Source organism: Hevea brasiliensis, chromosome 12 (assembly GCF_030052815.1).
Source record: "Hevea brasiliensis isolate MT/VB/25A 57/8 chromosome 12, ASM3005281v1, whole genome shotgun sequence".
Classification (NCBI taxonomy): Eukaryota; Viridiplantae; Streptophyta; class Magnoliopsida; order Malpighiales; family Euphorbiaceae; genus Hevea; species Hevea brasiliensis.
Genome location: NC_079504.1, coordinates 57,902,812 through 58,046,990, shown reverse-complemented (window position 1 = coordinate 58,046,990; position 144,179 = coordinate 57,902,812).

Here is a 144,179-nt window from a genome sequence, read left to right as displayed (position 1 = left end):
TTTTGATAGAAAACTCCAAAACAAAACATTAATTCATCAATTTATAGGACTATCTCAAAAAGAGTAAAAAACAACATTATGGCTCAATACAAATTTAACAATTCATGTGAACAGGAACTGTAAAACCAACATTATGTCTATTTAAAGCAACACAAATGATGAGTTCATAGAATCAAAATGTACAGGCCTAAAGCAGTATACAAGAATCTTAAGACATGTACATTACACCTAATTTGCATGCCTTGGAGGACTTATCAGCTCAAATTTAAATGCACATCATAGTTAATCATTATTAAGCAACCAAAAACGAAACAATATATTGCCTTGAAAACCATTTATAACACACTTCATATATAGCATAAAAAGGATACATCATAATGCAAAATGTTCATACAATTTGTTTAAGTAGGGGTTTCTAAGCTATAAGATAGTCTTTAGCAACAATAATATTGGATGATTAAAACTTACCCAAAATGCAGAACAGAGAGAAGGTAAAAAAAAGTAAAAAATGAACACAATAAAGCCCAAATCTCCTCAATACTATTTGATATAAATTGATTAGAAGAAGAGAAATAATTATTTTGGGTTGAGAACTCAAAATTAAGAAACAGGGGTATTTTGGTCATTTCACAGGGTGACATGTGGCATCATGAGATGGTGACACATGGCACTACATATAAGCTTGCCATATGTCTTTTAATCATGTAAGATGATCAAAGTCAAGATTAAATATAGGTTTGACACTTGGCACAATGTGATTGGGTCAATTAAACCTAGAGCCAATCAGATGGTGACATGTGGCAAGAGTTTTAAGTGGTGACCTAGCTATATAATGTGTTGTTATGAAAAACTAAAAACACAAGCTGCTACTTTTCTTTGGTGCCGCCACCCAAAGAACATCTCCCCTCTCTTCTTCTTCATCTCTCATCAATTCAAAGAGATTTCCCAACAATCTCATGAATTAAAAATATTAGAAATCATTTCTAGTGTCCTGTTTACATTTGTAATCTCTCAAAAGGCAAAACTTGATTTTCTAATTAATTGGGAAAGCTTTAGAAGCTGTTCAAGGGTTGTCATTGGTGATCTTGGTGTGGACAAGCTAGAGGGACAACACTTAGTGTCCTAAGCGCATCCCAAAGGTGCCAAACACACTGTAGTGCATCAAAAAGGTTATTGCACTTGTTCTTGATCTAATCTAGGGTTCTAAAGAATTAATTTGTTAATTCAAAAATCTTAAATGGAAAATGTAGATCCAAAAATATATTAAAAGAGTTTTAATATACTGTTTATCATTGAAATCAAATAGATAAAAATAAATCTTGCATGATGCATGAGACCCTAGGTGAAAAATTTTTGAATTCAATGATCTAAACTTGTGTTTTTCATGCTTCTGCTCCTTCACTTCCTTCAAATATCCACTAAACCCTTTAAGAAATTTTGTTTGTTTAAGCTTGAATCACCAAGTCTTCTTGCTCCCTTTGCTTAGGCTTCTAAAGTGATACGGTTCTAGGGTTTTTGCTTGCTGTCTTTTCTTCAAATTTGAGAGAGATTAGCTGTTGAAAGGAAAAAGAAAGGAGAAAGAAATGAAAATGAATGGCCTACTCCATGAAGGAGGAAGATAAAATGATTTTGTTAGTTATTACCCATTGGTCCTTCACCTTTACCCATTGGTCAATGAGCTTTTTATTTCCTATTGGTTATTCATTTTTTTATATTATTATTATTACTTTTAATTTTTCCTTTCAACTTAGTAGTTAATTCAAGTTAGCCCTCCAATCTCTTGCTTGCCCCTTAATTTATTAATTAATTTAATTTGGTCCTTTAACCCTTGTGGCCAAATTTCTAGGTATGAATAGAGGCAATTTCACAAACAATTAATTTTGCAATTTATATGAATACCTTTTAGAGTAAATTTGAGGATATTACATAACCTAAACCATGCAACAAAAAGGCCTAGCACCAATCACTATAAACCCTAAAAATACAACTCTAAACACCATAGTAAACTTACAGCTTCATTATCCCAAATAAAAAGGTGAAAGAATTAGAAGAAGAAAGAAAGAGACAATAGAAGGAAAACCACTAGTGAAGGCTCAAAGCAGAGCCGTCCTAGCTCAGTTAGTTGCTGACTCGAGCCAACATGATGACCATTTTGAATAAGAAAGTGAGTGGAAAGAAAAAAAGGATTCCAGCTCATGAATACCCACTTAGAAAAGAGTAAGAAAGATAGAAAAATAGTTGCTAATGCTATGACAAAATGAGTAAATGAGAAGTTGCATAAGATGTTAGAAGAGTTTATGGTCATGTTTAAAGCCAAAGAAGCCTTAGAAGGCACTAGTTTGAAAATCATTTCTCCATTCTCCCCAGAAATTTAAGCAAAAAATCATCCTTCAGAAGTTTATGATGTCAATAATGGCACTTTATGATGGAACTGGGAATCTTAGGGACTATGTGATTAACTTATAAAATGTTTCAGACATATTATGATGCACTATTATGTAAGGTTTTTCCAATCACACTCATAAGAGCAGCTTAAACTTAATTTAACAATCTAGAAACTGCCAGTGTAAAATCCATTATGGACTTAGCCAAATCTTTTATAAGCAAATTCATCACTAGCATTCCCATAAGAAAGAGACACTGAAGGAATATGTTACTAGATTTAATGCTAAAGCATTATAGATCCCTAACCTCAATGAATCTCAAATCATGGAAGCCATGCAAAAGGGATGATGTGCCTCATCATGGGGCTGAAAACACCATTGGACAAGACCATTTATTTAGAGAGCCAGTCATCTGGAAAGGGTTTAATAAATTTTAATATGGCATGTTTAGAAGTTGCAGTTTAGAAGAGAAGAAGGATGCTTTATTGTTTCTCAAATTAAAGACCAAGTCCATAAGCATGTGGGCCTTTTAGTGTATGAAATCAGGGCTTTTTATTCTTCAAAATTAATGGGTTTTGGTATCCATAAGTAGAAGTGTTGACTTTTCAAACCTGATTTGTTTAGGATTCAGTTTAAGCATCTTTGACTAGTATTTAGCTTGGTGCGCCGAAGTTTATTTCTTAATTAGTTTTCCTTATTATGTCTTTTTTAGGTTTTCCTAGTTTATTTTGTATCAGTGTCATTTAAATCTTCCTAAACTCTATAAATAAGGGAGACTTTCATTTTAATAGTTAAATAGATTTTTTATCAATAGAATAAAGTAATGTTGATATTTTTCCTTCAATTCTTATCTAAATATTCATGTAAGTGGCAAATTAACTTGTCCCAAGAACTTATTGTGACACCCCTTACCCGTGTACAGTATACCCGAGTAAGTAATGCCACACGGTGTACCGGCACACTCTAATATTCCTCAATTAATTTATATCATGCTTTTGCATATAATTTATGAAATACAATTTATTTAAACCATTTATCAAAAGTATCATTCATTTAAGGTTCCGAAAATTTTAAAGAAAATCTAAAAATGGAGAAACTGTTCTTGAACTGTTAAAAACACTTCCTATATTCTTATTCATTCATCTCAACTCCATTTATCAAAATCTCAATATTTTTCAGTTCACATTCATTTCTCAATCATTCATTTCATGTGATAATCATATATATATCACAGATAAACATTCACTTTTTCATTTACAAACACAATTCTCATTATTTACATGAGCATCAAATTACATTTCATAAGTTCATTTACACATGAGAAAATAAGATCAATTACAAAATACCAAAATGACACCTAGTGTCCTACCAATGGTGAGGTGACATGGATACTATAGGATGGACTTACCCAATCGTGGTCTACGGCTCTCGATCTACGCATTGCAAAGCGACGCTAAGCATAAAGCTTAGTGGTGCAAATAATAAAATAGAAAGAAATAATATGCAAATAAAAATCATAATTTCTTAGCCATTGTGTTCATAAAAACTGAATAATTACCAACTTAATGTTTAGTCGAGGGCTAATTACGTTTTATGCTATTAACTTCTTCATGCATTTTGTTTATTTATTTTCTTCATGATCTTGAGTTTCTTTGTATTCTATCGTAATCATTTCTGATATTTAATTTTCGTATTTTCTTTAACAATAAGTTAAATTACAGTTATACTTTTCCATGCCCAAGTAACCTATATACCATGGGACGCAGAACGCCAACCACGATGGCTAAAGAGCCATGATATCACATAATCGGCATAAAAGCCATGAATACGGGCATAAAAGCCATGGATACGGGCATAAAGCCATGAATACAGGCATAAAGCCTTTCCTTTCGCAGTACTGCTAAAACAATACCCTATTGGCATGCCAAACTATCCAAACCAATCACATTAGGCCTACTAGGGCATTTTGCATTTTTTAAGTTTCACAATTTTTGAATTTCAAGTTTTCATGTCACTATTCATTTCATTAGTCAACTAAAATGTTGACTTTTGCATAAACAATAGGTACATTGGTTTTTAATACTCCCAACATATCACATTTTGTATTCAAAACTTGTTAGTTTTGGTCACTTTCTCAAAGCTTAGGTCATTTTGGCAAAATTGCCAATTTTTGGTTTTGGTGTCACTATTCATCTCATTGGTCAACAAAAATGTTGACTTTTGGATAGAAAATAGGTGTATTAGTTTTAACACCCCAAACATACCACATTTTGTATTTAAAACTTGTTGGTATTGGTTGCCAATACCATTTCTAAGCTTAATGCTAATTGAACAAAATTTTCAGATTTGGTGCTTCATCTTTATTGTTCCATTTGATATTTCTACAGTGGGAATTTGAGGAAATGGTAAACATGAAAGTTGTTCCTTATTTTGTCTAGTTGAATTTCTTTTTTTGAATCACTCCATTTGGAGTTTTCTAGCTCAAGTTATGGCGGCCAAAATAAGTTTACTGTTCACGTGCACTGTTCATGCTTAGATTTTGGGTCTAGCAGATTTTTGGTTCAATTTTGGTCAGTAATTTGATCAAGTTAAGTTCATAATTTAGTCTAACTTTCTTCTTATGAAATGTTTTACCATACCTTAGGTTTCCATCGGTTCAAGAATCGCCTAAATCCGAGTTTTCTAGAGAGAGTTATAGCCATCCAAACATTACTACTCAAATCAAAATCTGCAGAGTTGCAGGTTTGAACAGTAACTGTGACTGCCATTTGGGTTAGGTTCTGGTCATAATTTGGGGTAGGTTTCTTCATGAAAGTTGTTTGTCTATGTCTTAACTTATTTTTGTAAAAATTTCAGGTCAATTGACCAAATCTACAGTGAGTTATGGCCAAATGAAAAGTTACTGTTCATTTGGTCAATTCTGCAGAGGCAGTTGCAGGGTGTCCGGATTGGGGCCAAGTTTTGGTCCTCTTGCTTTGGTCTTTTGGGCATGGTTTCTTCAGCAAAAATGTGCCATTATAAGCCTAGTTTCATGTCCAATTGGCCAAACACCAATTGGACCAACACAGCCAAAGTTATGGCTGTGTAATTGGACTGAAATCTCAGTCCATTGCTGCTGTCCCTAGGGCAGATTTCACCTTCACTTTACCATACTATTTTTCAGTTCTAATTATGGTCAACTTACCTAAAATGGTCACTAATTGACCATTAAAATGTGCTCTAACAATTTCCCAAGCCAAGCCAATTTTTCACTCTTCAAAACCCTAGTTCAATTATAGGTTTTCACAACACCTTAATTACTAGCTCCTTCAATAATCACATACACACATGGTTTAAACTTGATCTATAGCCCACTTTAAGTACATCAAAACAATCAAAATAATTCCTTCACAAGGGCTGCCAAAAATTCATAGTATGTGTACACATAATTCTTGTTTATTTTAGTTGCAATTCTCACTCAATACAAGTTACAATTCATGAAACTAAGAAGTTTTAAGTGTCTAATGCACTAACCTTGATTAGGGCAGATTTTTCCCCACTTAAAACTTCACTTTCCTTCACTTTCTAGGCTGCCAAACACTCTCCCAAGATGAGTGGACAACTTTTAATGAAAGGGGTTTAGGGTTTATGGTGAAAAGAAGAGAGAAAGTAAGCTTTGGTTGAAAATCAATGGAGGTTTGGCTAAGGAATTTGAGAGCTACGGGTGAGCTTTGTGAAGGTGAGGGCTGCTGGAAATTTTAGTTATTTTGGTCTTCATTTAGCCTCTTTTATTGTTTATTTAAATGGTTGTTAAATTAAAATTGGTGGGGACTTTCACATGACATCATAATGATGTCATATTTGGCATTTTAGTGTATTTTCTTTTTCTTTTCATCACTACTCAATTTCAATTTAATTTCTAGTAATATTTATTCATATTTTATATCATATTAATTATTTACTCAACTGGACAAGTCGGCCAAAAATCACCTCTGAAGGCGAAATGACCAAAATGCCCTCCGTTTGGCTTAACGGGTCAAAATTGTCTGTACCGATTGAAAAATTTTTCTAGGTATTTTCTTGGCATTATAATGCCATGGGAACCTCAATAACCCTTTTCTGGAGTCCCAAAAATTATTTTATAATTTTTCCCCGGCTCCTCGTTGCGAGAACCGCAACTTCCCTCTGATTACCCTTCGCTTGGGCACCGGCTCATTTAACTTGGTTGTATTTTATTTCAAAAATTTTTACTAAATTTTTCTTATTAATATTTGAGTTAATTATGATTCCCAACTTTAGTTTAAATATTTTTCCGGACGTTCTAGCTATCTGGACCGACACCGGTCACCGGAACAGTAGAATGTACGGAGTTGCTACGGGGAGGGTGTTACACTTATCACTCTTCAATCTCCTTTTTCTAAGAGTGCGGCATTCAATCTTGTGTTTATTTTTGTTGTTTGTCTTTGTGGCGATTCTTCTTATCAATAACAAGTGCAAGTTCAACCTTTGTTATTTGTTTTGTGGAGATCCCATCTTATCAAAAGAACTGCAAAGTTCTTTTTATTTTCATTATCAATTTTGAAATCTTTAGTGTGTGAATTCTTCCATGTTAGTAGTATGCCCTAGAGCATATCATTTAGTATGTATCTTGTACATTTTTTATTAATAAAAAGGCATTTTTATTTTTTCGTTTACTTAACATATTTATGTGTAATAGAAAAGGTCCATTGATATTTTGTTAGAAATTCTATTATTAAGTTGTTAAGAATATGAGTGACAGTATTTCTAGCACAAAGTATCATAAATTAGTTCACAATCGAGGATACTTCACAATAAGGATATGACTTATCCAAAAAGATTGTAATCATGTTTTTTTCCCAAGTTATTTATATGAGATGTAAATAAGATAGAATGGTGAGTCTCATGCCATATAATAAACATGATAGGCACTTATGCATGATAAGTAAGCTGAACTAGTGACACTTATGACAAGCACGTGGAGTTTACTCTTATCAATGCATTGTCATAAATCATATCAGTGCATATAATCTTTAGACCTGAGGTAACACAGTTATCTTTTATATAAGTGGTTTGAGTTTGATACTGCTTTCATAATTGTACTGTGTATGGGTATATGGGCATGTGTTGGCTCCTACCAGTTATATATGGAGGTCGGTGTTGATCAAGATGAAATATGTTACCCTAAGTAAATAGGGATAAAATTCTATGTTCATTTAATTATTCTTGATGTTTCAAGTTCCTAGCCAGGACAGACAGATTTAATCAGAAAGGAGTTTCTGATGAGAAAATCTTTTTAATCAAGAATTGAAATTAAAAGAGAACATAATATTCATAGCAAATGGGGTTTGACATAAACCATGACTCCAGCTCGAATTGGGATTTTGTAACAGAGAGATTCTAGTGCATGGTAACATATGATTTTAGGTTCATTTAAAGGTATTCCTTGTTACTGATTGGGTGGCCATGGCATGCTATGCTAGGAGTCAACCATGGTCTATGAGATGCCTAAAATGATTTAGAGAAATCATTTATGGTAAGAAAGAGTTCTAGTGATATTAAGAGTTAATATCATATGTCATTGCCAATTAGTGATGAGCCTAGTAAGTCACACACATACACAAGATAATCACCAAGTAAAATATGATTTAATTGATTAATTAAAGAGTTTAATTGATTAATTAAATAGGTTTGGTTTGCAATAAGATTGCAAAGTCCCTAGCATAGCTTGAAAACAAATCTAGGTTATTGGATGTATAGTATAAGTTAAATTTATATTAAAGTATTTAAATATGAATTTAATTATGAGAAATTAATTAGTAGAGATTAATTAATTAATTTATATTTGATATAAATTAATTAGAAGAGGAGAAATAATTATTTTGGGTTGAGAACTCAAAATTAAAACACGAGAGTAATTTAGTCATGGCACCATGAGATGGTGACATGTGGCACTATGAAATGGTGACACATGGAACCATATAAGCTTGCCATTTGTCTTCCTATCATGCAAGGTGATCAAATTTAAGATTAAATGTAGCTTTGACACTTGGCTTAATATGATTAGGTCAATTAAAATTAAGATGCAATCAGGTGATGACATGTGGCAAGGGTTTTGATTACCTAATTATAAAAGGAAAAGAATGAAAGAATAAAACATAGATTCTGATTTTTCTCAAAAGTGTGCCACCACCCAAAAGGCACTCCTCTCCTTTTCTTCATCCTTTCTCATCAATTCAAAGAGAAATCAATTGTTTTCTTTGAATTAAAATTGCTAGAAATTGTTTCTAGTGTCTTATATACATCTACAACCTCTTTAAAGGTAAATCCCTAATTTCTAATTGCTTGGCAAGGCTTGAGAAGATGATTTAGGGGCTGCCCATTGGTGATCTTGGTGTGGACAAGCTAGAGAGACAACTCTTGGGGTCCTAGGTGCTTCCCAAAGATACCAATTACATCTACAATGCATCAAAAAGTTAGTGCACATATTATTCTTTTAATCTAGGGTTCTAATGAATTAATTTATTAATTCAAAAATCTTAAATGGCAAATGTAGATCCTAACATATATTAAAAGAGTTTTAATACGCAATCGAACATTGAAATCAATTAGGTACATAATGGATATGGTATGATGCATGAAACCCTGGAAGAAATTTTTGAATTCAATGTTCTAATCTAATAATTTTCATGCTTCCTCTCCTTCAATTGGTATCAGAGCCACTATATTTGCCATTTGGATTGTTCAATATGAGATTTAATTATGTGATTTAATCAAAAGTTGAATGATTCATTGCTGGTTGCATAGAGAGGTGTGGCGGCATGCTTGATATCCTCACAAATGGTGCACATGATTTAGCAGCATCATGGTGCGCATGGTGTTGAGCATCAAATGTACAATTGTTGTATATTTTTAACGCCTATACCTAATTAAATTGTTTAATTAGGTATCTTTATTCACACAATTAAATTTTGAAAATTATTTTCAAAGGTATTAAATTTGGAAAGATTTTCTAAATTTAATTTTGTTGAATGAGATTCAAATCTGAATTTTTAAATTGTTTTAAATAAGATTCAAATCTGAATTTTTTAAATTTGTTTGAATGAGATTCAAATTTGAATTTTAAAATTTGGATGAATGAGATTCAAATCTGAATTTTTTAGTTGAATATGAAATATTCAATTTAATTTTAGTATGTATGTTTTATTTAATTGTTAAATGGTAATATGCATGATGGATGATCATGGACAATAAAAGACCAATGTGATTGGATTTATTTCTTTTATTTTTCTTTGGGTTGTAAAATAATTAATTTTATTTTGATGGCATTGTATTATAATTGTTGTAATATTTTGGGTTATAATTTCATTTATTTGAGGACTTTAAAATCCATGTTCTTGTAAATTCGCCTTGGTATGCCAAGGATTACTATATAATTGGATTGCAAGAAGATCAAGGAGGTCAAGAGCATTGGTGGGACCAGTGAGAGAAATTCAAGATCAAGTGTTGATTATGTACTCCTTTAGCAACTCTTATAATATGAATGAATAAAATGCACCTAGGAATGCCCTGATTCAATTCTTGGTGGCTCAGAATTGAATCCCTTAGAAAGTCCATGATCATACCATATTTATATATTTATCCATGAATGCATGAGATGTATGGGAATGTATACAAGTATATGATATATGCATGCTAATTGGATAATGTGCAAAGTGAGACCATAATAGTAATTAAGCCAACCACTAAATCTGCCAAACAAATGATTAAGTTGGAAATGGTATAATTAAGGTAATTATATCATGGGCCCTCCATTTAGGCAATTATTTTAAGAAATTTTAAATACTTGCATATGATGCAATTAATTTAAGAGATTTTCTTAAGAATAATTATTAAGCATGAGATATTGTAAATATGTAAATGGTTTGGTGGCCAATAATGGATGTGCCTGAGGACATTAAAATTATTTTCATGTTTATTGGCTCAATGGGATCAACTTAACTAATGAAAGATAAGTCAATAATGGATGTGCCTGAGATTTTGAGCATTAGGGGCTAGGTAAAAAGATTGAACCTCACATGAGATGTGATTGGCAAGGAGTTGCTCACTTACAGTTTATTGTAATTCCAATAATAGATGTGCCTGAGGATGATCAATAAGACTATAAGAATTCAATCACCCACTAGAAATCCATCCAACTAGGATTTCTATTTCCTACTTTGGAAGTGTAGGATTCGCTAAGTTAGTGGGAGGACCAATTTAATTAAAAGACTATAATCATTTTGTTTAATTACATGATATATTTCCTAATTAATCTGGTTATTTTCTGTAGTTATTCTTCTAATAATAATGAGCACACAACAACCGCCACCATCCAATATCATTGCGAGCATACTTGATCACAATAGGTTGACAGGAACTAATCTTTCAGATTGGCTAAGAAATTTAAAACTTGTCCTGAACTTAGAACGTTTTGGATATGTTCTAAACTCAAAGGTTCCTGGTCCGTTACCTCCAGAGGCCACTCAAGAGGAATATGAAACTTTGGACAAGTGGAAGGAGCATGATATGAGAGCCAAGTGTACATGCTTGCTTCTATGAGTAATGAGTTATAGAAGCAACATGAAAATATGCAATATGCAAGTGAGATCCTCCTTCACCTGCAAGAGTTGTATGGTGAGCACAGCAGGAATGCTTGGTATGAGATATCTAGACAACTATTCCGCATGAGGATGTCTGAGGGACAGAATGTTGGGGATCATGCCCATAAGATGATTCAGCTTATTGAGCAACTGGAACATCTTGACTTTTACATGGATTTTCAACTGTAGACGGATTTGATCCTTCAGTCCCTACCTGAGTCATTTGGGAATTTTGTAACAAATATCCATATGACTAAGTAGGAATACACCTTGGCTGGTTTACTTAACATGCTAGTTATTGCCCAAAAGAATATGCTGGGCAATAAAGGAAAAGGGGTAGCTTTGATTGCTTCTTCTTATACTGGAAAGTCCAATAAGAAGAAGGGCAATAAGAAAAAGAAATCTCAAATTCTTGGTCCTTCCAAGAATATAATTAAACCGAAAGGGAAGACCAAAGCTGATGAAGGCAAAGGAAAGTGTTTTCACTGCCAGAAGGATGGGCAATGGAAAAGGAACAACCTAGAGTATCTTGTTTCTCTGAAGAACAAGAAGGATACACCTTCAGAAGGTATGTCTATATCTTGTTATTTAGATGCTGATGATGCTCATAGTTCATCTACAACTTGGGTTTTAGATACTAGTGCCAGTTCTCACATTTCTTATGATATGCAGGAACTAGCAAACAGTAGCAGTTTGCGTTATCGAGATGTTAGACTCTAGATTGGCGATGGCTCAACTGTTGAAGTTTTAGCCATAAGATCTAAATCTTTTTACATGTCTGGACATGTTTTGTGTTTGAATAATATTTTATATGTAATTGATGCTTTTAAGAATATCATTTCTATATCTAGTTTGACTAGAAATGGCTATGAATTTCATTTCACAGATGATGTTTGCAATATTTATTTTGGAAATAAATATGTTGGCTCAGGTTATATGCATGATGGTCTTTATTATTTGGATAATAATGATAAACACAAAATGAATGCAAGCAATCGACAAGAATGCAATGCCATGGTGAAAATCAACTCAAGTTCAAAATATATTTGACACTTAAGATTAGGTCATGTTGCAGAAGATAGGATTGCAAAATTGGATAAATTAGGGATTTTATCCTCATTGGGTTATGAGCCTACTCTAACTTGTGAATCTTGCCTTCAGGGTAAAATGACTAGATCAGCCTTTGTTGGACAAGGACTAAGAGCTGAAAATATTTTGGAGCTAATACATAGTGATGTATGTGGTCCATTTAAAGAAATGGCTAAAGGTGGTTTTCATTACTTTATTACCTTTACTGATGATAAATCAAGGTTTAGGTATTTGTATTTGATGAAATACAAACATGAATCCTTTGAAAAGTTCAAAGAATTTAAATCTGAAGTAAAAAATCAAATAGAAAAAAGTATTAAAGTTCTTCGATCAGATCGTGAAGGTGAATACTTGAGTACTGAATTTGATGAATACTTAAAAGAGCATGGCATTTTTTCCTAGCTGACTCCTTTAGGAACGCCACAACTGAATGGTGTATCTGAAAGGAGAAATCGTACCCTATTAGATATGGTACGTAGTATGATGAGCTATACTGATATGCCAATCTCCTTTTGGGGATTTGCATTAGAATCAGCTTTGCATATTCTGAATAGGATTCCATCAAAATCAGTTTCTTCCACACCTTATGAGATATGGCATGAAAGAAACTAAGTCTTAAGTATGTTAAGATTTGGGGTTGTCCAGCTTATATCAAAAAGCTGAACACTGATAAATTGGAAACCAGGTCAGAAAAGGGTCGATTTGTTGGATATCCAAAAGTGAGTTTTGGATATTATTTTTATTTGCCTACATCACAAAAGGTTGTGGTAAGAAGAGATGCCACTTTTCTTGAACAACAGTTTATTCAAGAAGAAGGCAAAGGAAGGCAAATAGAATTAGAATTGGAGAATTCTGACCAACCAATAGATCAGGTGGATATAGATCCATCTAGTCCATCTACACCTATTGATGAAACATCTACAGTTATTCCTTGCAGATCAACCAGGATATCTCACCCACCAGTGAGATATGATTTTCTTCATGAAGATGAACAAGAGTTGTTTACTCATGAAAAAGTAGATCATGGAGATGATCCACTTACCTATGAAGAAGCTATATCAGATATAGACTCTTCAAAATGGATTGATGCTATGAAATCCGAAATTAATCCCATGTATAAGAATCAAGTTTGGGATCTTATTGACCCATTTGAAGGTATTGTACCTCTAGGGAATAAATGGATTTTCAAGAAGAAAATTGGTTCTAATCGAAAGGTAGAGACCTATAAAGCAAGGCTAGTAGCGAAAGGGTTTCGCCAAAGGCAAGGAATTGACTATGAGGAGACTTTCTCGCCTGTTGTCATGCTTAAATCAATTAGGATTCTATAAGCAATAGCTACATACTATGATTATGAGATTTGGCAGATGGATGTCAAAACATCTTTTCTTAATGGATACATTGAAGAAAACATTTTCATGGAACAACCTAGGGGTTTTGAATCCCAATATGGTGAAGGAGCAGAAGCATGAAAAACGTAAGTTTAGATCATTGAATTCAAAATTTTTTTACCTAGGGTCTCATGCATCATGCAAGATTTATTTTTATCTATTTGATTTCAATGATAAACAGCATATTAAAACTCTTTTAATATATTTTTGAATCTACATTTGCCATTTAAGATTTTAGAATTAACAGATTAATTCATTAGAACCCTAGATTAGATCAAGAACAAGTGCACTAACCTTTTGATGCATTGTAATATGTTTGGCACCTTTGGGATGCACCTAGGACACCAGATGTTGGCCCTCTAGCTTGTCCACACTAAGATCACCAATGGTAGCCCCTTGAATAGCTTTTAAAGCTTTTCCAATCAATTAGAATATTAGGTTTTGCCTTTTGAGAGATTACAGATGTAAATAGGACACTAGAAACGATTTCTAGTATTTTTAATTCAAGAGAATGTTGCAAATCTCCTTGAATTGATGAGAAATGAAGAAGATAAGAGGGGAGAGGCTCAAAGGTGGCGGCAACAAAGAGAGAATGAGCAGGTTATTTTTTTTTTCTTTTCATAACAACACATTATATAGTTAGGTCACCACTTAAAAGCCTTACCACATGTCACCTTCTGATTAGCTTTAGGTTTAATTGACCCAATCACATTGTGCCAAGTGTCAAACCTATATTTAATCTTGACTTTGATCATCTTACATGATTAAGAGACATATGGCAAGCTTATGTGTAGTGCCATGTATCACCATCTCATGGTGCCACATGTCACCCTGTGAAATGACTAAAATACTACTGTGTCTTAATTTTGAGTTCTTAACCCAAAATAATTATTTCTCTTCTTCTAATCAATTTATATCAAATATAACTTAATTAATCTCTATTAATTAATTTCTCATTAATTAAATTCATATTTAAAAACTTTAAATATAAATTTAACTTATACTATACATCCAATAACCTAGATTTGGTTTCAAGCCATGCTAGGGACTTTGTAATCTAATTACAAACTAAACTTATTTAATTAATCAATTAAACACTTTGATTAATTAATTAAATCATATTTAATTTGGTGATTACTTGTGTATGTGTGTGACTTACTGGGCTCATCACTAATTGGCAATGAGACATGATATCAACTCTTAATATCATCAGAACTCTTTCTTAACATAAATGATTTCTCTAAATCATGTTATGCAGCTCATAGACTATGGTTTAACACCTAGCATAGCATGCCATAGCCACCCAATTAGTAATAAGGTTTACCTTAAATGAACCTATAATCATATGTTACCATGCACTAGAATCTCTCTATTACAAAATCCCAATTTGAGCTGGAGTCATGGTTTATGTCAAACGCCATTTGCTATGAATATTATGTTCTCTTTTAATTCCAGTTCTTGATTAAAAATATTTTCTCATCAGAAACTCTTTTCTGAATAAATCTATCTGTCCTAGCCAGGAACTTAAAACATCAAGAACAATTAAATGAACATAGGATTTCATCCCTATTTACTTAGGGCAACAGATTCTATCTTGATCAACACTTACCTCCATATATAACTAGTAGAAGCCAACACATGCCCATATACCCATACACAATACAAGTATGAAAGCAATATCAAACTCAAACCACCTATATATAAGATAACTGTGCTATCTTAGGTCTAAAGATTATATGCACTGATATGATTTATGACAATGCATTGATAAGAGTAAACTCCATGTGCTTATCATAAGTGTCACTGGTTCGGCCTACTTATTATGTATAAGTGCCTATCATGTTTGTTATATGGTATGTGACTCACCATTCCATCTTATTTACATCTCATATAAATAACTTGGGAACAAACATGATTACAATCTTTCTGGATAAGTCATGTCCTTATTGTGAAGTATCCTCGATTGTGAACCAATTAACAATACTTTGTGCTAGAAATACTGTCACTCATATTCATAACAACTTAAGAATAGAATTTCTAACAAAATATCAATGGACCTTTTCTATTACACATAAATATATTATATAAACAGAAAAGTGAAAATGCCTTTTATTAATAAAGCATGTACAAGATACATACTAAATGATATCCTCTAGGGCATACCACTAACATATGGTTCCAAGGTATGCAAGCTAAAGCGATCCATTTATGGGTTGAAACAAGCTTCGAGGAGTTGGAACATCCATTTTGATGATGTCATTAAGTCATTTGGTTTTATCAAAAATGAGGATGAGCCATGTGTATATAAGAAGGTTAGTGATAGTGTTATCACATTTCTTGTCTTATTATATGTGGATGACATTTTATTGATGGATGTTGCCAGCTGTAAAGGTATGGTTATCAAATACATTATCCATGAAAGACTTAGAGGAGGCAACCTATATTCTTGGGATTCGCATCTATAGAGATAGAGCGAAAAGAATAATTGGTTTATCCCAAAGTCTATACTTGGAAAAGGTGTTAAAGAGTTTTAACATGCTTGATTCCAAGAGAGGATTGTTTCTAGTGAGACATGGTATCCACCTTTCTAAAGAGATGTCTCCAAAGACACCTGAAGAAAGAGATAAAATGGCCAGGATTCCATATGTTTCGGCTATTGGAAGTTTGATGTATGCAATATTGTGTACTAGGCCGGATATCGCATTTGCTGTTAGTTTGACTAGCAGGTTTCAATCTAATCTAGGTTTGGAACACTGGATAGCTGTCAAGAATATCCTTAAGTACTTGAGAAGAACTAAGGATTTATTCTTGATTTATGGAGGTGGTGACTTGCAATTAGATGGTTATATTGATTCTGATTTCCAATTAGATATCAATGATAGAACGTCTACCTCTGGGTATGTATTCATTTGTAATGGAGCTGCAGTCAATTGGAAGAGTTCCAAATAGAGTACGACTGCAGATTTCACTACAGAGGCTGAGTATATTGCTGCATCAAATGCTGCAAAGGAAGTTGTTTGGATAAAGAAGTTCATGACAAAACTTGCAGTAGTTCCTTCCATTGAGTCAGTAGTTCCACTCCACTGTGACAACAATGGAGCAGTCATACAGGCTAAGGAACCCCAGTCTCACCAGAAATCCAAACACATAGAAAGGCGCTACCACATTATCAGAGAGATAGTTAGGTGAGGCGATGTAACCATGCAAAAAATAGCATCAGCTAAAAATCCAACTGATCCATTCACTAAGTCTATGTCACACGCTCAGCTAGACCGACATCTTGAGAAGATGGGTCTAAGATATTGTAATCAATGACTCTAGTGCTAGTGAGAGATTATTAGTAGTATGCCCTGAAGGAACGGAAGCGTGAAAAACACAAGATTATACCATTGAATTCAAAAATTTTCACCTAGGGTCACATGCACCATGCAAGATTTATTTTTATCTATTTGATTTCAATGATAAACAACATATTAAAACTCTTTTAATATGTTTTTGGATCTGTATTTGCCATTTAAGATTTTAAAATTAATCAGATTAATTTTAGAACCCTAGATTAAATCAAGAACGATTACACTAACCTCTTGATGTGTCTGCATGCGCCTTTGAGATTCGTCTTCAGGACACCAGATGTTGTCCCTCTAGCTTGTCCACACCAAGAACACCTATGGCAGCCCTTGAACAGCTTCTAAAGCCTTTTCTATTAATTAGAAATTCAAGTTCTGCCTTTTAAAAGATTAGAGATGTAAATAGGACACTAGAAACAATTTCTAGTGTTCTTAATTCAAGAGATTGATGGCTAATCTCTTTGAATTGATGAGAGATGAAGAGAAATAGCTGGAGAGGCTCAAAGTGGCGTGACATATGAGAGGAGAGGCTGCTGGTTGTGTTTTCTTTTCATAACCCCACTTAAATAGCTAGGTTAACACATTAAACCCTAGCCACATGTCACCTTTTGATTAGCTCTAGGTTTAAGTGACCCAATCACATTGTGCCAAGTGTCAAACCTATATTTAATCTTGATTTTAATCATCTTACATGATTAAAAAACATTTGGCAAGCTTATGTGTTATGCCATGTGTCACCATCTCATGGTGCCACGTGTCACACTGTGAAATGACCAAAATGCCCCTGTGTCTTAATTTTGAGTTCTTAACCCAAAATAATTATTTTCTTCTTCTAATTAATTTATATCAAATATAAATTAATTAATTAATCTCTATTAATTAATTTCTCATTAATTAAATTCATATTTAAACACTTTAAATATAAATTTAACTTATATTATACATCCAATAATCTAGATTTGGTTTCAAGTCATGCTAGGACTTTGCAATCTAATTGCAAACCAAACCTATTTAATTAATCAATTAAACTCTTTAATTAATTAATTAAATCATATTTAATTAGGTGATAACTTGTGTATGTGTGTGACTTACTAGGCTCATCACTAATTGGCAATGAGAAATGATATCAACTCTTAATATCATCAGAACTCTTTCTTACCATAAATGATTTCTCTAAATCATTTTATGAACCTCATAGACCATGGTTAACACCTAGCATAGCATGCCATGGCCACCCAATTAGTAATAAGGTTTACCTTAAATGAACCTATAATCATATGTTACCATGCACTAGAATCTCTCGGTTACAAACTCGCAACTCAAGCCGAGTCATGGTTTATGTCAAACTCCATTTACTATGAATATTATGTTCTCTTTTAATTCCAGTTCTTGATTAAAAAGATTTTCTCATCAGAAACTCTTTTCTGAATAAATCTATCTGTCCTGGCCAGGAACTTGAAACATCAAGAACAATTAAATGAACATAGGATTTTATCTCTATTTACTTAAAGGAACATATTCCATCTTGATCAACACCTACCTCCATATATAACTAGTAGGAGCCAACACATGCCCATATACCCATACATAGTACAAGTATGAAAGCAGTATCAAACTCAAACTACCTATATACAAGATAACTGTATATCTCAGTCTAAAGATTATATGCATCGATATGATTTATGACAAAACATTGACAAGAGTAAACTCCATGTGCTTGTCATAAGTGCCACTGGTTCGGCCTACTTATCATTTATAAGTGCCTATCATGTTTGTTATATGGCATGAGACTCACCATTCCATCTTATTTATATCTCATATAAATAACTTGGGAACAAACATGAATACAATCTTTCTGGATAAGTCATGTCCTTATTATGAAGTATCCTCGATTGTGAACCTATTTATGATACCTTGTGCTAGAAATATTGTCACTCATATTCTTAACAACTTAAGAATAATATTTCTAACAAAATATCAATGGACCTTTTCTATTACACATAAATATATTATGTAAACGGAAAAGTGGAAATGCCTTTATTAATAAAATATGTACAAGATACATACTAAATGATATGCTCTAGGGCATACTACTAACAATCTCCCACTAGCACTAGAGCCATTCATTACAATACCTTAGACCCATCTTCTCAAGATGTCAGTCTAACTGAGCTTGTGACAAAGGCTTAGTGCATGGATCAGCTGAATTTTTTCAGCTGATGTTATTTTTCTGCATGGCTATATCGCCTTTGCCCAACTATTTCTCTGATAATGTGGCAGCGCTTTTCTATGTGTTTGGATTTCTGGTGAGACCTTGGTTCCTTAGCCTGTATGACTGCTCCATTATTGTCACAGTGTAGTGGAACTGCTGACTCAATGGAAGGAACTACTGTAAGTTCTGTCACGAACTTTTTTTTATCCAAACAGCTTCCTTTGCGATTCGATGCGAATATACTCAACCTCCGTAGTGGAATCTGCAATCGTGCTCTGTTGGAACTCTTCCAACCGATCGCACCTCCATTACAAATGAACACATATCCAGAGGTAGACTTTCTATCATCGATATCGATTGGAAATCGAATCGATAACCATCCAATTGCAAGTCTCCACCTCCATAAATCAAGAATAAATCCTTAGTTCTTCTCAAGTACTTAAGGATATTCTTGACGACTATCCATGTTCCAAACCTGGATTGGATTGATACCGCTAGTCAAACTAATAAAGATATGCGATATCCGGCCTAGTACACAACATTGCATACATTAAACTTCCAATAGCCAAGCATATGGAATCGGCCATCTTATCTCTTTCTTCGTGTGTCTTTGGAGACATCTCTTTAGAAAGATGGATACCATGTCTCATGGTAACAATCCTCTCTTGGAATCAAGCATGTTAAACCTCTTTAACACCTTTTCCAAGTATAGACTTTGGGATAAACCAATTATTCTTTCGCTCTATCTCTATAGATGCGAATCCCAAGAATATAGGTTGCCTCCCTAAGTCTTTCATGGAGAGTGTATTTGACAACCATACCTTTATAGTCACAACATACCGTATCATTACCCATCAACAAGATGTCATCCACATATAAGACAAGGAAAGTGATAGCATCACACTAACCTTCTTATATACACATGGCTCATCCTCATTTTTGATAAAACCAAAAGATTTAATGGCTTCATCAAAACGGATGTTCCAACTCCTCGAAGCTTGTTTCAACCCATAAATGGATCGCTTTAGCTTGCATACCTTGGAACCATCTTGGGATTCAAATCCCTTAGGTTGTTCCATGAAAATGTTTTCTTCAATGTATCCATTGAGAAAAGCTGTTTTGACATCCATCTGCCAAATCTCATAATCATAGTATGTAGCTATTGCTAATAAAATCCTAATTGATTTAAGCATGGCAACAGGCGAGAAAGTCTCCTCATAGTCTATTTCTTGCCTTTGGCGAAACCCTTTCGCTACTAGCCTTGCCTTATAGGTCTCTACCTTTCCATCAGAACCAATTTTCTTCTCGAAAACCCATTTGTTCCCTATAGGTATTATACCTTCAGGTGGGTCAACAAGATCCCAAACTTGATTCTTATACATGGAATCAATCTCGGATTTCATAGCATCAATCCACTTTGAAGAGTCTATATCTGATATAGCTTCTTCATAGGTAAGTGGATCATCCCCATGATCTACTTCTTCATGAGTAGACAACTCTTGTTCTTCTTCATGAAGAAAACCATATCTCACTGGTGGGTGAGATACCCTGGTTGTTCTACGAGGAACAGCTGTAGATGTTTCATCAACGGGTATTGGTTGACTAGATAGATCTATATCCATCTGATCTGTTGGTTGGTCAGAATTCTCCAATTCTAACTCTATTTGCCTTCCTTTGCCTCCTTCTTGAACAAACTGTTGTTCAAGAAATGTGGCATCTCTACTTATCATAACCTTTTGTGAAGTAGGCAAATAAAAATAATATCCAAAACTATCTTTTGGATATCCAACAAATCGACCTTTTTCTGATCTGGTCTCCAATTTATCAGTGTTCAGCTTTTTAATATAAGTTGGACAACCCCAAATCATAACATGCTTAAGACTTGGTTTTCTTCCATGCCATATCTCATAAGGTGTGGAAGAAACTGATTTTGATGGAATCCTATTCAGAATATATAAAGCTGATTCTAATGCAAATCCCCAAAAGGAGATTGGCATATCAGTATAGCTCATCATACTACGTACCATATCCAATAGGGTACGATTTCTCCTTTCAGATACACCATTCAGCTGTGGCATTCCTAGAGGAGTCAGCTGAGAAACAATGCCATGCTCTCTCAAGTATTCATCAAATTCAGTACTCAAATATTCACCTCCACGATCTGATTGAAGAACTTTAATATTCTTTCCTGTTTGATTTTCTACTTCAGATTTAAATTCTTTGAACTTTTCAAAGGATTCATGTTTGTATTTCATCAAATACAAATACCCAAACCTTGATTTATCATCAGTAAAGGTAATAAAATAATGAAAACCCCTTCTAGCCATTTCTTTAAACGGACCACATACATCACTATGTATTAGTTCCAAAATATTTTCAGCTCTTAGCCCTTGTCCAACAAAGGGTGATCTAGTCATTTTACCCTGAAGGCAAGATTCACAAGTTGGAGTAGGCTCAGAGCCCAATGAGGATAGAATCCCTATTTTCTCCAATTTTGCAATCCTATCTTCTGCAACATGACATAACCTTAAGTGCCAAATATATTTTGAACTTGAGTTGGTTTTCACCATGGCATTGTATTCATTTAGATTGCTATACTCGGCGCTGGAAACACTTTCCTATTGGCAATGGAAACACTTTCTGTGGCGGTGGAAACACTTTCCTTTGCCTTCATCGCCTTTAGTCTTCCTTTTCTGTTAGCTATTTTCTTAGAAGGACCAGGAATCTGAGGTTTCTTTTTCTTATTGCCCTTCTTCTTGTTGGACTTTCCAGTAGAAGAAGATGCAACCAAAGCTACCTCTTTTCCTTTATTTCCTGGCATATTCTTTTGGGCAATAACCAGCATGTTGAGTAATTCAGCTAAGGTGCATTCCTGTTTAGTCATATGGAAATTTGTCACAAAATTCCCAAAAGACTTAGGAAGGGACTGAAGGATCAAATCCGTTTGTAGTTGGAAATCCATGTTGAAGTCAAGATGTTCCAACTGCTCAATCAGCCGAATCATCTTGTGGACATGATCCCCAAAATTCTGTCCCTCAGACATCCTCATATGGAATAACTGTTTAGATATCTCATACCTAGCATTCCTGCTGTGCTCACCATACAACTCTTGTAGGTGAAGGAGGATCTCACTTGCACTCTGCAAGTTTTCATGCTGCTTCTGTAACTCATTACTCGTGGAAGCAAACATGTAACACTTAGCTCTCATATCATGCTCCTTCCACTTCTCCAAAGTTTCATGTTCCTCTTGTGTGGCCTCTGGAGGTAAGGGACCAGGAACATTTGAATCTAGAACATATCCTATATGTTCAAGGTTCAGGACAAGTTTCAAATTTCTTAGCCAATCAGACAGATTAGGTCTTGTCAACCTATTGCGATCAAGTATGCTTGCAAGGATATTGGATGGTGGTGGTTTTTCTATGCTCATTATTATCAGAAAATTAATTGCAGAAAATAACCAGATTAATTAGTAAATGTATCATGTAATTAACCAAAATGATTATGGTCTTTTAATCAAATTGGTCCTCCCACTAACTTAGCGAATCCTACACTTCCAAAGTAGAAAATGGAAATCCTAGTTGGATGGATTTCTAGTGGGTGATTGAATTCTTATAATTCTATTGATCATCCTCAGGTACATCCATTATTGGAATTACAATAAACTATAAGTGAGCAACTCCTTGCCCATCACATCTCATGTGAGGTTCAATCCTTTTGCTAGCCCCTAATGCTTAAAATCTCAGGTACATCCAATATTGACTTATCTTGCATTAGTTAAGTTGATCCCATTGAGCCAGTAATTATGCAAATAATTTTAATGTCCTCAGGTACATCCAATATTGGCCACCAAACCATTTACATATTTACAACATCTCATGCTTAACAATTATTCTTAAGAAGATCTCTTAAATTAATTGCATCTCATGCAACTATTTAAAATTTCTTAAAATAATTGCCCCAATGGAGAGCTTATGTTATAATTACTTTAATTATAGCATTTCCAACTTAATCATTTGTTTGAAGATTTTATAGCCATCCTAATTACTATTAAGGTCTCACTTTGCACATTATCCATTTAGCATGCATATATCATATAATTGCATACATTCCCATACATCTCATGCATTCATGGATAAGCAGTAAATATGGTATGATCATGGACTTTCTAAGGGATTCAATGAGCCACCAAGAATTGAATCGGCATTCCTAGGTGCATTTCATTCATTCATTTTACAAGAGTTGCTGAAGGAGTACATAATCAACACTTGATATTGAATTCCTCCCACTGGTCCCACCAATGCTCTTGACCTCCTTGAACTTCTTGCAATCCAATATTACAAAGTAATCCTTGGCATACCAAGGCGAATTTATAAGAACTTAAATAAATGAAATTACAACCCAAAAATATTACAAACTTAATAATACATGCCCAAAATAAATTAAAATAAATTAATTAATTTACAATCCCAAAGAAACATAAAAGAAATAAATCCAATCACATTGGTCTTTTATAGTCCATGATCATCCATCATGCATATCACTATTTAACAATTAAATAAAACATACATACTTAAATTAAATTGAATATCTCATATTCAACTTAAAATTCCAGATTTGAATATGATTCAAATAAATTTAAAAATTCAGATTTGAATCTCATTCAAACAAATTTAAAAATTCAGATTTGAATCACATTCAAACAACTTCAAAAATTCAGATTTGAATCTCATTCAAACATTTTTTAAAAAATCAGATTTGAATCACATTCAAATATTTTTTAAAAAATCAGATATGAATTTTATTGAATCAATTTTTAAAAATCAGATTTAAATATGATTCAAACAACTTTAAAATTCAGATTTGAATCACATTCAAACAACTTTTAAAATTCAGATTTGAATCACATTCAAACAATTTTTAAAATTCTGATTTGAATCATAATTTAATTGTGTGATTAAAACAACTAATTAAACACTTTAATTAGTCAAAGAATAGGCCTTAGATCATACAACAATTGCAGAATTAAAAGCCAAACCTTGAACCACCCATGGAACCAATGTTGCCGCCACCAATGGTGGCTTCTCCATGTGTGACGCCACATCTCTTGATCCAACCAGCAATGAATCTCTTGATCTCATGATCAAACACACAATTAAATTATATAATCATCAATCTAAATGGCAAATATAGTGGCTCTGATACCAATTGAAGGAACGGAAGCGTGAAAAACACAAGATTATACCATTGAATTCAAAAATTTTCACCTAGGGTCACATGCACCATGCAAGATTTATTTTTATCTATTTGATTTCAATGATAAACAACATATTAAAACTCTTTTAATATGTTTTTGGATCTGTATTTACCATTTAAGATTTTAAAATTAATCAGATTAATTTTAGAACCCTAGATTAAATCAAGAACGATTACACTAACCTCTTGATGTGCTGCAGCATGTCTGCGCCTTTGAGATTCGTCTTCAGGATACCAGATGTTGTCCCTCTAGCTTGTCCACACCAAGAACACCTATGGCAGCCCTTGAACAGCTTCTAAAGCCTTTTCTATTAATTAGAAATTCAAGTTCTGCCTTTTAAGAGATTAGAGATGTAAACAGGACACTAGAAACAATTTCTAGTGTTCTTAATTCAAGAGATTGATGGCTAATCTCTTTGAATTGATGAGAGATGAAGAGAAATAGCTGGAGAGGCTCAAAGTGGCGTGACATATGAGAGGAGAGGCTGCTGGTTGTGTTTTCTTTTCATAACCCCACTTAAATAGCTAGGTTAACACATTAAACCCTAGCCACATGTCACCTTTTGATTAGCTCTAGGTTTAAGTGACCCAATCACATTGTGCCAAGTGTCAAACCTATATTTAATCTTGATTTTAATCATCTTACATGATTAAAAACATTTGGCAAGCTTATGTGTTATGCCATGTGTCACCATCTCATGGTGCCACGTGTCACATTGTGAAATGACCAAAATGCCCCTGTGTCTTAATTTTGAGTTCTTAACCCAAAATAATTATTTTCTTCTTCTAATTAATTTATATCAAATATAAATTAATTAATTAATCTCTATTAATTAATTTCTCATTAATTAAATTCATATTTAAACACTTTAAATATAAATTTAACTTATATTATACATCCAATAATCTAGATTTGGTTTCAAGTCATGCTAGGGACTTTGCAATCTAATTGCAAACCAAACCTATTTAATTAATCAATTAAACTCTTTAATTAATTAATTAAATCATATTTAATTAGGTGATAACTTGTGTATGTGTGTGACTTACTAGGCTCATCACTAATTGGCAATGAGAAATGATATCAACTCTTAATATCATCGAACTCTTTCTTACCATAAATGATTTCTCTAAATCATTTTATGAACCTCATAGACCATGGTTAACACCTAGCATAGCATGCCATGGCCACCCAATTAGTAATAAGGTTTACCTTAAATGAACCTATAATCATATGTTACCATGCACTAGAATCTCTGTTACAAAATCCCAACTCAGAGTCATGGTTTATGTCAAACTCCATTTACTATGAATATTATGTTCTCTTTTAATTCCAGTTCTTGATTAAAAGATTTTCTCATGAAACTCTTTTACGAATAAATCTATCTGTCTGGCCAGGAACTTGAAACATCAAGAACAATTAAATGAACATAGGATTTTATCTCTATTTACTTAAAGAACATTCCATCTTGATCAACACCTACCTCCATATATAACTAGTAGGAGCCAACACATGCCCATATACCCATACATAGTACAAGTATGAAAGCGATATCAAACTCAAACTACCTATATACAAGATAACTGTGCTATCTCAGGTCTAAAGATTATATGCGATATGATTTATGACAAAACATTGACAAGAGTAAACTCCATGTGCTTGTCATAAGCGTCAGTTGACCTACTTATCATTTATAAGTGCCTATCATGTTTGTTATATGGCATGAGAATCACCATTCCATCTTATTTATATCTCATATAAATAACTTGGGAACAAACATGAATACAATCTTTCTGGATAAGTCATGTCCTTATTATGAAGTATCCTCGATTGTGAACCTATTTATGATACCTTGTGCTAGAAATATTGTCACTCATATTCTTAACAACTTAAGAATAATATTTCTAACAAAATATCAATGGACCTTTTCTATTACACATAAATATATTATGTAAACGGAAAAGTGGAAATGCCTTTATTAATAAAATATGTACAAGATACATACTAAATGATATGCTCTAGGGCATACTACTAACATGCCCTAGAGCATATCATTTAGTATGTATCTTGTACATGTTTTATTAATAAAAAAGCATTTTCATTTTTCCGTTTACATAACATATTTATGTGTAATAGAAAAGGTCCATTGATATTTTGTTAGAAATTCTATTCTTAAGTTGTTAACAATATGAGTGACAATATTTCCAGCACAAAGTATCATAAATTGGATCACAATCGAGGATACTTCACAATAAGGACATGATTTATCTAGAAAGATTGTAATCATGTTTGTTCCCAAGTTATTTATATGAGATGTAAATAAGATGGAATGGTGAGTCTCATGCCATATAACAAACATGATAGGCATTTATTCATGATAAGTAAGTCGAACTAGTGAAACTTATGACAAGCAAGTGGAGTTTACTCATGTTAATGTATTGTCATAAATCATATCAATGCATATAATCTTTAGACCTGAGATAGCACAGTTATCTTTTATATAGGTGGTATGAGTATGATACTGCTTTCATACTTGTACTGTGCATGGGTATATGGGCATGTGTTGGCTCTTACTAGTTATATATGGAGGTAGGTGTTGATCAAGATGGAATCTGTTACCCTAAGTAAATAGGGATAAAATCCTATGTTTATTTAATTGTTCTTGATGTTTCAAGTTCCTAGCCAGGACAGACATATTTAATCAAAAAAGAGTTTTTGATGAGAAAATCTTTTTAATCAAGAATTGGAATTAAAAGAGAACATAATATTCATAGCAAATAGGGTTTGACATAAACTATGACTTCAGCTCAAATTGGGATTTTGTAATGGAGAGATTCTAGTGCATGGTAACATATGATTTTAGGTTCATTTAAAGGTATTCCTTGTTACTGATTGGGTGGCCATGGCATGCTATGCTATGTGTCAACCATGGTCTATGAGATACCTAAATGATTTAGAGAAATTATTTATGGTAAGAAAGAGTTCTAATGATATTAAGAGCTAATATCATATCTCATTACCAATTAGTGATGAGCCTAGAAAGTCACACATATACACAAGATAATCACCAAGTAAAATATGATTTAATTGATTAATTAAAGAGTTTAATTGATTAATTAAATAGGTTTGATTTGCAATAAGATTGCAAAGTCCCTAGCATGGCTTTAAACCAAATCTAGGTTATTAGATGTATAGTGTAAGTTAAATTTATATTTAAAGTGTTTAAATATGAATTTAATTATGAGAAATTAATTAATAGAGATTAATTAATTAATTTATATTTGATATAAATTGATTAGAAGAGAAGAAATAATTATTTTGGGTTGAGAACTCAAAATTAAAACACAAGGGTAATTTAGTTATTTCACAGGGTGACATGTGGCACCATGAGATGAAGACACATGGCACCATATAAGCTTGCTGTTTGTCTTCCTATCTTGCAAGGTGATCAAATTCAAGATTAAATATAGCTTTGACACTTGGCTTAATATGATTAGGTCAATTAAAATTAAGATGCAATTAGGTGATGATATGTGGCAAGGGTTTTAAGTGATGACCTAATTATAAAAGGGAAAGAATGAAAGAATAAAACATACATTCTGATTTTTCTCAAAGTGTGCCACCACCCAAAAGGCTCTCCTCTCCTCTTCTTCATATTTTCTCATCAATTCAAAGAGAAATCAATTGGTTTCTTTGAATTAAAATTGCTAGAAATTATTTCTAGTGTCCTATATACAACAACAACCTCTTTAAAGGCAAATCCCTAATTTCTAATTGCTTGGCAAGGCTTGAGAAGCTGATTTAGGGGCTGCCCATTGGTGATCTTGGTGTGGATAAGCTAGAGGGACAACTCTTGGGGTCCTAGGTGCTTCCCAAAGGTACCAATTATATCTACAATGCATCAAAAGGTTAGTGCACATATTTTTCTTTTAATCTAGGGTTCTAATAAATTAATTTGTTAATTCAAAAATCTTAAATGGCAAATATAGATCCTAATACATATTAAAAGAGTTTTAATATGCAATCGAACATTGAAATCAATTAGGTACATAATGGATATGGTATTATGCATGAAAACCTAGAAGAAATTTTTGAATTCAATGTTCTAATCTAATAATTTTCATGCTTCCTCTCCTTCAATTGGTATTAGAGCCACTATATTTGCCATTTGGATTGTTCAAGATGAGATTTAATTATGTGATTTAATCAAAAGTTGATTGATTCATTGCTGTTTGCATAGAGAGGTGTGGCAGCATGCTTGATATCCTCACAAATGGCACGTATGATTTAGCACCATCATGGTGCGCATGTTGTTGAGCATCAAATGTATAATTGTTGTATATTTTTAAGGCCTATATCTAATTAAATTGTTTAATTAGGTATCTTAATCACACAATTAAATTTTGAAAATTGTTTTCAAAGGTATTCAATTTGGAAAGATTTTCTAAATTTAATTTGTTTGAATGAGATTCAAATCTGAATTTTTAAATTTGGTTGAATGAGATTCAAATTTAAATTTTTAAATTTGTTTTGAATAAGATTCAAATCTGAATTTTTTAAATTTGTTTGAATGAGATTCAAATTTGAATTTTTAAATTTGGATGAATGAGATTCAAATCTGAATTTTTTAGTTGAATATGAGATATTCAATTTAATTTTAGTATGTATGTTTTATTTAATTATTAAATGGTAATATGCATGATGGATGATCATGAACAATAAAAGACCAATGTGATTGGATTTATTTCTTTTATTTTTTTTTGGGTTGTAAAATAATTAATTTTATTTTGGTGGCATTGTATTATAATTGTTGTAATATTTTGGGTTATAATTTCATTTATTTGAGGACTTTAAAATCCATGTTCTTGTAAATTCGCCTTGGTATGCCAAGGATTACTTTGTAATTGAATTGCAAGAAGATCAAGGAGGTCAAGAGCATTGGTGGGACCAGTGGAAGGAATTCAAGATCAAGTGTTGATTATGTACTCCTTTAGCAACTCTTGTAATATGAATGAATGAAATGCACCTAGGAATGCCCTAATTCAATTCTTGGTGGCTCAGAATTGAATCCCTTAGAAAGTCCATGATTATACCATATTTATATGTTTATCCATGAATGCATGAGATGTATGGGAATCTATGCAAATATATGATATATGTATGCTAATTGGATAATGTGCAAAGTGAGACCATAATAGTAATTAAGCCAACCATTAAATCTTCCAAACAAATGATTAAGTTGGAAATGGTATAATTAAGGTAATTATATCATGGGCCCTCCATTGAGGCAATTATTTTAAAAAATTTTAAATACTTGCATATGATGCAATTAATTTAAGAGATTTTCTTAAGAATAATTATTAAGCATGAGATATTATAAATATGTAAATGGTTTGGTGGCCAATAATGGATGTGCCTAAGGACATTAAAATTATTTGCATGTTTATTGGCTCAATGGGATCAACTTAACTAATGTAAGATAAGTCAATAATGGATATGCCTGAGATTTTGAGTATTAGGGGCTAGGTAAAAGAATTGAACCTCACATGAGATGTGATTGGCAAGGAGTTGCTCACTTACAGTTTATTGTAATTTCGATAATGGATGTGCCTGAGGATGCTTAATAAGACTATAAGAATTCAATCACCCACTAGAAATCTATCCAACTAGGATTTCTGTTTCCTACTTTGGAAGTGTAGGATTCGCTAAGTTAGTGGGAGGACCAATTTGATTAAAAGACGATAATCATTTTGGTTAATTACATGATACATTTCCTAATTAATCTAGTTATTTTCTGCAATTATTCTTCTAATAATAATGAGCACACAACAACCGCCACCATCCAATATCCTTGCGAGCATACTTGATCACAATAGGTTGACAGGACCTAATCTTTCAGATTGGCTAAGAAATTTAAAACTTGTCCTGAACTTAGAACGTATTGGATATGTTCTAGACTCAAAGGTTCCTGTTCCCTTACCTCTAGAGGCCACTCAAGAGGAATATGAAACTTTGGACAAGTGGAAGGAGCATGATATGAGAGCCAAGTGTACATGCTTGCTTCTATGAGCAATGAGTTATAGAAGCAACATGAAAATATGCAATATGCAAGTGAGATCCTCCTTCACCTGCAAGAGTTGTATGGTGATATAGCAGGAATGTAGGTATGAGATATCTAGACAGCTATTCCGCATGAGGATGTCCGAGGGACAGAATGTTGGGAATCATGTCCACAAGATGATTCGGCTTATTGAGCAACTGGAACATCTTGACTTTCACATGGATTTTCAACTGCAGACGGATTTGATCCTTCAGTCCCTACTTGAGTCATTTGGAAATTTTGTAACAAATTTCCATATGACTAAGCAGGAATACACCTTGGCTGGTTTACTTAACATGCTGGTTATTGCCCAAAAGAATATACCAGGCAATAAAGGAAAAGAGGTAGCTTTGATTGCATCTTCTTCTGCTGGAAAGTCCAATAAGAAGAAGGGTAATAAGAAAAAGAAACCTCAAATTCCTGGTCCTTCCAAGAAGATAGCTAAACAGAAAGGGAAGACCAAAGCTGATGAAGGCAAAGGAAAGTGTTTTCACTGCTAGAAGGATGGGCACTGGAAAAGGAACTGCCTAGAGTATCTTGCTTCTCTGAAGAACAAGAAGGATACACCTTCAGAAGGTATGTCTATATCTTATTATTTTGATGCTGATGATGCTCATAGTTCATACACAGCTTGGGTTTTAGATATTGGTGCCAGTTCTCACATTTCTTATGATATGCAGGAACTAGCAAACAGTAGTAGCTTGCGTTCTCGAGATGTTAGACTCCGGATTGGCGATGGCTCAACTGTTGAAGCTTTAGCCATAGGATTTAAATCTTTTTACATGTCTGGACATGTTTTGTGTTTGAATAATATTTTATATGTACCTAATGCTTTTAAGAACATCATTTCTATGTCTAGTTTGACTAGAAATGGCTATGAATTTTAGTTCATAGATGATGTTTGCAATATTTATTTTGGAAATAAATATGTTGGCTCAGGTTATATGCATGATGGTCTTTATTATTTGGATAATAATTATATACACAAAATGAATGCAAGCAATCTACAAGAATGCAATGCCATGGTGAAAATCAACTCAAGTTCAAAATAAATTTTGTCACATCCTACTCCTCCGTAAGGCATAACATGATCCCGTAGTATACCTAATGAATTACTGCACTTCACCTACTGGTAATCCATTAAATATACTACAAAGGATTTTAAAACAATTTCTGTTTATTTTTAAATTAGTGGGTAATTTTTATCAAGTATTAAAAACCTTTAATTGACATTAAGTCATAAATCAAATTCTCGATTAAAATCTGGTGTTTCAAAAATTTTTCCAAATTTTGGCAGAGTGCCGGCTGTATTTTGAGAAAACAGTTCTTCAATCCTGAAAGGAAAACACTTCCAATATGTTTTCTTAACTAAAACTCCAATACAAATCATTTTCATATCCCAGTTCAACATAATCAACTCAATTCAATTTTCAAGCCATACATGGGTTCAAAACTCAAGAGAAAATTTGAATATCATACTCATTAGGATAATAAAATTAATATTACAATAATATAAAAGTAAAGAAATTCTCAAATTAAGATTACAATAATTTGATTTCATTACATACCAAAATAATATTACAATAGTTTTTGTATAACTGCTCAAACAATTTACATACATATAATTACATGCATACATCAAATTCTAACGTATAAGGGTATACCTCTAATGTGACACCCCTTACCCGTCTATAGTATAGCCGAGTAAGATATGTCACACAGTGCACCGGAACTCCCTATTTTATTTTAATCCTTTTTATCCTTCCTTATTTATTTTTATCATAGTTATGAAGTACAATTGGTAAAGTATAATTTATTTAAGTCATTTATTAGTCACTAAGTGAAATTTATGCCATTTAATTAATTTATTGAAATTATGAATTAATTTAAGGTTCCGAAAATTTTACAGAAAATCAGGCAAAGTGCCGACTAAAAATGGAGAAAGCAGTTCTTCGGAACCTGTGAAAAACACTTCCAATAATTTTCAATCATTCTCAAACTCCATTTGTATCACATCAATTTACAACAATTTCTTAACAATTCCTCCATTTGTCATTCATTCATTTCACATTATCATCATGCTTAAATCATAAATAAATTCTCACATGGTATTTATAAACACAAAGTTATAAATACTTATATTAATACAAAATTATATTACATTGGTTTCAAATATACATGATAAAATAAGAGTTTAATTACAAAACTTATAAAAATTACAAAATACAAAATGGGACCTAGTGTCCTACCAATGCACTGTAGTCTGTGAGGTGACACGGACACTAAGCAGAACTGTGAACGGCCTTACCCAGTTTGTGGTCTACTGGGCTCTCTGTCCAAATCTTCAGTACCCACGCATTGCAAAAGCGACTCGCTAAGCATAAAGCTTAGTGGTGCCAATAATACAAGAAAATATAATATGCAAATAAAAGTAAAAACTTTCTAGTTATTGTGTTCATAAGAAATGAATATTTACTAACTTATTGTTTAGTCGAAGGCTAATTACATTTTATGATATTAACTTCTTCATGCATTTTGTTAATTGTTTTCTTGATGATTTTGAGCTTCTTTATATTTTATTATAATCACTCTTGATCTTTATCTTGATATTTCATTTCCTTATTTTCTTTAATAATCAGTTCAATTACAGTTATACTTTTCTATGCCCAAGTAACCTATACAAATTGACCGGACTGGATAAATGGGTAAACTAGCACTGGGTACCAAGTACCTCGGGCCGTCACGCCATCGGTCACAATGTGTCTCCCGGTGTGCAAACAGAATGGCTAATAAGCCATAAAAGCAATAAGGCATAAAGCCAAGTATAACATCCTAATCAGTATAGCCATAGGCTATCATCACATAATGGCAATGAAGCCATACATCATACGCAGTACTGCTATCAGAACCTTATTGGCATGCCAACCTATCCAAACCAATCACATTAGGCCTACTAGGGCATATTACAAAGTCATTTCTTGAATATTTGTACTTTATATGTAAGATTACTATTCATTTCATTAGTCAACTAAAATGTTGACTTTTTCATAGATAATAGGTATATTGGTTCAAATATCACCAACATACCACATTTTGCATTCCAAAGTTATTGGCATTGGTTGCCAATACCATTTCTAAGCTTAGTGCTAGTTGTTCAAAATTTTCAGATTTCAAGCCTTATTTTTACTGTTCCATTGGTCATTTTTATAGTAGGAATTTGGCAAAGTTGTCAACATGAAAGTTGTTTCTTATTATGTCTAGTTACATTTTTTTTTTGAATCACTCCATTTAAAGTTTTGTAGCTCAAGTTATTGCCGAAAAACCATAACTGGCTGGATTGCAAACTTTCTAGATTTTCTGGACTGACTAAATCTATAGTGCTTTGTATAGTGACTACAGGTCACTTTTGGAATATGTTGTGGTCAAAATTTGGGTTAGGTTTCTTCATGAAAGTTGTATGTCTATATCTCAACTTTTTGTTGATAAAATTTCAGGTCAATTGGATTTTTCTACACTGAGTTATGACCAAATGAATAGACACTGTTCATTTGGTCATTTTGCCCCGGCAGAATGCAAGTCACCTGAATTATGGCAATTTTTAGGTCAACTTAGTTTGGTTTTCTGGGTAGGGTTTCTTCACCAAAGTTGTGCCATTATGTGTCTAGTTTTATGTCCAATTAGCCTTGCACCAATTGAACCTATACAACTCCATTTATAGCTGCCCAAACCTGCTAGACTCATAACCAGTCCTGCAGGTCACCAAGGGCAGCATGCGTAAGTTCAACTCCAACATCCTTACTCACTTCAATTCCTCCTCACACACATTCAAATGGTCACTAATTGACCATTACAATGTTAACATACCATTACATGAGCAAACCCTAATGTTGTTCAAGTGTCCACATTTTCAAGGTTCATTCATGCATCACACTTGCATTTCACTTACTCTTACATGTTCAAGCACTCATCTCATGCTATGGGTAGCTCATAAACACTTTACTTCAAGTAAATTCATCAAACCCTAACCACCCCTAAGCTGCCAAAATTGTAGGGGTGAATATACATAAGTTTTATTTTGTTTTTCTTAAAATTTCCATTTATCTCATGTTAATAAACATGAATTAAACAAGAATGGAAGGAGATTGGTCACTAACCTTGTTGGAGCTATTCCCAAGCTTGCCAAAACCTTTCTTTTTCCTCTTCAAATTGCTGTCCAAGGCTTGCTCTAGTGGTAGGGACAATTTTTCATGAGGAGAAGTTAGGGTTTAGAGGTGATTTGGTGGGTTGTCTCAAGCTTGCCTTAAGCTTTCATGGAGGAATGGGTTAGGGAGAGGGAAGATGAGAGTCACAGCTGGAAATGGGAAAGGGAAGAAACAGATTGGTTTCTTCAATTTTTTAGCCCATTTTATGCTTTTTAAGTGGTTTATGGACATGTGTCACAATGTGATTGGGTGGGAGTGCTTTAGTAACATCATGTGATGTCATAATTGACATTTTCTTTCATTTTCTTTCCTTTTCTTCTCTAATTATTTTCAATTTAATTTTTAGAAATATTTATTCACATTTTATGTCATAATAATTATTTACTTAACTAAACAAGTCGGCTAAAAATCATATCTGAAGATGAAATGACCAAAATGCCCTCCATTTGGCTTAACAGACTAAAATTGTCTGTATCAATTGAAAAATTTTTCTAAGCATTTTCTTGACATTCTAATGCCATAAAAACCTCAATGACTCTTCTCTGGAGTCTCAAAAATTATTTTATGAATTTTCTCCCGGGTCTAAGGCTCCTAGTTGTGAGGATCGCAACTTTTCACTGGGTTACCTATCGCTAAGGTATTGGCTCACTTAACTTGGTTGTATTTTATTTCTAAAATTTTTCCTACATTTTTCTTATTAATATTTGAGTTAATTATGGTTTCTCACTTTAGTTTAAATATTTTTCCAGATGTTTTAGCTATCCGGACCGACATCGGTCACCGAAACAGTAGAATGTATGGAATGGATACAGTGAGGGTGTTACATCTAATATACCCGAAGCTAATCCCAATGAGTCTTCAAGGCGTAGCTACTGGAAATCTCACTCGACTGCTCTATCTTTACTTTCACCTGCGATAGCATACAAAGCTATCGTTGAGTGGTGAACTCAGTGGTGTACAACTATAATTTATAATATAATATACAATACCTTACCCAAATTTTAGCAAAGAATTTGGAAATCTTGAAATTCAATCAAAATTCCAAAAATCAAAATATTCATTGCCAATAAAATAAATCATTTGTTAAAAAGACTCTGCTCAAGAATTTCAATTTGTCAAATCATAACTAAACATTTAAAGTAATTCCAGTAATTTATGGAAACAAATCTTAATTTCAATAAAATCAATTATGCATAACTCCTATTTGAAATCATAATTCTTACTATTCAAAATCCATTCTTCATCTCACTAACTATACAAGACTATTCCGTAAAGGCCATCTTCGGGGTGATTCTAACTCCCTATCGTCGGGGAGATCGAATCGGGATTCTAACTCCCCATGGTCAGGGAGGTTGAATCATCATGCACAGTACACACCACAATAATGCAACTTCTGAAAGGGCCAATGAAAAACTTAGATCTAACCTCTAATAAGAGAAGCATCTAAGCCTGTGCACGTACCATGGTAATCAAAACAAAGCTAACTCCATTGTCTCCTCAACAAATAAAAAAGACGTGTAATAACCTAGTCAAGCATCTATAGTGAGATATAAAATAATATAATGAATCTCTTTGTCCTTTTTGTGAGCATAAATCACAACACAATTCAATTCAATGTCAATTCCAATATCCAATAATTTTTATGCCCATCACAATTCAAAACATCAATTTGTATTTTTTTTTCCATGCAAATCCCATTTCAATCACAAATTTCTGAAACTGGATTCATTCAATCCATATCAAAAATAAAATCATAACTTAATCATTTTCCCACAACGAAACTCATTTATACCATAACACATTTCAATAATTATTGAAATAAATTTAATAATTGGTAAACATAATACATAAAGAAAGCAAAATCCTTTAACCAAATAAAATATGCAAAACTTTAATAATGTAAAACTAGTTGTCCACAAACTTCTCTGTTGACTAATTTACTCTACCTTTCATTTCTCCTTCGAAGATTCTCTTTTTAACTAAAACACATAAATTTAAAGTGCTTCAGTATCCATTTCAAATATTTAAATTCCAATAATTTCTTGGCAGACTTATCCTACCTATTACAGTTTATAATTTCGGGTCTTTTCACATTTTTGTGTATAGTGGTACTATTTATGGCACTATTCAAATCAAAATGTTGACTTTTCCATACGTAATAGGTTTATTAATTATAATTGCACTCATATACCACATTTTGGGTGTTAATTTTGTTGGCATTGATTGCCAATTCAATTTTTAAGTCTCCTAAGAGAAATTGTAAATTTTCAATTTTGGGTCATTATATTCTACTGCTCCATTGGTCTAGTTACTGTGGAAATTTGGCTAAATGTCCTTCATCAAAGTTGTTCCTTATTGTCTCACCTTTAATTCCCTTTTTGAATCACTCCATTTGGAGTTTTATAACTCAAGTTATGCCTATTTTTCTAAGGCTGGCCGGATTGGTTCAAACCCAAAAATTCTGGGCAATTTCTGGTTCTGGCAGTTTTGGTGACCCAAATTTGGGTGACAATTCAACTTGATTATTGGCAGAATTTGGGTTGGTATTCTTCATAAAAGTTGTAGTGTTATGTCATATCTTTCCAATGCCACAAAAATCAGGTCATTTGAAAGTTATGGCCAAATGAACAAACACTGTTCATGTGGTCATTTTTGTACAGTGGCAGTGTACCAATTCTGAGTTTGACCTAATTGTTCACTAACTTAGAGTCACTTTCTAGGCATGGTTTCTATATGAAAAATGTGTCATTATGTGTCTATTTTCATCTCCAATTGGCCTCACACCAATTAGAGTGGCAGAATTATAGTTTTGCTCCCTGAAAGGGACCTAGGTTAGGCTGTCCAGTAGTGACCCCTCACCAATTCGAATTTGACTTAACTTATCACCATTCAAACACATTCTAAATTACACTATTTAACCATTTTAAACCTCACTAACTACCTTAATTTAAAGATAATTTAACAAATCAAGGTAGAAAGAAAAACTTACTTGTGACCAGAATTATATCCCCTCTTTTCTTCAATTTCTTTCAATTCTTAATCTTCTAATCTCCCTCTTGAGGTTCCATTTGAAGTTTCTATTGTTTTTCACCAAGAATTTATGGCTTAATTTGGGTTTAGAAAGCTTGGTAACAAGCTTCCATGGAGAAAATTAGAAAGAGAATTGGGAGAGGAGAGAGGAACGGCTAGGGAGGTTGAAGACAACTTTTTATTTTTTTTCTTTTTATGAGTATTTATCCTTAAAATTGACTTGGTCAAATTCTTAATCAAATGGAAAATTAATTTTGAGGTCATGTAGGTGATGGCACCATGATGTAATAATCTTATTTTGTTTTCTTTTTATTTTCCTTTCTTTTTCTCCATACTTCTTAAATTTAATTATATATTTCAAAATTTTCATTTCTCAGATTTTATTAGACAGTTAGGTTGTGACACCCCTTACCCGTGTACAGTATACCCGAGTAAGTAATGCCACACGGTATACCGGCACACTCTAACATTCCTCAATTAATTTATATCATGCTTTTGCATATAATTTATGAAATACAATTTATTTAAACCATTTATCAAAAGTATCATTCATTTAAGGTTCCGAAAATTTTAAAGAAAATCCTGCGCTAAAAATGGAGAAAACCGTTCTTCGGAACCTGTTAAAAACACTTCCAATATTTTTATTCCATCATCTCAAACTCCAATATCCAAAATCTCAACAATATTTCTCAATAGCAAATTCTCAATAATCTTTTCATTTCACAAACATCCATTTCTCATATACAAGCGATAAATACATGCTCAAATTTTGCATTCATAGTCATAACTTTCATTATTTACATGGACATCAAAATATATTACATGAGTTCAAATACATATGAAAAAGTAAAAATCTGCTACAAAATATCAAAATGACAAAATGACACCTAGTGCCCTACCAATGCCAGTAGTGAGGTGACACGGGATCTACAGGATGAACTCACCGGGCTCATGATCGGGATCTCCAGTACCTACGCGTGGCAAAAGCAATGCGCTAAGCAATAATGCTTAGTGGTGCAATAATATAATAAAAGAAAATAGCAAGAAAATGAATGTGTATAGAATGTGTATGCTTTCTTTGTTTAGTATAGGTATATCCATTATTTCGTTAACGTTGTTCACTTTTATTCATTTGGTTGCCCCAAGTAACCTATACTAGATGGATAATGGGTAGGTACCTAGTACCTCGGTCACACCATCGGTCACATATGTATCTCTAACAAGCATAAGGCCAAGTCTCAATACAAAGTCAGAATGGCTAAAAACCATTAAATCACAGAATGGCATATTGCCATGTGCAGTACTGCTAACTGAACCCTATTGGCATGCCAAACTATCCAAACCAATCTTGTTAGGTATACTAGGGCATTTGAAACTTTTAAATTCTTCAATTTGTGAATTTCAAATTTTTGGTGTCACTATTCATCATTGGTCAACAAAAATGTTGACTTTTAGAATAAAAATGTGTACATTGACTTTGGCACTCCCAACATACCTCATTTGGTATTTAAAGCTTGTTAGCATTAAGTGTTAATACCATTTCAAAGTGTAACTCAACACAAGCAGAATTTTCAGTTTTGGTGAGTCAACTTCACTGTTCCATTGGACACTGTTAATGTGGGAATTTGAAGAAATGTAAAACATAAAAGTTGTTCCTTATTTTGTCTAGTTGAATTTCCTTTTTTGAATCACTCCATTTGGAGTTTTGTAGCTCCAGATATGACCCAAAAACCCAGGCTGGCCGGATTTGCATTCTGCAGAAAATACCATATCTACAGTAGCATGAACAGTGACTGCCATAGCCATTTGGGTTAGGTTCTGGCCATAATTTGGGGTAGGTTCCTTCATGAAAGTTGTTTGTCTATGTCTTAACTTGTTGCTGTAAAAATTTCAGGTCAATTGACCAAATCTACAGTGAGTTATGGCCAAATGAACAGTTACTGTTTATTTGGTCAATTCTGCAGAACCAGCTGCAGGGTATCCGGATTGGGGCCAAGTTTTGGTAATCTTGCTTTGGTCTTTTGGGCATGGTTTCTTCAGAAAAAAAGTGCCATTATAAGCCTAGTTTCATGTCCAATTGGCCAAACTTCAATTGGACTAACACAGCCCAAGTTATGGCAGTGCAAAGGGACTGAATTTTCAGTCCCTATGCTGCTGTCCTAGGGCAGATTTCACCTTCACTTTACCATACTATTTTTCAGTTCTAATTATGGTCAACATACCTAAAATGGTCACTAATTGACCATTAAAATGTGCTCTAACAATTTCCCAAGCCAAGCCAATTTTTCACTCTTCAAAACCCTAGTTCCATTATAGGTTTTCACAACACCTTAATTATTAGCTCCTTCAATAATCACATACACACATGGTTTAAACTTGATCTATAGCCCACTTTAAGTACATCAAAACAATCAAAATAATTCCTTCATAAGGGCTGTCAAAAATTCATAGTATGTGTACACAAAATTCTTGTTCATTTTAGTTACAATTCTTACTCAATTCAAGTTGCAAATCATGAAAAAAAGGAGTTTTAAGTATCTAATGCACTAACCTTGATTAGGGCAGATTTTTCCCAAGCAATTCCTTCACTTTCTTGGCTTTTCTTGGCTGCCAAACACTCCAACAAGGTGTGGGGGTAATTTTTATTGAAGGGATCTAGGGTTTTTGGTGCAAGATAAGCAAGGTTTCAAAGCTTGGAAGCTTGAACTATGGTGGAAACCCTCTCTTTTCTCTCTCTACGTTTTTGGCTGGTTTTGGGGAAGGAGATGGCTGCTGGATCTTTGATGAATTTAGTCTTCAATTTGTCTCTTTATTAGTTATTCAAATAAGGGCTTAATTGTGATTGGTTGGTAATTATAAATGACATCACCATGATGTCATAAATAGCCCTTTTTCCTCAATTTCTTTTCTTTCCTCCACTACTCAATTTCAATTTAATTTCTAGTAATGTTTATTCATATTTTATGACATATTAATTATTTACTCAACTGGACAAGTCGGCCAAAAATCACCTCTGAAGGCGAAATGACCAAAATGCCCTCCGTTTGGCTTAACGGGTCAAAATTGTCTGTACCGATTGAAAAATTTTTCTAGGTATTTTCTTGGCATTCTAATGCCATGGGAACCTCAATAACCCTTCTCTGGAGTCCCAAAAATTATTTTATAATTTTTCTCCCGGGTCTAGGGCTCCTCGTTGCGAGAACCGCAACTTCCCTCTGGTTACCCATCGCTTGGGCACCGGCTCGTTTAACTCGGTTGTATTTTATTTCTAAAATTTTTACTAAGTGTTTCTTATTAATATTTGAGTTAATTATGATTCCCGACTTTAATTTAAATATTTTTCGACGTCAGTAGAATGTACGGAGTGGTTACCGGGAGGGTGTTACATAGGTCATGAGTCACCTCTAGGGGAGAATTGACCAATTTGCCCCTCATCGGTCTAATCCGGTTTACCAATAATACTGTGTTTCTTCCGGAACCCTGATCTAATTATTTGATCTGGTTCTCTACCTTTTCCTATGATTTTCACATTTTCCTTAGCTTCGCAATTTTTCTTTGGCCTACGGTGTCACAATGCCCCATACGAATTTAGGGTTTTGACTGATCTCATAGTCACTTCCTGGTGCGATCACCCATCGCTTCCTGCTCATTTAACCTTTTATGTTCTATTTTTCTGATCTGTATTTAACCTTCTGATAATCACTACTAATTTCTATTCAAGGTTTTTCTAGGTGACTTAAATATGATTCAAATCCTTTTAATTATCTGGACCGACACCAGTCACAGGAACAATGATTTGCATAGGACTATGCATATAGGGGTGTTACATATTTGGCACTTAAGATTAGGTCATGTTGCAGAAGATAGGATTGCAAAATTGGAGAAAATGGAGATTTTATCCTCATTGGGTTTTGAGCCTGCTCCAACTTGTGAATCTTACCTTCAGGGCAAAATGACTAGATCACCCTTTATTGGACAAGGACTAAGAGCTGAAAATATTTTGGAGCTAATATATAGTGATGTATGTGATCCATTTAAAGAAATGGCTAGAGGTCGTTTTCATTACTTTATTACCTTTAATGATGATAAATCAAGGTTTGGGTATTTGTATTTGATGAAATACAAACATGAATCCTTTGAAAAGTTTAAAGAATTTAAATTTGAAGTAGAAAATCAAACAGGAAAAAGTATTAAAGTTTTTCGATCAGATCGTGGAGGTGAATACTTGAGTACTGAATTTGATGAATACTTGAAAGAGCATGGCATTGTTTTCCAGCTGACTCCTCCAAGAACGCCACAGCTGAATGGTGTATCTGAAAGGAGAAATCGTACCCTATTAGATATGGTACGTAGTATGATGAGCTATACTGATATGCCAATCTCCTTTTGAGGATTTGCATTAGAATCAGCTTTGCATATTCTGAATAGGATCCATCAAAATCAGTTTCTTCCACACCTTATGAGATATGGCATGGAAGAAAACCAAGTCTTAAGCATGTTAAGATTTGGGATTATCCAGCTTATATCAAAAAGTTGAATACTGATAAATTGGAAACTAGATCAGAAAAGGGTCGATTTGTTGGATACCCAAAAGAGAGTTTTGGATATTATTTTTATTTGCCTACATCATAAAGGTTATGGTAAGCAGAGATGCCACTTTTCTTGAACAATAGTTTATTCAAGAAGGAGGCGAAGGAAGGCAAATAGAATTAGAATCGGAGAATTCTGACCAACCAACAGATCAGATGGATATAGATCCATCTAGTTAACCTACACCTATTGATGAAACATCTACAGTTATTCCTTACAGATTAACCAGGATATCTCACCCACCAGTGAGATATGATTTTCTTCATAAAGATGAACAAAAGTTGTTTACTCATGAAAAAGTAGATCATGGAGATGATCCACTTACCTATGAAGAAGCTATATCTGATATAGACTCTTTAAAATGTATTGATTCCATGAAATCCAAAATTGATTCCATGAATAAGAATCAAGTTTGGGATCTTGTTGACCCACCTGAAGGTATTCTACCTATAGGGAATAACTGGGTTTTCAAGAAGAAAATTTATTCTGATGAAAAGGTAGAGACCTATAAAGCAAAGCTAGTAGCAAAAGGGTTTCGCTAAAGGCAAGGAATCAATTATGAGGAGACTTTCTCGCCTGTTGCCATGCTTAAATTAATTAGGATTCTATTAGCAATAGCTGCATACTATGATTATGAGATTTGGCAGATGGATTTCAAAATAGTTTCTCTCAATGGATACATTGAAGAAAATATTTTCATGGAACAACCTAGGGGTTTTCAATCCCAAGATGGTTCCAAGGTATACAAGCTAATGCGATCCATTTATGGGTTGAAACAAGCTTCGAGGAGTTAGAACATCCATTTTGACGAAGCCATTAAGTCATTTGGTTTTATCAAAAATGAGGATGAGCCATGTGTGTAACATCCTCACTTTAGCTAGTCCGTACAGTCTACTGTTTCGGTGACCAATGTCGGTCCGGGCAGCTAGAATGTTTGAAATTATAATTAGACTAAAGTGGGGAGTTATAAAGAAACTAAATAATGCTCATAAAAATCAAGGAAAAATTTTTAGAAACTAAATACACTAAGGTTAAACGAGTCGAAACCCCAGTGATGAGTAGCCCCAAGGGGAAGTGACAGTGAAGGCCGTTAATACCCTAGACCTGGGGGAAAAATTATAAAATAATTTTTGGGCCTCCAAAGAAGGGTCTTTGAGGTTCTTATGGAATTAGAATGCCAAGAAAATGCTCAGAAAAGTTTTTGTATCGGTACACACAATTTTGGCTTGTTAAGCCAAACGGAGGCCATTTTTGTAAATTTTCATCTTCAGAGATGATTTTTGACCAACTTGTCCATTTATGTAAATAATTTATATGACATAAAATGTGAATAAATATTGTTAAAAATTTAATTGAAATTAAATAGACAAGAAAATGATAGAAAATGAGAAAAAAAGAGGATTATGACATCATTATGATGTCATTACTATTCTCCCACCCAATCACATGTTGACACATGGCACTAATATGTTTAAAAAGACTTAATGGGCAGAAAAAAAAGAAAAAAAAATCAAAAGCCTCTTATTTTCTTCCTTGCCGTTTCACTCTCCCTCCATGGCCACCATTATCAAGCTTTTTAAAGCTTGATTTCCATAGTTTTTACCCAACTAAACTCTATGTTCCCAACACAAAAAATTATTCTTACATCTTGGTGAGTCTTTTGGGAGCAAAAATAAAAAGAAAAAGAAGAACCTTAGCAAGTTGGAGTTTCACTCCATTAGAGGTTTGTGACCTAACTTTGATTTTCTCTTTAAATTCATATTAAAGGACTATGATTGAGTGCAAATTACAAAGAAATTTATTAAATACCATGTATATTCCCATCCCATATTTTTGGCAGCCTTGGTTGGGGTAAGATTGTAATGATTTTTATGGAGCTAAAATGGTAGTATGGCTGCCCTTAATATGAATCTCTTAAGTGGAGTAATGAAATGTAAGTGATAATGCATGGTTTGAGATAGTTGAGTTAGGGTTTGGGATGAAAATGAGACATTGATCATGTGATAATGAAAGTAGGTTTTAATGGTCAATTATTGACCATTTGGCTATGTGTGAATAAAAAATGAAGTGATTTGTGTAGTGAGAATTGAGTTTGGTGTGGCTGCCCTTGGTGACCTGCAGGACTGAGCATGAGTCCAGTAGGTTTGGGCAGCAGTAACTGGAGTTGTAGAGGTTTAATTGGTGCACGGCTAATTGGAAATAAAACTAGACACATAATGGCACAACTTTGGTGAAGAAACCATGCCCAGAAATGAAGGAACGGAAGCGTGAAAAACACAAGTTTATACCATTGAATTTAAAAATTTTCACCTAGGGTCACATGCATCATGCAAGATTTATTTTTATCTATTTGATTTCAATGATAAACAACATATTAAAACTCTTTTAATATGTTTTTGGATCTTTATTTGCCATTTAAGATTTTAAAATTAATCAGATTAATTTTAGAACCCTAGATTAAATCAAGAACGATTACACTAACCTCTTGATGCAATCTTGCAATGTCTCGCGCTTTGAGATTCGTCTTCAAGACACCAGATGTTGTCCTCTAGCTTGTCCACACCAAGAACACCTATGGCAGCCCTTGAACAGCTTCTAAAGCTTTTTCTATTAATTAGAAATTCAAGTTCTGCCTTTTAAGAGATTAGAGATGTAAACAGGACACTAGAAACAATTTCTAGTGTTCTTAATTCAAGAGATTGATGGCTAATCACTTTGAATTGATGAGAGATAAAGAAGAATAGATGAAAAGCCTCAAAGTGGTGTGACAAAGGAGAGGAGTGGCTGCTGGTTATTTTTTCTTTTGATAACCACACTTAAATAGCTAGGTTAACACATTAAACCCTTGCCAAATGTCACCCTTTGATTAACTCTAGGTTTAAGTGATCCAATCACATTGTGCCAAGTGTCAAACCTATATTTAATCTTGATTTTAATCATCTTACATGATTAAAAAAAAACATTTGGCAAGTTTATGTGTAATCCCATGTGTCACCATCTCATGGTGCCACGTGTCACACTGTGAAATGACCAAAATGCCCTTGTGTCTTAATTTTGAGTTCTTAACCCAAAATAATTATTTTTCCTCTTCTAATTAATTTATATCAAATATAAATTAATTAATTAATCTGAATTAATTAATTTCTCATTAATTAAAATCATATTTAAACACTTTAAATATAAATTTAATTTATACTACACATCCAATAATCTAGATTTGGTTTCAAGTCATGCTAGGGACTTTGCAATTTAATTGCAAACCAAACCTATTTAATTAATCAATTAAAATCTTTAATTAATTAATTAAATCATATTTAAATAGGTGATAACTTGTGTATGTGTGTGACTTACTAGGCTCATCACTAATTGGCAATGAGACATGATATCAACTTTTAATATCATCAGAACTCTTTCTTACCATAAATGATTTCTCTAAATCATTTTATGAACCTCGTAGACCATGGTTAACACCTAGCATAGTATGCCATGGCTGCCCAATTAGTAATAAGGTTTACCTTAAATGAACCTATAATCATATGTTACCATGCACTAGAATCTCTCTGTTACAAAATCCCAACTCAAGTTGGAGTCATGGTTTATGTCAAACTCCATTTGCTATGAATATTATGTTCTCTTTAATTCCAGTTCTTGATTAAAAAGATTTTCTCATCAGAAACTCTTTTCTGTATAAATCTATCTGTCCTGGCCAGGAACTTGAAACATCAAGAACCATTAAATGAACATAGGATTTTATCTCTATTTACTTAGAGGAACAGATTCCATCTTGATCAACACCTACCTCCATATATAACTAGTAGGAGCCAACAAATGTCCATATACCCATACATAGTACAAGTATGAAAGCAGTATCAAACTCAAACTACTTATATACAAGATAATTGTGCTATCTCAGGTCTAAAGATTATATGCACTGATATGATTTATGACAAAACATTGACAAGAGTAAACTCCATGTGCTTGTCATAAGTGTCACTGGTTCAGCCTACTTATCATTTATAAGTGCTTATCATGTTTGTTATATGGCATGAGACTCACCATTCCATCTTATTTATATCTCATATAAATAACTTGGGAACAAACATGAATACAATCTTTCTGGATAAATCATGTCCTTATTATGAAGTATCCTCGATTGTGAACCTATTTATGATACTTTGTGCTAGAAATATTGTCACTCATATTCTTAACAACTTAAGAATAATATTTCTAATAAAATATCAATGGAATTTTTCTATTACACATAAATATATTATGTAAACGGAAAAGTGCAAATGCCTTTTATTAATAAAAATATGTACAAGATACATACTAAATGATATGCTCTAGGGCATACTACTAACAATCTCCCACTAGCACTAGAGCCATTCATTACAATACCTTAGACCCATCTTCTCAAGATGTCAGTCTAACTGAGCTTGTGACAAAGGCTTAGTGAATGGATTAGCTGGTTTTTCAGCTGATGTTATATTTTCTGCATGGCTATATCGCCTTGCCCAACTGTATCTCTGATAATGTGGTAGTGCCTTTCTATGTGTTTGGATTTTGGGTGAGACCTTAGTTCCTTAGCTCAGACGATCGCTCCATTGTTGTCACAGGTAGTGGAACCGCCGACTCAATGCAAGGAACTACCGTAAGTTACATCACGAACTTCTTTATCCAAATGACTTCCTTTGCAAGATCTCGATGCAAAGAATATACTCGACCTCGTAGTGGAATCTGCAATGTGCTCGCTTGGAACTCTTCCAACCGATCGCACCTCCATTACAAATGAACACATATCCAGAGGTAGACTTTCTATCATCGATATCCGATTGGAAATCGTAATCGTGATAACCATCCAATTGCAAGTCTACCTCCAGATATCAAGAATAAATCCTGAGTTCTTCTCACGTACTTAAGGATATTCGTGATGACTATCCAGTTGTTCCAAACACGATTGGATTGATACCTGCTAGTCAAACTAACAGCATATGCGGTATCCGGCCTAGTACACAACATTGCATACATTAAACTTCCAATAGCCGAAGCATATGGAATCCTGGCCATCTTATCTCTTTCTTCAGGTGTCTTTGGAGACATCTCTTTAGAAAGGTGGATACCATGTCTCACTGGTAACAATCCTCTCTTGGAATCAAGCATGTTAAACCTCTTTAACACCTTTTCCAAGTATAGACTTTGGGATAAACCAATTATTCTTTTCGCTCTATTTCTATAGATGCGAATCCTAAGAATATAGGTTGCCTCCCCTAAGTCTTTCATGAAGAATGTATTTGACAACCATACCTTTATAGTTGTCAACATACCTGTGTCATTACCCATCAACAATATGTCATCCATATATAAGACAAGGAAAGTGATAGCACTGTCACTAACCTTCTTATATACACATGGCTCATCCTCATTTTTTATAAAACCAAAGGATTTAATGGCTTCATCAAAACGGATGTTCCAACTCCTCGAAGCTTATTTCAACCCATAAATGGATCGCTTTAGCTTGCATACCTTGGAACTATCTTGGGATTCAAAACCCCTAGGTTGTTCCATGAAAATGTTTTCTTCAATGTATCCATTGAGAAAAGCTGTTTTGACATCCATCTGCCAAATCTCATAATCATAGTATGCAGCTATTGCTAATAAAATCCTAATTGATTTAAGCATAGCAACAGGCGAGAAAGTCTCCTCATAGTCGATTCCTTGCCTTTAGCGAAACCCTTTCGCTACTAGCCTTGCCTTATAAGTCTCTACCTTTCCATCAGAACCAAATTTCTTCTTGAAAACCCATTTATTCCCTATAGGTACAATACCTTCAGGTGGGTCAACAAGATTCCAAACTTGATTCTTGTACATGGAATCAATCTCGGATTTCATAGCATCAATCCATTTTGAAGAGTCTATATCTGATATAGCTTCTTCATAGGTAAGTGGATCATCTCCATGATCTACTTCTTCATGAGTAGACAACTCTTGTTCTTCTTCATGAAGAAAACTATATCTCACTGGTGGGTGAGATACCCTGGTTGTTCTACGAGGAACAGCTGTAGATGTTTCATCAATGGGTATAGGTTGACTAGATGGATCTATATCCATCTGATCTGTTGGTTGGTCAGAATTCTCCAATTCTAACTCTATTTGCCTTCCTTTGCCTCCTTCTTGAACAAACTGTTGTTCAAGAAATGTGGCATCTCTACTTATCACAACCTTTTGTGAAGTAGGCAAATAAAAATAATATCCAAAACTATCTTTTGGATATCCAATAAATCGACCTTTTTCTGATCTGGTCTCTAATTTATCAGTGTTCAGCTTTTTGATATAAGTTGGACAACCCCAAATCTTAACATGCTTAAGACTTGGTTTTCTTCCATGCTATATCTCATAAGGTGTGGAAGAAACTGATTTTGATGGAATCCTATTCAGAATATACAAAGCTGATTCTAATGCAAATCTCCAAAAGAAGATTGACATATCAGTATAGCTTATCATACTACGTACGATATCCAATAAGGTACGATTTCTCCTTTCAGATACACCATTCAGCTGTGGCGTTCCTGGAGGAGTCGCTAAGAAACAATGCCATGCTCCCTCAAGTATTCATCAAATTCAGTACTCAAATATTCACCTCCACGATCTGATCGAAGAGCTTTAATACTCTTTCCTGTTTGATTTTCTACTTCAGATTTAAATTCTTTGAACTTTTCAAAAAATTCATGTTTGTATTTCATCAAATACAAATACCCAAACCTTGATTTATCATCAGTAAAGGTAATAAAATAATGAAAACCCCCTCTAGCCATTTCTTTAAATGGACCACATGCATCACTATGTATTAGCTCCAAAATATTTTCAGCTCTTAGCCCTTGTCCAACAAAGGGTGATCTAGTCATTTTGCCCTGAAGGCAAGATTCACAAGTTGGAGTAGACTCAGAGCACAATGAGGATAAAATCCCCATTTTCTCCAGTTTTGCAATCCTATCTTCTACAACATGACATAACCTTAAGTGCCAAATATATTTTGAACTTGAGTTGGTTTTCACCATGGCATTGCATTCTTTTAGATTGCTATACTCTAGCCAGTGGAAACACTTTCTTACTGGCAATGGAAACACTTTCCTGTTGGCAATGGAAACACTTTTCGGTTGGCAGTGGAAACACTTTCCTTTGCCTTTGTCAGTTTTGGTCTTCCCTTTCTGTTTAGCTATTTTCTTGGAAGGACCAGGATTCTGAAGTTTCTTTTTCTTATTGCCCTTCTTCTTATTGGACTTTCCAGCAGAAGAAGATGCAATCAAAGCTACCTCTTTTCCTTTATTGCCTGGCATATTCTTTTGGGCAATAACCAGCATGTTGAGTAAACCAGCTAAGGTGCATTCCTATTTAGTCATATGGAAATTTGTCACAAAATTCCCAAAAGACTCAGGAAGGGACTGAATGATCAAATCCATCTGTAATTGGAAATCCATGTTGAAGTCAAGATGTTCCAACTGCTCAATCAGCCGAATCATCTTGTGGACATGATCCCCAACATTCTGTCCCTCAGACATCCTCATACAGAATAGCTGTCTAGATATCTCATACCTAGCATTCCTGTTGTGCTTACCATACAACTCTTGTAGGTGAAGGAGGATCTCACTCGCACTCTGCATGTTCTCATGTTGCTTCTGTAACTCATTACTCATGGAAGCAAGCATGTAACACTTAGCTCTCATATCATGCTCCTTCCACTTGTCCAAAGTTTCATGTTCCTCTTGTGTGGCCTCTGGAGGTAAGAGACCAGGAACATTTGAATCTAGAATATATCTTATATGTTCAAGGTTCAGGACAAGTTTCATATTTCTTAGCCAATCAGACAGATTAGGTCCTGTCAACCTATTGTGATCAAGTATGCTTGCAAGGATATTGGATGGTGGTGGTTGTTTTGTGCTCATTTTTATCAGAAAATTAAGTGCAGAAAATAACCAGATTAATTAGTAAATGTATCATATAATTAACCAAAATGATTATGGTCTTTTAATCAAATTGGTCCTCCCACTAACTTAGCGAATCCTACACTTTCAAAGTAGAAAACGAAAATCCTAGTTGGATGGATTTCTAGTGGGTGATTGAATTCTTATAATTCTATTGATCATCCTCAGGTACATCCATTATTGGAATTACAATAAACTATAAGTGAGCAACTCCTTGCCCATCACATCTCTTGTGAGGTTCAATCCTTTACCTAGCCCCTAATGCTCAAAATCTCAGGTACATCCATTATTGACTTATCTTGCATTAGTTAAGTTGATCCCATTGAGCCAGTAATTATGCAAATAATTTTAATGTCCTCAGGTACATCCAATATTGGCCACTAAACCATTTACATATTTACAACATCTCATGCTTAACAATTATTTTTAAGAAAATCTCTTAAATTAATTGCATCTTATGCAACTATTTAAAATTTCCTAAAATAATTGCCCCAACGGAGGGCCTATGTTATAATTACTTTAATTATAGCATTTCCAACTTAATCATTTGTTTGGAAGATTTTATGGTCATTCTAATTACTATTAAGGTCTCACTTTGCACATTATCCATTTAGCATGCATATATCATATAATTGCATATATTCCCATACATCTCATGCATTCATGGATAAGCAGTAAATATGGTATGATCATGGACTTTCTAAGGGATTCAATTCTGAGCCACCAAGAATTGAATCAGGGTATTCCTAGGTGCATTTCATTCATTCATTCATTTTACAAGAGTTGCTGAAGGAGTATATAATCAACACTTGATCTTGAATTCCTCCCATTGGTCCCACCAATGCTCTTGACCTCCTTGAACTTCTTGCAATCCAATATTACATAGTAATCCTTGGCATACCAAGGTGAATTTACAAGAACTTAAATAAATGAAATTACAACCCAAAAATTATTACAAATTTAATAATACATGCCCAAAATAAATTAAAATAAATTAATTAATTTACAATCCCAAAGAAACATAAAAGAAATAAATCCAATCACATTGGTCTTTTATAGTCCATGATCATCCATCATGCATATCACTATTTAACAATTAAATAAAACATACATACTTAAATTAAATTGAATATCTCATATTCAACTTAAAAATCCAGATTTGAATATGATTCAAATAAATTTAAAAATTTAGATTTGAATCTCATTCAAACAAATTTAAAAATTCAGATTTGAATCACATTCAAACAACTTTAAAAATTCAGATTTGAATCACATTCAAACATTTTTTTAAAAAATCAGATTTGAATCACATTCAAACATTTTTTAAAAAATCAGATCTGAATTTTATTCAATCAATTTTAAAAAATCAGATTTAAATATGATTCAAACAACTTTAAAAATTCAGATTTGAATCACATTCAAACAACTTTTAAAATTCAGATTTGAATCACATTTAAACAATTTTTAAAATTCTGATTTGAATCATAATTTAACTTTGTGATTAAAATTCTAATTAAACAATTTAATTAGACATAGGATGAGCTTTTAGATCATACAACAATTGTAAATTAAAAAGCAAACCTTGCGCCACCTTGAAGAACCTTTGTTGCCACCACCAATGGTGGCTTTACCATGTGTGCCGCCACACATCCATTGCAACCAGCAATGGATCAATCATCTCATGATCAAATCACACAATTAAATCATATAATCAACAATCTAAATGGCAAATATAGTGGCTCTGATACCAATTGAAGGAACGGAAGCGTGAAAAACACAAGTTTATACCATTGAATTCAAAAATTTTCACCTAGGGTCACATGCTTCATGCAAGATTTATTTTTATCTATTTGATTTTAATGATAAACAACATATTAAAACTCTTTTAATATGTTTTTGGTTCTGTATTTTCCATTTAAGATTTTAAAATTAATCAGATTAATTTTAGAACCCTAGATTAAATCAAGAACGATTACACTAACCTCTTGATGCATTGCAGCGTGTCTGCGCCTTTGAGATTCGTCTTCAAGACACCAGATGTTGTCCCTCTAGCTTGTCCACACCAAGAACACCTATGGTAGCCCTTGAACAGCTTCTAAAGCTTTTTCTATTAATTAGAAATTCAAGTTTTGCCTTTTAAGAGATTAGAGATGTAAACAGGACACTAGAAACAATTTCTAGTGTTCTTAATTCAAGAGATTGATGGCTAATCACTTTGAATTGATGAGAGATGAAGAAGAATAGATGAAAAGCCTCGAAGTGGCATGACAAAGGAGAGGAGTAGTTGCTGGTTATTTTTTCTTTTGATAACCACACTTAAATAGCTAGGTTAACACATTAAACCCTTGCCACATGTCACCCTTTGATTAGCTCTAGGTTTAAGTGACCCAATCACATTGTGCCAAGTGTCAAACCCATATTTAATCTTGATTTTAATCATCTTACATGATTAAAAAAACATTTGGCAAGTTTATGTGTAATCCCATGTGTCACCATCTCATGGTGCCACGTGTCACACTGTGAAATGACCAAAATGCCTCTGTGTCTTAATTTTGAGTTCTTAATCCAAAATAATTATTTGTCTTCTTCTAATTAATTTATATCAAATATAAATTAATTAATTAATCTGTATTAATTAATTTCTCATTAATTAAATTCATATTTAAACACTTTAAATATAAATTTAATTTATACTACACATCCAATAATCTAGATTTGGTTTCAAGTCATGCTAGGGACTTTGCAATTTAATTGCAAACCAAACCTATTTAATTAATCAATTAAACTCTTTAATTAATTAATTAAATCATATTTAAATAGGTGATAACTTGTGTATGTGTGTGACTTACTAGGCTCATCACTAATTGGCAATGAGACATGATATCAACTCTTAATATCATTAGAACTCTTTCTTACCATAAATGATTTCTCTAAATCATTTTATGAACCTCATAGACCATGGTTAACACCTAGCATAGCATGCCATGGCCACCCAATTAGTAATAAGGTTTACCTTAAATGAACCTATAATCATATGTTACCATGCACTAGAATCTCTCTATATCAAAATCCCAACTCAAGCTGGAGTCATGGTTTATGTCAAACTCCATTTGCTATGAATATTATGTTCTCTTTTAATTCCAGTTCTTGATTAAAAAGATTTTCTCATCAGAAACTCTTTCCTGTATAAATCTATCTGTCTTGGCCAGGAACTTGAAACATCAAGAACAATTAAATGAACATAGGATTTTATCTCTATTTACTTAGAGGAACAGATTCCATCTTGATCAACACCTACCTCCATATATAACTAGTAGGAGCCAACACATGCCCATATACCCATACATAGTACAAGTATGAAAGCAGTATCAAACTCAAACTACCTATATATAAGATAACTGTGCTATCTTAGGTCTAAAGATTATATGCACTGATATGATTTATGACAAAACATTGACAAGAGTAAACTTCATGTGCTTATCATAAGTGTCACTGGTTCGGCCTACTTATCATTTATAAGTGCCTATCATGTTTGTTATATGGCATGAGACTCACCATTCCATCTTATTTATATCTCATATAAATAACTTGGGAACAAACATGAATACAATCTTTCTGGATAAGTCATGTCCTTATTATGAAGTATCCTCGATTGTGAACCTATTTATGATACTTTGTGCTAGAAATATTGTCACTCATATTCTTAACAACTTAAGAATAATATTTCTAACAAAATATTAATGCACCTTTTTTATTGCACATAAATATATTATGTAAATGGAAAAGTGGAAATGCCTTTTATTAATAAAAATATGTACAAGATACATACTAAATGATATGCTCTAGGGCATACATACTTGAGCTACAAAACTCCAAATGGAGTGATTCAAAAAAGGAAATGTAACTAGACAAAATAAGGAATAACTTTCATGTTGATCATTTTGTCAAATTCCCACTACAAAAATGACTAATGGAACAGTAAACACAAAGCATGAAAACTGAAAATTTTGAACAATTAACATTAAGCTTAGAAATGGTATTGGAAACCAATACCAACAATTTTAGAATGCAAAATGTGATATGTTGGGAGTATTAAAACCAATGTATCTATTGTCCATGTAAAAGTCAACATTTTGTTGACTAATGAATTGAATAGTAACACCAAAACTTGAATTTCAAGAATTGTGAAACTTAAAAGTGTAATATGCCCTAGTATACCTAGCAAGATTGGTTTGGATAGGTTGGCATGCCAATAGGGTTCTGTTAGCAGTACTGCATATGGCTTCATGCCATTCTGAGTTTTGTGGCCTCACGTGCCATTTTGTGATAAAATAGCTTTGGCTATGTTGATTGAGATATTATACTTGGGTTTCATCCCTGATAATTATTACAGTTTATTAGCTGTTCTGTTGCACACCAGGAGACATAATGTGACCAATGGTATGATGGTTCGAGATACTTAGTACCCAGTGCTAGTTTTCCCGTTTATCCAGTCCAGTCAACTAGTATGGGTTACTCGGGCAATGATAATAAATTTTACCAAATTTTAATCGAATAATACTGTAATAAATATCAGAAATTTAGTCTATAAAAAATGTAAACATACATTCTGCATATTTACTTTATTTTAGTTATTTTATTTTATATTATCATCACTAAGCAGAATTGCTTAGCGCGTCACTTTTGCCATGCGCAGGTACTGGAGACATAGCTGGGGCGTCCAGCAGGCCTCATACAGGGTGAGCCTTCAGATCTGCGCTCAGAGTCCAGAGTCACCTCACATTGCAATGCATTTGGTAGGACATTAAGCCACTTTTAATATTTTGATATTTTGATATTTTATATTTTGTACACTTCTGTAATATATATTATAAATTCATGCAATAATGCTTTTGATGTAATTATCTATGAACTATGTTCAGTAATAAATGTAAGCATTTCTCATTGAGTTGACTGTAATATGAATTGAATTAAATTTTGAGATACTGAAGTCAATTGAGAAATTTTTGAGAATATATTGGTGGTTGACTGAGAATGATGTGATGATTTTATTGGAAGTGTTTTTAACAGATTTAGAAGAACTATTTTTCCAATTTACAGCCGGCACTCTGCCGGATTTTCTATAAAATTTGCGAAAAAATTTAGATTAATAAAAAATTGTAAATAAATAAGTAAAAAGGGTAAATTGAATTGAAATATGATTTTGTGCTTCGGCACACTGTGTGGCATATCTTGCTCGGCTACACTGTAGACGGGTAAGGGGTGTCACAATGCTTATATAAGAAGGTTAGTGATTGTGTTATCACATTCCTTGTCTTTTATATGGATGACATTTTGTTGATGGGTAATGACATAGGTATGTTGATAGCTGTAAAGGTATGGTTGTCAAATACATTCTCCATGAAAGACTTAGGGAAGGCAACCTATATTCTTGGGATTTGCATCTATAGAGATAAAGCAAAAAGAATAATTGGTTTATCCCAAAGTCTATACTTGGAAAAGGTGTTTAAGAGGTTTAACATGCTTGATTCCAAAAGAGGATTGTTACCAGTGAGACATGGTATCCACCTTTCTAAAGAGATATCTCCAAAGACACCTGAAGAAAGAGATAAAATGGCTAGGATTCCATATGTTTCGGCTATTGGAAGTTTGATGTTTGCAATGTTGTGTACTAGGCCGGATATCGCATATGCTGTTAGTTTGACTAGCAGGTTTCAATCTAATCTAGGTTTGGAACACTGGATAGCTGTCAAGAATATCCTTAAGTACTTGAAAAGAACTAAGGATTTATTCTTGATTTATAGAGGTGGTGACTTGCAATTAGATGGTTATACTGATTCTGATTGCCAATCAGATATCAATGATAGAAAGTCTACCTCTGGGTATGTGTTCGTTTATAATGGAGGTGCAGTTAGTTGGAAGGGTTCCAAATAGAGTACGACTGTAGATTCCACTACAGAGGCTGAGTATATTGCTGCATCAGATGTTGCAAAGGAAGCTGTTTGGATAAAGAAGTTTGTGACAGAACATGCAGTCGTTCCTTCCATTGAGTCAGCAGTTCCACTCTACTATGAATACAATGGAGCAGTCATACAGGCTAAGGAATCTCGGTTTCACCAGAAATCCAAACACATAGAAAGGTGCTGCCACATTATCGGAGAGATAGTTAGGCGAGGCGATGTAGCCATGCAGAAAATAGCATCAGCTGAAAATCCAGCTAATCCATTCACTAAGCCTATGACACAAGCTCAGCTAGAACGACATCTTGGGAAGATGGGTCTAAGATATTGCAATGAATGACTCTAGTGCTAGTGGGAGATTGTTAGCAGCATGCCCTAGAGCATATGATTTAGTATGTATCTTGTACATCTTTTATTAATAAAAAGGCATTGTCACTTTTCTGTTTACATAACATATTTATGTGTAATAGAAAAGGTCCATTGATATTTTGTTAGAAATTCTATTCTTAAGTTGTTAAGAATATGAGTGATAGTATTTCTAGCACAAAGTATCATAAATTGGTTCACAATCGAGGATACTTCACAATAAGGACATGACTTATCCAGAAAGATTATAATCAAGTTTGTTCCCAAGTTATTTATATGAGATGTAAATAAGATGGAATGGTGAGTCTCATGCCATATAACAAACATGATAGACACTTATGCATGATAAGTAGGCCGAACCAGTAACACTTATGATAAGCACGTGGAGTTTATTCTTGTCAATGCATTGTCATAAATCATATCAATGCATATAATCTTTAGACCTAAGATAATACAGTTATCTTGTATATAGGTGGTTTGAGTTTGATACTGCTTTCATACTTGTACTGTGTATGGGTATATGGGCATGTGTTGGCTTCTACTAGTTACATATGGAGGTAGGTGTTGATCAAGATAGAATCTGTTACCCTAAGTAAATAGAGATAAAATCCTATGTTCATTTAATTGTTCTTGATGTTTCAAGTTCCTGGCCAGGACAGACAAATTTAATCAAAAAAGAGTTTCTGATGAGAAAATCTTTTTAATCAAGAATTAGAGTTAAAAGAGGACATAATATTCATAGCAAATGGGGTTTGACATAAACCATAACTCCAGTTCGAATTGGGATTTTGTAACAGAGAGATTCTAGTGCATAGTAACATATGATTTTAGGTTCATTTAAAGGTATTCCTTGTTACTGATTAGGTGGCCATGGCATACTATGCTAGGTGTCAACCATGGTCTATGAGATGTCTAAAATGATTTAGAGAAATCATTTATGATAAGAAAGAGTTCTAATGATATTAAGAGTTAATATCATATCTCATTACAAATTAGTGATGAGCCTAGTAAGTTACACACATACACAAGATAATCACCAGGTAAAATGTGATTTAATTAATTAATTAAAGAGTTTAATTAATTAATTAAATAGGTTTGGTTTGCAATAAGATTGCAAAGTCCCTAACATGGCTTGAAACCAAATCTAGGTTATTAGATGTATAGTATAAGTTAAATTTATATTTAAAGTATTTAAATATGAATTTAATTATGAGAAATTAATTAATAGAGATTAATTAATTAATTTATATTTGATATAAATTGATTAGAAGAGGAGAAATAATTATTTTGGGTTGAGAACTCAAAATTAAAACATAAGAGTAATTTGGTCATTTCACAGGGTGACATGTGGCACCATGAGATGGTGACACATGTCACCATATAAGCTTGTCATTTATCTTCCTATCATGTAAGGTAATCAAATTCAAGATTAAATCTAGCTTTGACACTTGGCTTAATATGATTAGGTCAATTAAAATTAAGATGCAATTAGGTGATGACATGTGGCAAGGGTTTTAAGTGATGACTTAATTATAAAAGGGAAAGAATGAAAGAATAAAATATACATTCTAATTTTTCTCAAAGTGTGCTGCCACCCAAAAGGCTCTCATCTCCTCTTCTTCATCTTTTCTCATCAATTTAAAGAGAAATCAATTGTTTTCTTTGAATTAAAATTGCTAGAAATTGTTTCTAGTGTCCTATATACATCTACAACCTCTCTAAAGGCAAATCCCTAATTTCTAATTGGTTAGCAAGGCTTGAGAAGCTGATTTAGGGGCTGCCCATTGGTGATCTTGGTGTGGACAAGCTAGAGGGACAACTCTTAGGATCCTTGGTGCTTCCCAAAGGTATCAATTACATCTACAGTGCATCAAAAGGTTAGTGTACATATTATTCTTTTAATCTAGGATTCTAAGGAATTAATTTCAAAAATCTTAAATGGCAAATGTAAATCCTAATACATATTAAAAGAGTTTTAATATGTAATTGAACATTGAAATCAATTAGGTACATAATGGATATGGTATGATGCATGAAACCCTAGAAAAAATTTTTGAATTCAATGTTCTAATCTAACAATTTTCATGCTTCCTCTCCTTCATTCCAAACGATCATAATTATTCAAAGTTCTTTACCCACTCATAAGGCATACCAAATTTGTGTCTAAGCTTTGGGTTTTGTTAACACTAAAGCCCAAGAGTTTAAACATGTATGGGAGTGACGATACCTATAACAAGCTAAGTGAAACATGTGAGTGAGTGTTTTTATTACAAAAATCATGTTGAGGAAGGAATAACTTATGAACTTGCAATAAGGGAAAGAGGAGAAAATGGAGCAAGTTGTACAATTTACTCAAGCCTTGAATGGGATGGCTATGCCACAAAAACCAAAATGGCACAAAAGCTTAAAGCAAGAAAGTTTGAGTGCAGAGGACTATTTAAAAGAGTTTGTGATGCACTATGATTTTCAATAATGAACAATTGTTAGTTTCCTTAGCTGGTTGAGATTTGAAATTGCATATACGGTAGAATCCTAACCTTTTGAGACTTTGAATGAAGTAATTCAACTTGCATATCAAGTGGAGTGACAATACTTACATCGCAAATACCAAGTCTCCAATTCAACTTCTATATCATTAAAGTTTGATTCAAAAGATGAGACAAATTTGCAATTTTTGTAACACCCTCACCATAGGTAGTCAGTACGTTTTACTGTTCCGATGACTAATGTCTATCCGGATAGCTAGGATGTCTAGAACTACACTTAAATGATAGTGAAAAGACATAAAATGATGAAATACATGATAAGAAAATACAAGAAAAATTAAGAAAAAATAAAAGAGATGAAACATAACTAGGTTAAATAAGCTGCAGTTCTAGTGATGGGTGACCGTACCGAGAAGTCACTGTGTAGACAATTGACGACCCCAGACCCGCGAGGAATCCTAGGAAATAATTTTCGAGATCTAATTAAAGGTCTACTGAGATGATATTAAAAATGTCAAAAAAAATTTATTTAATCGATACAGATGAAAATGAAATTAAAGGAACTGCCAGATCAAAGATTTAATCGGTATTACCGAAAAAGTAATACTATAACCCGAAGAGGGGCATTTTGGTCATTTGGCAGCTAGAGTTGACTTTTGACCTAAATTTCTATTAAAATAAGTGATATTAAAATTTTTGAAAAGTTCCATGAAAATATGAAATTACATGTGTAATGTAATTAAAGAAAATATGGGGGCGTATTATTAGAAGTATTAAAACTTGAATTATTATAATTAATTAAATAATCTTAATGGAGCATATAAAAAGCATTAGAAGACAAATTTCCTCCACTCACAATTTCATTTCTTCTTCTTCCTCTCAAATGGCCGAATTCCATCTCCATTCTTTCTTCCATGGAGTTCTCTTCATGCAAAGCTTAAATCCCTCCATTTTCAACCTAAAATCATAAGCTCAATGTTAGTAGTATGCCCTATAGCATATCATTTAGTATGTATCTTGTACATGTTTTTTTAATAAAAGGCATTTTCACTTTTTCGTTTACATAATATATTTATGTGTAATAGAAAAGGTCCATTGATATTTTGTTAGAAATTCTATTCTTAAGTTGTTAAGAATATGAGTGATAGTATTTCTAGCACAAATTGTCATAAATAGGTTCACAATCGAGGGTACTACACAATAAGGATATAACTTATCCAAAAAGATTATAATCATGTTTATTCCCAAGTTATTTATACGAGATGTAAATAAGATGGAATGGTGAGTCTCATGCCATATAACAAATATGATAGGCACTTATACATGATAAGTAGGCCGAACCAGTGACATTTATGACAAGCACATGGAGTTTACTCTTGTCAATGCATTGTCATAAATCATATTAGTGCATATAATCTTTAGACCTGAGATAACACAATTATTTTGTATATAGGTAGTTTGAGTTTGATACTGCTTTCATACTTGTACTGTGTATGGATATATGGGCATGTGTTGGCTCCTACTAGTTATATATGGAGGTAGGTGTTGATCAAGATGGAATCTGTTACCCTTAGTAAATAGAGATAAAATCCTATGTTCATTTAATTATTCTTGATGTTTCAAGTTCCTGGCCAGGACAGATAGATTTAATCAGAAAAGAGTTTCTGATGAGAAAATCTTTTTAATCAAGAACTGGAATTAAAAGAAAACATAATATTCATAGCAAATGGGGTTTGACATAAACTATGACTCCAGCTCGAATTGGGATTTTGTAACAGAGAGATTCTAGTGCATGGTAACATATGATTATAGGTTCATTTAAGGTAAACCTTATTACTAATTGGGCGGCCATGGCATGCTATGCTAGGTGTTAACCATGGTCTATGAGGTGCATAAAATGATTTAAAGAAATCATTTATGGTAAGAAAGAGTTCTGATGATATTAAGAGTTGATATCATGTCTCACTACCAATTAGTGATGAGCCTAGTAAGTCACACACATACACAAGTAATCACCAAATTTAATATGATTTAATTAATTAATTAAAGAGGTTAATTAGTTAATTAAATAGGTTTGGTTTGCAATTAGAATGCAAAGTCCCTAGCATGGCTTAAAAACAAATCTAGGCTATTGGATGTATAGTATAAGTTAAATTTATATTTAAAGTGTTTAAATATGAATTTAATTATAAGAAATTAATTAATAGAGATTAATTAATTAATTTATATTTGATATAAATTGATTAGAAGAAGAGAAATAATTATTTTTGGTTGAGAACTCAAAATTAAGACACAGAGGTATTTTGGTCATTTCACAGGGTGACATGTGGCACCATGAGATGGTGACACATGGCACTACACATAAGCTTGCCATTTGTCTTTTAATCATGTAAGATGATCAAAGTTAAGATTAAATATAGGTTTGAGACTTGGCACAATGTGATTGGGTCAATTAAACCTAGAGCCAATTAGAAGGTGACATGTGGCAACGGTTTTAAGTGATGACCTAGCTATATAAGTGTTGTTATGAAAGAGTAAGATAACAAGGCTGCTACTCTTCTTCGGTGCCGCCACACAAAGAAGCTTCTCCCTCTCTTATTCTTCATCTCTCATCAATTCAAAGAGAATTGCCAACATTTTCTTGAATTAAAATTGCTAGAAATTATTTCTAGTGTCCTGTATACATCTGTAATCTCTCAAAAGGTAAAACCTGAATTTCTAATTGATTGGAAAGGCTTGAGAAGCTATTCAAGGGGCTACCATTAGTGATCTTAGTGTGGATAAGCTAGAGGGACAACATTTGGTGTCCTAGGCGCATCCCAAATGTGCCAAACACACTGCAGTACATCAAAAAGGTTAGTGCACTTGTTCTTGATCTAATCTATGGTCCTAATGAATTAATCTGTTAATTCTAAAATCTTAAATGGAAAATGTAGATCCAAAAACATACTAAAAGAGTTATGTTGTTTATCATTAAAATCAAATAGATAAAAATGAATCTTGCATAATGCATGTGACCCTAGATAAAAAATTTTTGAATTCAATGATCTAAACTTATGTTTTTCATACTTCCGCTCCTTCACTCACTTCACAAGAATTAGTCCTCACACCTTGGGAAGGCTATAGGCAGCAACAAAAAGTGGAAATTTTAAAGTTTTGCAAGCTTAGGAATTTCTTGATTCAAGGTTAGTGCACTAAAACTTGTCCTTCAACTTTTAAGTGTAGTATACATAACAAATTAAGTGTGAATTGCATGTAATTACAAGAAATTATTAAGGGTATAAATACTTCAAATTTCAGCAGCCTTGAGATTCTTAAGAGCTTGATGGATTCTTGACCTTAATGATGTTGAGTGGTTAAATTATATGGATTAGAAATTTGATTGCATGATTATACCTGATCATTTCCATTTTGAGTTGAGGTTTGGCCTAACAATTTGGAATTTTGTATAATTGCTTCATTTTGGCAGCCTTGAGAAGCATGGGAGATTGATAATTTCATTAATGTAAATGGTGATTAATGGTGTTGATGAATAGGTAAATGTAGGCTATATGTTGATTGATGAAAATACTTGAGCTAGAAACTTGATTGAATGCGAATTATTGATTTTGACCATTTGAATTAGGGTTGTGAATTGATTATTGGAGACTTGATGGAATTGCTAGAAATTTGATTGAATTGAGATGAATTGATGATATTAGAAGTGCCATGAATGCAAATTTGTAGTTTGGGAGTTGGAGGAATAAAATTGGAAGTGTAAAATTTTCTTGCAGGTTGAGAATTGTTGAAAATAGTGTGTATTTTGAGCCCTAACCAAAATTGTGTGACCCCAATTGGTATGAGGCCAATTGGAGGTAAAACTAGACCTAAAATTCACCTATTTTTATGCAGAAACCATACCCAAATTTTGCCTAAAAAGTGACCTAAATATTGCCCTAATCCGGATTACTAAATAGTGAACCTAAAAAATAACCAAATGAACAGTGTACATCATTTGGTCATAACTAACTCCAGACAGATCCAAATGACCTAAAATTTATACCATTAGAAAGCTTAGACATATGGCTAAAACTTTTATGAAGAAACCAGAGCCCATAAATGCCATTAACCAAGTCAAATTACTTGCCCAAGTTGGGTTACCAAAACTATCAAGAACCAAAACTGCCCAGATTTGCTAAACATGGGCTACTTGACTAGTTTTGGCAAAGAGGCCATAACTTGATCCACAGAAATTCAAATGCCCTAAAACTAGTGCCAAATTTCAATGAGACATAGACCTACAATATTGGTATTTTGACCAAAACACAGAAATCAAGAGAAATAGGTTAATTGGCTAGGTCTATTTAGTACATAAATTTTAGAAATGTGCATAAATAATCATTGACTCCAGTATAGTCTTTTAAGCATATCTCCCACTAGAAGACTTTAATTGAAATGTACCATATAGTTCTAGAAACCTAAGAAATAAGGCTTTAACTTTGTTTCAGACACTTATCTCAAATTATGAATGTAACAAGCTTAAATTTTGGGTCAAAGCTACTAACCTAAATGGAAATCATCATATTAGTATAAGATATTTGAGTCTAGGCCAATAATGTGGCTATAAGTAAGTCTATATGACTTGAAAAAATGCAACTAAAAATTCTAAGTGACCATAAGACATAGGGCAACGTATCCTATGAAGAACACTAAGCCTAAATATTGCTAGAACCTATTCAAATAAATTGCTAAATTATAATACCAAAACTGCCTAGATAAGGAACCAAAATTTGCAACTGAACCAGTTATGGTTATTTGACCATAACTTGAGTTATACAAATCTAAATGATATGATTCAAAAAGAAAAATAAAGACAAGACATAGAAGAACAACTTCCATGAAGGAAGTGGGGCTAAACAGTAGACACAAATTGCTTAATTTGATATGTAAAATCAAAATAGTAAAACTAAACCTAAAGAAAGGTTCTTGAATTAAATTATTTTAGTAAGGATTTATCCCTAATAAGTCACTACATGCTAAATTACATGAAATAGGTATGTGGACCTACTTTCCCACTATGCATGGATATGAAAATTTTGTTAAATGATTAATAATGCTTAATAGCCTAAAGTAAACCTAGGTTTATATATATATTGTTGGATCGATTGGTATACCAATTAGGGATTACATATAGCAGTACTACCTCAATGGAAAATCATGGATTGACAATATACGTTTGATATTATTGTATTTTTGGCTTTAATAGCCTGCCCGCTGGCCTTGTGCCTGACATGACAGATGCTAGTATGCATAATTGTATTTTTGGCTTTATGCTTGCTCGCTGGCCTTGTGCCTAACATGACAGATGCCATTGTGCATAATTATATTTTTGGCTTTAACAGCCTACCTACTAGCCTTGTGCCTAACATGACAGATGTATACAAGATAAAATATTCCCGTGTATCCAGCCTTATAGTCTGTTATAGGTTACTTGGGCATTGATATGATCTTAAAAGACTGGGAATGCATTGATATGATTTTAAAAAGATAGAGAAAGAGATAAATACACAGATAAGATCTTGATAATTAATTTATTCTCAAAATGCAATAAAATATATAATTGACCTAGAATTGCAAAATCTTACTTAGAATTATTATTTGAATTATTTAGTTACTGTTCTTTAAAATTATGCACCACTAAGCAATTAGCTTAGCGCGTTAGATTTTCCATCGCGTAGGTACTGAAGATCAACAGTAGCCACTACAGTATTGTTCTAACTATAGTTGACCAGATCTGCTATAGTCCAAAGTTCACCTCATCAGTTGTAGTATTTTGGTAGGGCCCATGTATAGACTTAGTATTTTGGTTCATTGTATATAAGCATTATGTAATTTTAGTTGGTGATGTAACTAAACTATAATGATATTTTTGAGATTGTAAATAAACATGTGAATTTCTGTATATGAATTTTCTTTTGAATGACTTATTATATGAGAAAATGAATGATATGTTATATGACCATATGAATGGATATGAAATTATTTTTAACAGGTGAATATTGAAACCCGCCAGATGCTAAATAAACAGAAGAGGCATTGCTCGGATTTCCATAGAAATAATTAGTGATAAAAAAAAATTTTACCACATATTTTCTATAATGTTTAAAATAAACAATGGACATGACAGGATAAGATAGGGTGCTCCGGCAACGAATGTGACATGCTTTACTCGGCTATACTATAGACGGGTAAGGGGTATCACAATTTTCACATGAAGAAGTTGAGGACAAGCATGAAGCACCCTTGATAAAGGAAAAGCAAGAGAGCCTTATGGAAGAACGCATTATACATGCTAGTTAAAATGAGATACCAGCTTTGAGTTCATGCACAAGTTAGGAAAAGGCAACCATGGGGGAGAGAGTCAATCATCCTACCTTGAAACGAGAAAAACACTTGATAAGGATCAATATAAGCATATAGTTCCTTTCTATCTAACAATTCACAACCATATTTTGTTTCCTTTTTCAATTTGTAGGTCATTCATAAATAAAGAAGTGCGTAACATAGTGCCTATAATTGTAAATCATCCTTCCATAAGACATGCTTGGCAATTTAACAAGAGGAAAGCAGTTCTTAGTGCAATTGTGTTTGAATATTTTGTTCCTCAATCATTATAAAGAAATCATTATGTGTTTTATAAGGGAAAGAATGGACATGTGTTGGTAACTAAAGGAAAGTTAGAGAAAATCATTAAAAAGGGCTACAAAAAGATAGGGGTGTTATGTACCTTTTTTTCTCAATTCATTTATACCAAGGGCTAGATTTAAGGGCAAATTTTTCAATAAAGGAGGTATGATGTGCCCTATCATGGGACTAAAGAACACTATTGGATAAGACCTATTATTTTGAAAGCTAATCACTTGGAAAGTGTTTAAAAAAGCTCAATATAGCATGTTTGAGAAGTTAAAGCTCAAAAGAGGAGGCGTTGTTACTCAAATTAAAGACCAAGTTCATAAGCATATGAACCATTTTAATGTGTTAATTTGGGCTTTTTATTCATAAAATAAGGGCTTGTTATCGTTCAAAATTTATGATTTGTTAAGTTTACTTCTAAATTAGTTTTCCTTATTATTTCTTTTTCAGTTTTTCCTAGTTTATTCCATATTAGTGTTATTTAAATCTTCCTATTTAATATTGATGTAAACTCTATAAATAGGGGAAACTTTCATTATAATAGTTAGAGTGTTTTTTTTATCAATATAATAAAGTGTTGCTATATTTTTCCTTCAATTCTTATCCAACATATTGATGTTAGCAGCAAATTAACCTATCCGAAGAACTTATCACTCTTCAATCTCCCTTTTCTAAGAGTGTGGAGTTTGATCTTATGTTTGCTTTCATGGTGATTCTTCTTATTAGGAATAGGTGCAAGTTCAACCTTTATTATTTGTTTTGTGGGGATCTCATCTTATCAAAATAAGTGCAAAGTTCTTCTTTCTTTTTTCTTAATCAATTTCAAAATCTTTGATGTGTGAGAGCTTTGACATGATCATAATTATTCAAAATTCCTTACTCTCTCAGAAGGCACATCAAAGGAACCACCTCCTCTAAGTTTTTTTTGCTATTTAACTAGAAAGCCTCCCTCTACCTTAGTACAATTAATGTAGAGGGCAGAGAAATACATTCACCAAGATGATGCTTTGGCTATAAGCTGATAGTAGAGAAAGTGTATAAGGTAGAGAAATACATTCACTAAGATGATGCTTTGGCTACAAGCCAATTTTCAAAAGAATAAAAAGGAAAGAGAAAGAAATGATGAAAGAAAATCTCAAGCAGAAATCCTGCCTAATAATGAGCATTATTGAAGTAGAGAAGCTTTGGAGAGACATCGACCCAACCATTATATAGATCGATGAGAAAGAGGGATCCATTAACTTTTGGCAAAATTGACACACCGTTTAAAGCCTTCTACGCAAAAGCATTCGTAGTAATTCAAAATTAAGGGATCTTGCAACAGCCAAATCTAGTGAAGTCTAACCCTAAGAATGGAGACACCAATAAATATTGGCAATACCCCAAGGCCACTGGACACAAAACCAATGACTACCATTGATCAAAGAATGAAAGTGAAAGATAATAAAAAGGGGACATTTTAAACAATTTGTGAAGAAGGAAGGAGGATCAACTAGAACGAAGCCCAAATGACAAAAAAGGCCAAGAGATGCAAATATACCCTTAAATGATGGATCTAATAGCACCACTAACATGATCGGGGTTGGGGGGGGGGGGGGAGAGGAGGAGAGGAGGGGGACTCTTATAAGTGCAATAGAAAAGGAAGGAAAAAAAAAAGTAGATAAAATAAGCATATAGGGGAAGAAATGTTATAAATCCAATAATCTCCCATATTGATTGTGTCTTTCTCCCATGAAGGTAGGTGAGGTAAAAGCCCTACACGATGACACCTTGGCCATGGAAGCCATCATCCATAACTTTTGGGTTAAAAAATACTCGTGGACGATGGCAGTAAGATCAATATACTCCTTTAACAAGTATTTTAGATGATGAAGATCAAGGATGACTAACTAACTGCTAACTAGTCCCCCATCAAAGGAATTGGAGGTACCCCTGTGCTAGTGGAAGGAAAGATTAAGCTATCATTCACCCTTAGAGAACCCCCCAATCACCAGGGCTCAGTATGTGGCCTTACTGATCGTTAAGCTACCTATGGTCTATGACGCCATACTTAGATGATTAGTGCTATATGACTTCAAAATTGCCACTAGCATTCAATATTTTATGATAAAATTTTCCACCAAAGCTAAAGTAGTTACCATCAGAGGTCATCAAGAGGAGGCTTAAGCAGTATATTTGGGAATGGTTAGGGCCTACAAGACAAAGGGCAAACAAAAGGAAACTAAGGAAATAAAGGTTAGAGACGTGCATAAAAGAAAAGAATAAAGCTGCTAAAACCTTAGAGACTTTTCCCCTAAAAGGGGAGCCCAACAAAGTCTTCCATATCAATGCTCATCTTACTCCTAAACAAAATGAGGCCGTTAAGGACTCCATCAAAAGGTACTCAATTGAGTTCCCTTGGAAGCTTATTGATATGCTTGGGATCAACCTACAAGAACCCATAAGCTCAATGTAGACCTAGAGAGCAAGCCTGTTAAGTAGGGGAAAAAAAAAAGGGACTTTTGGGTATGAGAAGCAAATATAAGAAAAGTCCATGTAGGCAGCGTTCGAGAAACTAATAGAGGCTGAGTTTATAAAGGAGGTAATGTATCCAAAGTGGTTAGATAGTCCTAAACTTGTGAAAAAGTTGAATAGTGAATCTAAGATGTGCCTTAACTTACTAATTTGAACAAGGCATGTCCTAAAGGCTGCTACCCCCCACCAAGCATTAATAAACTAGTAGACGCCACAACAAGCTTTGAGTATTTGCCTTTTCTTAATGCAATGTCTAGATTTTATTAAATTTTGATGGAGAAGGATGATGAAGAAAAAAATAGCATTCATTAGAGAAGATTACACCTACTGTTACAAAGCCATTCCTTTCAGATTCAAAAATGCAAAGGCAATCTACTAAAGACTGGTTAATAAGATCATTTCCCATTCTTTATATTGGTATCTTTCTCTTTAACCACTTTAATTACAACTCCTTTTATATTTTCATGTCTATCAGTTCTCTATTTAGGATTTTGTGCAACATAAGACCGATAATAATATAGACAACAACCACATAATACTAGAGTACGATGCATTAATTAAATATGGAAAATTACATCATGACTTTAATTATATTTAATTATAAGCCAATTGGACATAAAAGGCCAAAAGTTTGTAGCAATTTGTAATTATAACCAAACATTCTAATTTTGGATCGCAAACCTCAACCTTTGAGATTGGGTATAATTATAGCAAAAGCCTAAAATTGCTTTACAAAAATTTCAATTTTGTTCTTTTAACTCACAATTAATGTAACTAAATGACCTAAACTTTAAACTTAATTACCTAAATCCATAGAAATCCATTTATATATGTGGTGAATGAGTTTATCTTATTCTTTTGATTAATGCGATCATAATTTTTAAAATAATCAATTAATTTAATTACCAAATTATAAAATCCCTTTAAGATGTTTGGTTACTATAATTATAAATTTAAGGTGTTTGGTCATAATAATTATAAGTTTAGTGGATAAAATTTAAACTTTATTAAATCAATTTTGGGCTTTGTTTATAATTTTATCCAATCTCAAAAGGTGGAATTATGGTCCAAAATTAGAACGTTCAGCTATAATTGCAAATTATGGTCCAATTACCCTTAGATATATGCTATGATGTATTATGTGTATATTTCATTACTGGGATTACACTACATTTCAAGCTCATTATAGAAGTTATCTATTATATTCAATATCAAACTCTATGGGTCAAACACTCACCCCAACTCAACTTTTTTTTTTTAGGTGGCGGGTGAAGATATTTATTTCTTGTGACATCCATGCAATCTTGCTTCTCAATAGACTTCATTTGCTACATTGAATTATATTGTATATTATAAATTCTTAGATTTACTCCACATTTGTTAGTTAGATGTTTGTAATACTTTAATTATGTTTGTTGGAATACAATATAACTTAAGATATTGTGATTGTGAGGGTTGAGCAAACCTTTCCTTTGTTAACTGTATATTTAGATGTTACGCATTCTGGATTTGCAGGTGAACTGAGCTCCTCATTTATGTGTACACAAGCCATAAAGCCCATGCAATTTTGTGAGTATATTTTTTTATTATTAAAGTTTTTATAATAGTTATTAATTATTAATAATATATATATATTAAACAAAATTATTATTTATAATTTATTCCAAAAGTTATTTAACTATTTTTATTTTTCACACACATACTATACATCCATATATGGTTTGGTAAAAAAAGTCATATTTATAAAATTAATAGGCTAAAGTGAATAATTAGGGATAATTTTTTGATTGAAAAATACCCCATTTGAATTCTTATATTAATTTTAATTATAGTGTCCTTGTTTTTTTTATATATTTTTTCCTTTAGAAATAATTTATAATAATTGAGATAAATGTAATAATTTAATGGTTAAAAATGATTAAAATGAGATAAAATTTTAAAATTAGACATTGCAAAAAAAAAAGAAGAAGAAAGAATTAGAAGGTTCAACTAATTGAAATAAGAAGTGATGTGCCTCATCATGGCAAACACAAAGGTAATTTTCTTGAACATTATGAGCTACTATTTGATTTGTGCATGCGGTATGTTGGACGTTCAAAAGGGCACGAATTGGGTTGAACTCATGATCACAGGGTTAATTTATTTGGTGTCAAAAGAACCAAGATAAATAAAGGCCTAATTTGGAAGACTAATTAATTGGACTTGTGGAATTTGGAAGAGTGTAATTAAGCCCAAAGCAACTTAGTATGGCATGTGGACTTATGTTAATGGGCTAGAATTATGTTGAATTGATTTAAAAAGGCCCATAATTAAAGTAGGCGTGTGGTTATGAGTCGCATGGGAAGGTTTGACTTACCAAATAAGCACTTTTTAATAAAGGAAGAATAGGAGAATCAAGTCAAATTTCAAAAAGCACTTTTTGAAGAAAGTAAGTTTGACCTTTTAATATATATATCTCTCTCTCTCACTCCAATTTTGGCTAGTATCTTCCTAAAGCTACAAGATTTATTTTTCTTACAAATTCAAAAAGTTTCTCTCCTATTCCTACATTAAGAATTCTGTCAATAATAACATGGAGGCTACAAGTTTTATTTCTTCTTTTAGTTTTCTTTTACTTATTGTAATAGATTTTCTAAAGTTCCTAATTAGCGTGTTTAGGTTCTTTCCTATTTAGTTTGAGTAGCTTTGCCTATAAAAAGGCCACCTTATGTAAACATTAGAGAGAGTTTTTTTTTTTAGATTAATAAAATCTAAAGCTTTATGCTTGTTTCCATACATTTATCTCTTTAAGAGTGGCATGTATCCTTTGAGTCTTATCACCTTCTGGTATAGCGACTTGCATTGTTCTTCTTTCTTTATGGTGCCCATCTTATCAAAGGTCAGAGTGCAAGATCCTTGTTGTAACATCTTCACTTTAGCTAGTCCGTACAATCTACTGTTCCGGTGACTAGTGTCGGTCCGGACAGTTAGAACGTCTAGAAAAAAATTTAAACTAAAGTAAGGAACTATAATTAACTCAAATATTAATAAGAAAAATTTAGGAAAAATTTTAGAAATAAAAAACAACCAAGTTAAATGAGCCGGTGCCCTAGCGATGGGTAACCTAGTGAGAAGTTGCGGTTCTCGCAACTAGGAGCCCTAGACACGGGGGAAAAATTATAAAATAATTATTGAGACTCCAGAGAAGGGTTATTGAGGTTCTTATGGCATTAGAATGCCAAGGAAATGCTTAGAAAAATTTTTCAATCGGTACAGACAATTTTGGCCCGTTAAGCCAAACGGAGGGCATTTTGGTCATTTCGTCTTCAGAGATGATTTTTGGGCCAACTTGTCCAGTTAAATAAATAATTTATATAATATAAAATATAAATAAATATTGTCAAAAATTTAATTGCAATTAAATAGACAAGAAATGGAGAGAAAATGAAAGAAAATAGATTTATGACATCATCATGATGTCATTAAAACTCACCCAACCAACCCAATCTTGACACATGGCATAAACATATATAAAAGAGGTAAAATGGGCTGGAAAACAAACAAAAAAATCAGAACCTCTTCCTTCTTCTTCTCCTTTACGTCAACTCTCCTTCCCTAACCCTCCATGAACAAGCTTTTTAAAGCTTGATTTTCCCTAGCTTTCTTCCACCAAAAACCCTAATTGTCAATACAAAAACTTGCTCTTTCATCTTGGTGAAGCTTTGGGCAGCAAAATTTTGAAGAAAAACTGAAGTTTTGCAATACTCAATCTTAGTTCCAAAGAGGTTAGTGACCAATCCTTGCTTTCTTTTTGAAATGCATGTTTAGGGACAAAAATTGAGCTAGAAAATGAGAGAAACTTAAATGAAATTGATAATTATGTAAACCCCCATTTTCAGTAGCTATGTGAAGGGTAGGGTTTTGATTGTTTTCCTTGAATAAATTTAGTATTGTGGCTGCCCATAACACTAACCTATTGTTTAGAATGGTGAAAGGTAAGTGAATGCATGAATTGAGATGGAATGGGTTAGGGTTTGGGTATAAAATGGAGACTTTGATCATGTAATGGTTAAAGTGAGTTTTAATGGTCAATTAGTGACCATTTTGATATGTGTAAACAAGAAATGAAGTAGTTTGTGTAGTGGGAATTGAGATTAGTGTGGCTACCCATGGTGACCTGCAGAATTGGACATGAGTCCAGCAGGTTTGGGCAGCCATAACATGAATTGTAGAGGTTCAATTGGTGCAAGGCCAATTGGACATGAAACTAGACACATAATGGCACAACTTTGGCAAAGAAACCATGCCCATAAAACCAAACCAAGTGGACCAAAAGCTTGCCTTAATCCGGGTGACCTGCAGTCTCTTTCTGCAGAATGACCAAATGAATAGTGATTGTTCATTTAGCTATAACTCAATGTAGAAAGGTCTAATTGACCTGAAATTTTACCAACAACAATTTGAGATATAGATCAACAACTTTCATGAAGGAACCTAACCCAAATTATGACCAGAACCTATCCAACAAATGAGTTGTAGTCACTGTTCACTGCACTGTAGATATGGTCAGTCTAGAAAAATTTCAATCCGGCCAGTTATGGTTTTTAGACCATAACTTGAGCTACAAAACTCTAAATGGAGTGATTCAAAAAAGGAAATTCAACTAGACAAAATAAGGAACAACTTTCATGTTGATCATTTTGCCAAATTTCCACTGCAAAAATGACAAATGGAACAGTAAAATGAAGCATTAAAACTGAAAATTTTGTTTAATTAACATTAAGCTTAGAAATGGTATTGGCAACCAATACCAACAAATTTTGAATGCAAAATGTGGTATGTTGGGAGTCTTAAAACTAATGTAACTATTGTCTATGCAAAAGTCAACATTTTGGTTGACTAATGAAGTGAATAGTAACACCAAAACTTGAAATTCAAAAATTATAAAACTCAAAGTGTAAAATGCCCTAGTATACCTAACAAGATTGGTTTGGATAGCTTGGCATGCCAATAGGGTTTTGCTAGCAGTACTGCATATGGCTTCATGCCATTCTGTGTTTCATGGCTTCCATGCCATTCTGTGACATAATAGCCTTTGGCTATGTTATTTGAGTTGATATACTTGGGTTTTAACCTTGATAATTGTTACAGCTTATTAGCTGTTCTGTTGCACACCGGGAGACACAATGTGACCGATGGTGTGATGGTCTGAGGTACTTAGTACCCAGTGCCAGTTTACCCGTTTATCCAGTCCAGTCAACTAGTATGAGTTACTCGGGCAATGATAATAAACCTTACCAAAGTTTAATCAAATAATAATGCAAATAATATCAGAAGTTAAGTCTACCAAAAATGTCACACATTCTGCATATTCATTTTAGTTTATGTTATTTTATATTATTTTATATTGTCACCACTAAGTAGAATTGCTTAGCGCGTCGCTTTTGCCACGTGCAGGTACTGGAGAGGTAGCTGGGGAGCCCAGCAGACATCAGACGGGGTGAGCCTTCAGAGCTGCATCTGGGGTACAGAGTCACCTCACATCTGCACTGCATATGGTAGGACATTAGGATTATAGGTGGCCCTTTTATATTTTGCATTTTGTATTAGTTGGATTGTAACTATAAACTCCTGTAATTATGTATTAAATGTAAATATATGAAATTTCATATTATTGAGGTTTTCTGTATTATGTATGTTGATAAATGAAATGTTGAGAATTATTTGAGAAAATGCTTCAAATGATGAAGTGAACAGAAAAGTTTTGAAAATAGTATTTTGATTTGAGATTGAGATTTTGAGATTGACTTGAATGTGTATAATGGAGTTTGGATTTGGAAATCATTTTGGAAGTGTTTTTAAACAGGTTCAGAAGAATTGTTTTTCCAATTTACAGCCGGCACTCCGCCGGATTTTCTATAAAATTTTTGGATAAATTCAGATTTATCAAAATTGAAAATAAATGAAATTAAAAGGGATAAATTGTAATAGAAATATAAATTGGTGCTTCGGCACACTGAGTGGCATAACTTGCTCGGTTACACTGTAGGCAGGTAAGGGTTGTCACACTTGTTGTGTTCTTAATGGTGTGTAAACTTATCAAAGGAGACTTCAAGTTAATTTTCTGTTATTCTACCTTTCTTTAAACTTGAATTGCAGCTTTAACTTAAAGAATCACTTGCTGGAGTTCTAATTAAGGTTATGCAAGACTCAGTTGATCAAGATTATTAGTTGGTGTACTTTAATTCCAACCAGAGCCTTAGTTTGCTAATTTCCTTGAATTAGTTTGCTCATTGTTTTGGTTTTAGTTTGTTATCAGGTTTGCTAATTGCAGCATCAGCTCCATTCAAGTGGTGCAATTCAATCTTGATGTGCACATTATTCCATTGTTACAATTTTGTTTCTTTTATTTTGTTTAAGTTGTTTGGGAATTAATTTGGGCTACTGGAGTTATTGGCCAACCTTAGATCCTGAGGGGGTTAGTTATTGTTACAATTTTGCATTGCAAATTTGGCTTGTTCATAGCTTAGGCTGAATTGCATTCTAATTTCCTAGTGCAAATTCTAAGTTCTTTTTAATTGTAACTTTAAGGCACATCAGTTTGGTATTAATGCTTAGTAATGGCGGTAAAAAGGTGATATCAACATGGATCCAGCAATGTTGGCAAGACTTGAATTAACTCAAGTCCAATTGAGGGGCCAGTTTGATAGACCACAAGAGGAGACCAGAAACCAATTTGCTCAACTTACTCAAGCATTGGCTAATCTCAATGTCTAACCAAATAGGTAGAATCCTGTGAGACTCAACCATGCTCATAGAGTTTTTCATAATCGAGATGATGATGTTAAAGATGAACATGAGATTAGTGATGATAAATATGAGGAACAACCTAGGCTAAGGAGGAAGAACACTACTAGTGGCATCAAGATGAAAATCCTAACCTTTAAATGCAGTAGTTCACCTGAGGAGTATTTGGAGTGGGTGTAAAGAGTGGATAAAACCTTTGAATGCCAAGATTACACTGAAGCTAAAAAGTGTAAACTTACTGTTATTGAATTCACAATTATGCCAATCTTGGGTGGCAGAATGTTCGAGCACAAAGAAGGTGAGATGGTTATGGTGACAATATGATAGGAAGTACTAACAAAATAAAAAGGTCAAGAGATAGATGTATGGAAAGAAGATGGGAATGTCCCTTCCTATATCAATGTAATGCAAGGTGTCACCTTATAAGAAGCAAAGTTGGCGTAAGCTAAGAATAAAAGACCCAAGGTAGCAACTCAGAAGGTAAATGGACGAAGTAGCCACTTGAAAGGAAGGAAGGCTACAATGCATGGAAGGTAGAGAACAAAAGTGATGTTAGTGCTGTCAATGCTCATGCTAGATGAGTTAGCTAGAGTGACTCATAATTTAATCAAGTTCCTTACTATGTATCAATCTACTCTAGGAGTTCCATCAAGTGTAATAGACCATAATGTAGTGCTAGTGGCACTTCTATAAAGACCATCCTAATAAAGATGCGACTGCCATTTGGCAGCCTTATAGTCTCAACATTAACCTAATCACACCTCCATCAACTTTGCTCACTATCAAGCAAGACTCTCATGATGGAGGTGAGGCCTAGCAAAAGTTTAAAGATGAGATTATAGGAAGAAAAGAAAGAAAGCAAAGGAAAGGGTCAAGAGCGTTCCATACTTAAACTTAAAATAGGCGCCAAGCCTTGCAGCCTTTCTGAACTTCATAATGGGAAGAAAACAATGGATTGGATGGGCTAAGTAAGGCATAAAAAGGATCTTTCAATGATGTATTACATGTGTTGCATAATAATAGTGATAAGGCAACACAGTAATAGTGTAAAATGTAAAGGTTGGTCAGGGAAATTCCTTAAGGAATTAAAACCCTGAGAAAAATGGAACTAGCAAGTAGCTAGAACCAGAAGATAAGGAAATTGACTGAATTGACAATAGAGGCTATATAATAATTTGAGGGAAACATGAAGATGAGAGATCAATGTAAGAGGTGAATGATGTAAATAACGAGGTGAGTTATAGTATCAAGCTCACAATTAGAGTCAAGATGAAAGAGAGGTGCCTTGAGCCCAGATAGTGTCAATAGTAATAAGAATGACCAAAGAAGGGTTAAACAAGATCCAAAGGGTAGAAGAGGATGAAGGAAGGATGCGTTACATGGATGAAATCAAGAGAAGGAGGAATTAATGAGATGCAGCAGCTAGGTTACCTTAAAAACTCCGAAAGCAAGATGACATGGCAAAAAAAAGACCTAGTCCATCTTCTAGTCTCAAGGTGATGCTTACAATTTATGGCATTTGAAAGGAATTTTCTTTAACTGGTCCCTTACAATAAATGAAGAGAAGCATGAGAACTACATGGTAGAATGAAATTGGTCGATAGCTCTCATTCTCTGAAAGCAATGAGAGTACCTGTATACCATAAATGATAAGAAATTATGGATGACGAAACATGAGTTAAGCATTTACAGGCTTTTAATATTAAGAAGGTATGTGAGTACTAAACCAGAGAAAAGCTCCGTCAGAGTTTCAATACTTCAGAAGGACCAGTGGTGATTCCAAAAAGGATTCCACATCTCAGAGAAATAAGGACTGGAATTGCAAGAAGCCATATTAAGATGGGTGGTGATGTTTGAGTCATAAGAACGTGTATCCTAAAGGAACAAGCTCCCCTTTTGGTTGAACATTTGGAATGAATGTTCTAAAATGTGGGGAATGTAATACCCACATCTAAGGTAGCTAAAAATCTACACCTAAAAAGGAAGCATCCCTTTAAGTCCTAAAGAAAAGAAAGCCTAAGGAACTGGAGTTTTTTGAGAGAGAGAATAGGAAAGTAAGGGCCTAAAGTGTAATAAGCCTATCCAAGTAAGTTCAGCCACCAAAATTGGTTTGAAAAAAATATAATACCCAAATGATAAGGAGTTCCACTAACCCTCTCCTGCATTTTCTGCATCTCTCTCCCCTATTATTCCCTCTCCTTCTGTTTCCTCTACCCCCTAACCCTAAAACTCTTTACCCTAGCCTCTACATGATGGAGAATCATCACAAACCTCTCAAAAAGAGTAAAGAGTACCCTTTTCTCTCATTTTTCAAGTGGGTTAAAGAAAAAAAGGGAGAAACTCCTTCCAAATAGCTTAGAAAGGTAAGCCTACTTCTCCTTCTTCTTAGCTTCTTTAAAAAGTTCTTAGGTAGTATTTTATAAGAAATGGTTTAGATTTAGTTTAATCTTATTTTAGTTTGTATAAAATTATGAAGTTTAAGTTAGAATGAAGAAATCTAGGTTAATAATAAATGTATCTAGTTATGTGTAAAATGATGTAAAAGAACTAGAAGGAGAACTTAGGACTTGATGTTAGGACTTGAGGGCTAAAACCCTAGATTTTTGCACTATGGATGAATTCTAGGTAAACTCAAGTTCGGCAATTAATCCATCAATGTTTGGCAGTCGATTTATGTGAATAGCCATGTAAACAGTGCTTGGCAAACTTTAGTTGCCAAACTTTTAGACTTTGGCCACCAAACATGCCTTCATTAATAAATGTATCCAGTTAAGCGTAAAATAATGTAAAGGAACTAGAAGGAGAACTTAGGACTTGATGTTGGGATTTGAGGGTTGAAACCCCAAATTTTTGGTACTGTGGATGAATTCTAGGTAAACTCAAGTTCGGCAGTCAATCCATCAACATTTAGCAGCCGATTTATGCAAATAGCCGTACAAACAATGCTTGACAAACTTCAGCCATCGAACTTCTTGACTTTGGCCACCAAACATGCCTTGACTAAGAATTCTAAATCTAATTAATTATGTTTAAGCCCCAAACTAAGAACCGATCTAAATCCTTTCCGTTGTAGATAGGGGTTTGCATTATTTGGTTATAACTAAATAACTGAACCTAAACTGATGAAATTTGGTTTTTTTGGTAACAGTAAGTTCAGTTGGATATGGTTTTCAGTCACTAATTATAAAAATTTTCGGTTTTCAACTCAGTTACCTAGGAATTTCTATTAATTAATATAATAATTGTAATTTATTAATAAGATATTATTTATAATTATTATTTTTATGATTTTATAATTTTATTTAATTTATAATTGTTCTCTTATTAATATTAAATTATATTTATTATTTTTTACAAATAAAAAATATTATAAATAGACTTTTTCTAATATTTTATTAATTAGTTAGTAATACAAAATATATATTTTATTTTTTCGATTATAACCAATAACCAACTGAATATTTTTTACTTCAATTAAATTCGGTTATCTCTCAATTTTGATTTTGTTTGGTTTGGTTAACATTTTTAAAGTCGGTTAATAATTCAGTTAGTTGAAAATTTAATTTGGTTAACTGAATGCTCACTCTTACTTATAGACTTAAAGATAATGCATAAAAAAACTGAAGACAAGGAATGTAAGAGCAATCTAGCAGTAGGTAAAGTAAAAGAGTCCAGTAACTCTAAGTGAGTAGAACCTACTGAAATCTTTTTATTAAATGTTTTTTTTTTAATTTATTATCTATGGTATGCTATACACGTTCATGTATCAATAAAGTACATTCTTATTAATTATTCCATTCAAGGGGTTATAATATATATGTTTTATCATCATGAAGATTTTGCTAATTTTGGATCACGAATTCCAACTTTGATACTGGGTTTGCAATTATAGCCAAAACTCAAAATTGATTTAGAAAAATTTAAATTTTGTCTACTAAACTTACAATTATGGTAACCAAGCATCTAAATTTTAAATGGTATTACCCAAATTTATAGAAATCCATCTATATATGTTTTGAATGAGTTGATTTTGTTATTTGGATTGATGTAGTCATAATTTTTAAAACAAACAATTAGCTTAATTACAAAAATACAAAATCTCTTTAGAGATTTTGATTACTATAATTATAAGTCTAAGGCATTTGTTGACCACGATTGTAAGTTTATTAGATAAAATTTAAATTGTTTTTAAATTAATTTTAGATTTTAATTATAATTGAATCAAATCTCAAAAGTTAACATTTATGATTCAAAATTAGAATGTTGGACTATAATTATAAATTAACACAAACGTTTAGCCTTGTACCACAAACATTAATGACTTGTTGAAATTTGACAGTGTTGACGATTGAGTGTATGTGTATTACACGTGTCTCTGATTTTTTTTGTTTGTTAGCATCCCACCCACCCACCTACTACTCCTTTTCCTTTTAAATGAAAAAATGAGGGCTCTCCGAATATGAGGCCCAAATTTACCGGTTGACGTTTTCAATTTAATCTAACCCCATAAGAAGGGACCTACCACCAAACCTGATGTGGCAATTAATGAGACAAACCATTGAACAACCAACTACCGCCTCCTATTTTACTCATAAGCAAAGATAATATTTAGTTTTTATACTAGTATGGGGAGTCGAACCGGGGTGGGATAAGGCCATTTCACTAAGTTAACCTGTAACACCCTCACTGTAGTAATTCCGTATATTCTACTGTTTTGATGACCGGTGTCGGTCCGGACAGCTAGAATGACTGGAAAAATATTTAAACTAAAGTGAGGAACCATAATTAACTCAAATATTAATAAGAAAAATTTAGGAAAAATTTTAGAAATAAAATACAACCAAGTTAAATGAGCCAGTGCCCTAGCGATGGGTAACCTAGAGAAAAGTTATGGTTCTCACAACTAGAAGCCCTACCCGGGAGAAAATTCATAAAATAATTTTTGGGACTCCAAAGAAGAGTCATTGAGGTTTCTATGGCAATAGAATGCCAAGAAAATGCTTAAAAATTTTTTTCAATCGGTACAGACAATTTTGGTCTGTTAAGCCAAACGAAGGGCATTTTTGTCATTTCGTCTTCAGAGATGATTTTTGACCGACTTGTCCAGTTAAGTAAATAATTCTTATGACATAAAATGTGAATAAATATTGCTAAAAATTAAATTGAAAATGAGTAGAGAAGAAAGGAAAAGAAAATAAAAGAAAATGCCAATTATGACATCATCATGATATCATTTAAAAGAATTTCCACCAATCACGTTAAAGCACCACTTAAGTAAGTAATAAAAGAAGATAAATAACACAAAAAAAGAAAAACCAATCTGCCTTCTTCCCCAACCCAACCAGCTGAAACCCTTATCCCAAACCAACCTCCATGAAAGCTTAAGGCAAGCTTGAAACCACCCACCAAATCACCTCCAAACCCTAACTTCTCTTCATGAAAAATTGTCCCTACCACTAGAGCAAGCATTGGACAGTAATTTGAAGAAGGAAAGAAAAAATTTTGGCAAACTTGAGAATAGCTCCAACAAGGTTAGTGTCCAAACTCCTACCCTTTTTACTTAATTCATGTTTATTGGCATGAAATAAGTAGAAAATGTATGAAAAACAAAGTAAAACTTATGTGTGTCCATCCCTATAATTTCAGCAGCCTAGGGGTAGTTAGGGTTTGATGAAATCACTTGAAACAAAGTGGTTATGAGCTGCCCTTAGTGTTAGATGAGTGATTGAACATGTTTATGTAAGTGAAATGCAAGGGTAATGCATGAATGAACTTGAAAACTTGGACATTTGAACAATATTAGGGTTTGCTCATGTAATAGTATATTAACATTGTAATGGTCAATTAGTGACCATTTGAATGTGTGTGAGGTGGAAGTGAAGTGAGTAAGGATAACCAAGTTGACCTTAGGCATGCTACCCTTGGTGACCTGCAGAACTGGTTGTGAGTCCAGCAGGTTTGGGTAGCTATAAATGGAGTTGTATAGGTTCAATTGGTGCAAGGCCAATTGGACATGAAACTAAACACATAATGGCACAACTTTGGTGAAGAAACCCTACCCAGAAAACCAAACTAAGTTGACCTAAAAATTGCCCTAATCCGGGTGACTTGCGTTCTGCCTGGGCAAAATGACCAAATGAACAGTGTTTATTCATTTGGTCATAACTCAGTGTAGAAAGGTCCAATTGACCTGAAATTTTACTAGCAGAGAGCTGAGACATAGATCTACAACTGAGGAAACCAAACCCAAATTTTGATTATAACATGTTAAAAAACTGACCTGCAATCATTGTACAAAACACTGTAGATTTGGTTCTGTCCAGAAAATTTGAAAAATTTGCAATTCTGGTCAGTTATGGTGTTTAGGCCATAACTTGAGCTACAAAACTCCAAATGGAGTGATTCAAAAAAAAAATGTAACTAGATACAATAAGGAACAACTTTCATGAAGACAATTTTATCAAATTTCTATTGTACAAATGACCAATGGAATAGTAAACTTAGTGCTTGAAATCTGAAAAATTATCAATAACCAACACTAAGCTTTGAAATGGTATTGGCAACCAATACCAACAACTTTAGAAGGCAAAATGTGGTATGTTGGGGATATTAGAACTAATGTACCCATTGTCTATGAAAAAGTTAACATTTTAGTTGACTAATGAAATGAATAGTAACAATTAAACGTCAATTTCAAGAATTGTGCAATTTAAAAGTGTAACATGCCCTAGTACACCTAGTAAGATTGGTTTGGATAGGTTGGCATGCCAATAGGGTTCAATTAGCAGTACTGCACATGGCATTATGCCATTCTGTAATTTTATGGCTTTTAGCCATTCTGAAATTGTGGTGATACTTGACCTTGTGTCTAATATTTATTACAGCTTATCAGCTATTCTGTTGCACACCGGGAGATACATATGTGACCGATGGTGTGATGACCCGAGGTATTTGATACCCAGTGCTAGTTTACCCATTTATCCAGTCCAGTCATCTAGTATAGGTTACTTGGGCAACCAAAAATGAAAGTTGAAAAATTTAATGAGATAATGAATCTAACAAGTACTAAATAAATAAGACTACTAATAATTATTAAAAATTTGTCTGCATGAGACATCAATACATTCATTGCATATTTATTTTCTTTTAGCTCTTTTTATTCTATTATTGGCACCACTAATCACTATTGCTTAGCGCGTTGCTTTTTGCCAAGCGTAGGTTCTGGAGAGATAGACAGAGAGCCCAGCAAACCACAAACTGGGTGAGGCTGTCTATAGTTCTGCATAGTATCCGTGTCACCTCATAGACTTTAGTGCATTGGTAGGACACTAGGTCTCATTTTAGTATTTTGTAATTAACTTTTATTTTATCATGTATAATTGAGACTTATGTAATGTATTTTGGTATTAATGTAAATAGTAGAAATTTGTGTTTATAAAAGAAAAAAAAATTGAGTGTTTATTTATGACTTGTGTATGAATATCATGTGAAATGAATGAATGAGAAATGGAAGTATTGTTGAGAAATATTGAGACTTTATTGATATAATGGAGTTTGGGAATAATTGAAAATGTATTGGAAGTGTTTTTTACAGGTTCCGAAAAACTGTTTTTTCCATTTTTAGCCGGTACTCTACCGGATTTTCTATAAAATTTACGGAACCTCAAATAAATTTATAATTTCAATAAATGACTTAAATGAATTATATTTCACAAATTGTACTTCATAACTATGAAAAAAATAAATTAAGAAAGAATAAAAATGATTGAAATAAAATAGGGTGTTCCGGTACACTATGTGACATATCTTACTCGGTTATACTGTAGACAGGTAAAGTGTGTCACATTTAGTGGTATCAGAGCACGGTTTAGGCATTTCTGAGTCTAGATCGAGTCCACACCATGCATTGCATTTGTAAGAGTCAAGGTGACACTAATGCAGATCTGTTTGTCTTTCTTATTTTGACTAGGATATGAACCCCACGTCACAGAGGGCAGTTGAGGAGGAAGTGGAGAGTCATGCTCCACCTGCAGAAGCTGAGACTGGGGGTAGGGGAGAACCTGCTCCACCGGCTCCAACAGAGCCTGTTCAGCCTCTACTGGCCATGTTCCAGCAAATGGTCGAGTTTTTTAAACAAATGGCTGGGGTAATGCCACCACCACCACCACCTCCACAGCAGAAATCACATCTAGAAAGACTGAGAAAATTTGGAGCAGTGGATTTCATTGGGAAGAGAGAAGATGATTCTGTTGCAGTCGAAAAATGGTTGAACAGAACATGAAGGGTTTCAAAACAACTCCACTGCACTCCAGAGCAAAATCTAGAAGCTGTTGTATCTCTGTTACAAGATGATGCCTACCAATGGTGAGATACAGTGTCTAGTGAAGTGCAGATAGAACTAATAACCTAGGACTTCTTCCTCTTAGAATTCAAAAAGAAGTATGTGGGTAGTGTATACCTGGAAGAGAGAAGAAGAGAATTCATTAACCTAAGGTAAAGAAAGTTGACAGTGCCAGAGTATGAAAAGGAATTTGTCAGACTGAACCGTTATGGAAGGGAGATAGTCCCTAATGAGGCTGAAAGGTGTAAAAGATTTGAAGAGGGACTAAATGACAACATAAAGATAATGATCACTACCTTGGGAATCACAGACTTCACCAAGTTAGTGGAAGCTGCATTAAAAGTTGAGAAAGTTAGAATAAGTGAGCAGACTATAAGAGAGAGATAGCAGAAGAGGGGCTAAGGTCAGTCTAGTTCATCTCCTGCACCAGGGAAGAAGTTCAAAGGTCCACATGCATAGAGTTCAGGTCAACCTCAAGGTCAGGGTCAGTCCCAGTGGCCCAGGCCACAGTTTACACCTAGGAGAGGTCAGTCTACACCATCAGTGTGCAGCTCTCCAGGGACGGGGTTCAGGAGACCAGCCCCAGCATCTTCTGCATGTTCGCATTGCCTGAAGTGGCATAAGGGGGAGTGTTGGAGAGTGACAAGTGCCTGCTTAAGGTGTGGGTCAATAAAGCATCAGTTAAGGAACTGTCCACGCAGAACTGCTACAGCTGCTCCAACACAAGCAAACAGACCTACTCTTGCACCTCAAAGGGGTAGGAAATCTGGCAAATCTAAGGCAGTGGGACCATCACAGAGACCTGCATCTGAGCCAGCAGAGAGGCCAGAGGTCATAGCACCTACCAGAGCCTATGCCATAAGAGCTCAGGAGGAGCAGGATGCCCCGGACATCATCAGGGGTACGTTCTCCCTCTACAATGCATCTGTGCATGCATTGGTGGATCCAGATCCACTCATTCATACATCTGCATCAACTTACTCATAGAAAGGGGGATACTAGTAGGGGAGAGTGACTAAGACATTCTGCTCACTAATCCATTGGGCCACAGTGTAGTGGTGAACAAAGCGTACAAGGGTTGCCCGTTAAGGATTCAGGCGTAGGAATTCTTAGCAGACCTGATTGAGTTGCCTTTCCATGAGTTTGATGTGATTTTGGGAATGGACTGGTTGTCACGTCATCAGGCAATGGTTTATTGTAAATTGAAGAGAATTTCCTTGAAAACTCCTGAGGATAATGAGATCACAGTTATGGAGGAAAGGATAGATTTCTTGTCTGATGTCATCTCAGCTACAGTTGCAAGAAAACTGATGAGAAAAGGCTGTGAAGCCTACCTAGCACATGTGGTGGATACTAGGCAGGCTAAGCCAGATCTGTGTGACATACTCATAGTAAGAGACTTCCCAGATGTGTTCCCTGAAGAATTGCCTGGCTTGCCACCAGAAAGGGAAGTCGAATTTGCTATTGAGATACTGCCGGGTATAGCACCAATCTCTATTGCTCCTTATAGGATGGCACCCACAGAATTGAAGGAACTGAAAATCCAGTTACAGGAGTTACTGGATAAGGGGTTCATATGCCCCAGTGTGTCACCATGGGGAGCCCCAGTGCTTTTTGTGAAAAAGAAAGATGGGACTTTGAGGTTATGTATCGATTACCGGCAGTTGAATAAAGTGACTGTGAAGAACAAATATTCGTTGCCTAGAATTGATGATCTGTTTGATCAGTTGAAGGGAGCAGGACTATTTTCAAAAATTGATCTCAGATCAGGGCATCATCAGTTAAGGGTAAAGGATGCAGATGTGCCAAAGATTGCATTCAAGACCCGGTATGGGCATTATGAGTTCCTGGTGATGATGCCCTTTGGCCTAACAAATACACCAGTAGCATTCATGGACCTTATGAACCGTATCTTCCATCCATACCTAGATCGGTTTGTAGTGGTCTTTATTGATGATATTTTCGTGTATTCCAAGACCAGGGAAGAACATGATGGGCATTTGAGGATTGTTGTCCAAGTGTGATTTCTGGTTAAATGAGATTGCTTTCCTTGGACACATAGTGTCAGCTAATGGGATTAGAGTGGATCCCAAGAAAATAGAAGTAGTGATGGAATGGAAGCCTCCCAGAAATACAACTGAGGTTAGAAGCTTCTTGGGGCTAGCTGGGCATTATAGAAGATTTGTGAAGGGATTTTCTTTAATAGCTGCTCCAATGACCAAGTTATTACACAAGAATGTCAGATTTGACTGGAATGACAAGTGTTAGACCAGTTTTGAGAAGTTGAAGGCTATGTTGATAGAGGCACCAGTGTTAACACAGCCAGTGTCAGGAAAGCACTTTGTGGTCTACAATGATGCCTCTCATAATGGGTTAGGGTGTGTATTGATGCAAGAGGGGAAAGTGGTCGCTTATGCTTCCAGGCAACTAAGGCCACATGAACAGAATTACTCTACCCATGGTCTAGAACTCACAGCAATTATCTTCTTACTGAAGATATGGAGGCACTACTTGTATGGTGAAAAGTTCTACATTTACATATACCACAAGAGTCTGAAATATTTGCCAACCCAGAAGGAGCTCAACCTTAGATAGAGGTGATGGATTGAGTTCCTGAAAGACTATGATTGTGTGATTAACTACCATTCTGGGAAGGCAATTGTAGTTGCTGATGCTTTGAACAGAAAATCCATCATAGCTTTGAGATCATTGAATGCCCGCCTATCTATGGCTCGAGATGGAGCTATTTTGGCTGAGTTGCAAGTGAGGCCAAACCTGCTACAGCAGATTTTAGATGGGCAGAAGGTAGATGAGAAGTTAATGACTACTATGAGTAAAATCTCATAAGGGAAGGCAACTGACTATAAGGTGAAAGCAGATGGGTGTCTGTGCTACAAAGGAAGAGTATGTGTACCAGATGATGGGGAATTAAAAGCCAGTATTCTGAAAGAGGCACACACCAGTGTTGTCACACCCTACCCCTCTGTAAGGCATAACATGATCCCTTATTATACCTAATGAATTACCAACTTCGTCTACTGATAACCCATTAAATACACTACAAGGATTTTAAAATTTTTCTTACTTCTTTTTTACAGTGGTGAGCACTATTTACAGGTGTTAAAATTTTTTTGAACTGAAGTGAAACAGCTAACACATTTGAATTATTAGTAATTTCTGTAAAAATTTTGGCGGAGTGCCATCTGTATTTTGAATAAAACAGTTCTTCAAAAACCTGTAAAAAGCACTTTAAATATATTTCTCATCTCAAACTCCAACATTTAATCAACACAATTTGTTTATCAACAATTGTCAACTCAAATCCATAATAATTTTCTAGTGTTTTCAAAAGCTGAGATAAAAGAAATATATCATAATATTTACAAACCAAAATAATTTACAAATTTAGTTTACAACTTTAATGTACAATTTTAATTTACAACTGCTCAAAACCAAGAATACTATATACATACAGTGAACATACATTACAATACAAAATGCAGAATATGGTATACTCAATATACCCGATGATCTCTCAGTGTTGCCCTAGCAGCCTAGTCAATTACCTCGTCAGTCTGTCTACCTGCGACAGTAATGAAAAGCTATCGCTGAGACAATGTCTCAGTGGTGCACAACATTAACCAAATACAACTTTAAAACACAAATGATACTTAAAACCATAGTTCATACAAATAGTGGATACTTAAAACCATAGTTAAATTCAAAGACAGTGAATGTCAATAAGAATTTAAATACCATTTCACAATATCACAATGAATCTCAATAAATCAAAACATGATTAAATTCAAAAGACAGTGAATGTCAATAAGAATTTAAACTCCATTTCACAATCTCACAATATATATTAATAAATCACACATAGTTTAATCATGTTCCAAAGTTCAATTCGTCCCAAAAGCCGATGGCTAATGAGGAATTCAATTCGTTCCAAAAGCTGATGGCAAATGAGGAATAACATAGCTAGCTAGCAATAAATGAGTACTCATTCTATTCGTCCTCAACAAGCACACACCTCAACACTTCAGCCAGAGAGGAAATTCAATTCGTCCCACTAGACAAGCTAGCAAGGAATTCAATCAATATACATGATAGCTGTGGTTTCAAATCATTCACAATGCTTTTCAATCAATAAGTATTCATCAAATATCATTCAAACAATTTTTCACACTTTCAAACCATTTACAATGCTTTTTAAGCAATAAGTATCCATTCAAATACATTTCTACAATTTAAAATAATAATATACAAATAGTCATAATTTATTTCAATTGAAAAATTTAAAAGAATTAACTGTTGTGCACAAACCTTTGATAACTGTCTCTCGGCTCTGACTCAGTGTTTCCTTCCTCTTCTCTGAGTCTTTGCTAACTGAGAAACACAATTTGAAGTGTTTCAGTACTCATTTAAACTATCTCTAAGAATAAGACTTAATACTTAATTTATTGAATTCTATTATTTCCTTAGTCAACCTAAGATGTCGACCCTCGATGCAGTCTAAATGAATTAGGTTTTAATGTTACCAATATGTGACATTTATAGCCTTTTAGGGTTGGTACATGTTACCCAATTCATTTCCATGTATATTGCATTTTATTGCAATTTGTTGAATTCTGGTATACCAATTTGACCTAGCCGGATGACCTAGTTCCCTCGGTTTTCGAGTTTTGGTCAAAACTACAAACTTTTAGATCTATGTCTTATTGCATGCAGGGAAAAATTCCAGGTCATTCTGAGTTTACTTGGCCAAGTTATGGTCATTTTACTATTGCTAGTCAAATTGTACCAAAATTGGTCACTTTAGGTCATTTTAGGTCATTTTAGGTTCGGCCAGTTTTTGGACCCGAACTTGTGCAAGCTATTTGACTTGCTTATGGTCATTCTGGGCTTTGGTGTCTTCATAAGACTTGTAGATATATGTCTCAACTATTCATGGTAAAAATTTCAGGTCAATTGGACCTGTTTTGAGTGAGTTATGGACAAAACACTAACTGCTGCCCAAATGGTCAATTTTCAGGCCTTAAATGCACTAATCCGGATTTGGTCATTTTTCAAGTTACCTTCCAAGTAGAATTTTGGTAAGCTTCCTTCATGAATGTTGGCACATTTTGTGCCTAGTTTCACCTCCAATTAGTCTCATACCAATTGGAGCCACACACTTAAGGTTCTAAGCCAAAACACACACTGCCCTACTGCACATTGTTCATCACTCATCAAAGGACACATTTAACATTACCAAGTTACACATTCATGCCAATTCTGGTTTGTGCCATAACCTAAACACATTTTACTTCACATTGTTGGTCATTTTGGCAGCTTGTAATCACACTCAATATACACCTTCTAGTACAGAATTTACTAAGTCCAAATTACACATAATTTAACTAAATAATATAACTCATTCACATGTCCAAACTCAAACTCTTATACACATACACATGTTGCCATAACAAGTATCATAATTCAACAATAATATTCCATAAACCAAACCATGAAATAACACATTTAGGTCCACACTTCACATTGCCGAATTGTACCTCTCTTTGAATTAATTTCCAAGCTTCCAAAATCAAGTGTACATTCACATATGCATTTAGTATACATCACCCAATTTATTCCCACACATATAAACACTTCATCAACACTTTAATCTACCATTTACATGCAAGGATAAACTTTTCTTATGGAGTTTCCACGGCTACCAAAAATATACATCTCCCTTAAAACATCAAACTCCAAAAATCTTTCCATAATTCAACTACCCATAACATCCACACAAACTTTAATGAAGTAAGCATAAAAAATACCTACTTACCACTTTGAAAACTCTTCAAAACTTCACCAAAACTCGATCTTCTTGCTGCCTATCTATTGCCCAAGGTGTATGGACAACTTTTAGTGAAGGGAGCTTGAGGTTTCCATGGTTGGATCAAGCTTGCATGGAGCTCCAAGGTGGACGGCAATGGTGGTTCTTCTTGGGAGCATTTCGGCTGGTTCTTTGAGAGGTGAGGAAGAAGATGATCTGCTGTCCAAATGAAGAGGTAGTGGTCCACTTTGGTGAGTTAGTGGAGCACTATTGAAAATTTAATGCTAGTTTATTCACAACTTTCTTTATTCCCACATTAACTCCCAATTTTTGCTATTTAAACTATGTACCACCCATTTAAATTTTCATGACATTTTTCAAGTGTAATATCATTTATTTTTAATGGAATTTAGGTCAAAAGACAACTTGGGGTGTCAAATGACCACAATGCCCCTGTTCGGGTTGTATTCCCAATTTTTCGGTAACACCGGGTTTTGTCCGTTTTCTCGATTTCTCACTTTTTTTTTGTACTAATTAATTAATTTTTCTTTGATATTTCTAATGGTATTTATACTTTAATAGATGTGTATTTAAGTCTTAAAAATGTTTTCCACAGTTCCCCGCGGTCCAGGGCTAGTCAACGGTCGACGCCGCAACTTCCTAGTGCGGTCACCCATCGCTAGGATTCTCGGCTCGTTTAACTTGGTTACATTTCATTGCTATTATTTTTCCTTTGTTTTCTTGTATTTTCTTTTCTTGTATTTCATTATTTTATGTCTCCTCACTCATATCTAAGTGTAGTTCTAGGCATCCTAGCTGTCTGGACAACACTGGTCACCGGAACAGTAGAACGCACTACCGAACATAGGGGTGTTATAATTCTCCCCCCCTTAAAATAAATTTCGTCTCGAAATTTTACCTGGCATCAATCTCTGAACAGCTGTGGGTGCTGTCTCCTCATATCCTCTTCACGTTCCCAAGTAACTTCCTGGCCTGAATGATGGTTCCACAGCACTTAACCAGGTATATCTATAACTAGGTATATCTATTTATTCCTCAGCTGCTTCACCTCATATGCCAGAATTTCTATGGGTTCTTCCTCATATGAGAGGTCTGGATTTACCTCAATCTCTTCAACTGATAGTACATGAGATGGGTCAGATCTGTACCTCCTTAACATGGACACATGGAAGACACTATGTATCCTTTCTAGCTCTGGAGGTAATGCCAACCGATATGCCAAAGGACCCACTCTTTCCAGAACCTCATATGGTCCGATGAAACGAGGAATCAGTTTCCCCTTTCTGCCAAATCTCATAATCCTCTTCCAAGGAGAAACTTTGAGGAATACCTTATCACCCACTGCATATTCAATATCTCTTCTCTTCAGATCAACATAGGACTTCTGACGGTCTGATGCAGCCTTGAGTCGATCTTTGATCAATCTGATCTTTTCCTCTGTCTGCTGAACAATCTCTGGCCCAATGATCTTTCTTTCACCAACTTCATCCCAACATAAGGGAGTTCTGCACTTCCTACCATACAAAGCTTCATATGGAGGCATCCCAATGCTTGATTGGTAGCTATTGTTATAAGCAAACTCAATCAAAGGCAAGTGTGTATCCCAACTATCTTCAAACTCAATCACACAAGCCCGTAGCATATCCTTCAATATCTAAATAACCCTCTTAGACTGGCCATCTGTCTGTGGGTGGAATGCTGTGCTGAAGTTCAATCTAGTTCCTAGGGCTCTCTGTAGACAACCCTAGAATCTAGAAGTGAACCTAGGATCTCTGTCAGATACAATCGATACTGGCACTCGATGCAGTTTTACAATTTCATATATGTACAATCTGGCCAATCTTTCGAGGCTATAGTCCATCCGGACTGGCAAAAAGTGAGCAGACTTAATCAGTCTGTCAACTATAACCCATACTGCAGCATGACTATTCTGTGTCCTTGGAACTCCCGTAACAAAATCCATAGTTATCCGTTCCCATTTCCACTCTGGTACTGGCAATGGATGTAACAAACCAGCTGGAATGTGATGTTCTGCCTTTACTTACTGACAAGTTAGGCATTTGGAAACAAATTCAGCTATATCTCTCTTCATACCCATCCACCAGTAATGTTCTTTCATTCCCTGCATGCTTTAGTTCCACCAGGGTGCATAGCAAAAGGAGACTCATGTGCTTCCTTCATAATGATCCGTCTCAATTCCACATCACTAGGAATGCACATTCTGCCTTGATGTAGCAATAAACCATCATCTCTAATAGAAAATTCAGGTTTCTTGCCCTGCTGGACTTCTTTTAGTAGCTTCTGATATTTTTCATCACTCTGAGCAACCATTCTGATCTGATCAATAAACACTAGCTGTACTTGCCATGCAACTACTGTCTGTCCCTCATCATAAATCTCTAAACAGGCATGCTATGCTTTCAATTCATGTACCATGGACAAAGGAGAAACTCTGAGACTTGGCATAGTCTTGCGACTTAAGGCGTCAGCCACCACATTTGCTTTCCCTGGCTGATAGTCTATTAAGCAATCATAGTCTTTAATGAGTTCTAACCATCTCCTCTGCCTCAAATTCAATTCCTTCTGGGTGCCTAAGTACTTTAAGCTCTTGTGATCTGTGTAAATGTAACATTTCTCCCCATACAAATAGTGTCTCCAAATCTTCAGAGCAAAAACAATAGCTGCTAGCTCCCAATCATGTGTTGGGTAGTTCCTCTCATGCAGTTTCAGCAGGCGTGATGCATAAGCAATGACATTCCGATCTTGCATCAGTACACAGCCTAACCCATTGTGAGAAGCATCACTATAAACTGTATACTCTTTCCCTGGTGTAGGTAAAGTAAGGACTGGATCTTCAGTCAAACACCTCTTTAACTCATCAAAACTTTGCTGACATTTATCTGTCCAGTGAAATTTTACATCTTTCCGAAGCAGCTTGGTCAGTGGAGAAGATAACATAGAAAATCCTTCCACAAACCGACGGTAATATCCAGCTAAACCCAGAAAACTGTGAATTTCTATGATATTTCTGGGCGGCTTCCAATTAAGGATAGCTTCTACCTTGCTGGAATCTATCTTGATCCCTTCAGCTGACACAACATGTCCCAAAAAGGAGATTTCTTTTAGCCAAAATTCACATTTCGATAATTTGGCGTATAGCTGTTTCTCCCGTAGAGTCTGCAGTACAATCTGTAGATGTCTGTCATGCTCCTCTGCATTCCTTGAATATATCAAAATGTCATCAATAAACACCACCATAAATTGGTCGAGATATGGTCTGAAGATAGTGTTCATTAGATCCATAAAAGCAGCTGGAGCATTAGTTAATCCGAATGGCATTACCAGAAACTCATAGTGGCCATACCGAGTTCTAAAAGCTGTTTTTGGAATACTCTGCTCTTGCACCTTCAACTGATAATAACCAGATCAAAAATCAATTTTGGAGAATACAGCTGCACCCTTCAACTGATCGAACAAATCATCAATGCGTGGTAATGGATATCTGTTCTTTATTGTCACCTTATTCAATTGCCGATAGTCAATACATTAGCGGAGAGTACCATCTTTCTTCTTAACAAACAACATTGGCGCTCCCCAAGGTGACACACTAGGGCAGATGAAGCCCTTTTTAAGTAGTTCTTGCAACTATATTTTCAACTCCTTCAATTCTGCTGGTGCCATTCTGTATAGCGTTATGGAGATTAGATCCACACCAGGCATAACATTAATTTCAAACTGCACTTCTCTTTCAGGAGGTAATCCTGGCAATTCATTAGGAAACACATCTGGAAAGTCATATACTGTAGGGATGTCCCTCAATGCTGGACTCCCCACTTGGGTGTCTACCACATGTGCCAAGCATGCTTCACTCCCCCTTCTGATCATTTTTCTGGCTAGTGTAACGGAAATGATGTTTGATGGCAATAGTTGCCTCTCCCCATGTATTACCATATCACTGTACTGAGGGAGACCAAAAGTGACTGTCTTCAATCTACAATCAATCATGGTGTGATGCCTGGCTAACCAATCCATGCCCAAGATGATATCATAATCTTTGAAGGGCATTTTAATGAGATCAGATAGAAAAGGGTGTCCTTGGATCACCAAAGGACAATCCTTATACATTCTATTAACCCTAACCTCTTGTCCTAACGGACTTGTTACTAGCACCTCAAAGTCCATTTTTGTACATGGAACAACAATGCAATCAATGATGCTAGCACTCACATAAGAATGGGTAGAACCCGGATCAAATAACACAAACGCATCTTGATTAATAGTTGAGAAGGTACTAGCCATAACATCGGATGTCTCGGCCTCTTCTCTTTGTCTTATTGCATAGACTCTGACTGGAGCACTATCTTGCTCTGATTGTTTCATTGTGCCTTGGCTGCCTGCTGGGCTACCTCTACCCCTGCCTCTACCTCTGCTGGGTGGTTGTGAACTTCTGGTGACAGGGCTCTGAACTGACCCTTCTGCAGTAGTAGGAGGTGATCCAACTCTACGAGTACTGGTGCAGTCCTTGGCAAAGTGTCCTGTGCCTCCATAGTTATAACAGGCTCCAATAGCCTTGTAGCACACCCCACCATGATTCTTCCACAAGTTTCATATTGGCGAGGAGGGTAGGAACCTCTGGTACTCTACCGACCAAATAGAGGAGGTTTCTGTCCTGAATATCTTCCCCTACCGGACTTCTTACCACCTCTGCTATGTCCCCCATGGTTCTTCCTCTTTCCAGTAGGACCACTGGAACTCTGTTCTACTGATTTTCCCTCTTTCTCTGTCTTCTCTGATTTCTTTTTCTCTGGGGCTGCTTCAGATTCAGTTCTTTCTAACTCTAGTGCTTGAGAAACAAGTTCAGAGAAGTTGTTATGTTTGAATTCGACCACTTGTAATCTGATACTGGGCTTTAAGCAGGTTTCAAACCTCTTGCATCTCTCCCTGCTGGTAGCAAGTAGACTTACTGCATAATGGCTCAGGCGGAAAAATTTCCTTTCATATTCAGCCACTGATCTACCCCCCTGTTTCAGACTTAGGAACTCTTGAAGCTTCTGGTCCACATAAGCATCAGGGACATATTTTTGTCTAAACTCCCATAGAAAATCATTCCATGTTAGCACTGCAGGTTCTACCAGACTGTGGGGAATGGTTTTCCACCAGTCATATGCATCCCCCTGTAGTAGAGATACTAAATATTCAAACCTGAGCTCTTCTGTACAATGTAGCTTCTTGAACACCCTATCCATTCTCTCTAACCACTATTCTGCCTCAAGGGGATCTACTGTTCCCTTGAACTCTGTAGCCCCATATTTCATCAATTTGTCATACTGCCTAGCAGAAGACTGTGGTTGTACCACTGGTATCTGTAGTGGGACTTAAGTAGGCATATTACCAGCCATTTGTTGAAACATTGTAGCCATCTGTTGAGCGAACTGAGCAGGAAACTACGGTACTGAAGGGGCTGGTGCTACTGATCCACTAACATTGTGTAGGGCTGGGGCATCCCCTTGTACCTCAGCCTCTATCGATTGATTGACTGAACGATCACCCTCTTCCATGGTCAATTCGAGGATCTTAGATCTCCTGAACAAATAACACAAGGAGATTTCCTCCTGTTAGTGCATATTTATAATGTAATGTACTGTATGTATCAAACAATGACATTGAGCAGTTGTACTATGAAGAAAGAATATTCAAATTACAGGTGAAAACAGAATTTAAAAACTGGCTCTGATACCACTAAAACATGTCACAGCCTACCCCTCTGTAAGGTATAACATGATCCCGTATTATACCTAATGAATTACCAACTTTGTCTACTGATAACCTATTAAATACACTACAAGAGATTTTAAAACTTTTCTTACTTCTTTTTACAGTGGTGAGCACTATTTACAGGTGTTAAAAATTTTTTGAATTGAAGTGAAACAGTTAACACATTTGAATTATTAGTAATTTCTGCAAAAAATTTTGGCGGAGTGCCATCTGTATTTTGAATAAAACAGTTCTTTAAAAACCTGTAAAAAGCATTTCAAATATATTTCTCAATCTCAACTCCAACATTTAATCAACACAGTATGTTTCTCAACTCAAATCCACAATAATTTTTCAATATTTCCAAAGGTTGAGATAAAAGAAATATAACACATTATTTACAAACCAAAATAATTTACAATTTATTTTACAACTTCAATGTACAATTTTAATTTACAACTGCTCAAAACCAAGAACACTATATACATACAGTGAACATACATTACAATACAAAATGCAGAATATGGTATACTCAATATACCCGATGATCTCTCAGTGTTGCCCTAGCAGCCTAGTCTGCTGCCCTGTCAGTCTGTCTACCTGCGACAGCAATGAAAAGCTATCGCTGAGACAATGTCTCAGTGGTGCACAACATTAACCAAATACAACTTTAAATCACAAATGATACTTAAAACCATAGTTCATACAAATAGTGGATACTTAAAACCATAGTTAAATTCAAAGACAGTGAATGTCAATAAGAATTTAAACTCCATTTTCACAATGAATCTCAATAAATCAAAACATGGTTAAATTCAAAAGACAGTGAATGTCAATAAGAATTTAAACTCCATTTCACAATCTCACAATATATATCAATAAATCACACACAGCTTAATCATGTTTCAAAGTTCAATTCGTCCCAAAAGCCGATGGCTAATGAGGAATTCAATTCGTCCCAAAAGGCGATGGCTAATGAGGAATAACATAGCTAGCTAGCAATAATATGAGTACTCATTCTATTCGTCCTCAATAGGCACACACCTAAACACTTCAGCCAGAGAGGGAATTCAATTCGTCCCACTAGACAAGCTAGAGAGGAATTCAATCAATATACATGATAGCTGTGGTTTCAAATCATTCACAATGCTTTTCAATCAATAAGTATTCATCAAATATCATTCAAACAATTTTTCACAGTTTCAAACCATTTACAATGCTTTTTAAGCAATAAGTATCCATTCAAACACATTTCCACAATTTAAAATAATAATATATAAATAGTAATAATTTATTTCAATTGAAAAATTCAAAAGAATTAATCACAGTACAAACCTCTGATAACTGTCTCTTGGCTCTGACTCAGTGTTTCCTTCCCCTTCTCTGAGTCTTTGCTAACTGAGAAATACAATTTGAAGTATTTCAGTACTCATTTAAACTATCTCTAAGAATAAGGCTTAATACTTGATTCATTGAATTCTATTATTTCCTTAGTCAACCTAAGATGTCGACCCTCGATGCAGTCAAAGTGAATTAGATTTTAATGTTACCAATATGTCACATTTGTAGCCTTTTAGGGTTGGTACATGTTACCCAATTCATTTCCATGTATATTGCGTTTTATTGCAAATTGTCGAATTCCGGTATACCAATTTGACCTAGCCGGATGACCTAGTTCCCTCAGTTTTCAGGTTTCGGTCAAAACTACAAACTTGTAGATCTATGTCTTATTGCATGCGGGGAAAAATTTCAGGTCATTCTGAGTTTACTAGGCCAAGTTATGGTCATTTTACTATTACTGGTTAGAATGTACCAAAATTGGTCACTTCAGGTCATTTTAGGTCATTTTAGGTTCGGCCAGTTTTTGGACCCGAACTTGTGCAAGCTATTTGACTTGCTTATGGTCATTTCTAGGATTTGGTATCTTCATAAGACTTGTAGATATATGTATCAACTATTCATGGTAAAAATTTCAGGTCAATTGGACCTATTTTGAGTAAGTTATGGCCAAAACACTAACTGCTGCCCAAATGGTCAATTTTCAGGCCTTAAATGCACTAATCCGGATTTGGTCATTTTTCAAGTTACCTTCCAAGTAGAATTTTGGTAAGCTTCCTTCATGAAAGTTGGCACATTTTGTGCCTAGTTTCACCTCCAATTAGTGTCATACCAATTAGAGCCACACACTTAAGGTTCTAAGCCAAAACACACACTGCCCTATTGCACATTGTTCATCACTCATCAAAGGACACATTTAACATTACCAAGTTACACATTCATGCCAATTTCTGGTTTGTACCATAAACTAAACACATTTTACTTTACATTGTTGGTCATTTTGGCAGCTTGTAATCACACTCAATATGCACCTTCTAATACAGAATTTACCAAGTCCAAATTACACAAAATTTAACTACATAATATAACTCATTCACATGCTACCATAATTCAACAATAATATTCCATAAACCAAACCATGAAATAATACATTTAGGTCCACACTCCACATTGCCGAATTGTACCTCTCTTTGAATTAATTTCCAAGCTTCCAAAATCAAGTGTACATTCACATATACATTTAGTAAACATCACCCAATTTATTCCCACACATATAAACACTTCATCAACACTTTAATCTACTATTTACATGTAAGGATAAGCTGTTCTTATGGAGTTTCCATGGCTACCAAAAATATACATCTTTCTCAAAACATCAAACTCCAAAAATCTTTCCATAATTCAACTACCCATAACATCCACACAAACTTTAATGAAGCAAGCATAAAAAATACCTACTTACCACTTTGAAAACTCTTAAAAACTTCACCAAAACTTGATCTTCTTGCTGCCTATCTACTGCCCAAGGTGTATGGACAACTTTTAGTGAAGGGAGCTTGAGGTTTCCATGGTTGGATCAAGCTTGCATGAAGCTCCAAGGTGGACGGCAATGGTGGTTCTTCTTGGGAGCATTTCGGCTGGTTCCTTGAGAGGTGAGGAAGAAGATGATCTGCTGTCCAAATGAAGAGGTAGTGGTCCACTTTGGTGAGTTAGTGGAGCACTATTGAAAATTTAATGTTAGTTTATTCATAACTTTCTTTATTCCCACATTAACTCCCAATTTTTGCTATTTAAACTATGTACCACCCATTTAAATTTTTATGACATTTTTCAAGTGTAATATCATTTATTTTTAATAGACATTTAGGTTAAAAGACAACTCGGAATGTCAAATGACCACAATGCCCCTGTTCGGATTGTATTCCCGATTTTTCAAGAATAATTTAGTTTTGTCCATTTTCTCGATTTCTCACTTTTCTTTGTACTAATTAATTAATTTTTCTTTGATATTTCTAATGGTATTTATACTTCAATAGATGTCTATTTAAGTCTTAAAAATATTTTCTAGGGTTCCCCATGGTCCAGGGCTAGTCAACGGTCCACGCCGCAACTTCCCGGTGCGGTCACCCATCGCTAGGGTTCTCGTCTCGTTTAATTTGGTTGCATTTCATTGCTATTATTTTTCCTTTGTTTTTCTTGTATTTTCTTTTCCTGTATTTCATTATTTTATGTCTCCTCACTCATATCTAAGTGTAGTTCTAGGCATCCTAGCTGTCCGGACAACACTAGTCACCAGAACAGTAGAACGCACTATCGAACATAGGGGTGTTACAAGTGTTTATGCTATGCACCCAGGAAGTACAAAAATGTATCATGATCTGAGGCTTCATTATTAGTGGCCTGGTATGAAGAAGGACATAGCTGACTATGTGACTAAATGCTTGACATGTCAGTAAGTCAAGGCAGAACATCAAGTTCTATCGAGTTTACTACTGCCTATACGCATACCTGAATAGAAATGGGATCGAGTCACCATGGATTTTGTAAGTGGTCTACCTCTCACCTAGAAGAAGCATGACGCAGTATGGGAGATAATAGATAGATTGACGAAGTCAGCACACTTTTTACCAGTTAGGACTGACTACTCACAGGAGAAGTTTGCAGAATTGTATATCAATGAGATAGTTAGACAGCATGGAATTTCACTTTTCGTCATATCTAATCGAGACCCAAGGTTTACATTGAGATTTTGGAGGAAGTTGCATGAATCCTTGGGTACACAACTCCACTTCAGCACAGATTTCCATCCTTAGACGGATGGGCAATCAGAAAGAGTAATCCAGGTAAACAATTGAAACCAATTGAATTAATACAAATATTGAACTGAAATGATAATAATAGCATGAAATATATGTCAGGTCCTTGAGGATATGCTGAGGAGTTGTGTCATTGAGTTTGAGGGAAGTTGGGATAGATACCTCCCATTGGCAAAATTTGCATACAATAATAGCTACCAAGCTAGTATCCAAATGGCCCCGTATAAAGCACTGTATGGGAGGAAATCTACAACTCTAGTGTGTTGGACTGAATTAGGCAAAGATAAACTAGTAGGGCCAGACCTGGTAAAACAGACTGAGGAGAAAGTAAAGCTAATCAAAGCCAATCTGAAAGTTGCCTCAGATAGACAGAAATCTTTTGCCGATATGAAGAGAAAAGAAATAGAATATGCAGTGGGCGACAAAGTGTTCCTCAAGGTGTCACCATGGAAGAAGGTACCGAGGTTTGCAAGAAAAGGTAAGTTAAGCCCTAGGTTCATTGGCCCATATGAAGTCATTGAACATGTGGGTCCAGGAGCCTACAGGCTAGCTTTATCACCAGAGCTAGACAAGATCCACAATGTGTTCCACATATCTATGCTAAAAAGATACCGCTCAGATCCTTCACATGTCATCTCCATAGAAGAAATTGAAGTACAATTGGATTTGACATATGAAGAAAAACCCATACGGATTCTGGCTTGGAAGTGAAAGAGTTGAGGAATAAGCAGATTCCACTGGTGAAAGTGCTTTGGAGGCACCACAACACCAAGGAGGCAACTTGGGAAAGTGAAGAGATGATGAGGCAACAATTCCCTCAACTGTTTGTATCAGGTAAATTTTGAGGACGAAATTTAAATTAGAGGGGAAGAGTTGTAACACCCTCACTGTAGCAATTCCGTACATTCTACTGTTCCGGTGATCGATGTCGGTCCGGACAGCTAGAACATCTGGGAAAATATTGAAACTAAAGTGAGGAACCATAATTATTTCAAATATTCATAAGAAAAATTTAGAAATAATTTTAGAAATAAAATACAACCAAATTAAATGAGCCGATGCCCTAGCAATGGGTAACCCAGAGGGAAGTTGCGGTTCTCGCAACTAGGAGCCCTAAACCCTAGAGAATATTCATAAAATAATTTTTGGGACTCCAGAGAAGAGTCATTGAGGTTTCTATGGCAATAGAATGCCAAGAAAATGCTTAGAAACAATTTTCAATTGGTACAGACAATTTTGGTCTGTTAAGTGAAACGGAGGGCATTTTGGTCATTTCGTCTTCAAAGATGATTTTTGACCGACTTATCCAGTTAGGTAAACAATTATTATGACATAAAATGTGAATAAATATTGCTAAAAATTAAATTGAAAATGAGTAGAGAAGAAAGGAAAAGAAATAAAAGAAAATGCCAATTATGACATCATCATGATGTCATTTAAAAGAATTTCCACCAATTACATTAAAGCACCACTTAAGTAAGTAATAAAAGAAGATAAATAACTCAAAAAAGGGAAAAACCAATCTGCCTTCTTCCCCAACCCAACCAACCGAAACCCTTACCCAAACCAACCTCCATGAAAGCTTAAGGCAAGCTTAAAACCACCCACCAAATCACCTCCAAACCCTAACTTCTCGTCACACCCTACTTCTCGTAAGATGTAACATACTCCCGTAGTACACCTAATGAATTATGATTACTTCACCTCGGTAACCCATTAAAAATACTACAAGGGATTTTAATGCAATTTTCGTTCATTTTTAAATTGGTGGGTAAAATTTTTTTCAGATATTAAAAACATTTATTTAAAGTCCAAACATAAATCTAATTTTTTTGATATTTAAAATCTCCGCAATTTTTACAAAAATTTCGACAGAGTGCCGTCTATATTTTGAGGAATTAGTTCTTCAAAACCTGAAAATAAAGACACTCCCAATATTTTTTCTCAATCACAACTCCATTATTCAATCTCATTTCACAAATCAACACAAGCAACTCAATACATAGTTTAAATTAAATCAAACATTGAAATATCTCATTAAGATAACAAAATTAATATTTACATTCATGGGATCATTAAAAATTTAGTAATGCAAAACTTTATAAATACATAAAATCTCAAGATAACCTTATAATAATTTGCATTTAATTACAATCCAAAAATATATTACAAAAGAGTTTGTACAACTGCTCAAAGTAAATTTCATATATATAATTACAGAATTATATCAAAATCTAAAGTACAAGGGTATACCTATGATATGCCTGAAGATAGTCTCACTATGCCTTTCAGTAATCTTGCTCAGTTGCTTTATATTTTCTTTCACTTGCGACAGCATACAAAGCTATCGCTGAGTGGTGAACTCTGTGGTGCACAAACTAATAATTTAAAACTTAATACAAGTTATGCTTGACAATTCATAACAAATAAAAATTTAAAATTTCTAAATCTTCAAAATTCATAACATTCAGAAATCAATATTTTCATTCATGTAAATTATTCATTTGAATAACATTTTGATCAAATAGTAATTATTTATCTACATTTCTTTTAAATCTCGAAACAATACAAAAATATTTTGAATCACTGACAAATTATTTATTTCAACCATAATTTATCAAACTATGCATAATTTAAAGGGTGTTGCCAATAATTCACACAGTTGAACTCATGACCCAAAATTCAAATAGATGCCGTGTTGTACACCATGACATTTCAAACTCTCCCAATAACCGAGGCTAAAAGGGAGGAACAAAGACTAGCTAGTATATATGAGTACTCATTCAAACTCTTCCCCAACTGGCAAGCCAGAGAGGAAGGAACTCACCCCATCTAGTGGAGGAGATATCTCACTAGACAAGCTAATGAGAATTCACAATACATATTGCCATGTCAACTGTGGTTTCAAATCATATTTAAAATAATTTCTATTTACAAAGTGTTTACAAACCATTAACATATTGAATCATCATAAATTCATGCTCAAGGTTGGCAACACATTAAACTTAAAATTTACAATCGTCAAAACCATGCAATAAATCCTTAAATGCATAAGAAAATTTACATTTAATTTATACAATTTCATTCAACAAATTGAAATCCTCAACACAACAAAATTATAGATCATAAAATAAACTTGTTCAAATCAATTTAGAAGTGAAAAGTAACAAAATACTTAGTTGTGCACGAACCTTATACGAGTCACCTCTTGGCCTTGACTCGATATTTTGGGTTCTTTCCCAGCATTCTTTTCCACTGAAACACACAATTTCACAGTGTTTCAGTATCACCATTTATCATAACTCCAAAAATAAATTCAAATCTACTTATACCTAGCTTTAATATGCTAAACTTGACGTTCTTTAAAATTTGTATTTCGAGGTTACTATTCATGACACTATTCAAGTCAATTTGTTGACTTTCTAATGCTTAATAGGTATGGGAATTCTAATTTCACCTACATACCACATTTTGGTTACCTAATTTTTTGGTTTTGGTTGTTTTCTCAAATTTTAAGTCTTTTAGGCAAAATTGCAAATTTTCAGTTTTGGTGTCTTATGTTTCACTGTTCCATTGGTCATTTTTCTGTTAAAATTTGGCAAAACCTTCTTCATAGAAAATGTTTCCTATTGTCGTAACTTTATTCTCCTTTTTGAATCACTCCATTTGGAGTTTTGTGGCTCAAGTTATAGCCTTTTGAATCATGGCTGCCGGATTGGACTTAACCTAGATTTCTGGGCACCAAACTGGTTCTGGCAGTTTTAGGTCACCAAATTTGGGAGGCCAAATGACTTAGTTAAGGGCATAATTTGGGTTTATGTTCTTCATGAAAGTTTTAGGTCTATATCTCATCTGTCCACTGGTAAAATTTCAGGTCATTTAGACCTACCTAGCCCAAGTTATGGCCAAATGAACAAATACTGTTCATTTGGTCATTTTTGTATAGGTCAGATTGCCTAATCCGAATTTGGCCAATTTGTTCACTATGCTATGGTCACTTTCTGGGCATGATTCCTAGATGAAAAATGTTCCATTTTGTGTCTATTTTCATTCCCAATTGGCCTAACACCAATTGGACTTGTAAATTTTTAGTTTTGGTCCCTGAAAGGGACCTTGGTCCTGCTGCCTATAGAATGATCATTTTCAATTCGAATTTCAACTCACTTCTAACACTTCCAACACATCTCAATTGGTCACAAATGACCATTTTTCATCTCAAACAAGGTCAAACACACCATTTGACCAATTCTCACATTTTTGCCTCCCAAACCCTAGGTGCCAAAAACCCTAACTCATAAAATTCAAACCTAATGCATTCTAAACATCTATCCATAGCTGACATACTTAATTCAACTTAAGCAACCATTCAAATGCATCAAATTCACCCATTTCAAACCCTAACTAAGGTTGGCCAAATTTCATGTTTGGTCCCTCTACCATGTTTTCCTTTGATTTGTTTTAATTTCTAAGTTTATTAAAGCATATTTGCATGAAATTTAAAGAAATAAATTAGAGTTTATTACTAACTTTTCTTTGATTTCTACCTCTTCAATTTCCTCTCTTTTCTTCCCTTCTTTTCTTCCTCTAAAGCTTCTTCAAGTTGAACTAACAAGTTTTTATGGATTATTTTGGGGTCAAAGTGGGTTTAAGTGGTTGAAAGAAAGCTTAAACTCAAGCTTTCATGGTGGTGCTACAATGGTGATTTAAGGGAAAAGTGGGGCGGCACACTTGGTTGGAAGAGGAAGAAAATGATTTTTCTTTTCTTTTTTTAAGTATTTTATGTCCTTTAAAATTGCTTTTGACTTGGTCAATTTAGGTAGGAAAATCAAAATTAGTTTTGACATCATGATGATGTCATAAAGGTGATGTAATAAACTTTTTTCAATTTTCTTTTTCTTTTGTATTTATTTTTTCAATGCTTCATTAATTTAATTTGCTATTCTGAAATTTTTATTTCTTCGATTTTATTGGACAATTAAGTCAGGAATCACTTCTAGGGTTGAATTGACCAAATTGCCCCTCGTCGGTCTGATCCGGTTTGCAAGTTATTTGATATTTCTTCCGGATTCCTAACCTAATTATTTAACATGCTTAACAATTCTTTTTTGTGATTTTCTCTTTTCCACTGTGTTCTCAATAGTCCTAAGGACCGCAGTGTTACATTTTTCGATTCGAAATCTGAGTTTAAATCGACCTCGCAGTCACTTCCCGGGAAGGTCACCCATCGCTGTGACTCCTGGCTCATTTAACCTTTTATATTCTATTTTTCTTATTTTTACTTTTCTATCTGGTAATCACTATTTATTTTCGATCAGGGCTTTTCTAGGTGTCTTAAACACAGTTTTAATTCTTTTAATTGTCCGGATCGATACCGGTCACCGGAACAGTAACATATACTAGGCTATGCAAATAGGGGGGTTACAATTCTCCCCCCATTAAAATAATTTTGTCCTCGAAATTTTATCTGGTATCTATCTCTGAACAGTTGTGGGTGCTGTCTCTTCATGTCCTATTCACGCTCCCAAGTAGCTTTCTGGCCTGAATGATGGTTCCTTAGTACTTTAACCAATACTATTTACTCATCGATTGCTTACCTTGTGTGCCAAGTTTCTTATGAGCTTCTGTCATAAGTTAGATTCAAATTCATTTCTATTTTAGAGGTAAGCAAATCTGTGTGCTAGTGGATCCACTCTTTCTAGGACCTCGTACGATCCTATGGGTGAGAACTTAGTTTTACTCTTTTCTTATCAAATCTCTTGATCATTTAATACAACCTTCAGTTTAGTTTAGAATATTTTAGTCTTTTCTTGCTGTTGTTTTAGCAATTATTTTCCATTGTAGTCTTTTTTTTTTTTTAAATGACCTTGTTGGTCATATATGAACTGCTTATCTCTTTCTTGGCCATAGGTCCATAACCATTATCTTACCATCTCCATTTATGACCAAGGCCTATGTGCCATTTTGCACTATCTTGTTTGCTTTTGTTTAACTTATTTCATTCTTGATAAAATAGTTCGAGATATCGTTACGCGTTTTAAGTAAGTTGTTTGCCCTGGTGGCAATTCCTCATCTAGTGTTTTTCTCATTTCTTACTATTCTATTTGTTTTTTTTTTTCCACAGCTTAACTTTAATTATTTTATTCCTCAATCTTTTCTTCCTTAACTTAACTGTCGAGTCATGATTTAGCACCTCTTATCATCCCTAATAAATCCACTATACTTCAATATTACTTTGATTTGGTCCTCTGACCATTCTAGTCAACACTTTAACTAATATTCATAACGTTTCTTTATTGCATTCGTACCAATTATTCTAATTTTTACTTCCACAACTCTTTTATCTATCAATATTCTATAGCTTATTTCCCGCTGGTTTGCGATCATTACCCTTTTTTTTTTAACCATAAATAATTCTTTAATCTTAAGAAGGGAGTCTACCAGACTCTCCTTTTTCCCATGCTATTCAAAAGTTTCACACTAATAATAATATAATCCTTACAATCCGCACAATAAAATCATGCTCTTCCTAAAGAATACCTGAGCAACTAGTTCCTATCGAATTACTGTTATCAGTAGAACATCATTTCTTAACTGTTTTATAAGTTATAATTATCATCCATAGCATCCTGTCTCTTCTAGGGGAACAAAATTATATTTTGTCTTACTGCTACACAAATAGAATACTGTTCCTTACTAAACTTTGAGCAAAAGATCCATTGCAATATCAAAATAACTATAAACCCCATATCAGAGACTGGATGACTTAGCCTTATAGGTATTATTTTTAAATTTTTACCATGCTAAAATCTCTAGTCTCATAACAATTCCTGATGTACTGTAATTCATGCTAGGATAACGGAGTATTTAAATCTCACTACCTTGCAACCATGATCTTTTGATATTCTAATTATAGAGATTCAAATCCCGAATTAGGATTTTCAAACTCAGTTACAGTAATAAAACTCTATTCTGGTATATTTGTACTAGAGCGAAAGTCATTTACAACTATTCTTATCCTTATATACTATTGAGTAGTACGTAGCTCTACACAATAAATCCCAAGTCAGTACTGTAATCTGCAGCTTACAGCACAAATATCAAGAATATTGTATAGTTACTACGATACATCCCAATAGATCAAACTTCCCTATATCTTATTTCTTTCAAATCCACTAATATCTTAAACTTATTTTGATTATGGTATCTACTGACATCTATTAGCAGTAATACCTTTACTTCCATCTAGGGTAGATATATTGCTATAACTTACTTTTTGGTCCTCTTGCCTTACCTAATTAGGCTTACTAATTAACTTTATAATTTATCGTAGTGTAGGAGATGTCTCTCACTAGAAACTTTTCCAAAATTAATTCCAATCACGCTTATTATCGCAATTCTTATCCTAAAAGACTAATTACTGACACATTAAAATTTATCTCCATGTAAGGAAATAGCAGTAGAACATATAATTTTAGCATTAGTATATAAACAAATAGAGCCGGAATCAAATAATACATAATTGTTCCTTCTAAAAGTTAAGAACATACTGGCAATTACATCTGAAGTCTCTACTTTTTCCCCTCGATGCATGGCGTTCCCTCTTTCTAGTGTATTCCTCTGCTCGGGTTGGTCCATTGTGCGAGGATTACCCGAAGTGCTGTCTCTACTTTTACCTCTGCCCCTACTAACTATTAATGAGCCTCTAAAATCAGAATCTTGAACTGATTCCTCTAGTGTAGTATGTGGCATAAATCGATGTGCGCTAGTACAATGTCAGGCGAAATGTCCAATTCCACCACAATTGAAGCAGGCTGCAGTGACCCTATGGCAAATACCCCCATGAAATTTTCCACAAACGTCACAGATACGGATAGGGTAGGAACTTCTGGTTCTTTGACGAATGGTTCTTGATTGCTTTCGCCCTGAAGATCCACCTCTGTCATACTTAGGAGCTTGGGGTCCGTCAAAATCTTTTCTCTTTCTCAATTACTACTCAAACTTTGACCGATGAGTTTCTCACTTTTCTCTTTTTCATGCTGCTCTTGAGGGGGTTGGGTTTGTACTTGGGCCTTGGCTGACAGATTATCAGCCATTTGATGAAAGAACATGGCCATCTGCTGGGTCGTTTGTGCAGTAATTTGTATAGGAGGGACTGGTGCAGTTGGACCTCCAACGCTCTGCGAAACTGGGGCCTCTCCTTATACATTAGTTGTATTAGACTACTCTACTATTTTATCCCCCTTGTCCATATCTATTCATAGGATTTTTTTTTCTTTTTTTTTTTCTATTACCTGCACTACCAACACAAGGAGATTTCTCCCCGTTAGTTCATATTTATGATATAAATGTACTATATGTATGAAACATTTGAGCAGTTGTATTTATCGAAAAATATTTCAAATTCACAGTTCAAAATTTACTTTAAAACATTTGCTCTGATACCACTAAAACATGTCATACCCTACTTCTCCTAAGATGTAATATGCTCCCGTAGTACACCTAATGAATTACCGTACTTCACCTACCGGTAACCCATTAAATAGACTACAAGGGATTTTAATGCAAATTTTGTTTATTTTTAAATTGGTGGGTAAAATTTTTTTCAGATATTAAAAACCTTTATTTAAAGTCCAAACATAAATCTAATTTTTTTGATATTTAAAATCTCCGCAATTTTTACAAAAATTTTGGCAGAGTGCCATCTATATTTTGAGAAAATAGTTCTTCAAAACCTGAAAATAAAGACACTGCCAATATTTTTCTTAATCACAACTCCATTATTCAATCTCATTTCACAAATCAGCACAAGCAACTCAATACACAGTTTAAATTAAATCAAACATTGAAATATCTCATTAAGATAAAAAAATTAATATTTACATTCATGGGATCATTAAATATTTAGTAGTGAAAAACTTTATAAATACATAAAATCTCAAGATAACCTTATAATAATTTGTATTTAATTACAATCCAAAAATATATTATAAAAGAGTTGGTACAACTGCTCAAAGTAAATTTCATACATATAATTACAGAATTACATCAAAATCTAAAGTAAAAGAGTATACCTATGATATACCCGAAGATAGTCCCACTATGTCTTTCAATAATCTTGCTCAGTTGTTTTATATTTTCTTTCACCTGCGACAGCATGCAAAGCTATCGCTGAATGGTGAACTTAGTGGTGCACAAACTAATAATTTGAAACTTAATACAAGTTATGATTGAAAATTCATAACAAATAAAAATTTAAAATTTCTAAATTCTTCAAAATTCATAACATTCAAAAATCAATATTTTCATTCATGCAAATTATTCATTTGAAGAGCATTTTGATCAAATAGTAAATATTTATCTACATTTCTTTTAAATCTCGAAACAATACAAAAATATTTTGAATCACTGACAAATTATTTATTTCAACCACAATTTATCAAACTATGCATAATTTAAAGGGCGTTGCCAACAATTCACACAGTTGAACTCATAACCCAAAATTCAAATAGATGCCGTGTTGTACATCACGACATTTCAAACTCTCCCAATAACTGAGGCTAAAAGGGAAGAACAAAGACTAGCTAGTATATATGAGTACTCATTCAAACTCTTCCCCAACTGGCAAGCCAGAAAGGAAGGAACTCACCCCATCTAGTGGAGGAGATATCTCACTAGACAAGCTAATGAGAATTCACAACATATATTGCCATGTCAATTATGGTTTCAAATCAAATTCAAAACAATTTCTATTTACAAAGTGTTTACAAACCATTAACATATTGAATCATCATAAATTCATGCTCAAGGTTGGCAACACATCAAACTTAAAATTTACAATCCTCAAAGCCATGCAATAAATCCTTAAATGTATATGAAAATTTACATTTAATTTATACAATTTCATTCAACAAATTGAAATCCTCAACACAACAAAATTATAAATCATAAAATAAACTTGTTCAAATCAATTTAGAAGTGAAAAGTAACAAAATAGTTAGTTGTGCATGAACCTTATACGAGTCGCCTCTTGGCTTTGACTAGATGTCTCGGGTTCTTTCCCGGTATTCTTTTCCACTGAAACACACAATTTCACAGTGTTTTAGTATCACCATTTATCATAACTCCAAAAATAAATTCAAATCTACTTATACCTAGCTTTAATATGCTAAACTTGACGTTCTTTAAAATTTGTATTTCGAGGTTACTATTTATAACACTATTCAAGTCAATTTGTTGACTTTCTAATGCTTAATAGGTATGGGAATTCTATTCACCCACATACCACATTTTGGTTACCTAATTTTTTGGTTTTGGTTGTTTTCTCAAATTTTAAGTCTTTTAGGGAAAATTGCAAATTTTTAGTTTTAGTGTCTTATGTTGTACTGTTCCATTGGTCATTTTTCTATTAGAATTTGGCAAAACCTTCTTCATAGAAAATGTTCCCTATTGTCTTAAATTTATTCTCCTTTTTGAATCACTCCATTTGGAGTTTTGTAGCTCAAGTTATAGCCATTTGAATCATGGCTGCCGGATTGGACTTAACCCAGATTTCTGGGCACCAAACTGGTTCTAGCAGTTTTAGGTCACCGAATTTGGGTGGCCAAATAACTTGGTTAAGGGAATAATTTGGGTTTGTGTTCTACATGAAAGTTTTAGGTCTATATCTCATCTGTCCACTAGTAACATTTCAGGTCATTTAGACCTACCTAACCCAAGTTATGGCCAAATGGACAAACACTGTTCATTTGGTCATTTTTGTATAGGTCAGATTGCCTAATTCGGATTTGGCCAATTTGTTCACTATGCTATGGTCACTTTCTGGGCATGATTCCTGAATGAAAAATGTTCCATTTTGTGTCTATTTTCATTCCCAATTGGCCTAACACCAATTGGACTTGTAAATTTTTAGTTTTGGTCCCTGAAAGGGACCTTGATCCTGCTACCTATAGAATGACCATTTTCAATCCGAATTTCAACGCACTTCTAACACTTCCAACACATCTCAATTGGTCACAAATGACCATTTTTCATCTCAAACAAGGTCAAACACACCATTTGACCAATTCTCACATTTTTGCCTCCCAAACCCTAGGTGCCAAAAACCCTAACTCATAAAATTCAAACCTAATGCATTCTAAACATCTATCCATAGTTGACATACTTAATTCAACTTAAGCAACCATTCAAATGCATCAAATTCACCCATTTAAAACCCTAACTAAGGCTGGCCAAAATTCATGTTTGGTCCCTCAACAATGTTTTCCTTTGATTTGTTTCAATTTCTAAGTTTATTAAAGCATATTTGCATGAAATTTAAAGAAATAAATTAGAGTTTATTACTAACCTTTCTTTGATTTCCACCTATTCAATTTCCTCTCTTTTATTCCTTTCTTTTCTTCCTCTAAAGCTTCTTCAAGTTGAACTAACAAGTTTTTATGGATTATTTTGGGGTCAAAGTGGTTGAAAGAAAGCTTAAGCTCAAGCTTTCATGGTGGTGCTACAATGGTGATTTAAGGGAAAAGTGGGGCGGCACACTTGGTTGGAAGAGGAAGAAAATGATTTTTCTTTTCTTTTTTTAAGTATTTTATGTCTTTTAAAATTGCTTTTGACTTGGTCAATTTAGGTAGGAAAATCAAAATTAGTTTTGACATCATGATGATGTCATAAAGGTGATGTAATAAACTTTTTTCAATTTTCTTTTTCTTTTGTATTTATTTTTTCAATGGTTCTTTAATTTAATTTGCTATTCCAAAATTTTCATTTCTCCAATTTTATTGGACAGTTAAGTCAGGAATTACCTTTTGGGGTGAATTGACCAAATTGCCCCTCACCGGTCTGATCCGGTTTGCAAGTTATTTGATATTTCTTCCGAATCCCTGACCTAATTATTTGACCTGCTTAACAATTCTTTTTTGTGATTTTCTCTTTTCCACTGTGTTCATAATAGTCCTAAGGACAGCGGCATCACATTTTTCGGTTCGAAATCTGAGTTTAAATCGACCTCAAATACTTCCTGAAGGTCACTCATCACGTGACTCTACCATTTAACCTTTTATATTCTGTTTTTCTTATTTTTACTTTTCTATCTGGTAATCACTATTTATTTTCAATTAGGGCTTTTCTAGGTGTCTTAAACACAGTTCTAATCCTCTTAATTGTCCAAACCTATACCGGTCACCGGAACAGTAACATATACCAGGCTATGCAAATAGGGGTGTTACACTTCTCTTTATGAAAAATTGTCCCTACCACTAGAGCAAGCATTGGACAGCAATTTGAAGAAGGACAAAATAAATTTTGCAAACTTGAGAATAGCTCTAACAAGGTTAGTGTCCAAACTCCTACCCTTTTTACTTAATTCATGTTTATTGGCATGAAATAAGTAGAAAATGTAAGAAAAACAAAGTAAAACTTATGTGTGTCCATCCCTATAATTTCGACAGCCTAGGGGTGGTTAGGGTTTGATGAAATCACTTGAAACAAAGTGGTTATGAGCTGCCCTTAATGTTAGATGAGTGACTGAACATGTTTGTGTAAGTGAAATGCAAGGGTAGTGCATGAATGAACTTGAAAACTTGGACATTTGAACAACATTAAGGTTTGCTCATGTAATAGTATATTAACATTGTAATGGTCAATTAGTGACCATTTGAATGTGTGTGAGGTGGAATTGAAGTGAGTAAGGATAACCAACTTGATCTTAGGCATGCTGCCCTTGGTAACCTGTAGGACTGATTGTGAGTCCAGCAGGTTTGGGCAGCTATAAATAGAGTTGTATAGGTTCAATTGGTGCAAGGCCAATTGGACATGAAACTAGACACACAATGGCACAATTTGGTGAAGAAACCCTGTCCAGAAAACCAAACCAAGTTGACCTAAAAATTATCCTAATCTGGGTGACTTGCATTTGGCCTGGGCAAAATGACCAAATGAATAGTATTTATTCATTTGGTCATAACTCAGTGTAGAAAGGTGCAATTGACTTGAAATTTTACCAACAGATAGATGAGACATAGAGCTACAACTTTCATGAGGAAACCAAACCCAAATTTTGATCATAATATGTTCACAAACTGACCTGCAATCATTGTACAAAACACTGTAGATTTGGTTATGTCCAGAAAATCTGAAAAATTTGTAATCCGGCCAGTTATGGTGTTTAGGCCATAACTTGAGCTACAAAACTCCAAATGGAGTGAATCAAAAAAGGAAATGTAACTAGACACAATAAGGAACAACTTTCATAAAGATAATTTTGTCAAATTTCTACTGTACAAATAACCAATAGAGCAGTAAACTTAGTGCTTGAAATCTTAAAATTGTCAATAACCAACACTAAGCTTTGAAATGGTATTGGCAACCAATACCAACAACTTTAGAAGACAAAATGTGGTATTTTGGGGATATTAGAATCAATGTACCTATTATCTATGAAAAAGTCAACATTTTAGTTGACTAATAAAATGAATAGTAACAATTAAACTTCAATTTCGAGAATTGTGCAATTTAAAAGTGTAACATACCCTAGTACACCTAGTAAGATTGGTTTGGATAGGTTGGCATGTCAATAGGGTTCAGTTAGCAGTACTGTACATGGCATTATGCCATTCTGTAATTTTATGGCTTTTAGCCATTCTGAAATTATGGTGATGCTTAGCCTTATGCCTAATATTTATTACAGCTTATCAGCTGTTCTGTTGCACACCGGGAGATACATATGCAACCGATGGTGTGATGGCCTGAGGTATTTGATACCCAGTGCCAGTTTACCCATTTATCCAGTCCAGTCATCCAGTATAGGTTACTTGGGCAACCAAAAATGAAAGTTAAAAAATTTAATGAGATAATGAATCTAACGAGTACTAAATAAATAAGACTACCAATAATTATTAAAAATTTGTCTGCATGAGATATCAATACATTCACTGCATATTTATTTTCTTTTAGCTCTTTTTATTCTATTATTGGCACCACTAAGCATTATTGCTTAGCCCGTCGCTTTTTGCCAAGCGTAGGTTCTGGCGAGACAGATAGAGAGCCTAGCAAACCACAGACTGGGTGAGGCCGTCTACAGTTCTGCATAGTATCCGTGTCATCTCACAGACTTCAGTGCATTGGTAGGACACTAGGTCTCATTTTGGTATTTTGTAATTAATTTTTATTTTCTCATGTATAATTGAAACTTATGTAATGTATTTTGATATTAATGTAAATAGTGAAAATTTGTGTTTATAAATGAAAAAAAAATTGAGTATTTATTTATGACTTGTGTATGAATATCATGTGAACTGAATGAATTAGAAATGGAAGTATTGTGGAGAAATATTGAGACTTTGTTGATATAATGGAGTTTGGGAATGATTGAAAACGTATTGGAAGTATTTTTCACAGGTTTCGAAGAATTGTTTTCTCCGTTTTTAGCATGTACTCTGTCGGATTTTCTATAAAATTTGTGAAACGTCAAATAAATTTATAATTTCAATAAATGACTTAAATGAATTATATTTCACAAATTGTACTTCATAACTATGAAAAAAATAAATTAAGGAAGAATAAAAATGATTGAAATGAAATAGGGTGTTCCGGTACACTGTGTGACATATCTTAGTTGGCTATATTGTAGACGAGTAAAGTGTGTCACATAACCACTATGTAAAAGTCTTATGGCATACCTCAACTCCTGTAAAAGTATAATTAAGATACCATTCAAATCCTAGTCAGCAGATCACCATGTTAGCGAGATTGAAGTTCACACGGTCTTAAGGATATCTTAATTACACTTTATAGGAGTTAGGTCGTTTTAAAAGCATAGAGTGCCACGAGGTTTTTTTTACATAATTCAGTTGTGAAATAGTATATTTGGCCTAATTTTTTTTTAAGTTTAAGCCTGTGATAGGTTTTAAAATTAATTCCGGTATGCAATAGGCAAAACTCAAATAATTCAGGTGTGTGATAATGTGTTTAGCCAAAATAAAACAATTGAAGGGGTAAATAGCAATTTTTTAAACAAACACACTAAATTTTGTAGTTAAAATTTTAAATTTAAAAATTTGAAAGAGGCAAACAGTAATTTTTTTAAAAAAAATTTAAAATTTACAAGTAAAATTATAATTTTAAGACTTTTGGGTGGGCTATAGCCCTTTAATTATAACGTAGATCAGCTCCTGACTTTTAAGTAGAAAATCGCTGGGATTCAACGCAAGAATACAATCAATTAATTAACAAACTCAATAAAACTACACTAGCAACCGGATAGTGATTAATTGTTTTGGGGTTACTGCTTTGCAGAAAAAATGTATCCATAGCTCGATATTAAAATTAATAATAAGGGTCTATTTAAAAACAGTAGTTTCTTTTAGATGTGTGATGCATGTTATTTATACTCATTACTCATTAATTTGTTTTCATATAATTTTTTATTAATTTTTCGTATAGGACATAATATTATTATATAATATTTATTTTTAATAATTAATTAAATTTAATCATTCATTATCAAAATATAATGTGATGATTATATTTTACTTAATTAAAGTTATTTGTATTTTAAGTTTTTATTATACATTTAATTTCTATATATTTTTCAAATCATCCTCTTTGAATGTACTTTTTATATAGTTTAGGATCTTTTTTAATATATATATTAATAAAACTAATAATATAATTTATTTTGATAATTAATATCAATAAGTTTTTAAGTCTTTAAGTTTTCACATCAGTATTAACATAAAAATTCAAATTAACTTTAATTAATTTGAAATTTCCTTATTTTTTTTAATTTTAAAATATTTTATTTTGTTTATAATGTATTGATTTTCAATAACCTATTAACTTTACTTATTCATTATCATAATACTAAATTGTTGTGATTACTTTTATCAATCTTGTTATTCCCCCTTGCTACTTTTATACATTATATATTATAAATATAAATATATTCTTAATATAATATATAACAATTTTACATTTAATGTAATTCTCATTATATTTATTTTTTTAACTCATTATTGTATATTTACATTACTTTCCAAGTTATAATAAAAATACACTATAAAAAAAAAACTTCTATATTTTATTTTCCAAATTGTAATATTTTTTATAATTTAAATATATTGTATGTATTAAAATTATAATATTATAGATAAATAAATTTTTAAAATATAATATTCTATATTTTATTTTCCTTTTTTCTATGAAAGACTTTTATTTTATTTTATTTTGTTTCCACGTAAAGCTGTGTTTTTTTCTAGTTGTAATTATCAGCTTAATTGTATTTAAATTAGGATTTATTAGTGTGTTTTTATTATATATGATCTATTTTGATCAGTCTTATTCACTTAAAATATATTAATTTATTTATCAAATTAAAACTCTTATAAATAATAGAGTTATAATTAAAAAATATTAAAAGAATAATATTATAAAAAGAATAAAAAAATATGCAGTAAGCTTTAAGATTTAATAATAGTAGGATTTTGCTTTCAAAAATTAAAAAAAAAAAAAGTAAAACTTTAAGTTATGAAATTTTTTAATAAATTAATAAAATTATGAATTAATAAATAGGATTACTCTTATATAATATTTAAATGTTTAATTTTTTTTGTGCTTTCAAGAGTTCAAAGTCATACCTTACTTACATTTCATTTTTAAGCTAATTGATATTCTTAATAAATAAATTTAATTAATTAATTTTTAATAGTGAATTAAATTTCATCCTTTATTTTAGAATATTAAATTATTATGAGTATTTTTTGTAATCCCAATGTTTCCCTCATTCCCACTTTTATATAATTAAAATAAATTTTATTTATTTTATATTATAAGTTTGCAAATGTTGGACCTAGAGATTTTAATCTATGTTTTAATGATAATAAATAATTAATGTGCTACTAATCTACCTTGGAAGTGTTTGTGTTAAGATTGTAGGTCTTAAGTTCAAAATTAAGAAATTGTTTCAAATCAAAGTTAAGAGAGAGCAAGAATTTGAAACAAAGGTCAAGAAGGCACTACAATATAAATTTTTCTTTTATCTTGTGAATCCTAATTAGCTGGTTATGTTGACTCAAGTTTAGGTTTCTCTAAATTTCTTAATATCTCTATTTTTAACTTGTTCTTGACCAATGGGCAGTAATGTCACACCCTACCCCTCTGTAAGGCATGACATGATCCCGTAGTATACCTGATGAATTACCAACTCCGTCTACTGATAACCCATTAAATACACTACAAGGGATTTTAAAAACTTTTCTTACTTCTTTTACAGTGGTGAGCACTATTTACAGGTGTTAAAGACTTTGGTGAACTGAAGTGAAACAACTAACTCATTTGATTTATTTGGAATATTTGTAAAAATTTTGGCAAGGTGCCATTTGTATTTTGGACAAAACAGTTCTTAAAACAAAAGCACTTCAATTATTTTCCAAATCTCAACTCCAACATTTTTCTCAATACAACACATTTCTCAACTCAATTCCATAGAAAATTTTCAAAGTCTGAGATAAGGAAATATAATACAATTTTTATAAGTCAAATAACTCATAATAAATTTACAACTTCAAGGTACAATTTGAATTTACAACTACTCAAACCAAAACAATATGTACATACAAAGGTCATACATTACAAGATAAAATGCAAAATATTGGTATACTCATTATACCAAGTAATCCTCATTGGATGTATTAGCTCTCTACCGCGACAAGAATAAAGCTATCAGACAATGTCTCTGGTGCATAACATTAACCAAATACAATTTTAATTCACAATTCATAAATCATATCAATAGTGGTTACTTAATACCATAGTTATATTCAAAACAAGGAATGTCATAAGTAATTTAAACTCCAATTCACAAATTATCAAAATTCATAATAACACAATTTAGTCAAATAGTTTAAGTATACCGTATTGCCAATTCATGCACAATTTGATCAAATAATCAATAATACCTTTTGCAAACCAATAACACAATTCGATCAAATAATCGAATAATATCGCTTTGCAAATCAATAACACAATTCAATCAAATAATCAATAATATCGCTTTGCAAATCAATAACACAATTGATCAAATAATCGAATAATATCGCTTTTGCAAATCAATAACACAATTGATTAAATAATCAATAATATCGCTTTGCAAATCAATAACACCATTCGATCAAATAATTGAATAATATCGCTTTGCAAATCAATAACACCATTCGATCAAATAACTGAACAATACAATGTTGCCAATCAATAACACAATTTAGGTCATGACACAAATTTTTCCATATATGCCATGTTGTACACCGCGACAAGATATACTCACCCCAATAATCGAAATCAATGAGGGAGGAAGCTAGCTATCTAATGAGTACTCATCCATACTCACCTCAGACTGGGAAGTCAAAGAGGGAGGAACATAATCATACTCACCCTGCATCGATAAGTCAAAGAGGGAGGAATAATCACACTCACCCCATTAATGGAGGAGGAACATAATATCCGTGTCATGCCAATTGTGAGTCAAAACAATTCCAAACATTTTATTCAAATGATCCGTAAGAATCCAATAAATTTCCAAAGTTATAAGTTCATTCACAAAATGGCAACACAATGTAATTCACTTCAATTTCCACAAAACCATTTACAGTGCTTTTCAATCAATAAGTATCCATCAATATCATTCAAACAATTTTTCAAAGTTTCAAACCATTCACAATGTTTTTCAATCAATAAGTGTCCACCAAACACATTTCCACAATTTAAAACAATAATATACAAATAGTCATAATTTATTTCAATTGAAAAATTCAAAAGAAATAGCACAAACCTCGATGAGGTATGGACTGTTTCCTTCCCTTTGCCGAGTCCTTGTTAATCGAGAAACACAATTTGAAGTGTTTCAAAGATTAAATTAAACGTCTCTATCGATGGTGTTTGGTAAATAATGCACTGAACTCAATTATTCACTTAATCACCTAATATACCGACCCTCATTGCGTTTTAGGTAAATTAGGTTTTAGTGTCGTTAATATGTCACATTCGATAGGGTTTTAGGTTTGGTACGTTTTACCAAAGTCATTTTCTTGTTTAGTGCATTTTAATGCAAATTGCTGGATTCCAAGACACTGGTTTGACCTAGCCGGACGACCTAGTTCCCTCGGTTTTCAGGTTTCGGTCAAAACTACAAACTTGTAGATCTATGTCTTATTGCACGCGGGGCAAAATTTCAGGTCAATCCGAGTTAAGTAGACCAAGTTATGGTCATTATACTGTTGCTGGTCAATTGGTATCAAATTAGGTCAATTTTTGGTCAATTTGGTCAACTTTGGTTCGGCCAGTTTTTGGACCCGAACTTGTGCAAGCTTTTTGACTTGCTTCTGGTCATTTCTGGGTTTTGGTGTCTTCATAAGACTTGTAGGTATGGGTCTTAACTATTCTTGGTCAAAATTTCAGGTCAATTGGACCTGTTTTGAGTGAGTTATGGCCTAAACACTCACTGCTGCCCAAATGGTCAGTTTTTAGGTCTCAAGTGTACCTAATCCGAATTGGTCATTTTTCACATCACCTTGCAAGCAGAATTTTGGTATGTTCTCTCAATGAAAGTTGGCACATTTTGTGCCTAGTTCCACCTCCAATTGGTCTCATACCAATTGAGGTTACACATTTAAACTTATTGGCTAAAATGTACACTGCCCTTGGTTACTTTGCTTAACACACATCAATTACACACATTTACCTTGCAATTTGTTTACTTCTCTACAAATCTGTTTTGGTACATTACCAAAAGCATATTCTACTTTACATTAACATTACTTTGGGCAGATTACAATTACCCTCAACACACCAAATATAATTCACATTTACAAGTTCTAAGTACCATTACATTCACACCTAACCATTACAAATCTTACATACACTTTACAATATCAATCTACATACATATCCATCAATCCTTCTAGGTCAATATTCTGCCTACACTTCCATGAATACATACATTTACTCAAGTGTTCCTAAGCTGCCAAAATTGTCCTTCAACATCAAAGTGCCCTACAATTTACCAATTCCCATCCAAGTGCATAAATCACCATATATATGTGAAATAATTCACTAGGATATTAAATCACCAAGATCAACATTATTTCTCATCAATTATATGCATAATAAATCATTAAATGCGTGACCCCATGGCTGTCCAAAAATGGCTATCTCAATAACTATTTAAACTTTAAAATTTCCTTCACCAAACTAACACCCATTACATGAACATAAAGTTTAACAAAGGAATTCTAAAAATTGTAAACTTACCTTTGATTGTAACTTGCTAAACCTTCACCAAACTTCTCAAATTTGGTATCAATATCTTCCTTGTGATGTGTAGACCATTTTGATGAAGGAACTCAAGTGATTAGAAGTGAAATGAGTGGTTAGATGAGCTTGCATGAAAATGGCCATGGTGGTTCCCATTTTCTTCAATTCGGCAATGTTTATGAAATGAGGAAGATGAACATTCTGATGGGTTTAGTGGACTTACATCAGCCACATTTTATGTTTAATTTAATCCTTTAGTGGTCCACTTACTCATTTAATTATATAATAATGCTTAAATGTGTTATTTACACATTTTTCACTCCATTTTGGCTATTTACTTTATGTACCATCAAATTAATTTTTCATTTCATTTTCTAAGTGTAATATTATTTATTTTTAATGGACATTTAGGTCAAAAGACACTTCGGGATGTCAATGACCATAATGCCCTGCTCGTGGCATTCGATTTTTCAGACACGTTTTGTCTGCTTTTCGATTTCTCACTTTTCTTTGTACTAATTATTTAATTTTTCTTTGATCTTTCTAATGATATTTATTCTTCAATAAGGTTCTATTTAAGTCCTAAAATGTTTTCCGTGGTTCCCAGTCCTGGGCTAGTCAACGGTCCACGCCGTGACTTCCGATGCACCCATCGCTAGGTTTCTACTGCTTAACTTGATCACATTTCTTTGCTATCATTTTTCCTTTGTTTTTCTTGTACTTTCTTTTCTTGTATTTCATTATTTTATGTCTCCTCACTCTCATTGAAGTGTGGTTCTAGGCCTCCTAACAAAGATCGGTCACCGGAACGCACTATCGAACTTAGGGGTGTTACAAGTAAAATTAAATTTTTACTTTTGAGAAATGCAATTTGTTTTTTAAAGTGTTTTCATTGAAAAGTTTATCAAATTAGCTTTTCAACGATTTAAATGAATCGAAAATCGGAGTTCGGGTTAAAAAATTATAAGTTTTTAAAGCCTAAATACCCTTTTGCTCCTTTTTGTCCAGCGAGCACTTCGACAGCCAAAGTTGAAAACTTTGGTAGCCGAAGTTTACTCTTTAAAGGATGGTTTTTGAGTTTTTAAAGGCTAAGTTCCTTTTTTGTCTAGAAAGCACTATGCCTACTGAAGTTCACTTTTTAAATGATGTTTTTTGGCGCCCCAACCTTTGGCATCCAAACTTGGGTTTTTGCAACTTGATAAAATGGGGATTTGGGTGGTTGAATGGATATTTTTGCATTTAATGTACCCCCCAACGGTCATTTTCTTGCCAAAACTATAAATAGAGACCATTTATGACTGGAGGAAAATAATAACTTTTTTTTTTGGAGAATTTATTGTGTTCAAAAGATTTTCTTCTTCTCTCTCTCTATAACTTGAGCTACCATAATTGATTGTTGAGAGCTTGATATTTTGAGCTGTTATTTTTTAGTTTTGAGAGTTTATTCAAGGTTGTTGTGAGCATTTATTATAACTTAAGTGTAATAGAGCATTAAATTGCTCTTGAGTATAAAGGGATTTGTAAAAGAGTAAGGGTTTGCTCTTGTGATGATTGTAAGGGCTTTATTCTTCACCCAAAGAAGAATTTTAGTGTAGTTAACTCTCAAGGATGGCCTTGAGGAGAGGACGTAGGCTTGAGATAGCCGAACCTCTATACAATCTCTTGTGTTCTTTCTTTCCTTCCTTTTCTTTGTGCATTTCACTTAAAAATCTCCACCTACCCTTCAAATTTTTTTAATTAACACTCAATTCACCCCTCCTCTTAGGTTGCTACAAGGGACAATAAGTGATATTAGAGTAAGTCTCCATTCAACAAAGATTTAAACATATTGAAGGAAAGATCAATGGCAACCCTCAATGCACAAGAAGGTCAATTGGTGGTAAGACCTCCCTTCTTTGATGGGAATGACTTCTTATATTGAAAAAATATAATGTTTTATTTTCTTAAATCAAAAGGAGTTGACTTGTGAGATGTTGTAGAGAATGGACCATTAACCCCAACTAAAATTGTAAATGGTGTGCATTTAGCTAAGCCAAAGGGTGAATGAGTGAGCAAGAGAAAAGAAGAGTACCTCTAAATGATAAAGCTATTTATGTTTTATTTTGTGCACTAAGTAGAAGTGAATATAATAAAGTGTGGATGACATCTACCACAAAAGAAATTTGGGATGCTTTGGTGGTTACTTATGCGAATATTAGTCAAGTAAAGGAGAATAAGATGGATTCCTTTATCTATCAATATGAGTTATTCAAGATGAAGTCAAATGAAACCATAAGTGAAATGTATGATAGATTTATGGAGATCATAGGGGGAATCAAATCTCTTAGGAAGACATTCACAAATCAAGAGCTAGTAAAAAAGATACTAAGAAGTCTTCCTAAGGAGTGGCTACCCAAAGTAACTTCACTCAAGGATTTCAAAAACTTGAGCAACGTGCAACTTGATGAGCTCTTGGGAAATCTCATTGATTATGAGATGACCCTCAAAAGAGACCAAGTGGAGAAACCTAACAAGGCCAAAAAGAACATTGCCTTCAAAATGTCTTCAAAAAACTCAAGTGATGAAGAAGAAGAGTTTGATGAGGAGGAATTGGCTCTAGTGACAAGGAAAATAAGGAAAATGCTTTTCCAAAATAAGAAGTTCATCCCGAAGAGGAACTTCAAGAAGGACAAGGGTGAAAGTAGCAAGAGGAATCCTCCCATATGCTTTGAATGCAACAATGTCACACCCTACTCCTCGTAAGATGTAACATGCTCCTGTAGTACACCTAATAAATTACCGTACTTCGCCTACCGGTAACCCATTAAATATACTACAAGAGATTTTAAAACAATTTTCATTCATTTTTAAATTGGTGGGTAAAATTTTTTTTTTTTAAGATATTAAAAACCTTTATTTAAAGTCTAAACATAAATCAAATTTTTAGATATTTAAAATCTCCGTAATTTTTACAAAAATTTTGGAAGAGTGCCATTTGTATTTTGAGAAAACAGTTCTTCAAAACCTGAAAATAAAAACACTCCCAATGTATTTCTCAATCACAACTTCATTAATCAATTTCATTTTACAAATCAACACAAGCAACTCAATACACAGTTTAAATCAAATCAAATATTGAAACATCTCATTATAGTAACAAAATTAATATTTACATTCATGGGATCATTAAAAATTTAGTAGTGCAAAACTTTATAAATACATAAAATTTCAACATAACCTTATAATAATTTGTATTTCATTACAATCCAAAAATATATTACAAAAGAGTTGGTACAACTGCTCAAAGTAAATTTCATACATATAATTACAGAATTACATCAAAATCTAAAGTACAAGGGTATACCTATGATATACCCGAAGATAGTCTCACTATGCCTTTCAGTAATCTTGCTCAGCTGCTTTATATTTTCTTTCACTTGCGATAGCATACAAAGCTATCGCTGAGTGGTGAACTCAGTGGTGCACAAACTAATAATTTAAAACTTAATACAAGTTATGCTTGACAATTCATAACAAATAAAAATTTAAAATTTCTAAATTCTTCAAAATTTATAACATTCAGAAATCAATATTTTCATTCATGCAAATTATTCATTTGAATAACATTTTGATCAAATAGTAACTATTTATCTACATTTCTTTTAAATCCCGAAACAATACAAAAATATTTTGAATCACTGACAAATTATTTATTTTAACCACAATTTATCAAACTATGCATAATTTAAAGGGCGTTGCTAACAATTCACACAGTTGAACCCATGACCCAAAATTCAAATAGATGTCGTGTTGTACACCACGACATTTCACACTCTCCCAATAACCGAGGCTAAAAGGGAGGAACAAAGACTAGCTAGTATATATGAGTACTCATTCAAACTCTTCCCCCATTGGCAAGCCAGAGAGGAAGGAACTCGCCCCATCTAGTGGAGGAGATATCTCACTAGACAAGCTAATGAGAATTCACAGCATATTTTGCTATGTCAACTGTGGTTTCAAATCATATTCAAAACAATTTCTATTTACAAAGTGTTTACAAATCATCAACATATTTAATCATCATAAATTCATGCTCAAGGTTGGCAACACATCAAATTTAAAATTTACAATCCTTAAAACCATGCAATAAATCCTTAAATGCATAAGAAAGTTTACATTTAATTTATACAATTTCATTCAAAAAATTAAAATCCTCAACACAAAAAAATTATAAATCATAAAATAAACTTGTTCAAATCAATTCAGAAGTGAAAAGTAACAAAATAGTTAGTTATGTACAAACCTTATACGAGCTGCCTCTTGGCCTTGACTCGATGTCTCGGTTTCTTTCCCGGTATTTTTTTCAACTGAAACTCACAGTTTCACAGTGTTTCAATATCATAACTCATCGTAAATCCAAAAATAAATTCAAATTCACTTATACCTAGCTTTAATATGCTAAACTTGGCATTCTTTAGATTTTGTATTTCGAGGTTACTATTCACGACACTATTCAAGTCAATTTGTTGACTTTCTAAGGCTTAATAGGTATAGGAATTCCAACTTCACCCACACACCACATTTTGGTTACTAAATTTGTTGGTTTTGGTTGTTTACTCAAATTCTAAGTCTTTTAGGCAAATTTGTAAATTTTTAGTTTTGGGTGTCTTATGTTGCACTATTCCATTGATCATTTTACTGTTAGGATTTGGCTAAGCTTTCTTTATGGAAAATGTTCCCTATTGTCTTAACTTTACTCTCATTTTTGAATCACTCCAACTGGAGTTTTGTAGCTCAAGTTATAGCCATTTGAATCATGGCTGCCGGATTGGACTTAACCCAGATTTCTGGGCACCAAACTGGTTCTGGCAGTTTTAAGTCACCGATTTTGGGTGGCCAAATGACTTGGTTAAGGGCATAATTTGGGTTTGTGTTCCTCATGAAAGTTTTAGGTCTATATCTCAGCTTTCCACTGGTAAAATTTCAGGTCATTTAGACCTGCCTAGCCCAAGTTATGGCCAAATAAACATTTGGTCATTTTTGTACAGGTCAGATTGCCTAATTCTGGGTTTGGCCAATTTGTTCACCATGCTATGGTTACTTTCTGTGCATGATTCCCAAATGAAAAATGTTCCATTTTGTGTCTATTTTCATTCCCAATTGGCCTCATATCAATTGGACTTGTAAATTTTCAGTTTTGATCCCTGAAAGGGACCTTGGTCCTGCTGCCTGTAGCATGACCCTAAGCAATCCGAATTTGCATTTGGTTCCAACACTTCTAACATACTCCAATTGGTCACAAATGACCATTTCTCAGCTCAAACTAGGTCAAACACACCAGAACTGGATAAAATTCATAATGTATTCCATGTTTCTATGCTGAGAAGATATTGCTCAGACCCTTCACATGTCATTTCCATGGAAGAGATTGAAATCCAACCGGACTTGACATATACAGAAGAACCTATACAGATCCTAGCTTGGAAAGTGAAGGAACTAAGAAATAAACAAATTCCACTGGTGAAAGTGCTTTGGAGGCACCACAACAATGAAGAGGCAACTTGGGAAAGTGAAGAGATGATGAGGCAACAGTTCCCTCAACTGTTTGCATCAGGTAAATTTCGAGGACGAAATTTTTCTTAGAGGGGAAGAGTTATAACATCCTCACTTTAGTTAGTCCGTACAGTCTACTGTTCCGGTGACCAATGTCGGTCCGGACAGCTAGAATGTTTGAAATTATAAATAGACTATAGTGAGGAGTTATAATGAAACTAAATAATGCTCATAAAAATCAAGGGAAAAATTTTAGAAACCAAATACACTAAGGTTAAAATGAGCCGAAACCTCAGGGATGAGTAACCGAAGGGGAAGTGACAGTGAAGGCCGTTAGCAACCCTAGACCTGGGGGAAAAATTATAAAATAATTATTGGGACTCCAGAGAAGGGTTATTGAGGTTCTTATGACATTAGATACCAAGAAAATGCTTAGAAAAAATTTTTCAATTGGTATAGACAATTTTGGCTCGTTAAGCCAAACAGAGGATATTTTGGTCATTTCGTCTTCAGAGATGATTTTTGGCCAACTTGTCCAGTTAAATAAATAATTTATATGACATAAAATATGAATAAATATTGTTAAAAATTTAATTTAAATTAAATAGACAAGAAATGGAGAGAAAATGAAAGAAAATAGAATTATGACATCACCATGATGTCATTAAAACTCTCCCAACCAATCCAATGTTGACACATGGCATAAACTTACTTAAAATAGATCAAATGGGCTGGAAAATGAAAAAAAATGAGAACTCCCTTCTTCTTCCTTTTCTTGTCATCACCCATACCCACTATAGCCACCCATTTTCAAGCTTTTGAAAGCTTGATTTCCCTAGCTCTCACCCCACTAAACCCTATACTCCCAATACAAAAAAGTGTTATTGCATCTTGGAGAGTCTTTTGGGAGCAAAAAAAAAAAAAAGAAAACAAGAACCCTAGCAAGTGGGAGACTTCACTCCATTAGAGGTTAGTGACCTAACCTTGTTCTTTCACTTTAAATTCATGTGTAAGCACTTTGAATGAGTGTAAATTACAAAGAAAATTTGTTGAATACCATTTGTATGCCATCCCTAAATTTCGGAAGCCTTGGTTGGGGTATGCTTGTGATGAATTTTATGGAGCTAACATGCTAGTATGGCTGCCCTTAATATGCATCTTGTAAGTGGAGTGGTGAAATGCAATGATAATGCATGGTTTGTAATGTTTGAGTTAGGGTTTGGGGTGGAAAATGAGACTTTGATCATGTGATGATGGAATTAGGTTTTAATGGCCAATTAGTGACCGTTTGGTTCTGTTTAAACCAAAAATGAAGTGAATTGTGTAATGGGATTGGAGTTTGGTGTGGCTGCCCTTGGTGACCTACAGGACTAGGCATGAGTCCAGTAGGTTTGGGCAGCAATAACTTGAATTGTAGAGGTTTAATTGGTGCAAGGCCAATTGAAAATGAAACTAGACACATAATGGCACAACTTTGGTGAAGAAACCATGCCCAGAAAACAAACTAAGTTGACCAAAAATTTGCCCTAATCCGGGTGACCTGCATTCTGCCTGGGCAAAATGACCAAATGAACAGTGTTTAGTCATTTGGCCATAACTCAGTGTAGAAAGGTCCAATTGACCTGAAATTTTACCAGCAACAAGATGAAATATAGATCTACAACTTTCATGAAGATTATTTTCTACTCATCAAACTCTACAGTACCATGGCTGCTGAAATTTTCTACTCATCATGCATGCAAGATTATTTTCATTTTCTTCACAATTTCCATGCATCTCAACTAAATTTCATGTAGTATTTAAAGATTTAAAACCAATTTATACATATCTTGATTTATGGATTCTCTAATTCTCTAAGTCTCCTTCTTTTCTTCTTCTTTTTGTTACTAATCACTCCACCAAGGTCTAAAATCAAACTTTAATGTTGGTGGTTAGGGGTTTTATGGTGAGGAAGGGAGGAGAAATCAGGCTTTTAAAAGTTAAAAATGGTGGAATTATGAGAGAATTAGAGAAAAAGAGAGAGTGACGGAAACAAGAAGAAGAAGACCACTTTTTCTTTTTATTTTTTGTCTTTTTTTTTTGTAATATTTATCCTCACTTCTTCATATTTTAAAATTATAATATTAATGAGGTCATGCTTGCATCACCATGATGATGTCATAAGTCTTTTTAATTTAATTTTCTTTTCCTTTTGTTTTTCCCATACTTCTTTAATTTAATTCCATATTTCAAAATTTTCATTTCTCATATTTTATTGGACAGTTAGGTCAGGAGTCAGCTCTAGGGGTGAATTGACCAAATTGCCCCTCGTCGGTTCGACCCGATTGGCAAATAATTCAATATTTCTTCCGGATCCTTGACCTAATTATTTGACTTGCTTAACAATTCTTTTCTGTGATTTTCTCTTTTCCACTATGTTTGCAATAGTCCTAAGGACCGCAACATCACATTTTCCGGTTCGAAATTTGAGTTTAGACTGACCTTGTAGTCACTTCCCAGGAAGGTCATCCATCGCTGTGACTCCTGGCTCATTTAACCTTTTATATTTTGTTTTTCCTATTTTTACTTTCCTATCTGGTAATCACTATTTATTTTCGATCATGGCTTTTCTAGGTGTCTTAAACATAGTTCTAATCCTCTTAATTGTCTGGACTGATACCGGTCACTGGAACAGTAACATATACCAAGCTATACAAATAGAGGTGTTACAATTGGTGCAAGATCAATTGGACATGAAAATAGACACATAATGGCACAACTTTGGTGAAGAAACTATGCCCAGAAAACCAAACCAAGTTGACCAAAAGTTTGCCCTAATCCGGGTGACCTGCATTCTGCCTGGGCAAAATGATAAAAGGAATAGTGTTTAGTCATTTGGCCATAACTCAGTGTAGAAATGTCCAATTGACATGAAATTTTACCAACAATAAGATGAAATATAGATCTACAACTTTCATGAAGAAACCTAACCCAAATTATGACCAGAACATATTCAAAAAGTGAGTTGCAGTCACTATTCCAAGTACCGTAGATTTGGTCAGTCCAGAAATTCTGGACAAAATTTCAATCCGGCCAGTTGTGGTTTTCGAGCCATAAATTGAGTTACAAAACTCTAAATGGAGTGATTCAAAAAAGGAAATGCAACTAGACAAAATAAGGAACAATTTTCATGTTGATCATTTTGCCAAATTCCCACTGCAAAAATGACTAATGGAACAGTAAAATAAAGCATGAAAACTGAAAATTCTATCCAATTAACATTAAGTTTATAAATGGTATTGGTAGTCAATACCAACAAATTTAGAATGCAAAATGTGGTATGTTGGGAGTATTAGAACCAATGTACCTATTGCCTATGCAAAAGTCAATATTTTTGTTGACTAATGAATGGAATAGTAACACTAAAACTTAAATTTCAAAAATTGTGAAACTTAAAAGTGTAATATGCCCTAGCATACCTAGCAAGATTGGTTTGGATAGGTTGGCATGCCAATAGGGTTCTGTTAGCAGTACTACATATGCTTCGCGCCATTCTGTGTTTTATGGCTTTCCATGCCATTTTGTGACATAATAGCCTTTGGCTATGTTGATTGAGATAATAAACTTGGGTTTTAACCCTGATAATTATTGCAGCTTATTAGCTGTTCTGTTGCACACCGGGAGACATAATGTGATCGATGGTGTGATGGTCCGAGGTACTTAGTACCCAGTGCCAGTTTACCCGTTTATCCAGTCCAGTCAACTAGTATGGTTTACTTGGGCAATGATAATAAACCTTACTAAATTTTAATCGAATAATATTGCAAATAATATCAGAAATTAAGTCTACCCAAAAAAATGTAAACATACATTCTGCATACTTATTTTTATTATATTTTATTTTATTTTATTTTATATTGTCACCACTAAGCAGAATTGCTTAGCGCGTCGCTTTTGCCACGCACAGTTACTGGAGACCTAGCTGGGGAGCCCAGCAGACATCAGATAGGGTGAGCCTTCAGAGCTGCATCCGGAGTCCAGAGTCAGCTCACCTCTGCAGTGCATATGATAGGACATTAGGATTTTGGGTAGCATTTTGTATTTTGTATTTTGTATTAGTTTTGGAATTGTAACTATAAACTCTTGAAATTATTTGATGATGTAAATATATGAAATTTCATATTATTGAAATTTTCTGTATATTATGTTGAGAAATATTTATGAATGTGCTTCCAGTAATGAAGTGAAAAGAAAAATTTCTAAAAATAGTGTTGTGATTTGAGATTGAGATTTTGAGATTGATTTAAAATGTGTATAATGGAGTTTGGATTTGGAAATTATATTGGAAGTGTTTTTAAACAGGTTCAGAAGAACTGTTTTTCAAAATTACAGCCGGCACTCTGCCGGATTTTCTATAAAAATTTCAGAAAAATTCAGATTTACCAAAAATTGTAAATAAATGAATTAAAAGAGATAAATTGTAATTAAAATATGAATTGGTGCTTCGGCACACTGAGCGGCATAACTTGCTTGGCTACACTATAGACGGGTAAGGGGTGTCACAACTATAACTTACTTTTAGGTCCTCTTGCCTTACGTAATTAGGCTTACTAATTAACTTTATAATTTATCATAGTCTAGGAGATGTCTCTCACTAGAAACTTTTCCAAAATTAATTCCAATCATGCTTATTATCGTAATTCTTATCCTAAAAGACTAATTACTAACACATTAAAATTTATCTCCATGCAAGGGAATAGCAGTAAAACATATAATTTTGCATTAGCATATAAATAAGTAGAGCCGGAATCAAATATTACATAATTATTCCTTTCACAAGTTAAGAACATACTGACAACTACATCTGAAGTCTCTGCTTCTTCCCCTCGATGCATGGCGTTCCTTCTTTCTAATGTATTCCTCTGTTCGGGTTGGTCCATTGTGCGAGGATTACTCGAAGTGCTGTCTTTACTTCTACCTCTGCCCCTACTAACTATTAATGAGCCTCTAAAATCAGAATCTTGAACTAATTCCTCTGGTGTAGTATGTGGCATAAATCAACGTGCACTAGTATAATCTCGGGAGAAATGTCCAATTCCACCATAATTGAAGCAGGCTCTAGTGACCCTATGGCATATACCCCCGTGTAATTTTCCACAAACATCACAGAGACGGATAGGGTAGGAACTTCTGGTTCTTTGACGAATGGCTCTTGGTTGCTTCCGCCCTGAAGATCCGCCTCTGTCATACTTAGGAGCTCGGGGTCCCTCAAAATCTTTTCTCTTTCCTAAATTACTACTCGAACTTTGACTGATGGGTTTCCCACTTTTCTCTTTTTCATGCTGCTCTTGAGGGGGTTGGGTTTGTACTTAGGCCAGGGCTGACAGATTATTAGCCATTTGCTGAAAGAACATGGCCATTTGCTAGGCCGTTTGTGCAGTAATTTGTATAGGAGGGACTGGTGCAGTTGGACCTCCAACGCTCTACGAAACTGGGGCCTCTCCTTGTACGTTAGCTGTATCAGATTGCTCTACCGTTTTATCCCCCATGTCCATATCTATCCACATGCTTTTTTTTTTCTATTTCCTGTATAACCAACACAAGGAGATTTCTCCCTGTTAGTTCATATTTATGATGTAAATGTACTATATGTATCAAACATTTGAGCAGTTGTACTTATCGAAAAATATTTCAAATTCATAGTTCAAAATTTACTTTAAAAACTAGCTCTGATACCACTAAAACATGTCACACCCTACTCCTCATAAGATGTAACATGCTCCCATAGTACACCTAATGAATTACCGTACTTCACCTACCGGTAACCCATTAAATATACTACAAGGGATTTTAAAACAATTTTTGTTCATTTCTAAATTGGTGGGTAAAATTTTTTTTTTCAGATATTAAAAACCTTTATTTAAAGTCCAAAGATAAATCAAATTTTTAGATATTTAAAATCTTCGTAATTTTTACAAAAATTTCAGCAGAGAGCCGTCTGTATTTTGAGAAAATAGTTCTTCAAAACCTGAAAATAAAGACACTCTCATTGTATTTCTCAATCACAACTTCATTAATCAATTTCATTTTGCAAATCAACACAAGCAACTCAATACACAGCTTAAATCAAATCAAATATTGAAACATCTCATTATGGTAACAAAATTAATATTTACATTCATGGGATCATTAAAAATTTAGTAGTGCAAAACTTTATAAATACATAAAATTTCAACATAACCTTATAATAATTTGTATTTCATTACAATCCAAAAATATATTACAAAAGAGTTGGTACAATCGCTCAAAGTAAATTTCATACATATAATTACGTAATCACATCAAAATCTAAAGTACAAGAGTATACCTATGATATATCCAAGATAGTCTCACTATGCCTTTCAAGAATCTTGCTCATTGCTTTATATTTTCTTTCACCATGCGACAAAGATACAAAGCTATATTTGAGTGGTGAACTCAATGGTGCACAAACTAATAATTTAAAACTTAATACAAGTTATGCTTGACAATTCATAACAAATAAAAATTTAAAATTTCTAAATTCTTCAAAATTTATAACATTCAGAAATCAATATTTTCATTCATGCAAATTATTCATTTGAATAACATTTTGATCAAATAGTAACTATTTATCTATATTTCTTTTAAATCCCGAAACAATACAAAAAATATTTTGAATCACTGACAAATTATTTATTTCAACCACAATTTATCAAACTATGCATAATTTAAAGGGCGTTGCCAACAATTCACACAGTTGAACCCATGACCCAAAATTCAAATAGATGCCGTGTTGTACACCACGACATTTCACACTCTCCCAATAATCGAGGCTAAAAAGGAGGAACAAAGACTAGCTAGTATATATGAGTACTCATTCAAACTCTTCCCCAACTAGCAAGCCAGAGAGGAAGGAACTCGCCCCATCTAGTGGAGGAGATATCTCACTAGACAAGCTAATGAGAATTCACAACATATTTTGCCATGTCAACTGTGGTTTCAAATCATATTCAAAACAATTTCTATTTACAAAGTGTTTATAAATCATCAACATATTTAATCATCATAAATTCATGCTCAAGGTTGGCAACACAACAAATTTAAAATTTACAATCCTCAGAACCGTGAATAAATCCTTAAATGCATAAGAAAATTTACATTTAATTTATACAATTTCATTCAACAAATTAAATTCCTCAACACAACAAAATTATAAATCATAAAATAAACTTGTTCAAATCAATTTAGAAGTGAAAAGTAACAAAGTAGTTAGTTGTGCACAAACCTTATACGAGCCGCCTCTTGGCCTTGACTCGATGTCTCGGTTTCTTTCCCGGTGTTCTTTTCAACTGAAACTCACAGTTTCACAGTGTTTCAGTATCATAACTCTTCGTAAATCCAAAAATAAATTCAAATTCACTTATACCTAGCTTTAATATGCTAAACTTGGCATTCTTTAAATTTTGTATTTCAAGGTTGCTATTTACGACACTATTCAAGTCAATTTGTTGACTTTCTAAGGCTTAATAGGTATGGGAATTCCAACTTCACCCACATACCACATTTTGGTTACTAAATTTGTCGGTTTTGGTTGTTTACTCAAATTCTAAGTCTTTTAGGCAAATTTGCAAATTTTTAGTTTTGGGTGTCTTATGTTGCACTATTCCATTAGTCATTTTACTGTTAGAATTTGGCTAAGATTTCTCCATGGAAAATCTTCCCTATTGTCTTAAATTTATTCTCCTTTTTGAATCACTCCAATTGGAGTTTTGTAGCTCAAGTTATAGCCATTTGAATCATAGCTGCTGGATTGGACTTAACCCAGATTTTTGGGCACTAAACTGGTTCTGGCAGTTTTAAGTGACCAAATTTGGGTGGCCAAATGACTTGGTTAAGTGCATAATTTGGGTTTGTGTTCTTCATAAAAGTTTTAGGTCTATATCTCAGCTTTCCACTGGTAAAATTTCAGGTCATTTAGACCTGCCTAGCCTAAGTTATGGCCAAATGAACATTTAGTCATTTTTGTACAGGTCAGATTGCCTAATTCTGGGTTTGGCCAATTTGTTCACCATGCTATGGTCACTTTCTAGGCATGATTCCTAAATGAAAAATGTTCCATTTTGTGTCTATTTTCATTCCCAATTGGTTTCATACCAATTGGACATGTAAATTTTCAGTTTTGGTCCCTAAAAGGGACCTTGGTCCTGCTGCCTACAGCGTGACCCTAAGCAATCCGAATTTGCATTTGGTTCCAACACTTCTAACATACTCCAATTGGTCACAAATGACCATTTCTCAGCTTAAACTAGGTCAAACACACCGTTTAACATATTCTCACATTTTTGTCTTCCAAAACCCTAGGTGCCAAACCCTAATTTTCATGCTTAGCTCAATTCATGCAATTTAAACATACAAATCACCTATACAACATTAATTCACCAAGATTTCATGTTTAACCTAACTAAACACCATAAAACTCTAGGGTACCATGGCTGCTGAAATTTTCTACTCATCATGCATGCAAGATTATTTTCATTTTCTTCACAATTTCCATGCATCTCAACTAAATTTCAAGTAGTATTTAAAGATTTAAAACCAATTTATATATACCTTGATTTATGGATTCTCTAATTCTCCAAGTCTCCTTCTTTTCTTCTTGTTTTTGTTACTAATCACTCCACCAAGGTCTAAAATCAAACTTTAATTTGGTGTTTAGGGGTTTTATGGTGAGGAAGGGAGGAGAAATCAAGCTTTTAAGGGTTAAAAATGGTGGAATTATAAAAGAATTAGAGAGAAAGAGAGAGTGAAGGAAACAAGAAGAAGAAGACCACTTTTTCTTTTTATTTTTTTGTCTTATTTTTGTAATATTTATCCTCACTTTTTCATATTTTAAAATTATAATATTAATGAGGTCATGCTTGCATCACCATGATGATGTCATAAGTCTTTTTAATTTAATTTTCTTTTCCTTTTGTTTTTCCTATACTTCTTTAATTTAATTCCATATTTCAAAATTTTCATTTCTCAGATTTTATTAGACAATTAGGTCAGGAGTCAGCTCTAGGGGTGAATTAACCAAATTGCCCTCACGGCTTCAGGACACCCTTACCCTGGCCACAGATATCCGAGTAAGATATGTCACACTGTACCAAAGACACTCTATTTTACCTTAATTAATTTTTGTCATAATTTTGAATATAGTTTATGAAATATAATTTATTTAAGCCATTTATCAAAAGTATTATTTATTTGAGGTTCCGAAAATTTTAAAGAAAATCCGGCAGAGTACCAGCTAAAAATGGAGAAAACAGTTCTTCGGAACCTGTGAAAAACACTTCCAATATTCATGTCTCATCATCTCAAACTCCAATATCAAAATCTCAACAACATTTCTCAATTTCAGTTCTCAATCATCCATCACATGTGATAATCAAGTATAAATCACAATTATATATTTACCTTTCCATTCACAAATACAATTTTCATAATTTACATGAACATCAAAATATATTACATAATTCTAAATACATATGAGAAAATAAAAATTTAGTTACAAAATGACAAAATGACACCTAGTGCCCTACCAATGCACTGCAGAAGTTGAGGTGACACGGACACTGTGCAGAACTGCAGGATGGACTCACCCAGTCTGCGGTCTACTGGGCTCACGATCTGTATCTCCAGAACCTACGCGTGGCAAAAGCAACGCGCTAAGCAATAATGCTTAGTGGTGCAATAATAAAATAAAAGAAATAGCAAGAAAATAAATATGTAGTGAATGTATATATTTCATTTGTTTTGAATTTGTATATCATTAACTTTGTCCACTTTCATTCATTTGGTTGCCCAAGTAACCTACACTAGATGACTGGACTGGATAAACGGGTAAACTGGCACTGGGTATCAAGTACCTCTGGCCGTCACACCATCGGTCACGTATGCATCTCCCGGTGTGCAACAGAATAACTAACAAGCTGTGATAACATCAGGCACAAGGCCAAATCTCAATATAAGGTCAGAATGGCTAAAAGCCATAAAATCACAGAATGGCATATTGCCATGTGCAGTACTGCTAACTGAACCCTATTGGCATTCCAAACTATCCAAACCAATCTTGTTAGGTATACTAGGGCATTTGAAACTTTTAAATTCTTCAATTTGTGAATTTCAAGTTTTGGTGTCACTATTCACCCCATTGGTCAACAAAAATGTTGACTTTTGGATAAAAAATAGGTATATTGGTTTTGACACTCCTAACATACCACATTTTGCATTTAAAACTTGTTGGAATTAACCCCTAAATCCATTTCCAAACCTAAAACCTAGAGAGCAGAATTTTCAGTTTTTGTGACCCAACTTTACTATTCCATTAGGCCCTGTTGTAGTGGGAATTTGAGGAAATGGTAAACATGAAAGTTGTTCCTTATTTTGTCTAGTTGAATTTATGTTTTTGAATCACTCCATTTGGAGTTTTGTAGCTCCAGATATAGTCCAAAAACCATAGCTGGCCGGATTGCCAAAACTGCAGAATTACCAAATCTGATTACCATGAGCAGTGACTGCCATTTGGGTTAGGTTCTGGTCATAATTTGGGGTAGGTTTCTTCATGAAAGTTGTTTGTCTATATCTTAAATTATTGCTGTAAAAGGTTCAGGTCCATTGACCATATCTACAGTGAGTTATGGCCAAATGAACAGTTACTGTTCATTTGGTCATTTCTGCAGGTGCTGTTGCAGGGTATCCGGATTGGGGCTAACTTTTGGTCCTCTTGCTTTGGTCTTTTGGGCATGGTTTCTTCAGCAAAAATGTGCCATTATAAGCCTAGTTTCATGTCCAATTGGCCAAACACCAATTGGACCTACACAACCAAAGTTATGGCTATCTAAGTGGGCTGGAATCACAGCCACCCTTGCTGCACTCTCTAGGCAGCATACTCATTCACTTTGCCATGCTATATTTCAGTCCCAATTATGGTGAAATTTCCTCAAATGGTCACTAATTGACCATTAAAATGTTCTTTAACAATTTCATAAGCCAAGTAAAATTTTTCACTCCTAAACCCTAGCTCAAATTCAAGGTTTACACCCATTTACCTTAGTTAGCACACCAATTCATTATACATGTGTATATGTACCTTAAACATCATTTCTAGTCCACTCTAAGTCCAATAAAACACTCATTCCTATTCCTTCAATAGGGCTGCCGAAATCCATGGTATGTATACACATAATTTTTGTTCATTTAAGTTACAAATTCTTGTTGATTGCAAGTTCCCAACATAGAAAATAAGAGTTTTAAGTAGATAGGTGCACTAACCTCTTATAGGCAGATTTTTACCAAGCTCAAAACTTCACTTCCTTTCCTTTTCTTGGCTGCCAAAAGGTTGTTTAAGGTGTGGGGTAAAATTTTAATGAAGAGAGGTTAGGGTTTTGTGGTGAAACAAAGTAAGAATCAAGCTTGGGAAGTGAGGTTTAATGGAGGTTGACAGAGGGAGAGAGAAGCTGCCGATTGATGAAGGAAGAAGAACAAATTTTTTTTTTGTTTCAATTTTGCCTCATTTTCCCTTTTTAATGAAATTGCTTGATTGTCATTGGTGGAGAGAAATTTTAATGACACCATGTGATGTCAAAAGTCCCATTTTTTCATTTTTCTTTTCTTTTCTTTTCTACTTAATTTCAATTCAATTTCTAGTAATGTTTATTCATATTTTATGTTATATTAATTATTTACTCAACTGGAAAAGTCGGCCAAAAATCACCTCTGAAGGCGAAATGACAAAAATGCCATCCGTTTGGCTTAACGGGTCAAAATTGTCTGTACCGATTGAAAAAATTTTCTAGGTATTTTCTTGGCATTCTAATGCCATGGGAACCTTAATAACCCTTCTCTAGGGTCCCAAAAATTATTTTATGAATTTTCTCTCGGGTCTAGGGCTTCTAGTTGCGAGAACTGCAACTTCCCTCTGGGTTACCCATCGCTAGGGCACCGGCTCATTTAACTTGTTTGTATTTTATTTCTAAAATTTTTACTAAATTTTTCTTATCAATATTTGAGTTGATTATGGTTCCTCGCTTTAGTTTAAATATTTTTCCGAATGTTCTAGCTGTTCGGACTGACACTGGTCACCGGAACAATAGAATGTATGGAGTTGCTACAGGGAGGGTGTTACAACTCTTCCCCTCTAATTTAAATTTCGTCCTCGAAATTTACCTGATGCAAACAGTTGAGGGAACTGCTGCCTCATCATCTCTTCACTTTCCCAAGTTACCTCCTCGGTGTTGTGGTGCCTCCAAAGCACTTTCACCAATGGAATCTGCTTATTTCTCAATTCTTTCACTTCCCGAGCCAGGATCCGTAGAGGTTCTTCTTCATATGTCAAATCCGGTTATATTTCAATTTCTTCCCTGGAGATGACATGTGAAGGATCTGAGCGGTATCTTCTGAGCATGGACACGTGGAATACATTGTGGATCTTGTCCAGCTCTGGTGGTAAAGCTAGCCTATAGGCCACTGGACCCACACGTTCAATGACTTCATATGGGCCAATGAACCTAGGGCTTAACTTACCTTTTCTTCCAAACCTCAATACCTTCTTCCACGGTGACACCTTGAGGAACACTTTGTCGCCAACCACATATTCTATTTCTTTTCTCTTCAGGTCGGCATAAGATTTCTGTCTGTCTGAGGCAACCTTCAAGTTGGCTTTGATTAGTTTCACTTTCTCCTCAGTCTGTTTCACCAGGTCTGGCCCCACCAGTTTGTCTTCGCCCAATTCAGTCCAGCACACTGGAGTTCTACATTTCCTCCCATACAGTGCTTCATATGGGGCCATTTGGATACTAGCTTGGTAGCTATTGTTGTATGCAAATTCTGCCAGTGGGAGGTATCTATCCCAACTTCCCTCAAACTCAATGACACAACTCCTCAGCATATCCTCAAGGACCTGACATATATTTCATGTTATTGTTATCATTTTAATTCAATATTTGTATCAATTCCATTGGTTTCAATTGTTTACCTGGATTACTCTTTCAGATTGCCCATCCGTCTGAGGATGGAAAGCTGTGCTGAAGTGGAGTTGTGTACCCAAGGACTCATGCAACTTCTTCCAAAATCTCGATGTGAACCTTGGGTCTCGATCAGATATGATGGAAAGTGGAATTCCATGCAGTCTAACTATCTCAGCGATATACAATCGCTAACTTCTCCGGTGAGTAGTCGGTCTAATCGCGAGAAAGTGTCTTGACCGTCAATCTATCCACTATCACCCATCTTGCATCATGTTTCTTCCGGTGAGAGGTAGACCACTTACAAAATCCATGGTGACCGATCCCATTTCCATTCGGTATGCGTATGGTGTAGCAACCACGATGGAACTTGATGTTCGCCTTGACTTGCGACATGTCAAGCATTTAGTCACGTAGTCGGCTATGTCTTTCTTCATACCAGCCACCAATCTGAAGCTTGGATCATGATACATCTTTGTACTTCCTGGGTGCATAGCATATACACTGGTGTGTGCCTCTTTTAGAATACTGGCCTTTAATTCCCCATTATCTGGTACACACAGTCTTTCTTTGTAATACAGACACCCATTTGCTTTCACCCCATAGTCAGTTGCTTTTCCCTCTGGGATTTTGCTCATAATAGCCATTAACTTTTCATCTACTTTCTGCCCATCTAAAATCTGCTGTAGCAGGTTTGGCCTCACTTGCAACTCAGCCAAAATAGCTCCATCTCGAATCAAAGTTAGACGGGCATTCAATGATCTCAAAGCTGTGATGGACTTTACGCTCAAAGCATCAAGAACTACATTTGCCTTCCCGGGATGGTAGTCAATTACACAATCATAGTCCTTCAGAACTCAATCCATCGCCTCTGTCTAGGTTGAGCTCCTTCAGGTTGGCAAATATTTGGGCTTTTGTGGTTTGTGTAAATGTAACACTTTTCACCATACAAGTAATGCCTCCATATCTTGATCACGAAGATAATTGCTGCAAGCTCTAGATCATGGGTAGGGTAGTTACATTTCATGTGGCCTTAGCTACTGGAAGCATAAGCGACCACCTTCCCCTCTTGCATCAATACACACCTAACCCATTATGTGAGGCATCACTATAGACTACAAAGTCCTTTCACGACCTTTGTGTGTGCTGCCGGTGCCTCTGTCAACATAGCCTTCAACTTCTCAAAGCTGGTCCGACACTTGTCGTTCGGTCAAATTTGACATTCTTATGTAACAGCTTGGTCATTGGAGCAGCTATTAAGGAAAATCCTTTCACAAATCTTCTGTAATACCCAGCTAGCCCCAAGAAGCTTCTGACCTCAGTTGTATTTCTGGGAGGCTTCCATTCCATCACTGCTTCTATTTTCTTGGGATCTACCCTAATCCCATCAGCTGACACTATGTGTCCAAGGAATGCAATCTCATTCAACCAGAAGTCACACTTGGACAACTTAGCATACAGCTTCTTTTCTCTCAGGGTTTGCAGAACAATTCTCAAATGCTCATCATGTTCTTCATTGGTCTTGGAATACACCAAAATATCATCAATAAAGACCACTACGAACCGATCTAGGTATGGATGGAAGATACGGTTCATAAGGTCCATGAATGCAGCTGGTGCATTTGTTAGGCCAAAGGGCATCACTAAAAACTCATAATGCCCATATCGGGTCCTGAATGCAGTCTTTGGCATATCTGCATCCTTCACCCTCAACTGATGATACCCTGATCTAAGATCAATCTTAGAAAATACTCCTGCTCCCTTCAACTAATCAAACAGATCATCAATTCTAGGCAACGGATATTTGTTCTTCACAGTCACTTTATTCAACTGCCGGTAATCAATGCAAAGCCTCAAAGTCCCATCCTTCTTCTTTACAAACAGACCTTGGAGCTCCCCATGGTGACACCTTTGGCGTATAAACCCCTTATCAAGCAACTCTTGCAACCGAGTTTTCAACTCCCTCAATTCGATGGGTGCCATCCTATAAGGAGCAATGGAAATGGGTCTTTGTGCAGCGATGTCTCAATAGCAAATTCAACTTCCCTTTACGATGGCAAACGGGCAATTCTTCAGGAAATACCTCTAGGAAGTCTCTTACTGTGGGTATATCATTCAAGTTTGGCTTAGCCTGCCTAGTATCCACCACATGTGCTAGGTAGGCTTCACAGCCTTTTCTCATCATTCTTCTTGCAACTGTGGCTGAGATAACATTGGACAAGAAATATGTCCTTTCCCCCACAACTGTGATCTCATTCCCTCGAAGTTTTCAAAGAAATTCTCTTCAATTTGCAATCAACTATTGCACGATGGCGTGACAACCAGACAAATCCCAAAATCACGTCAAACTCGTGGAAGGGCAACTCAATCAGTGCGCCAAGAATTCATACCTGAATCCTTAATGGGCAACCCTTGTACACTTTGTTCACCACTACTGCGTGGCCCAATGGATTAGTGACCAGAATGTCTTGGTCACTCTCCCCTACTAGTATCCCCCTTTCTACGGGTAGGTTGATGCAAATGTAGGAATGAGTGGATCCTGGATCCACCAATGCATGCACAGATGTATTGTAGAGGGAGAATGTACCCCTGATGACGTCCGGGGCATCTTGCTCCTCCTGAGCTCTAATGGCATAGGCTCGCGGTGGTGCATTATCGAGCCTCTCTCTGGCTCAGATGCAGGCCTCTGTGATGGTCCCACTGCGTCAGATTTGCCAGATTTCCTACCCCTTTGTGGTGCAGGAGCAGGTCTGTCTGCTTGTGTTGGAGCAGCTGTAGTAGTTCTGCGTGGACAGTTCTTCAACTGATGCTCTATTGACCCACACCTTAAGCAGGCACCAGTCACTCTCCAACACTCCCCCTTGTGCCACTTCAGACAGTGTGGACATGCAGAAGATGCTGGGGCTGGTCCCCTGAACCCCATCCGGACGGAGGCGCCCACCGATGGTGTGGGTGACCTCTCCTAGGGTAAAGCGTGGCACAGGCCCCGAGGTGACCACGACCTTGTGGGCGGCCAGAACTGCGTGCGGATGGACCTCTAAACTTCTTCCCAGGTGCAGGAGATGAGCTAGACTGACTCGGTCCCCTCTTCTGCTGTCTCTCCCTACTGGTCTGCTCAATTATTCTTACTTTTTCAACCCTTATTGCAGCTTCCACTAATTTGCTAAATTCTGTGATTCCCAAGGCAGTGAGCTGAATCTTTATGTTGTCATTTAGTCCCTCTTCAAATCTCTTACATCTTTCAGCTTCATTAGGGACTATCTCCCTTCCATAGCGGCTTAATCGGACGAATTCCTTCTCATACTCGGCCACTGACAACTGTCTCTGCCTCAGGTTAATAAACTCTCTTCTTCTCTCTTCCAGGTATACAGTACCCACATATTTCTTCTTGAATTCGGAGAGAAAGAAGTCCCAAGTTATAGCTTCTGGCTGCACTTCACTGGATACCGTGTCCCACCATTCGTAGGCATCATCTTGCAACAAAGATATGGCAGCTTCCAGGTTTTGCTCTGGAGTGCAGTGGAGTTGTTTTAGAACTCTGCCCGTTCTGTTCAACCAATTCTCGGCTGCCACAGAATCATCTTCTCTCTTGCCGAAGAAGTCCACTGCTCCAAACTTTCTTAGCCTTTCCAGGTGTGATTTCTGCTGTGGAGCTGGTGGTGGTGGTGGTGCTGGCATTACCCCGGCCATTTGTCTAAAGAAATCGGCCATTTGCTGGAACATGGCCTGTGGAGGCTGAGCAGGCTCTGCCTGAGCTGGCGGAGTAGGTTCTCCCCTACCCCCAGTCTCAGCTGCTGCAGGTGGAGCATGACTCTCCACTTCCTCCTCGACTGCCCTCTGAGATGTAGGGTCCATATCCTATTCAAAATAAGAAAGACAAACAGATCTGCATTAGTGTCACCTCGACTCTTACAAATGCAATGCATGGTATGGACTCAATCTAGGCCCAGAAACGCCTAAACCGTGCTCTGATACCACTAAATGTGACACCCCTTACCCATTCTGATATCCGAGTAAGATATGTCACCTGATGTCTGCAGCACACTCTATTTTACCTTAATTAATTTTTGTCATAATTTTGAATATAGTTTATGAAATATAATTTATTTAAGCCATTTATCAAAAGTATTATTTATTTGAGGTTCCGAAAATTTTAAAGAAAATCCTACAGATCTGGCTAAAAATGGAGAAAGCAGTTCTTGAACCTATGAAAAACACTTCCAATATTCATGTCTCATCATCTCAAACTCCAATATCAAAATCTCAACAACATTTCTCAATTTGATTCTCAATCATCCATCACATGTGATAATCAAGTATAAATCACAATTATATATTTACCTTTCCATTCACAAATACAATTTTTATAATTTACATGAACATCAAAATATATTACATAATTCTAAATACATATGAGAAAATAAAAATTTAGTTACAAAATGACAAAATGACACCTAGTGCCCTACCAATGCACTGCAGAAGTTGAGATGACACGGACAGCATGCGTAAGCTGCAGGATGGACTCACCCGATCTGCGATCTGCTGGGCTCACGATCTGTATCTCCAGAACCTACGCGTGGCAAAAGCAACGCGCTAAGCAATAATGCTTAGTGGTGCAATAATAAAATAAAAGAAATAGCAAGAAAATAAATATGTAGTGAATGTATATGTTTCATTTGTTTTGAATTTGTATATCATTAACTTTGTCCACTTTCATTCATTTGGTTGCTCAAGTAACCTACACTAGATGACTGGATTGGATAAACGGGTAAACTGGCACTGGGTATCAAGTACCTCTGGCCGTCACACCATCGGTCACGTATGCATCTCCCGGTGTGCAACAGAACAGCTAACAAGCTGTGATAACATCAGGCACAAGGCCAAATCTCAATACAAGGTCAGAATGGCTAAAAGCCATAAAATCACAGAATGGCATATTGCCATGTGCGATCGCTAATCGAACCTTATTAGCATGCTAAACTATCCAAACCAATCTTGTTAGGTATACTAGGGCATTTGAAACTTTTAAATTCTTCAATTTGTGAATTTCAAGTTTTGGTGTCACTATTCACCCCATTAGTCAACCAAAATGTTGACTTTTGGATAGAAAATAGGTATATTGGTTTTGAAACTCCTAACATACCACATCTTGCATTTAAAACTTATTGGAATTAACCCCTAAATCCATTTCCAAACCTAAAACCTAGAGAGCAGAATTTTCAGTTTTTGTGACCCAACTTTACTGTTCCATTGGGCCCTGTTGCAGTGGGAATTTGAGTAAATGGTAAACATGAAAGTTGTTTCTTATTTTGTCTAGTTGAATTTATTTTTTTGAATCACTCCATTTGGAGTTTTGTAGCTCCAGATATGGTCCAAAAACCACAGCTGGCCAGATTGCCAAAACTGCAGAATTACCAAATTTACAGTACCATGAACAGTGACAGTGACTGCCATTTGGGTTAGGTTCTGGTCATAATTTGGGGTATGTTTCTTCATGAAAGTTGTTTGTCTATGTCTTAACTTATTTCTGTAAACATTTCAGGTCAATTGACCATATCTACAGTGAGTTATGGCCTACTGTTCATTTGGTCATTTCTGCAGGTGCTGTTGCAGGGTATCCGGATTGGGGCCAACTTTTGGTCCTCTTGCTTTGGTCTTTTGGGCATGGTTTCTTCAGCAAAAATGTGTCATTATAAGCCTAGTTTCATGTCCAATTGGCCAAACACCAATTGGACCTACACAGCAAAAGTTATGGCTGTCTAAGTGGGCTAGAATCACAGCCACCCTTGCTGCACTCTCTAGGCGGCATACTCATTCACTTTGCCATGCTATATTTCAGTCCCAATTATGGTAAAATTTCCTCAAATGGTCACTAATTGACCATTAAAATGTTCTTTAACAATTTCATAAGCCAAGTCAAATTTTTCACTCCTAAACCCTAGCTCAAATTCAAGGTTTACACCCATTTACCTTAGTTAGCACACCAATTCATTATACATGTGTATATGTACCTTAAACATCATTTCTAGTCCACTCTAAGTCCAACAAAACACTCATTCCTATTCCTTCAATTGGGCTGCCGAAATCCATGGTATGTATACACATAATTTTTGTTCATTTAAGTTACAAATTCTTGTTGATTGCAAGTTCCCAACATAGAAAATAAGAGTTTTAAGTAGATAGGTGCACTAACCTCTTATAGGCAGATTTTTCCTAAGCTCAAAACTTCACTTCCTTTCCTTTTCTTGGCTGC